Raw genomic sequence first — 144,179 nt, forward strand, 5'->3', positions numbered from 1 at the left:
AGAAAGGCCAGATAAGAAAAGAACGCAAAAGACAGGTCAGAGTGAACTAGCAGGAAAGTGACAAAGACTACTGCAGTATCTCCACTCCTGATAGACTCAGACAATGAGTGGGCACTACTACTGCAGTAACATAGCACAATTACAACACACACACACACACACACACACACACACACACGGTTATACACTCTTGTGTGTGTGCGTGCACAAACTCATGGACAAGTAGATTAGGCTCACTAAAGCATGTCTGGCATTAGAATGCACTCTGACACAGAGACAAACAAGCCCCTTACTTCTACAGCTCTACTACAGGCTCGACTGAGCCATGAAGACACACACACCCCCAGACACGGGCAGACACACAGACAGGCTTGAGAGAACCCCTCATCTTATCTCACAACCCGTGCTCTCGTGTGTGTGTGTTGGGGGGGGGGGGGGGTCTGTATGGAGGAAAAGTGTGTATGTGTAAAACATGAAAAGCATGGGTGCATGTGTGTGTGTGTGTGTGTGTGTGTGTGAGAGAGAGAGAGAGAGTGGGAATGTACTCCCACTACCTCCAGTCTCCTGGCACAGCCACTCTGCCTGCCCTTGCAACCCCATAACTCACCCACCAACAATTCAGCAGCTCCACACAGAATGACACCACACATGAGAACTTGTGTCCCCCCCCCCACTCTCTCTCTCTCTCCGTCTATCTCTCTCTCTCTCACTCATCATGGTCACCAGGCGACTGACTATACTGCAGGCGCCAGATTGTGTAGAAGAGGGCAGTGAACCTTTGGGTCATTCATTTCTCCTGCAGATCTTTGTGTCCAGCCATTAACACTCACAGCTCTGCCACTAGGACAGCTGGAGTGTCTCTTCCTCTCTCCTTCCCTTCACTCTATGTTGCTATCTCCCCTGCTGTGATAAACAACACAAACCTGCATACACTGACCAAACTTAACAAGCAGGTTCTTACTGTCGACATTTAAGACAGCTGCATATATATACATAAATCACACACACACTCTCTCTCTCTCTCTCTCTCTCTCTCTCTCTCAAATACACACAGACACACACCTATTCACACACTACTCCCATCAGTAAACAGTGAGAGAACTTTATGGGGAAGAGGCACCTCGAGGCAGAGCTCATATCGCAACATGCTTCCCCCTAACCACCCCACCTCACTCTTTTCTAACACGCTAGCAGTGCCCTTTGACCCCAGAATGCCGCAGGGGTAAGTGCTAACTACAGGGTCCTGTGGGGTAACTTCCTGGTAGCGACCCCACTTCTGAGCCAATGAGCGGCTCAGACACATACCAGGTCCCTTGCCTCTGCATAACCTCCCACAATCCTATCAACCTTTGAGACCACGTATTATGCCTGCCTGACCAGTTATGGGGAGTGCAGGTTCTTCAGGTGTCAAGGTTTATAGAGAGTTAGTTAAATAGTAAAATATAATCCACATCACCCATGAGTCATATGACTGGTCAGCGGTGCACAAGACCAGAGTGACACATTTGAGGAACTCATCTGTGCTACAGACACTTTTACAACTGTATCCATTCAGCAAAGGATTGACATGGCTAAAATGCTGGCATCTGTTCCCTAATGGTAAGCTGTTTAGCTGCAGGTGATACAGTAGGCTATAAGGATAGCAATGATGGTTGTGAAATGGTGAGCAACTACTCTGGTAGTTCCCAAGAATTAAATTTAACTGCCACCCAACCCTGACTCACACACACACACACACACACACACACACACACACACACACGCCATGTTTGCATTAGTGGCCCCAAATGACTCAGTCTCCCATAAGCTGCCCATCACTCAAGGTTCCCCTCAAAGTTAAGTACCCTCTCTGTTATCGCCTTATTCAATAGGCTACTTTAATAACTATGGGCATAGTAGAAATGAGAAACCATAAGTAAAAAATAGTTGCAAAAATCCTTGGCAACTTCTGCGACAGAGCCAAGGGATCACATCGAATTGCTAGCCAGCTGGCAGCAGATTCTGATCTGAACACGGACACTAAGCTCCTTTAACATTTTACAATGGACCTCGGTCTCAGCAATATCTGGATTACCTTCATATCCACATGGACCTCTTAGGGTAAACGCAGTTCATTACCGAAACCATTCAGATACATGGCTACATAGGGGCAATTGGCCGCGCTATCATCTCTGATACGATCCGTTACAAAGTTGTTATACCAGACTAGAGCAGCATACTGTCATAAACAAGTTCTACACAAGACACAACAAAACGACTTAATTAACTGTTTTTAGTGTGAATTAACTGTGAAACTGTAACGGTCCACAATATTCCGTGAATAATAAAAAAAAAACGACCTTACCTGACCCAACAAGCCAGGACAAGACGAGAAGTTTATGCAGTAATGTCATGATGCTCCACTTCCAGCTTGTGGTTCCTTTAGAAAGGCTGTTTAAACTGAAAGAATATTTATGGAAAGAACTTTATCACCACGCCGAAAAGCAGTCGCCAAGATACTGTTCGCTGACTTGTCTGAAGCTACAGGTGGGAAAAATTCGCAGCGCGCAGCTGCTGGTGCATTTAATGCGCTCTGCCCCTCCTTGGTTGTAGGCGGGTATTCGCGAGCGTCCTGTGCGTTGCCAAACCAACTACAGTAGGCCTATGCGTGTCTAATTTTAGCCTTCTTTGGTGTGTATGTGCGTATGCGTTTGTATGTCTGTGTGTGTGTGCGTATGTCTGTGTGTGAGAGAGAGAGAGAGAAAGAGAGAGAGAGTGTGTGTTTGTTGTTTGTTTGCTAATCAAATTGTTGAACTTCAAACGTCTACATGAACGACATGTGACGCGAATGCGAGAACTTAAACGATTTTACGAACTTCCTCTTCCATCCATGGTTTACATTAAGAACACAATGCTTCCGCGTAATAAAGCTGTAATTGACGCTTTTATGAGCCTGAAGCCTCTGTGGATTTTAACAGCAGGGTCATTACACAGGTCAGGACCTGCATGTGGACATCATGCAGCGAAATGGAAACTAAACCCTGATAGCCATTCAGTTATGCTATAAGAAAATACCTTACACCAACTGCCATTGTAATGAAGGTTTGAACATTGTAAAGGCCTGCACTTGACCAATGAAAAATATGAGTGCTCACAATCTGAAACAGGCTCTCACAACTGTGAAATAAATGTACTTATAGATCATGGTTAATGTTGATCACTCGTAGAGCAGTGGTTCTCGACTTTTTCTGTCATTCCCCACTTTGGAGGTGGGGAATTTTCAAGCCCATCCTGACCCTATCAACCAGGCAAAACATTTTTCCACCATTTTGCTTCCACGTTACATTTCCCGTCCCGGTCCACTGGATCAGATGTTATTTTGATTCATATGACGGTCTGTTTTATGACTCCTATGTGTGTGTGTGGCTATTTTGTTTTGAACCTGATCTTCCTTGTCATAAAAAGAAAAGGCATTATTAAAGATAGGCACAAAAGAACAAGTTTCCTCCTGTTCCTCACACCCCACCTGTCATGTCTCTATTCCCCACTAGTGGGGCTCACCCCACACCTTGAGAATTACTGCTCGTAGAGTGAAATTGGAGGATACAACATTAGGTGAGTGACTTAATTGTACGAGCAGTTTGCTGTGTCCTTCCATCATCGGTGCCCTCTGTTGACGGGCTGGAGGGGTGAGCAATCCAGCAAAGTGGTGCTGACTGGCTAGCAATGTAGCAGGGCTAGAGGAGTGAGGGGGACTAGGCTAATTACAATATCTCAGATGTGAAGAGAGATTGAGGGAATATTGTGTAACACCATGGGCTTCCACTTAGTGATGGGAATATTATCGTCAGATTGTATGCAAATGGTCAACCGCGTTTGGTCTTCTCACGGAGACCGAGATGAGGACACGCCGGAGTTCAGGAGGAAGTTTGGGTCGGTGTGCGTAGTGTGAGAGGAACTGTTTAGTTCTCTTCCTCATGGTTGAGTTACTTCGCAGGAGTCAGACAGGGACTGCTTTTCTCTACCTCTCTACCACCAACATCTGTTTGTCAGCTGGGTCTCTCTTCAGAAACATGCTGTTATATAACATCTGCTTATTTAGTGCAGTCTTGACCATAGCAACACATTGTAATCATTCGTTGTTGTTCATCTTTTCCCGCCAATTATTTGCAAGAGTCTTCTTGTCTGTTTATTCTTTTCATGGGGCCAGTCTATGGAGTTTGTTTCAGGAAGAGAATCAGTGGCCACCATAGAAACAGAATGAATCACATTGATTAAGGAAGCTTCCAGAACATTGGCTGTTCTCTGTGGAGTCCTTGTTTTGTTTCCAGCTCAGCCTCTTGTCTGTGTGGACTGATGGCCTTTCATAGAATAAATGAGGCAAAAAAAGCTCAGTGACCATGAAGAACATTGAACTTACAATAGATGCTCCAGAAACAGTCTCTGTTGTTTTGAGCACAATAGTTTATACTGGGATTGTATCATACTGAATACTGATTCTAAATCAGTTGGCAGCGATACAATGAACCTGTATCATATCCGTTATTATACCACAGTTAAGTCAATAGTCAAACACTCCTGGTGTCAGAGAGGAATTGTTACAATCAGTTTTACAGGTTTCATTGGTAACACAATCACTCACAAAGTGTGATATACATGCTAAAATTACAAATTGAGAACACATCTAAACTGAAATTCAGATTTGTCACATTCTCCATTTTTAAACATAATCACTCACATTATTTCCTAGCATTGGACTTGTCCAACTTCATATTTTATTAGTATTTTAATACTATTTTCCATGCTTTGGTATCTGTTGGGACGTAGATTTATAGCATTGTGAACTGATCTGAACTGTTCACCTTATAAAACCTTTTGGCCTATATATTCTTTCCATCTTATTAGAGACGCAGTATTCTGCTACACAATCAGCACAAAAACTGTTCGTCTTTCTGTATTGGCCTGCTATGTGTTGTGTGGATGCTGTATCAATTTTTTTTTTTTATTTCCTCCTATCCAGTTCCTTATATGCTTTTTAAAAACCATCCATCTCCCTTTTCACAATGGGGGTGGGGTTGCTTTTGAACTCAACAAGCTTGCATCTGAACTTATGTAAATCTACACTGTACACAGAGGCGCTCGGGGAGCAGTGCCTTGCTCATGGGCACTTCAGCCGTGCCTACTGGTCGGGGTTCGAACCGGCAACCCTCTGGTTAAGTCCGAAGCGCTAACCAGTAGGCCACGGCTGCCCCAAAGATTTCCTCCTTCTAGCCGAAAATGAGTTAGAGTTAAAATGAGCACCATTTTGGCATTTCATTTTACAATTTTTTTTTTTTTCATTCTGTTCTTAGTTATTGTAACCACTACAATCTTCAATCTTCTTGAAACATTAATAAGTTATATCAGCCAAATTAAAATAAAGTAAGTAGACTAATCAAGGCTCACATCAAGTCATTCTGATGTAGTTATTGTCTGCCAGATCCAACATCTGCGGCATCTATGAGTTTTGTTTTTCCTGGTCACACTAGTCAAAACCATATGCAAACACCAGCCACCACCACTTAACAAGATAAAAACCTCACAAAAGATTATTGACGTAAAATTCATGACATTGTGACCCATAGAACAAATCCATCTTGCTCTGCAATCAATCATGATTTTTATACAAACCAACTGTAGGAACACAAACACACATGTCGTCACCAAAATGGAATTGAGTCACTGAGTGCATTTCTTGGTACAGCAAACACACCCACCTGTAACATACGCTATACATTTTCACTCATTTGGCCAATCACATCACTTGTCTGCCAATCAAAAATTAATGAAGAGTAATCAACTATAAGTTTGTTTAAGTTACATTACTTTGTTGAATACAAGTTCCTGCTAGTTGGGAATGGCTGGCATACACCCTGTGCAACATGAACCTGTTTAAGTGATAATCACTTTGTTTGTTATAGCTTGTTATTTCCCTAAATTTGAATTAAAATTTAACTTCCATCACACAGGCTATTGTTTAGAAACAATGAAGCAATGTTTGGTATAGAGCTATGAAACTCAAACAAAACTGAATCATCTGTTTCGCCCATTGCAACAACACAGTGCCCTCCACATTTATTGGCACAATTCCCATAAAGGAAACGTGTATTGACCTCTGAAGTCAAGAACTTGGTGACCATCTGTAAGTCAAGAAATCGGTACATTTGCCTGGTATTTGTCAGAAAATGCCCATATTTACAGATAAAACAATAATTAAGTTAATTAAGTCCCAGTCAAATGGAACAAACAAACTTGAAAATGAATTTGAGCTTTGTCAATAATTGTCATTTTATCTTTTAGGTCTGCATGATGTGTGTACAGTTTCTTTTAGGCACATCTGGCCTGTTAACATCATCCCATTGACAACAGATGCAAAATAGCCATTTTGGCTAATTCTGGCCAAATTTTATGTTCATTAATGTGCCCTGTCCATGTCTAAATAAACCTTAAATAAATAAATAAATAACATTCAAGGTTGTATCATCCAGTAGGTCAGTTATCCAAAACATAACTCCAGATCAACGTAAAATGGCTTACTGAACACAAAATCTGGCTTCTGCCATGGTTCTCTTAGTTCTGAACCCCATCCAAAACCAGTGGGGTGAGCTTAAGATAATGCACTGGAGAGAACCCAGAGATCTCAACTATCCGGAGATGTTCTGTGAAGAGGAATGCTCTCAAACCCCCTGCTTACTATTCTCCAACTTTATGAGATGTTATAGGAGAAGACTAAGAACTCTTTCATTTGAGAAAGGGAGGCTTTACAAAGAATAAAATACAGGAGTGCCAATAATTGTGGCCCATGTGTTTTTGTTTAAAATATTTATCTCTTTATGAGGATTTTCTTCTTCTCAGAATAGATTTGTCCCCTTCAAGATTTTAAAGGTCTGTTTGGATGCATCACTCTCAGGAGTTGTGCATTGTTAATTGGCTGATGTCTGTGGTTAGGTGGAAGCAGAGCCGTAGTGCCATCTCTATACGGCTGTGGGCGGAAGGTGTTCCTGTTGTTTGGGAGTCAGGGATATGTTGTCAGGTGTGCCCATGTCGTCACCCATCTTTATGGTTTTATGATTGTTGCATCAGCAGGTCAAACAAAGCACACCCCAATATGTCAGATGGTATGTCTCGACTAAAATACTTTACTACATGCACGGTGTGAAAGTGCTGCTGTGCTGATTTCGTCTACAGTGGGTCCCGCTAAGTCCTTCTGTTGATTTCCACCGATATTTGTGACCTATAGTAAAGATGTCCCTGACATATCCATGGTGGATATCAGTCTAACTTCAGTTATCAAGGGATATATCACCTGTGACTAGCTTATGTTACAATGTTCAATAGTTGTTTCGTTCTTAGAGACCCTACACATAAATATACAGGAAACTTAGACACAGAGAACAATTTTCTCAGAAAGCCGATGATGGTGTTAATATAACATGACAGGAGATACAGGTTTAAGTTTTAGGAATTCAAAAACTATAAAATAAGACCCTGGCACTGATGTATTCTGAAGAGGTGAAATGTGGCTGTGAAATCCGTGAAAGGTCAAAGGGGTCTTTCAGAGTTAAAGCTGCTGTTGATTTTGCCAAATTGTGTTACTTTTAATTGCCTGATGTTTTGACACAAAGTGGACACAACTGTGAAAACACACATTATTAGGAGAATATATCTTTCCATAACATATTTTTAAATGTTGCCTTTTATACATAACCCTGGTTATTAGTTATTATTACACAGATCTCTCTGTGGACAGTTTTAGTGTGAAGTCAGTAGGGGTCACACATTTGGTTTGATTACTAAAATCGAGTCGTTTTGTTGAAATACATCCTATTCATAATCTTTCATACTATTTAAAAATATTGCATATGTTATTACACCTCTAGTTTTTCTGTCCTATTTCCCATGTTGGCCAAACAGAAGAGCCACTACTAGAGCTGCATCAAGTGACCATTACATTTCTCACACACACATACCAGAAGGAAGTTTGGCAATTCCTCCTTCGCAGAATAGAAGGAACTACTTGGAAAGGGCATGACTGGCCTGATTTCTCTTGACAAAGACCTTGATCATAAGCCTAAATGGAACTGGCAGCTTTTGTCATGGATAATATGACCAAGCTTAAATTTTATCTGTGAAGTTACCCAAGATCATTTTTCTCCTTACATCCTGATCAATCTTCAGGTTAATATCACTGATAAGAGCTTGTCACAAGTGTTCACGTCCGCTGACCATTAATTCAGTGGTTCAGTGAGTGTACGGTTGCATACGCACGCATACGTGTTGTCAAAATCGACTGACGTTTGTAAGTCCCTGATAATAGTCAATACAAAAAAAAACACTCATACATCATACATCAGCCTCAGTTCAATTCAAATCGTGTGGCTGGGGTTAGTTCAGGCTGGCATCCACGTCTCAATTCCAACAAACTGTGCCTCAGGTGTCATTCTCAAAGTTTGATATGAAAGGAGCTAGCAGAATATATTTTGTGTTTACCATAAACAGAGACACACAGCGGAAGGCTCATTTTGTTATTTCTGTTTTTTTATTTCTTTTTTCCATAATCAAGAATGAATTCAAATGGACAGGTGCAGCCCTGCAACCCAGACCACAGAGACCTGGAACATAAGATGACTGGAGAAAAGAGAGAACAGTTCTGTGTTGTGATTTAAAAAAACATGGGTCATGAAGACAGGATATCGGTACAAAAAAAAAAAAATTAATCATGCAAGTCCATCAAGGGGTCAAAAAAAAAGAAACCTTTTAGTGTTCAATACATGTTCATGTAAACTTCATGTGCACTTAAATAAATACATGTACTATTGCAGACAGCAAGAAACCATGACAACAGGAAACTGTAGAGACCACTGGAAAAAAAGGCTTGATTGGTGGCTGGTGGACTCTTAAGATCAATTCTCTAGAACAGAGGCCTTATCCTGACAGTCCTGGTAGACTCCCTAGTCTCCAGTGACAGAGACGAATGAACCCCAAATACTGGCTACAAGACTGCTGCTACATTGAACTACATTTGAGGCAGGCTGTGCATTCAGGTACATACCTGTCCTCCTACACAGAAGTGTTTTTTTTCCAAGAGTATGCATGTCTGTATGCGCAAGCATCATCCTCACCTCTGTTCTGAGAAAATCTCACACAAAATGTCCTCAGTTGGAGAAAAAAAACATGTGTATCAGGGATGCTACAGCGTCAGCTACGCGCATACACGCACGCACGCACGCACTCCTTTTGCCTTGCTGCCTGGCTCTTCTAAAGTACAGTGATATGAGGTATACAGAGGAAAACCTCCAGCCTCCCCAGAGGTCCTGCTCTTTGTGAATGTAGCTTGTGGTTCTTGTGGTTAGTCGCTACTCGACTCCGTGCCACTTCCCTCAGACTGGGCACGACATGCTGGCGCCCTCTCCTGGACAACTAGCGCAAGCACAGCGGTGAAAAGGAAAGGGTTGTTCGCTCAACTTGCAAAGTCAGTAAAAAAAAAGAAAAGAAATTATGCTGTTGAAGACAAATGCAGTTTAGCTGCTCAATTTTAAAAATATCCTTAGCATAAATAAATGAAAGCAAGGAAAGAAAATTGACATTTTCTGGTATCCAAGGATTTTGAACGTATGGCTGAAGACAGTGCTTCTTCACCTTTCATGCTTGCATGATTCATCGCTATGTTTTTATATCTGGTCATGATACAGATGAAGTTTTCATTGGGTGACTCCATCAAGGTTTCTCTAGTGGCAGTCAAAATGACAGGGACAAGCTCAACTAACTAGGAGGCAGTACTAACCCTTCTTAATTCCCATTTCAATACTTTTCCAAGCAAATATTTCCCATTCCAAAAAAATAACCACCCACCCCGCCCACCTCTACAGCCAGTCCTACATACCTCAAAAGCATACAGGAAAATCACAAATGAATGATAATTAAAAAATAAAATAACACATCATCCCATTCACCCCCCACCCCAGAAGACACAATCATCCCACCCTCCCCATCTGTTAGTGACCCCATTACCCCCATACAAATGAAATCATGCCACACACACAAAAAAAAACAATAATAATAACAATAATTATTAGAATAAACACAGGCTGGCGGGAGAGCTCCCCTCCCAATATATCTCTGTTGCAGCCTCTCCCAGTAACACAACCCTCCCCTCCCCACTCCACCCTGTACCCATTCAAAACCAGACCTCTCCAACCCCTTCCCTAACCCCAACTGACGCCATATTGTTTAAAAAAAAAAAAAAAAGTTTCCCCTCCGTTGACTGCCATGGGAAGTTTAGTTCATGACTATGCGGCTCAAAAAAAGTGCTCATGGGTGCCCTCCTCAAGAACGAGGAGAGGCGAGGGAGAAGAGGTGTGTGCGCGAGGAAGACAGAGGGAGAGAGCGTGGGGAGAGGACATGGGGAGAGTCGGCAGGACGGAGGGTCTACCTCCCAACTTCCAACCCTGCATCACAGTGGACACCACCCTCACCCTTGTGAACATAACCCGCTAGTCGGCCCTCATTTGGCATCTTGGTCTACCATTTCAAGATGAGAGGGAGAGGAAGGGTAATGGGTGGGTTTTGGGACCCTGCGGATGCCTCTGCTCCCCATCTCCAACCTGCCCTCTCTCCTCCCTCTCTCCCCCTCACCTGACTGTCCTCAGAAGGATTACATGTCATTATACATATATATATATATATATAGATATATATATACTTTTATAAATATATATGGCCCTTATTGAGAGAAAGAAATGTGAGTTATTTCACATAGATGAAAAGAAAAAGAATGACATCAACAACAAAAAAAACGTACCATAATCTCTATACAGTAACGTGGAAAAAGTGTGATCAGTGTTTCGGAGCAGTCGGCACTTCCTCATTCTTGAACTGTCAACGTGTATCAGAGGAGGAGTACAAAAATAAAGATCATTGCTCTTTTTTTCGACAAGGCCTGTTATTCGACGATAATAAACATCCGTCTCATCTGACGAGTGCTTGCAACACGTCCAGGTAGAATTTGCTTTCTACGCCATTTTAGTATTTTTTTTTCCTGAGTAATACTTGAATCCTTTGTAACAGACAAATATCTGACTTTTATCCATCACTGAATCTTTTTTTTTTTCTTGTTCAGCTCTTGGCCAATCCCTGCCATCTTAAGCTCACTGTTATGTGTATAAGACTGATTGCTAAAACATCTGTGTGTGTGTGTGTGTGTGTGTGTGTGTGTGTGTGTGTGTGTGGGGAAACCAAGTCCTATATTTTATTGTTTTTTGCCATTTAAAAACGCACTTCGAGTTTTTAATTGAGTAGGCCTAGAATGACACTATGAAAAGAAACCAAATAGGGCTATAACTGACTAAAATATATAATTCATAAAAAAAAAATTGCATTTGTTGAGACACCTTGCAGGTCATCTGACATGAAATTTCATAGGAACATAAATGGCAGTGTAATAATTAAAAACAAACATCAAAATAATAATAAAATAGGAGAGCTAAATACAAAATAATTATAATAAGACAACAAAAACATTAAACTACAAAACTACAACACTGACAACAACAACAACAACAACAACAAAAGCAAGGGAAAAAAAGAAGATCAATGAAACGTGACTCTTCTATGCCTCCCTAGCACTCTCTCAACTGTAACTTTGGCTTGTTGGGGTTTTGGAACCAGTGGTCACTGGCTCGCTGACGTCGGCTAACAGACTAGTATACCCTGAGAATTCGGAGACGGGAGTCCTGTCGCGGTGGTCGACCTCTCCGCCTGAGTCAGTGCCGTAGGCCAGAGCCACACCACGGCCGCCTCCCCCTCCGCCGCCTACTCCCACCTTGAACTGCGAGCCGAACGCCTGCGCAAAGTTCTCGATCTGGTAGGGCGAGGCCGACTTGGCCGTGTCCAGGGTGGCCAGATCCTGGGAGGGCGTCAGCGGATAGGCGGCACCGTTTTTGGCCACCGCGGAGTTGCCGCTGGAGGGTGTGTGTGGGGCGGTGAGGGGCGCAGGGGGCGAGGAGGAGGAGGCCGCGGAGGAGTGCGGCTTGTCAAGCTGCTCGGTGAGCTCCTGCGAGGGCGTGAGCTGCTGGGCCAGCACAGGCTCCAGGCCGCCCAGGTGAAAGGTGTGCTGGGGCGGCGGCGGTGGCGAGCCCGACAGCAGGCTGAAGTGGGACTTTGGCACGGACGAGGTGGAGGAGAGTGAGGGCGAAGAGGCGGCCGGCGAGACTGCCGCCGGCTGCCCGAAGCCGCCGCACTCCAGGGGCGACGAACCGTACACCACGTGCTTGTCGGACGAGTATAAGGGCCCTGGGAAGGGCCCTGTGACGGAGGGGGACGATGAGGAGGACGAGGGCGAGGGCCCGAGGGTCGAGGTTGGGAATCCCCCGGCGCCGTGGTGGCCGCTGGTCCTCTCCAGCGCCTGCAGCAGGAAGCGGGAGTACTCGTGCATCATGACCGTCTTGTCGCCGCCGGGGCTTGGCGCGTCGTCGTCGGGGCCGAGGCCGTCCACCGAGGGAGGCTGCATGTCCACGTGGTGGTGGTGGTGGTGGTGCGGCGAGTGGTGGTGATGGGGTTCAGCGAGGTCGAAGGTCACGTCGGACTTGTGGGTGTAGTGTTCCAGGAGGCTCTGAAGCACCTCGTCGGGGATGGCCGACTTGATGTCGTGCTTGAGGTCCACAGCCAAAGGCGAGGGGTCCAGGAGCGCAACCAGGGGCCCGTCGGCGTCCATCACCCCAGCGCCCTGCACCCCCAGGTGACCCACCCCTACGTCGTAATCCACCCCGCTCCCAGCCGCCACCCCGGATATGCTCCCCGAAACCCCGTTGGCCGGCGGCAGGTAGCGCCTCTTCTTGAGGAACTGCATAGCGTCGTCGTAATTGCTGCTGTTGCTGGTGGAGCTGGTCTTGGTGCCGGGGACCTGGAGGAGTCCGAGGCCGTCCATCCCGCCGTGCTTGGCCTCGTCTCCGCTGACCTTCTCCAGGCCTTTGCTGCGGCCGCCCTTCTTGTAGGCCATCTTGGGCGCCCGGCCATGCTCGGGGTGGTGCATGCTGGGCCCCGGGTGACCGGCGGCTGCTCCGTGTTTGTCCAATGAGTAGCTGCCACCGTGCAGACCGTACGGCCCGTCCTGAGCCCCCATGCCTTGGCCCCCCACTACGCCTGCCTGCTGCTGCTGCTGCTGCTTCCTGCGCTTACGCTCCCCGCCTTCGCCACCCTTGGCCTTGGCCCTCTTGCGGCCAGGCACGGGGCCATTTCCCTGAGTGAGTGAGTAGCTGCCCTGGCCGTCATCGGCCAGCCCCGCGTCCAGCAGGGCCCCGTCCACGCCCTTCTTTATGGCTTCTCCGCACGTGCGCTTGTGTTTCAGCAACCGGTCCGTACGGGAAAAATACTGCAGCAGGACAAGGACAAGTCCAGGGAGGGAGATGAAATTAGGAGGAAAAACACAGTGGGACAAACTCATTAAAATCTTAAAGTTGAATAAACCAAGATTATCAATCCAATTAGTAAACCACCATTTAAACTGCTATGATTTCAGCAGCATCCACACTTTTCACCATCCATAACAAGACTTCAAAACACATTTTGCAATATTGTAATATTGCATCTAATGTTCTATAATAAGATCCCATAAGATCATAGTATGTCAACCAACAAATCGTAATGTAGCAAGCTGCAAGCATAATAAGGCAATAGTTTTTGAAGCCTTGTTTTCAACGTTTAGAATATTGCTTTTTGAAATCAAGCAACTTTCTAGACAAGTTTTGTTGTTTGTGATTGTCTACTCTGCTTGTAGCCAGTTGCCAATGGGGCAAAGCCTTGCTAACTGTGCCAAGCGGATTTGGAGAGGTACTGCGCACACCTGCAGCTGAGAATAGGGTTGATACTGGTTTAACCTCTAATCTAATCTAGCGACCGCCCCCACCTCACTCACACACCCCCCCCCCCCCCCCCCCCCCCTCACCTGTTGGCAGGTGTCACACTTGTATGGCTTTTCTCCACTGTGAGTTCGCTTGTGTCTCTCCATGTGGTACTTCTGAATGAATCGCATGTTGCACTGGTCACAACTAAACGGCTTCTCTCCTGGTCAAGAGAAAACACACACACACGCACACAGATAGCTGTTGAATGGGTCAATTTATTAAATGGGCTGGTCTAATCTAAGAGTACACATTCAAGATATTAATTTAATGAGAGATAATTACATTACAACATTAGATCTTCACTGCCTAACTGTGAAAATGCAAAGTAACAGAGTGTTCAAGAAGGGCATTGATGTGTCGTTATGTAGCAGTGTTCCATTGTAACTCACCGCTGTGGATCTTCTCATGCCTTTGCAGGAGGTACTTCTGGATGAAGCTCATGTTGCATTGACTGCATCTGAAAGGCCTCTCGCCTAGAGGAAAGGACACAGACAGGCACACTAAGTGATTGGCAAATGACTACGGTTAATCAAAAATGCTTACTGTTTCAGCAGTGAGGAATTAACTGTAAATCAAAGTGTGTTTATTTTATGAAACCTTCCCTAACAATGCTGTTCTAATATCACTGCAAACCATGTACTCCTGGGGCTTCTCACTTAATTAACCTACACAGAGATCCCATTTATGTTAACTTGCTGAAGTGTGTTTGTTTTTAAAATACGCATAGGAAATGCATGCAAATGTTGACTGATCTATTTATTTTGCTGAAGTAGCCAAAGCATGTGTAAATGTTACATGCCATGATTACCATGAGCATAACATTTCCAACCAGGTCAGCATAGCTTGATATAAGCAAGTGGGGCAGTGCGGAGCAATACATGGCCCCTGGTTGCTGATCTGACAGTGCCCTACATTTCCTACATTTCACAATCAATTCATAATCAAGCTAGGCAACAGAATTCTAGGCATCTTCTAAGATGAGAGGGATGAAAAAATGGTGTTGATATGTGTAACTTGTGTTTTAAGGCCTTCTTAACATTGATATGCGTTACCTGTGTATAAAGGCCTTCTAAACATTGAAAGGGTCTCCTGCCCTCATTACTGAACACTTCAAATCATTGACTTGCAGTATCAGTTTAACGCAAGTAAAGCAGCAGTCCTGGTCAAAACTAGCAGTCTAACAACCGAAAACCTTACAAAAGTGCACAACCCTTACAAACACCAAAAGCAGTAGCACTGTTGACACTGACAGAAGGCTTCCTAGCATGGCAACTCGTGTCTTTTGGTGATACCATGCAGTAGACCCCCCCATTTTTACAGAGTGGCCTGCTCCAGACCACAGAACTATAAGTAAAGCATAGCCAGGGTAGCTAGTTGGAACAGCACTTGTATTTACACATCCTTCACATCACTATACCTCATGACAAGTCATTTGATGAGGATTCCAGAAGCCTAGAATCCAGTTGTTAAATCATGATGCAATAATGTGCCGATAAGTCTTTCTTTGGGTTCAACGGAAACAGTAAAATAAATTATTCTTTCCCGTTATTCAGAGTAGCCGATAACATTGTCATTCTACTACTCGTGCTTGCTCACTCAACCTATCAAAATCACATTTTTGTATATAAAATATTTTTGTATATGAAAACAAAAGTTTTAATTTGCAAAGTGTGTGTGTGCGCGTGTGTGTATGTTTGCACACCTGTGTGTATGAGCACGTGTCTGCGCAGGTGGTAGGAGCTGCGGAAGGCTGCGTTGCAGTGCTCACAGATGTGTGGCTTGGAGTTGGGCGACAGGCTCTCTCCATCAGGGTCCAGCATTAGAGCCTGTGGTCAACCACAACAGGTCACACTTGGTTAGCCATCAGCACTAACACAAGCTACAGCATTAATAATAGTACACTGAGAGGGGGTTCATTTTATAGATTGTTACTGAACAGTTTACTCCACCCCAGGTCTATCACTGGACATGTATGAAGAGTCGAACAAGAGTGAAGTCCATACCTTTGACTCTCCACGTTTCCGACGAGGTTTCCCTTCCGTTCCATCGCCGTTTGACTTGCGACCCTTCCTTCCTGAAGACTCCTTCCCCAGCCTCCCTGATAGCTGCTGGCCACAATGGAATAAAAGAGGGAGAGGGAGGGGTGGAAGAACAGAGAGGGACGATGGACAGAGCGGGAGAGGAATTAGCACCAGAGGGCAAGTTTAGGGCATGCTGATCCTCTCTGCCACAACTTACATCAGGTAACCTATTTTGGTAGCTTACCACAGAGGCAACTGAATTTGAACGGTTCGATTTGACATCACTCACACACACACACACACACACTACAGATGGAGGCCTAGATGAGATGGATATTTAACAGAAGGTGGGGCAATAAACCCAGCATTTACGACCCTTTTGAACACTCCCCTGAGAGTGAGCAACTAGGGAAATGAAGAGGAAAAGAAAGAGGCCAAACTAGTGTGATCGTGTGTCTGTGGTCAACTGACCCATAGAAGATGGGGAACAGCCTAGAAATGGCAGTTGGCTAGAAACACTGAGGTTTTCATACCCTTTTATTTCATTGCAATTGTACAAAGCACTGACTAGAATGACAGAAGGCAGCTTTACCGAGCCTCCGCTGCTGGGGTACATTTTCATTGCCTCGCCACCCTGCATCTCTGGCATTTCAATCTCAATTAATTTTTACATCTCCTGCGTGCCCTCTGCTAACAGCCACATACAACACCAGAGCTTGCATAATGATGATATGGAGGGGTGGGTGGGTGGGGGGGGCGAGAATAATGGCTGTATTAAATTAAGAGCATGGGAGACTTGGCCAAGACAAACTCATTCATTTCCTCTACTCCAATCCAAATGCTCAGGAAACAAAATGGCTGTATTACCCCAAGCCCAGTTTACAGCCTTGTGGAACCGCTCAGGTGCCCCACTGTCCCCCTGTAGGAGGATGCCGTGAACACTCAGACCTGGTGAGCCTGTGCCCCATGAGTCTCAGCTGCTCTCTAAACTGGCTACCTGGTCTACCAAACCACCAGCCCTCTGGCTCTTTTTTATGTGAAAAAAGATATACGTCTCTCCAAATCATTAACAGCAAGATAGGACAGAAAGATTAGATACTGAGAAAACTTCTAAGGCAGTTGTGGTTTGACTTTTTTTTCTGTGTGTGTGTGTGTGAGAGACTGAGAGAGAAAGAGACAGCAGGAGAGTAAGAGAAAAAGAGAGAAAGAAAAAAAGAAAGAAAGAAAGAATAGAGACTAGATAGAGAGCGGAACGGTGTCTGAGACGCTATTCTAAAATATTTTTATGATGACTAAACAGATTATCTATTTCATGCGATGATAATGCAGCCAGGCAACCGCTGCATGCCAGCTCTTGTGAAATGGTAACGTCTGGCCGCGTGTGTGATCCAAGTGTGCAAGCTGTTACAGGACTGCTGCAGCTCCTGCCAAGCCCCTCGGCCTCATGAAGGAGGCAGGATTACATCAGCGCCAGCAGCACATTTACATCTGAATCAGAGACGCAAGCCTGAGGGGGATTTATGCAGCCGCACACATCAGCATGTCTTACTTTGTCTCGTGTTACACCACTTGTTTCCAGAACGATATTCAACATTAAAATGAAACGGTTTTAACAAAGCGTGCAAGCCTATAGCATTTAAAAGGTAGGTTTTTTTCATGGATTGTTGTTTTCTTGGATTTGTCATCAGCCATGAAGTTAGTTAGGGAAATTAAGTGCTTGTGTGTCTGCACTGTATGAAAGCTAATGCATTGTAAATATGCTATTAAACTATTCCAACATGAACAAGCAAGCACACACTAAATGTGGCTGTTGGATGTTAAATGGTAATACTTTAGACTTTCCAGTCGAACATTTCAGTAGACAATGACATCAGTGTTCAGGAATTCCTACATTTCGAGTGTGAGAAAGTTCATCACTACTTTCATTATTATTATCTAGACAAACATGTTTTAATGTTCTGTTTTAAACTTTCATAGGTGGATAGCCAGAACCGCTCTCTCCATCTTCATCCCCCCACATCCCTCATCTTCCTCTACTCCACTCTGCCATTCTTACATTGCTCAGGCTGAGGTCGTGCACCAGCAGGTTCTGGTGGTTCCCCAGCGACACCTCCAGCAGGTCCGAGACGCTCCTCTGGCCCATGCAACCATTGAGGCCGCCCCCTCCACCTCCTCCAGGGTAGAGCGGTAGCCGGTAGTCATGCTCCGGAAGCTTCTCCTGCTTGATGCCCATGGCGTGCACGTAGTCGCCCACTCCGCCCATGATGCTGCCCAGGCCGCCCATCCCCATGCCTCCCATGCCGCCCCCGCAGTCGGGCGAGTCTCGCTCCTTTTTCAGGCTCATCATCTCCTGCGGGGGCAGGTCGGCCATGACAGACTGGGCAGCCAGCCGTGTGAAGCTGGTGACCGGCGGCAGGTGGCTGAACATGAGCATGCTCGTGCCGAAGCCGCCGTCCATGCTGCCGTTGGGCCGCAGGAACTCGCCGCCCAGCTTGTCCTGAATGAGGCTCATGGTGGCCAGGCCGTAGCGCTGTCAGCTGGAGTGGAGTGGGGTGGGTCCGTTGGTGGCTGGTGGGAACGGTGCTGCTGGATTCACTTCAACAGGAGGCCACCACTCTCATTCTGCAGACAAGACAAGTATGAAACAAAGGGGAGGAGAGGACAGGAGAAGAGGAGGGCAGGGAGAAGAGGGACAAAGAAAACATATTTAGACATTCTCGGTTATTCTACCTATTCATCATTAAAAGTAAAGAGTGAATTCAGGGAAATATATTTACTGCTGAGAAGTTTATACAAATCATTGCTTAATACTGATGGAAAAACACATGTGGACAGCTGATCAAGTGAAGTGCACTTCCAAACAATAAAGTCACAAGCTCAACTTTCTAATTATTAGGGGTTTCAATCTCGGTTTTAAGTCGAAAATCGATCTAAATGACATCACAAACTCAAAATTTAAAAAGCCTTTAAAGCAAACACATTTCTATGAAAATGCAATTATTGGAAATCAAATCCAAAACAACTGCAATTGACACAAAGATGTATGAACTTAACACATAAAGTGGGTGAAAATTCATCTAAGGGAACTTGAAGAGTTCTGATCGCAGCACTCGTTGGGGAATGGCAGGCTCATACTCTTTGATCCAGTCATTAACTGCTGAGCTGGATTAATGACAGCCCTGGTTTGTGGGTCAGTGAGACAGGAGACAGTGAGATCCTGTCACATATGGGCACATTGTGCCCCTCTGTTGCCATTCGGAAGACACTTTTTTTTCACGATGCTCCTAAATTCTCTTATCAGATCATCCTTTTTAAGTGCAGACACACATATTAAGCCGTCCCACACCCAACACATCCTAGATCTCTTGTTAAAAAAAGGTATATCAGAGGGGCAGTCTCTCTCTCTCATAATAGAGGAACGGAAGAGACAGTCAGTAGGCCAAAGTCACCAATTGTGCAGGAAGTTGCATTTTGTTTATGTTCATATTTAAAATGTATTTAATAGACGTTTTTGCCCAAAACAACATATATTATATTTTAACCAAGGACCAAACGAAACACCAGTGCAGTAGCTCACCCCTCCCTTCAGTATTCCCAGAGAAATGCTTGAGCAGTTAGCGCTCGTGAGGAGAGGAGATGATTGCCGAATGTGACAAAAAATATTATGGGCTTGAAATCACGTCCGATCGCTGAATGCACCTTTAAAAGGTACAGTCCATGTTCTAGGTCAAAGACTGCCAAAATCAGAACGACATCCAACAAAAAACACATCTGCCTTCAGTGTTCCTAAAGCCACTATGTTTATTTGCTGGGACAGTATACTGCTCAGCCCACATCCCTGTGATTGTCTCCCCATTTACAGAGCCTGGACTATACACAAGTTATTTTGAGGGCAGACTCAGGCCAGTCAAGGAGATCATTCAAAATAAATTTGCTGATTATGTCTGGATGTGTACTGGATTATAATAATAAGGGCTGGACCTTTCATATTTGGACAAGGAAACAAAACATGGAAATACAAATCACAACTGCTTCATCACACACTAGCGATGGTGAACAGAGAAAATGGTTGGGGCTGGTTTAAGTTCCTTCCCTGGAGTGTTACATCAGGCAAATGTTTCCAAAATAAACAGATTCGCCTCAGCTCTGCTGCTAAGTGAAGTTCAACAGAGGGGGAATGGATTGGAACAGCACATCTAAGCCTATCCGTTGGACCTGAGCTGAACATCTTACTCTAAATCAAAAGCACAGGCCATCACTATCATAATCTTCATTAGGGTATAAAATACCATAATAAAAGGCTATCAGGGGTCCATATAAACCCTAGTCCTTTATGGGTAGTGCTAATCAATGTATGCTACTGATCTGGTGTGTGGCATCCTAGTCCCTAAACGGAAGGGATGCGTTCAGTACAACGGCAAAAACCTGAACCTTTGACTGTTGGTGCATTCAGACCGGTCTTTCGTGTGCGTGTTTCATCTGGCCGGGATGCAAACTACTGGTTGGTAACATGGGTCTGGAAGTTCACAGCCAGGCCAAGGGACATCTCTCAAGTGCTCATAAGAACCGTTAACATCTGAACGTCAATTTGCAATGCAGTTTTATATCATTCAACGGGGCACACCGTAAGAAGGCTGCTAATATCTAGGTTCGGTCGGATGTATTTAAAAAATCCTTTGCAGTAGGCCTACTGACATCACCGAAAGCTAACAACATGTAGTGAAACTTCACAGCAATCTTTTTACGTCATGGATCACAAAACCTCTTCTCGTATAGCAAAAGTCCTCAACTTTGATGCAGCGATAGCCTACCTATGTTGTGGTTCAGGTTAGTCTAATCATCCCGATTAGAACGGCGAATGCGTTTTAACAGCAACATGAAAGGTCCCATTCAGTCGCAATGCATCAAAAAGACAAAGATGCAATTGAAGTGGTCAGGAATCTCGTTATTAACTAATTTATTAACGTAAACGTTATTTCTCCTACGCAGTCCCGAGGCCTTTGTTTGTACCACGAGACGTAGGCTGCGTTAGATGCATGCTAGTATGTAAATAGTTTCACGTACACTAACGCCAGCAGATCAATTAGGCTAAGGAGAATAAATAATTACCCTGTTCAAGAGCCGCAATATCCAAGGTGGAGATAACTCACCAGCGAATTAAATCAGAGACAGGCCAACATTCCAGCATATCCATAAAACCCGTACGTTCGACAAGTAACGTTAACCTTCCCGTTATGGTGGTGTCCATATTAATAACTGCTTGATCCTGACTCACAAAGGGCCTAGCAGACATGCTAGTTTGTTAGCAACAAAGCTAGTTAAATTGCGCTGACTTAGAAAATCAGAACACAAGAAAAACATTTAAAGCATATCCTTGATTAATTGAATGATTATAAATTAAACTGTTTAAATGATTCAATAGTTTCAAAGGGCAACAGGGAAGTTTTCCACAAACAGCTTCTCTCTAGACCACGTCGGGTGAAAACAAAAAAAGACGACAGATATTAAGTGAGCACAATGGTGTAGCTACGCAAGCGGCAACGTTAACCCCATAATAAATGGCCCATGCAACTCAACCGAACAATTGATGCTTAACTGGGCTAAGCTAACTGGCTATTGCTAACTAACGTTGGTGCGTTGCGCTTTGTTGTCTCACTTGGCACCATGCGTATTCTCGTCTGCTGAAATGAACAGAAATATCGTTCTTCAACATTTCACTCACCAGTGCATGACCACCTCTTTCTGTATCGGCGTGTATTTTTCACCTTCGGTCGTTCCTTATGGTCTTTAGAGCCCAAACATTGTTCCCCTGCAGCTGCAGCGTTCCTCCATCTTGTCTCAACGCGGGGAATTCTGGGTGCAAGCTGACGGGTCCTGCGAGGAGACAGGCGAGGAACGCTGTGATCCGGGGCACTAGAGCACGGTCCGCTAATGAACCGCAAAACAGCGGGCCCACTCTTCTCCTGACCACGAGGCGATATCCAAAATAGTCTTTAATATTTTTCAGGTCTAATTATGTGTTCCAGGGGAAATAAAAAAGGCAAATGAATAGAAGTGGGCCTTATAATAAAAATGTATGCAGTGAAAATAGCCGATTTATATTCTGGACCCATTAGTAAGCTACAAACAAATAAAAAGAGTAGGTCTAATATCTCATATCATGTCATTGTAAAACAAAAAACAAAAGTAAACATAGGTTACATATAGGCCAAGACTAAGTTAAGCAATCAACAGACAATTTGAAATGGGAGGCAGAATATACAGAATATGCAGAATCAAAGATCTCCATGAAAATTATTCATAGGCTACACCCCTGGCAAATAGCCTATTGACTCAATGTTGATTTTCTCTTTATCGATATGTTTGTTCTGACTGTAAATTACACTACCACATGTCAAAAGGTTGTAAGACAATGTGGTAGAAACATGGAATCAAAAAAGAAGCATTTTCATCTTTTTTAACATTTTTATGAACAATTGTGTGTCCAAAATTATTCATAGGCCTACCCTTTTAAAATAATCAATGGAAACATGTTTATTTGCATTCACAGCTCTCAAAATGGTTCTTATAATACCTACCAAGCCTCTCCATGGCTCCACAATGATTCTAGACTGCACCTTTTTAACAGCAATCTGGGTTTTGAGTCAAGGACGATTATTTGCGATTATTTGCCATCCCTCTGGCCTTGTGCTCACTTTTTTGATGGATTGAGGTCTGGACTATGGCTGGGCCACTCTGAAATGTTGGTATTGTTCTCAGTTAACCATTTCTTGCCTTGTTTAGCTGTATGTTTTGGATCATTGTGTGGTTATTGTAAATGGTTATAAAGAGAAAGGCATATTTTGAAGAGGCGTTTGTCTGAAGCGGAGGAGCAGTTTTTTTTAAGTTGGTGCAGATGCCTGGGAAGAACTTTCTGTAGGCTGAATGAATGCCAGTTACTTTTCGAACTCAGGGAAGAAGAAAGGCCCCTCTCAGAGATCAGACCTGCACTTTCAACAACCCAATTAATTCAGTGAAGGCTGTATAATTGAAACCCTGAAGATATAATAGCAGAAAGGTCATTAGGTTTACCAGATAAGAGAGATTTTTTTTATTATTTACCCCTAACCCCCACCTCCATTATTGACATTATCAGTTGCACAGCCACCATGATAACTAGCGGCTCTGCTGTCAACATCCTCTTTGAGATCTCTGCCGTCACCCCCTCACATGTTTAAATATGCATTAGAGGACTCATCACATCTCACAGTCTGACAATGCTTGCCAGGGGAATGTGGGCTGTCATGGGGAGATATAAGATCAATGGTTTGCACAAAATGGCAAAGAAATGAGAAGATGTAAAATTTCTTTTCTGCTGATGGAGGATTTCTTTTCTGCTGATGGACCATTTCTTGCCTTGTTTAGCTGTGGTTAACCACAGAGGAAAGAAAATGGTTAACTGCAGCTAATTTCATTGTGAAACTATATATCATTAATGTAGTTGGATTGGTTTGGGAAAATGGTTTATTAGATCAGCCAGTTATCCCAACGAAATCTCTCTCTCTCTCTGTGTCTCTCAGCTCTGTTTGTGTGACTATTCGTCACACACTAATGCATGTTTGTTTTTTGGGCTTGCAGTTCAGGTCAGAGGGGGAGAATAGCAAAACAATACTATTTGACAAAGGATCAATTATTTGATCAATGCTCTACTGTAGGCTACTTTTCAAAAGTCAAGTTAGAGTAAAGTTAAACTAAAAATGTTCTCAAGGCGGCATGCAAATGCAATAGTAGCAGAACGGCAGAAAAAGGGAAAGTAGTTTCCAAGGAACAGGGAGAAGGACATGAAGAAAACAAAGATGTGCTGGAGAAAGAGCTCAACCGATCTGGACATGATAAGCACTGTGGCCCTCACTAAAATTTGAGAAATGAGATGAGATTTTTGAAGAAAGAAAAATGTTCTTCTCAGCTTCCCATGTAATTGTTTCACACCTTCCTGTCATATTTCCAAAAAAAGAAGTTAGCCGACAAACTGTCCACCAGAATTGAGAAATGAGCTGCACATTAAAAACTAGGTGGTTCACGCAGACAAACACTGCATGGCTCGACCTCACAACAGCACAGATATCCCTTAAAAAGATAGGCCTATAGTCAGTAATTAGGGAAAAAAGGGATTTCATGATTTTCAAAGACATTTTTCCACCCAGATGTGTAAATGTACATCGGTGACAATGAATGGAAATACCCAACTAGTTTTTGCATGAAATCCGTCTTTTTGACCACGTATGTGTCATTTAAAATATTGCTATTTACAAATATAAACATGTATTTTATTATACTCTAATTAGACACATCTAAAAATGGCTTGCAGTATAGTTAGGACTGTATATAGATAAGTTAAATAAGAATGTGTATGTTGTAGTAGAAATCTAGACGCACCCTAGCGGCAGCAAATGTAATTTGCAGCCAGGGTAGTCTATAAACTATCCATTGGCTTGCAAGCTGGAAAAATTAAACTTATATCAGGCCAATCACCTGCACTTACACACACACATAAACATGAAAATCCATGGGAATGCCAATTGTACTGTCCTCCCCGAACACAATTTGACAGCCAGCCTAACTCCTTCAAGAAAACTCGCGAGTCAGGTTTTGCATCCAAGCTCCGGTTTTAATGAATAATGAGTCAAACTGAAAATGATACAAAACATATGCATTCAATATTTAATATCTGAAGAAATATACGATTAAACAGATGAAAAAGTATCCATCAGTAGCTGATCAGTAGACACATAGAAGGCAGCATGGTTTTATCAAATAAAGATAGATTTATCAGAAATTACCAAAAACACTAAATTTACAATCTACTTTAAGTAAGCAATTATTAAACTTACGGACGATGTTTTTCAAAGACTTTAACATGAAGGATGTAGAAAGATGATAATTCAGCAAATAACTCAAAATGTGCTGCTGCTTATCAAGATGGTTGTCCTGGTTGCTATGGCTGTCATAAATCAAACAATACAGCATAGCTGTCATAACGACTGCACATCAGAAAGAACCACTGGATGGCACTAAACTGCCTATACTAACTAACTAAAATTGGCAGAGGCAGAACACCAATGGTAAGTTCCCAGACCCTACATCTTGATTTGGGTCTGGCTCGTCAGGCTATATGTTGTGTGCAAGTTGTGTACTTTGTGTAAAAAGTAATCCTAAAGTAATCAGATTGCGTTACATATTTTGGGTAATCCTATGGATTACGTTACTGACAAACACCCACACTTTCTTTCCCTGGGAATTATAATGTTTTTTTTTTTTTTAACTTGATGGTTTATAATTATCATGCTTTGTCTCCATCTCCTCATCCCCTACTCTTGCAACTCATCTGTATGTAAATGAATGTTAACATGTGTGTGCACGTGTAAGTTTGCTTTTGTGTTTATGACTGCTGCTGTGAGTGTGTGTGTGTGTGGTGTGTGTTTGTGTGTGTGTGTGTGGGGGGGGGGGTAATAATTATGAAGCGGTCATATAGGGATTGTCAAAGTTTTTTTTTTGTTGTTTTTTTCCCCGTCATCTACTTCCTGAATTTTTGGTCAACGATACCCGGGACACCGAACCACCGGGGCACATGAAATTTGGTGGGTATGTAGCCCCACTAGACTTTTACGGAAAATTTTTGTTTCGTCCCCGAGGGCCACTCCACCCCCCGTGCTGGGCCCTCCGAACCGCAAAAAAAGCAGTTTTTCCTAAATAACTACCTGAACCGTGGCACTGAGGATGAAGAATCTTTTATGGTATGTTGGTCTCAAGGGCCCACATCAACCTGGCCCATAATCACTCATTTGTGATTTGCACCCCCCCGGTAAAAAATGAAAATGCAATATTATTCTGCTTTAATCGCCCCTATCTTCAGTTAAGATGTTCAAAACTGCACCAAATTTTATGTGTATGATTGACCTGGCATTCTCTGGGGGTATGCCAAGTTTCATAGAATTTCATCCATGGGGGGGTCTAAAAAAAATTAGGTTATGTGTACATTTAGTGACTGTACACTCATTGGCCTGTAGATGGCGGTGCACACATATACACATGCACACACACACACAGGCACCCACATACTATCGGTATTAGAATGGCCGATACATAATTACAAATTCAGTAGGATTAAAAGAAAGCCAAAATAAATATTCATCATCATCATGGCTGCATTTCCAGTATTGGCGATAAGTAGTCGTTTGTCCACTAGATGGCGCATCGTTGCAGTGAGACGTAATTTTGTTGGAAGTTAAAAGTGGGTTGGAAAAACAATGGACGCTTCCTACAAGGACTGTAGTTTACCGCAGAGAACGTCTAATAAGGATAGGACGATGTTCACATGAAATGTAATTCCCATTTCTTCTTGAAGCCGAAATAAATCTGAGGATGTTTATCGGACATGCTTGGTTTTTACTGCAGGTACGTTAATCTTATAATATCAATAAGGACCAAGGTAATGTTACCGTTAGCGTTGGTTGAGTGATGGAGGCCAATTTGATTGATTGCATTTGTAGAAAACTATAAATGCGGTTATACCAAGCAAATTGATAGCAGCACTGTAATTGTATCTTTCGACTGTCATTTGTTGCACGTGCTACAAAAATCATTCTGTGCAATGGAAGATTTAACAACGTTACACCGGTCTGATACAGTTTTGCCTATACATGCGTGAGACTGAGACCTGTTTATTTTATTTTATTCTGATGTGCTTTGATTCCAGTTTGGTAGTTGTAGTCTGTGAAATTAAAAAGCACGTGTGTGTGAAGTATCCAAACAATGACACCTTCATTTCATTATGGCTGCTTTAGCAACACACCTTAAGCCACTGTGTAGTGGGTCCCATTTAGAAGTGGCTACTTCATTCGCGCTTTTCTTGACTCATGGAGCTGCGTGAATTTTATTACAACTTTTTGCCACGATATGGCAGTTTAAGTCCGCTTGATACAGTAAGGCGTAAGCCATTGGTTTCCAAAGGAGATTTTATTTGTGTCGCCAGCATAGCCTATTGACAATTTATGTTGTAAATAGGCCTACCTTATAAGCTGTAGCTTAGGGAAGCTAACAGCTTTCTATTAGGATCTAGTTTGTTAGTTACAGTTTTGTCATAACTCCCTGATGCATTTTTGATTTAGAATAGCCAGAGCGTGACGAGGCTGAAGTTAGCACCACTTTCAGATCGCGGGGGAGTTAATTTTCCATTCTACCTTAAATATTGCAATTTTCTACCACAAGGGGGCAGGGTTGACCGCAAATCCGCGATAACACAAGCATGTGCCTGTGGCAGATGAACAGGCATTGTTCACAGACGTTCAAAAGCCTGTATATCTTTTTGCTCCATTGCCGAATGTTTTGATAAATGTTGTCTTTTGTGTTCTATTAAATAATTTAGTAATTTATCAAATATACATTTGATATATGTTGTGTTATTTTTTCTATTAAATAATTTTGTACACATTGCATTGGGGGGGGGGGGGTTGTTATGTAGTTGGTAGCAGATTTTGACGTTTTTCTACAGTAAATGTATTCCCTACGGCCTATATGTCATTTTGCATCGGCTTTTTCAACACATTCTATAACTACACTCTCTCCTCTTTCCAATGACACCCCACTTGTGAAATTCTATGGTGGAAAATGGCATATTTAGCCCCTCTGAAAATATAGGATGTATTTGGGAAATTACAGAATTTCAGCACTTGAACAGCGAAAGATGTCCCATGAAGGATTTTGCAAGGGATCTGTCAACACATTCTATAACTACACTCTCTCCTCTTTCCAATGACACCCCACTTGTGAAATTCTATGGTGGAAAATGTCCTTTTTGGCCCTTTGGAAATATACTTTGTGAAATTGCAGATTTTCAGCACTTGAACAGCGACAGATATCCCATGAAGGATTTTGCAAGGGGTCTTTCACCACATTCTGAAACTACACTCTCTCCTCTTTCCAATGACACCCCTCTTGTGAAATTCTATGGTGGAAAATGGCCTTTTTGGCCCTTTGAATATATAGTATGTATTTGTGAAATTGATGAATTTCAGCACTTGAACAGCCATACTCATCTCAGGAAGGATTTTGCAAGGGATGTTTCACCACATTCTGAAACTACAGCCTCTCCTCTTTCCAATGACACCCCCTATATGAAATTCTATCGTTAAAAATGGCCCTTGAAAATAAAATGTATTTGAGAAATTGATTATTTTCAGCACTAGATTTGGTCTAGACTTCCCATTTGTCATGGGAAATTTATTTTGGCCTATTTTTCTGATTATACATTTTCAGCACTATATTTGGTCCCTATCACTTAAAAGTAATTTGCCACATTTCTGTCATTTTTGGGGCCATTAGTGTTTTTACCTTGTCTTATTGGGGGCCAAGCATTGAAGCTGCGTAGGGACCCTATAGGGCTAGTAGGATTTGTTATTATGCTTCTTTCTAGTGTCATGGGAGTCCATGGCAGCACATACAAATGTACATAGTAAAATGCTCAAACTTTGCACACTTATTCTACTCAGGCCGCTTATTCACTTCAGGCCACTTTTCACACCTATATGTATCTCCACAATTGGAGATACATATAGGAAGAAACCTTGAGTGGATACAAGACTCAAGGGCCTGACCCATCTGCCTAGGGTCAGTTACAGGGCAGTAAGGTCTGTACTGTATACATAATAAATGAATAGGTTAGTTAGGTGTACAGAATAGAACACAACAACCTGAGGTATGTTACAAAGAGGTAAAATGGTTACATAACCAGTACGATGTATGCATGAATCATATTTAGTGTCAGAAAATTCAAACAGTCCAATGTAGGGCATGTATTGTCCATAGGGATTAGGAATTGTCATATGTCAAGTACTGGGTAGCTAGGCTGCACGGGCCAGGAATACAGACAAGGGGACTGCAATAGGCAATGGTAGGTGTTACGGCCAGCTCGTTCCCAGACCGAAACATAAAGAGGGACACGGACAACAAGGTTCAAACCAAATATATTAATTTATTAAAGTAAAGCACAAGGTTACCAATAGCAAAATGTCTAGGGGGAAATGAATGGTGGTGGTGGCGGTGCGTGTATGAGTGTATGGATGTGTGTATGAGTGTATGGAGTGGTGGCGTGCGTGTATGGATGTATGGATGCAAAGAAGCTAGTGAAGTAGGCCTAAAGACAAAGAAAAAGAGAAAGAGATGTAGAGTTAGAAATGAGGGGAGAGAGCAAAGTGTGAGAGAATCAAAGTGCCTGCAAGAAGTAAGAAAAATGCCTAATCAGAAAGATAGGGAACCCCTTATATAGCCCCACCCTAACCATAGGTGTAATCAATGAGGGTATTAGCCCAACCAGGCCCAGCCCTGCCCGTGCACTGACAGGAGAAGGCCTGAAGGGGCATAGGGGTCATCACATAGGGCAGTCATAGGGATGGGACTTCAGGTGCAATGAGGGCCAAACACAAGGATGGCTGATGACTGGTAATAGTTTATCTCACAAGTGAGGTAAGAGGGAAGAGAGATAAATAGTAGGTATTACTATAAGTCATGATGGTTTGTATTAATAAGTATATCAGTGGTATTATATAGTGTTATACTATAGAGACAAAAGGCAAGAGAGGGAGAGAAGAGGGAGTTGAATGGCAAGACAAAGACAACAGGTAAGAGGGGCAGTTAAGAGAGAGAAAGAAGCAGAGTTGTACGGCGTGACACATGAAAAGTCCATGACATCGCTATGCTACAGCAGCATACCTAAGGCATGGTGAAGGGTAGTCAGTTGCCACCATGACACGCATGACTAGGGCGCCAGTCACATGAGGACACAGCAGAGGTGGTCCATTCCAATAAAAACCCTGAAGTTCCACACTACACCATACCTAACTATGGGAGGCACTAAAGATGTATGTTTTAAGTCTAGACTTGGAAATAGGGAGGGTGTCTGCTAATAAAATTGATGGAGAGAGTTATTTCCAGAGGAGGGGTGCGCTGTAGCAGAAAGCTCTGCCTCTACTGTTGGGATTACAAGAAGTCTAGTATTCTGTGATCGTAGCAGTCTAGGTGGGTAATATGGTACTAAAAGATCTTTAATATAGGTGCCCAGCCATTTATGGCTTTGTATGTTAGAAGTAATATTTTTAAGTCAATGAGACTTTAAACAGGTAGCCAGTGTAAAGATGCTAGGATGGGGGAATTGTGTTCATATTTTTTGTGAGTGCTTCAGTGTTGACTGACCAGTCCAGTATATTGTACAGATGTATCCCCAGATACTTGTAAGTGCTTACCACCTCCACATTGACCCCCTCAATGGTAACTGGGAGCAGAGCGGGCTTAGACCTCCGGACATTGCACAAAGTCCTTCACCAGGCTCCTATATTCCTCCTCCTGCCCATCCCTGATACACCCCACAGTTGCAGTATCGTCTGAAAATTTCTGCATGTAGCATGGCTCTGTGTTGTAGCAGAAGTCAGACATGTACAGGTTGAAAAGGACGGAAAAGAGCACTGCTCCCTGTGGAGCTCCAGTGCTGTTGATCACGGTGTCGGAGAGGCAGTTCTTCAGTCTGATGAATTGTGGCCGCTCTATCAGGTAGTCTGCAATTCAGGATACCAGGTGAGCATCCACAATCATCTGCAGGAGTTTTTCACCCAGTCTGAGGGGTTGGATGTTGTTAAAAGCACTGGAGAAGTCAAGGAACATGATACTCACAGCACTCTTCCCCTTGTCCAGAGGAGGGGGGATGAGGGGTATTTGGTGGCTGTAGACTGGTGGCTTGTGAACAGCGTTAGTGTAGTCGCATTGTTCATGATCACGTTGTGGGGGAGGGGTGCATCAGCCTTTGATGGTGGAGGTGCATGTTGCACTGAGAGTGAGGGGTGAAGTGTGAACCGGCAGGCAAGCAAGCAAGAGCAGTGTCTGAATTTAGTTGACTTTGTACTCTGCACAATGACAATAAAGTTGAGTCCAATCTAATCTAATCTATCCCTAGTGACCAAACATCACCAACATTATTGTGTGGCGAATCCATGACCCAAGTCTGGTTTCGGTACGAGAAAGCATTGCCAAGATATGAGCTCATTTCCTGTAACTTTAGTACCTCCTAGTGGTCCAAGGTCACCAAATATATTGTGTGTCCTCGGGATGGGGTCCTAAGTCCATATACCAAGTTTTGTTTCGGTACGCGAAAGCATTGCTGATATATGAGCCTACATCCTGTGATTATAGCGCCCCCACAGTGGTAAAAAGACTCCACATTTATTGTGTGTTCTTAGGATGGGAAAACATATAAACACAGTGGGTGCCTTGCAGCTTCGATGCTTGGCCCCCAATAATAGGAAAATGTATAAACACAATGGGTGCCTACACTGCTTGGTCCCGAATAATAGGAAAGCGTAAATATACAATTGGGCTTTGCTACTGGCCCCCAATAAGAAAAGGTAGAAACAGTAATGATGCTTCGCAGCTTCACTGCTTGGCCCCCAAAATGACCGAAATGTGCCAAATGACTTGAGTGATAGGGAGAAAATGTAGTGTTAAAAGCCACAGTCAAAATAATAGCTTGAGGATTTTGAAATTAAAAAAGCCTATTTTCTTGGATGGAATTGCTCATGAAGGAAGTCATTGGAAGAGGACACACTCAACTATTCATATACGGTGGAATTGTTTGCAACAAATCAGTCTTGACCAATAGGGACCAATTTTAGTGTATAAAAACTGCAATGAGAGAAATAGGCCATGGGAGTTCTAATCGAAAACAAAGCCATTTTATGCGATGGGGGTTTCACATGGGGGTTGTCATTGGAAAGAAGAGCGAGTGTAGTTTCGGAATGTGTTGAAACAGCCGACGCAAAGGACATTATGGGATGTGTGTAGCTGTTCAAGTGCTGAAATTCTGCAATTTCACAAATACATATTATATGTTCTAAGGGGTGGAAAGGTCACATTTCCAAGATAGAATTTCACAAGTGAGGTGTCATTGGAAAGAGGAGATAGTGTAGTTTCAGAATGTGGTGAAAGATCCCTTGCAAAATCCTTCGTGGGATATCTGTCGCTGTTCAAGTGCTGAAAATCTGCAATTTCACAAAATACATACTATATTTTCAAAGGGCCAAAAAGGCCAATTTCCACCATAGAATTTCACAAGTGGGGTGTCATTGGAAAGAGGAGAGAGTGTAGTTTCAGAATGTGGTGAAAGACCCCTTGCAAAATCCTTCGTGTGTTATCTGTCGCTGTTCAAGTGCTGAAAATCTGCAATTTCCCAAATACATACTATATTTTCAAAGGGCAAAAAAGGCAATTTTCCACCATAGAATTTCACAAGTGGGGTGTCATTGGAAAGAGGAGAGAGTGTAGTTTCAGAATGTGGTGAAATATCCCTTGCAAAATCCTTCTTGAGATGATTGTGGCTGTTCTAGTGCTGAAATTCTGCAATTTCACAAACTATATTTTCAGAGGGCAAAAAGGCCATTTTCTACCATAGAATTTCACAAGTGGGGTGTCATTGGAAAGAGGAGAGAGTGTAGTTTCAGAATGTGTTGACAGATCCCTTGCAAAATCCTTCATGGGACATCTTTCGCTGTTCAAGTGCTGAAATTCTGCAATTTCACAAAATATATACTATATTTTCAGAGGGGCTAAATATGCCCTTTTCCACCATAGAATTTCACAAGTGGGGTGTCATTGGAAAGAAGAGCGAGTGTACTTATAGAATGTGGTGAAAGATCCCTGGCAAAATCCTTCTTAAGACGATTGTGGCTGTTTTAGTGCTGAAATTCTGCAATTTCACAAATACATACTATATTTTCAAAGGGCTAAAAAGGCCATTTTCCACCATAGAATTTCACAAGTGGGGTGTCATTGGAAAGAGGAGAGAGTGTACTTGTAGAATGTGGTGAAATATCCCTTGCGAAATCCTTCTTGACGTGATTGTGGCTGTTTTAGTGCTGAAATTCTGCAATTTCACAAATACATACTATATTTTCAAAGGGCTAAAAACGCCATTTTCCACCATAGAATTTCACAAGTGGGGTGCCATTGGAAAGAGGAGAGAGTGTACTTGTAGAATGTGGAGAAATATCCCTTGCAAAATCCTTCTTAAGATGATTGTGGCTGTTTTAGTGCTGAAATTCTGCAATTTCACAAATACATACTATATTTTCAAAGGGTTAAAAGGGCCATTTTCCACCATAGAATTTCACAAGTGGGGCGTCATTGGAAAGAGGAGAGAGTGCAGTTATAGAATGTGTTGAAAATCCGATGCAAAATGACATATAGGCCGTAGGGAATACATTTACTGTAGAAAAACGTCAAAATCTGCTACCAACTACATAACACCCCCACCCCCCCCCACCCCCAACGGTAATATGTACAAAATTATTTAATAGAAAAAATAACACAACATGTATCAAAAGATCCAGCACAGAAAATAAAGAAAAAAACTACTCTAAATTACCAAATTATTTAATAGAACACAAAAGGCTACATTTATCAAAACATTCGGCAATGGAGTCAACAGAAAAAAGATACAGGCCTTTGAACGTCTGTGAACAATGCCTGTTCATCTGCAACAGGCACATGCCTGTGTTATCGCGGATTTGTGGTCAACACTGGCCCCTTGTGGTAGAAAATTGCAATATTTAAGGTGGAATCGAAACTTAACTCCCCCGCGATCTGAATGTGGTGCTAACTTAAGCCTCGTCAGATCGTGGATATCTCAATCGGAAAATTAAACAATATCGGGTGCCTATGGACTAGGCTGGGTGAACCCAGCCTGATCTGCCCGCTATTTATCTTTTGATTTCTTAAAAGATTGAGCTTGGTCTGGTGAAAGCCAGACTAGCCATGGACCTCAGTTACACAATGCAAGGGAACATGAATCAGCCTATATTTGCACGAACAATAACAGACAACAGCTCTTCAACTTTGGCCCGTTAAAATGTGTATGAACAGTCTAGCGACGCATTTCATCAAGGCCCATTTGGACATGTCAGTTATTTGCACCACTGGTTAGATGTAAAACAGCATTTCGTTTCAGACTACTGTTACTTAATTTGTGCATTGACAATAAAGTATTACATGAACTAAAGATGACTAAAATATTATGTAGAAGAAGAAACATTCACAAAAAATCCATCCATCCAAAAATGACCTTTGTTTTTGATTGCTGTTGATAAATAAATAAATAAATAAATAAATAAATAAATAAATAAATAAATAAATAAATAACATTATGCTGATACCTTTTGCTTTTCCCAAATACAATGTAGCCTACAGGTGTAAGTGACCTTTCATCAATCCAGTTGCAATGGATGAACTGTGATGAACTGCCCTACTTGTGATTGTTTAGAGATTTTAAAGGTTTTATAACAATGCTACATCTTCTTTGGCTATTCTACAATCTACTCACCTTTTCAGCACCAGTAGGCTACTTTCTGTGCAGCCGCACACACACACTCAGGCATGCCAAACAAGCATACACAAAAGTTTCAAGAGTGGGGGATGGAGTAAAATATGGAGACAAATTGAAGTGTGATTTATTTTCGCAGAATGGATGTACAGGACTGAGCAGCGGTCATATTTTGTACCGCTATGCGGTACATCTAGTTGTGTTTGTGTGTATGTGTGTGTGCATGCCTGTGTGGGCCTATGTATGCATGTTTATGTGTGTGTTTGAATGCGTGTGTGGTGTGTGCGTGTGTTTATCTGTGTGTGTGTGCGTGCGGATGTATGTCTGTTTGCGTGCATGTGTGTGCATGCCTGTTGCGTGTATGTGTGTTTATGTGTGTGTGTGTGTGTGTGCGTGTGCGTGCGGGTGTGTGTAAGTGTCAAGGATTAAAGTTCTCCGTCGTACGACGGATTTCCGTCAATTTGATTTTAGAAATATTCACGTCATATTTGAGATCGATGCAGATCCGTTGAGAAAAAAAATAGGAGGGGGGGGATATCACCTTTTCTTTTCCTTTTTTAAGTGCAACTACAAATATTAGGTCCGATGAATTAATCTGTGTGATGGTAAATGTTTAAAGACCTAATAGTGTTCTTGAGAACTTTCTGTGTCTCAATCAGTGACCGCTCAAGAAGATAGTCAGCCATGAGTTTCGCTTTGTTTATGTTGCTACACGCTTGTCTCATTGGCCTAGGGCGTTTGCTTAAAAAAAAAAGAACACGTCTGGAGGACGGTCTAAAAGTTGGATTATAGTGACACAATCGAGACAGCTGATGATGTTGCCCAATCCGTTTAACTTTTTTGGATATGATATTGTGAGCTCTATGTGCGAATTCGGAGAAGAAGCGTAGGCTGTGTTCTTTCCGTGCATCAATGTAGACAATTTCTTACTATCGCGAACTCTTGTCAGGGGAGGTCATTCATTTTGGGTGTTACCTATGACTACTATGAACAGATAGCCTGCTATGCCACCCGATGTACTATTATTGTTACAGTTTTTAATCAATGCAACTAACATCATGTGTAAAGCGACGCAATATAAACCGTAGCCTATGCAATTTATTATCCCGTCTGTTATGACATGTACAACAATGTGCTTAGGTCTCACTTTTAACGACAGTAGGTTGTGAGTGTATGTTGACAAAAAATAACCATGCAATTAAAATAGTCAACTTAAAACTTTGCTATTATTAATTTATAGCACAAAACCATAACCAGTAGGCCTACCAGAACCTCGCATATAGCGTCATGATTTGTGTGAGTCTATTTGGCATGGCCACTAAATGTCATGGATGCGTTGTTGCTAAAGGAAGGCACAGGTGTCAAAAGTTAAAAAATAAATGGAGATGGGCGGCTGTTAGAAAATGGGGGAGAACTAACAAGCCATGGTGTAAAGGAATTAAAGTGCCAGGGGTTTGCTTTTGCGCGGTTTGCTGCAAGAAAATTGTTTATGGATGCAATAGGACGTTTTAGCACGCCAACAATCAGAAGACCGCCATAAGGTTAACGTTTGTGCACTTCAGGACATCTTCCCTACCTGGTGCAACTAGCCACCACGACAGAGGTAGGCTACGTTTATCTATGGCTGACCGTTTTTGCGCTCAGAAAGTAGGCTACGCAAGTTCTTTCATAGCGCAACACGACCTGTCCCTCACCATATCGCAACCTCTTGTCAACCTTATACAATCTGTTGCTGAAGACAAAAGCGCCCTCTCCAGATTGTCGTTATCAAATGCGCAGACCTCCTGCATGAGCACACACAGTATTGCTGCTCATTGGAAAACTGAGTTGTCTGTAAAACTCAAAATTACCATGTTTTCATTAAATGCGGATGAGGCAACACATGGAAATATGAACAATATCTAGAATGTTCTGATTTGTTACTTTGATGAGGAAATAATGAAGTCTTGCAAACTTGATTTTATAGATTTTACTTGGTGTTGAATTGCATATTAACAAGAAAAATCTCCCCTTTAAACACTTTTGGCCTGAAATAATTAAATAAGAGTGTAAGTTAAAGCCTTTCTACAATATTGCTGCAGTAGAAAAGAACAGCAATGGCTAATCAGCAATGGTCAGGGATGGTACTGAAATATTGTTTTGTTCATCAGGAAAACTCAATCTCAATCAAGAACACTCTCAATTCGCCTTATTCACATGGCGGCCAACGAGGCTACAGGCTACACAAACCTACAGGGTACACAAACCATAGGATTTCTATGCATTCACCTGTAGGTGGCATTAATTATATAGTAACTTAAGTGTACCCTCTAGCCTCGTTTTGGTTTAAACAATGGCTGCCATGTGAATAAGGCGAATACTCCCTTTACTTTGCTGTTTGCATCTTTTTGTACATTAAAAACCAATAGGTTGCGACCGCAAAAGGGGTGCTATCTCTATAGGTAGATATGAACAACGTATGACTTATGGCCTGAAAAAAGTTCAGTCAAACGTTTTTTTTTCACTTTAATCCCTGGTAAGTGTGTCCATGTAGAAAGTAGAATGCACACCTTCAACATCATCCTGTAAACCGGCAACCCCTTCGCTCACCACCACCATCTACAGGCCGATGGGTGAAAAGTCACTAAATGTACACATACATTTATTTATTGAAACTAAACCCCAGAGGCTGTCAGAGTTATTATCATGCACATGGAATTTGGTGCAGTTCAAAACATCTCAACCGAATATATATAATGGTATATATAATATTACTTTTTTACTAGGGGGGGTCATCTTTGGTGCAACGGTTCGGGTAGTTATTTACTGAAAACTTTTTGGCCTTCAGCGTACCAGTGCGGGCCAAATCTTCCATGAAAAACTAGTGGGGCTACATGCCCACAAGTTTCATTTGCCCTGGTGTTTCGGCGTACCAAAATCATTGACCAAAAATTCAGGAAGAAAAAAAAAACTTTGACCACTGTACATAATCGCAACACTAACGGTGGTTATAATAAATCTATCTCCGAGCGAGAGAGAGAGATAGGGTTTGTATGGTCATGTTTTAAAGAAGCTAATTGAAAGAGATAAGTATACAGCCATGGTGACTCTTTATATCCACTAAATAAATCTTAAATAAAGTGATATCAGTACATAATTGCCTGCAGTTAATACATTTAACCAAATAACGTAATAACCCGCCAACAATGTAATAACTTACATTATTGGCAAAAAGTTAAAATTACGTTATTGGTTTAGAAATTTTACATTATTGGCAAGTTATTACACAATTGGCTTTATTACATTAAAATGATAACGTTATTGGCCGTTATTACATTGTTACATCGGCATAACTGTGTGATTGTTGTGAGAAAAGTTAGTATCCCCATTCGATAAAGCTAATGATGAGATATAACAGAGACCATACACGCTGATTTTATTGAAAGGAAACGAATGCAGGGACTCGCGAGCAGTTAATTAACTACTGGGGGCATTATTTTTTATTATTCCTGAAACCCCTTTCATTCGCTCATATAGGGAGTTTTTCTTATGAACTGGAACATGCAAAAATGCTAATCGAATGCATACAAAATGACAGAAGTGACTACGATTGGATAAACCTAACCAATCAAAGCAACGAAATACGTGAATCCTGTAGGGCAGAGGTGTCCAACACGTAGCTTGCGAGCTACCAGTAGCCCCACCTGTTTCTGAGTAGCTCTCAAAAAAGGTTTAAGGAAAATGTTTGCGAATTTGATAACAAAGTCACTTGGTAAACCTGATAAAATTCTTATCAAATTCACAATCTACAAAGACAGAAGGTAAAGGAATTGAAAGGAGTGTTAAAACGCATAAACTAATTGAGCTGTTTTGGGTGGAGATCAGCTAGTGAATACATGCTAGGCTACTAATAGCCTATAACACATTAGTAGCTCTCGGCCATGTTCATTTTGTCAAAGTAGCTCTTGAAGGGAAAACGGTTGGAGAGCCGATAGGGAGAACAGCCCAAAACATCCTTCTTCATGACAAATGCCCCAATCATTTTTCTGTTGTTATTTTTTTAAGTTACATTTAAGTCAATATTTTGTACATGACATGATAGTGAATCTAAACCAAGCTTCTCTAACGACAGGCCTTTTCAAACAATATCAACTCAAGCAAGCTAAGGAAATGAATGAATGAATGAAATAAATGACTAGCCAATAGGCATCATCTGTCCATCATTGTATAAAGCCTGCCCAGATAATTTGATTGGTGTGAACCGCTCTGGTGTGAATCCAGACTGAATTTCCCAACTTCATATTTTGTGGGTGGGGTAAATTGGGGCTGGCTTCCAGAGAATAGAGAAACAAAGAGAGAAGGGGAAAATACAGATGACAGAAAGGGTAAGGTAAAATCAATTAAAACAAAATTACTTTGCTCCAGCTATCACATTAGCAGCACTTATAAGCCAACAGACACTCTGACCTATACTCGAAAGAATTCTACCCATTCATTGCTAAGCCTGGTCTCTTTCCACCTCCTCTGCATGTCCACAGGTGTCGACATACAGACACACTGATCACAGGGATTAAATGATTATGATGCTAGAGGGTAGAAGGACTAATGCAATAGATAAATAAGGAACTGATTACTTAACATAACCAATTACAGCATTAGCAATTAGGTTGTTCATTTTCGCAACAATGTAGTCGACAGCGGTGATGACGGGTCCAAGCATTTACAGTTCCATTTATTTATTCACATACACTTAATAGCGCATGCCTGAGATGATGTCACGAAAGTGGGCGGGACACTGTGGCCGCAAACTTCATGTGAAAAGACACTTACAACAGCATAGAGATGTGAAGAGTTCACTGGCTGAGCATAAAAAAGATTATAAAATGAATAGAACTGAAGTTCCTTAATTATGATTGGTTGAATCGTGTTCTAATGAATACAAACCCACATGCTGACCGCATTTCATTCTATATTGCTGTGTTACCACAACTTGATACAAAAGTTAGAGTTGACGCGTCTCGACATTGCTTGGCAACAATTCTGATAGAGGAAATATGTTTCTTGGCGGAAGAATGATTATCTATGAATAAATCGTTAAATGTGCCTATATTTTAAAAGTCCCCTGTGTAATGTTTTCAGTTGTTTTTTAACAACCCCATTCATGATTAATTACCACCAACTTAAGCATACCTATTGGCTTAAGGATTTCCTCATTTAGCTACATATAAATAGCTGAGAGATGACTCTTCATGTATGTGCGCTATTTTAAAATAACGGTGGGAGACATATGTGAAATACAGCTCAGTCTTTGGCGTCTGCATGTTAGCTTGGATTCATCTGCAGAATTACCCTACATTTATCAATGTAAGTTATGAACCCATTTTCTACAAGCCACATGTCTTCCTAACATTCCGACATTTAACTTTTTTCAAGTTTTCAATGAAATTAATAAAGAGAAAAATAACTTTTTTCTACTGGCTCTAGACCCAGAGACAGATAATTAACCTAACATAATTTTGCTAGAACTAGACTACCACAAAGTTGCTGAACACTTGTTATTTCAGGTTATTTTGTAACAATATACAAGTTTAACCAAACTCCTTAGCTGCTACCTAGCGAACATCACTAGCCGTTCCCATTCACTTTTCATTTACTGTGCTAACGTTAGCTAGCTAGCTAGCTCGGTTAACAGGTAAAATTAAACTATTTATTCCAAGTCCGAAAGAGTGTTTCATTGGCATCATGTGGTGAATTTCTGGAGACGAATGTATGGCCAGGCAGGCACCAAGGGATGATGTCATGCATGAGCCAAGACAGGAAACAGGCCTGCTGTATGTAATCTAATAGACTTGTCTGGTATTAAATAAACGGTGCACATTATTTTTATGGACAATACGGTAAACTTATCCACCAAAATGAATAATTGGGTAAACGCTGATTGGCTAAAGAGGTGTCTGCCATTTGCATATGGTCAAGGATTGGCCAAAATTACTGAGAAGGTGGTGTTCTAACACCAGCTTTAGCGGGTATAAAAGTTGGCTCCCAAGGGAGTGGACTTCAGAATTTGCGCATCTTCTCACCTGAGGCCTGGTTCCTGGATTCCGCTGCAGAGGATATCCATTTACACAGGCCCGGATCTAGGCTGCTCAGATTGGAGGGGCAAATAGAAATTTGGGGTGGGCACAATGAATAGAACTCCCCCCAACACACACACACAACATTTACACTATGCAACAAAACCGCTCAGTTTCACCTACAAATGCCTTACTTGTCACCTTAAAACCCTTATTTAATAGCTTTTAAGTAGCCTACAAATATTCATAACATATAGTGGTACTGTCACTGCACATATCTCTACATATGGTTCATACATTGTTCAAATTACATAGCCATATTTATTCTGCTAAGGTACTGCTAATAGGAACACACATATTTATATTTCATTACTCTAAGCTAGGGCTGTCAAAATTAATGCGTTAATTGCCCGATTTATTTTGAAATACATAATGTGTTAAACGATATTAACCCAATCGACACATTTACCTATTTCCTTTATGGAGGGCTGATGTCATAACGGAAGTGCAAAACCTGAAGCCGCAAGCCTGAGAGTTTATTTTACTGTCTGGAGTTAGCTGAAGATGGAGAGGAACCGAGAAGCTTGTAGGCGAAAAGGTCCAGGGGCCGGTTCCCCGATAACGCTCTCTCTTAGCGCGCTAAGAAGACTCAAAAGATATATCTTACCAAAGTTGTTTATGTATGGGGGGTTTTTCCTGCCATTAATAAAATTAAAATGAAAACAGTGAAATTAAAATGAAAAATTTGTTTTGCCATTTAATTTTCAAAGTGTCCTTTTATCCTGCCAAATTTAAAAATAAAATGAAATATATACATTTGGCTTTTAATTTTCCTGATAAACACGATACATTTGTGACAAAAATAAAAATAAATTGAAAACGTCTATTTGTCATTTCATTTTCATTACCATCCTGGTATATTACTGCCAAAAATGAAAATGTTAGTTGGAAAATGAAAATGCAAACTTCACTTTGACTTTGCCTTTTCCTGACAATGCGCACAATGTATGCCAAAATGATAAATAAAATGAAAACTGACACCTGCTTTTCATTTTATTTATCATTTTGGCATACATTGTGCGCATTGTCAGGAAAAGGCAGTCAAAGTATATAAAGCCAAATGTATATATTTCATTTTATTTTTAAATTTGCCAGGATAATTGCACTGACACTTTGATGCCAAAATTAAATGGCAAAATGAAATGGCAAAATGAAATGGCAAAATTAAATGGCAAAACGAGTTTTTCATTTTAATTTCACTGTTTTCATTTTCATTTTATTAATGGCAGGAAAAACCCCCCATAGTTTATGTTCCTAAGTGTGTTCCCCGAAGTGTCCCTTAGGAAGCTTCTTAACATGCTGCCTCTTACGTTCGACGTTACAAAGGCGCTGTCCCAAGTGAAGGTGCTGAATTAGTTGACATCGATTGCTCAGGAATCGATTTTCTACTTCACGTGAAGGTGCATGACGGGGTTAAGAAACACAACACGTTCTATGCCAATGAAACATTCCTCAAATTATTCCAGTAACATTTATTTTAACATAGTTTAAGTTATCGGTATAACTATTAACTAAATTATCAAATTGTCAGTAATATGTTCACACGATATGTTGTGACTGGTAGACTAACCGGGTAGGCCTATCCCTAGCTAATCATCCACCCTCCTTATCCCGTTGTGCCACTTGTGCTGCTTCTTGACATGGGTTTAACAACTTCTTAAAATTATGTAATACATTTATATTATTACTTATATTAATGGTAAGGTACCTTACAATTATAATTGATTGGCAAGCAGCTGCAGTTACTTCTGTTTAATGCGGTATTGATAGATAGATAGATAGATACTTTATTGATCCCCAGGGGAAATTCAAGGTTCAAATAAAAAAAATGCCATTGGTTAATGTTTTCAATAAAAAGCAACCACAGACAATGAACAGAGAGAGATTTAGATAGCCTACAGTATGGTGGGGAAGCAACGTAAAAAAGGGCACCAAGCTTCTCATCAGAGGAACTTGAAGTTTTGCTGGACGAGGTGAGCTTGCGCAAGGTGACACTGTTTTCCAGCTTTCGGAATAACTTGTGCAACAGCAACAAAAAAGAGCTATGGAGCGACATCGACTACACGGCGTTTTTGATTCAATACAAGGACACGTTGGATCGCTGCCATAGGCCTAGTTGGTCGCTTACTGGACACCACCATGCTTACCCATTTATAGATCTTAGCCATTTAGAGGCAAATTCTTTGCCAGCTTTTAATTATCAAAAGTGATTGCCAATTTGAACGCTTTAATGACATTACTAAATAGCCTAGGCTAATTACCACCAAATTAGTTCTGATACCAAAAGAAATTAAGTTCATAAATAGGCCTGCATCCATTGCGAACATATTTTATTAGTCTTAAAATGTCCAACATTGTCAACATACTGTCGGCCTACCATAGTTTGACTACTGAGCTGCGCTGGTTTCCAAAGACTGCTGCACAGTGGCGGCGACTAGCGTCTTGAGAGCTCAAACAACGCTAAGAAAGAGCTTACGAATGGTTCAGACCAACCTTACGAACGTGTGACTTACAGAAGATATACTTAGCGTACGAACGTGTCGGGAATCGTGCCATAACGTTAAGAGATAGGTTAAGGAATAGGTTAAGAACTACTTAGCGATAAGAACGTTTTGGGGAACCGGCCCCAGTTTAATAAGTTGCCTGATGTTAAAAGCACAGTGAGTGTCAAATGCTATGCTTACAGTATAACCAGGCTTGGAATTTTGTAGGGGCAGGCCACCTGGCCTTCAGTTGGGCATATTTGGTGGGGGGCACAAAGGCCACACGTCAGGGCACCAAGGCCAAAGTTAACTACATAGTAGGCTACATAAAAATTATGAATTTTTCATGAAAAATGAAATCGTTACATTTAGCCTATTCACAGCAGTAGACCTGCATCATGGTATGAAACATAGGCCTACAAAAACATGAAACATGACATATTACATAGAACTGTTAATCATATAACTGGTTTTAATATTTACAAATATCTAGGCTATATTTAACATTTATTTTCTATGTGGCCTGTTATGAAATCATGTATTGAACAATTTAAGCACAGTTCAGCTTTAAGAAACTCAAATAGTCTACATGCATGGTTAGCATTTTGTGACCATTAATAAGGCTACTTTGACAAACTCTTAGTCAGCTGATTTTAATATTTACAGATATTTAGGCGATATTTGTAACATTTATTTTGTATTTGGCCTGTACATGAACCCATGAACCCCTCCTCCCACCCCCCATCAAATTATCATAATGATATCACAATTATTATTATTTTTATACTATATTGCTATACATGCACTTCAAAACAGTCAATGTTTAACCCTTAAAGGAATGTTGAGAAATGAACGTTCTAAAGAATATCTGGGTTCATTGAATTCAACATAGAATTTTAGAACCTTCAATTGTTGCTGAACTTAGAACGTTCAAAAACCTACACCTTAGCACCAGGGTTAAAGTGCTAAGATTGCTCACAAAAGTTTGTGAAAACATGCACATCAGAGTACTGCTTTACTAATGTAAAATATAATTAGACCTACAATAGTTTCATTGTTTTTGCATTGTTGCATGATGCTTGCATGAGAAATACTTCTCAAAACAACAGCAGTTATATGGGTGCCGTTGTTTTGGGATGTTTCCCTCATGCAAGCATAATACACTGATAGAATATTTATATGCTATTTAATTACATTTAATTTGAATGCCTGAATGTAAGGATTCAGGAAACACAATACCAGATCTGGTATAACGTTATCTGATCTGGAGATCTTTAATAAATAGCTTTTGGCTGACTTTAATACTTAATGCCAAACAGTGTTTTATATAGTCTGTGCTCTGTTTTTTATGGAAGTTGCATAAATCCACGTCGTTCTATTAAATGTCGTTTCATAATTAAATAGCCTTCCAATAGGTTGAAGCAAGCTTTGTTACCAATGTGCACACGCATGCATTGAATAAACGCTCATACCACGACTTAATTCTATGCCTCTATGTTTGATGACACCAAACAAGTATTTCCTACTAATTGCAGAAATGTTTGTTTTCTTTTTCTGTCCGCGGCTCCTTGATCAATTGCGCAGCAAATTATCAGACGATGACCCGGGAATAATTTCACTCTGCAGACCATTGTCCACATTGCGGACGGCGGCCCATAGTTTGACAAATGGTGACCTGCATGCTGCCATATTAAGGCCTTTTTACGGTGTTTTTTAGCCCGGTTTTCACGTGGAAGGCTCTGTAGAAATCTGACACCCTATTCAACGAAGTTAAACTGAAAGAGCGTGCCGTTCACAGACACCAGAATGAACGAGTTCACAGTAACGTTCATCAAGCAATAGTAATACAGTACGTTCAGCTCACGTTCGCTCAAAATATGAACGAGTTCATAAACTTTCGTTCAATGAACGCGTTCAGGCACAACACTGGGGAGGGGGGTAGCTGAAAGTTGACATCTGCCCTGACTGAATACTGACAGAGCCCGTCTACGGAGAGCCTCCCCACTCTCTATTAATGCCTTACAAACTGAATTTGGCTGCAGTTCACCAGAGTTCACCTAGATGGCGATCACGGGCAAGTCCAAAATACATGGGGTCCTATGGAGCTACATGGCTACATTTATTGTTTTCACCTATTTAACAACTGAAACCCTCAGATTTTATTTTATTTTTCGCAAAATGGATATGGATTATCAATCAAAAGTGAAATAATCCGGGAGTCATGTCCTTTCGTTTTCTTACAGGTTGGGTCGTTGTTGCCCATAACACGCTAGCATTGATGCTATGCTATGCTATGATCATGCTAATGAATGACGTCATTGACACGTTTGAAAGGCTTTTTAGAACAATTAAGTGTCTTTAAAAAATATAATACTCAACCAAGTGTATTGTCTTTGCCTCCCCTTTCGAATACAATATTCAAATTACTTGAAAAAAAATTATATACCGAGAAAAGTGGCTTTTGAGGGGTACAGCTCCATAGACCTCCATTCATTCTGGACTCGCCCGCGAGCGCCCCTAGATGCAGTACCACACCGGAAGAGTTCCGAGAGTGAAGGTTCTCCCCTTATTAGACATTCTCTGATACTGATGAATAATGAAGCCGAGGCCCACTTGCGGTGCCGCAGTGAGTTCGTGGGCTACCGTTGCATTGTGGAAAATGGAGTATTGGTGCGTGCAAAACAGCAGCTGGCGGGCCGGTTCTAATACTAATCAAATATCATCCTGGGGGCCGTAGATAATTCATTCCTTCATTCCTTGAATTCGGGCCTTGACTTTGACATGTCTAATTTAATCATTAAATAAAATACAGTACACGTCTTTTAATAAACATTGAACCAATCCGGCCCTCGGCTTGTAGCAAATTTGTTTTTTTGGCCCTCTAATGTATTTGACTTTGACATCCCTGGTCTAAGACATGCTGTAAAACTCTTTAGATACGGATTTTTCCAAACGTCAATGGGACAAATGAATGGGAATCTTACATCTGGCACCTAACCGCATTTTGGCTGTGGGCGGGACTGTGTAGCTCTATTCACCTTATTCAGCCCCGCCCATTTTTTTAAATTCCACGTTGTCTTTAAACTTCCGGTCGGCTAGCTACGTCTAGTTAGCTTCATTGGGATAACACGGCAGAAGAGGATAGAGAGGCTAACTTACAGAACAGCCGCTCCAAAGTCAGTTTTTTCTTAACTTCAGATAGGAAAGCTATATAACAGAAATGTCTTAAGTCACCAAAATCCTAAATAAATGTTCCTAACTTTAGGATAATATATGATGCCAGTCATCTCGATAGAGCTCTGCTATCTCAATGTATCACTGTTAAGCATATTTGATAATATAAGTGGCAAAGCCATGTTAAAGTAGCCTACGCAGTGATGTGCATGCCTGCGTGCACTGGGATGTTATTGTGAGCATGCGCAGAATAAACGGTCTGAGTGTATGAGTTCCTAGACCAAAGAGAGGATGGTGGTCTTTTTCTCCCGTGAATATTAGCCACTAAGTGCTAGCCACTTTGGTGACTGTGACAACGCGATAGACTGCTGCAGAAATGTCCAGCGCTACAGGTTATGGGCCCAGTCATGCAGGCCAAAGGTGGTTCAGACTGTTATTCGACGGTGATGAGAAAAATTACGAACTCTGGGAAACGAGGTTTCTCGCACACATGGAGTTGCGTGGCCTTAGAGAAGTTATCGTGGAGGACCCGCAGATAGATGAGGAAGACGAAGGAGCTCTCGCGGAAGATGAGGCAAAGAACGGAGAGGCATATGCAGAGTTAGTCCAATGCCTAGATAACAAGAGTTTGTCATTGGTAATGAGGGACGCGAAACGTGACGGAAGAAGAGCACTGGAGATTCTTCGCGAGCACTATGCCGGAAAGGACAAACCCCGCGTTGTGAGTTTGTACTGTGAACTTTCCTCACTCCAAAAGGCTAGCAATGAAACGGTCACTGACTATATTATTCGAGCAGAGACTATATTCACGTCATTGAGAAGAGCAGACGAGCATATTTGTGATGGGCTTCAGATAGCCATGGTAGTAAAGGGGCTACCTGATTCATACAAGCCATTCGTCGTGCACATCACCCAGACAAATGACATTGTAACGTTCAGCGAGTTTAAAACGAAACTGCGAAGTTATGAGAGTACTGAAAAATATGGGAAGAGTGACGTAAGTGTAGAGGAAGACAATGTGATGAAGACTAGCGGAGCAACGAGGTCACGTGGAAGAGTGAGAGGAAAGAAAATGGATTTGGCTGATATCGAGTGTTACACGTGTGGTAAAAAGGGGCATATGGCCAGGACGTGCCCTGATGAATCCCAGGCAAGAAGAGATGATCGAAAGTGGGACACACCACAGCGAGGAAGGAGACGTGGTCGAGGACGAGGCCGTGACCATGTGAAGAAAGCCTATGGAGAGACAGAGGCAGAGCCTACATCTTTCTGTTTCTTCAAGATGAGTGACTGTCCTAGTCAAAGAGGAAACAGGAAAGGCCTCATGGTCGACCGTGGCGCCACATCACACATGATCAACGACGCTACAAAGTTCAAAACAGTTGACAAGAGCTTCAGGCCTGAGGATCACATGATCGAGCTTGCCGACGGAACCAAGGTGAGCGGGATGGCGAAGATGAGAGGAGATGCCGAAATCTACTTGCTGGACAGCGAGGGACGACAAGTGAAAACAAGGCTCAAGCAAGCACTGTACATCCCATCGTTTCCAGAAAACATATTTTCAGTCAAATCAGCTACAGCAAACGGAGCCGAGATGCACTTCAAGGACGGTGATAACTGGCTGGTCAACAAGGACGGTACCAAGTTCAAAATGGATGTGTATGGTAGGCTGTATTACCTTAGCACTGTAGAAGATGAAAATGTTGATGAAGTGTGTGGTTGTCATGACATTCAAACGTGGCATAGGATACTTGGTCATTGTAATTTTGATGATGTTACAAGATTAGAAAAGGTGGTTAAAGGGATGACTATAAAAGAGAAACATGACAAGTCTAATCAAAACTGTGAAATATGCACACAGGGAAAGTTTACACAAAGCAGAAATAGACAGGCAGACACTAAAGCAACAACCGTACTAGAGCTAGTACACACAGATCTATGCGGCCCTATAGAACCAGCAGATAAAGATGGATACAGGTATGCAATAGCTTTTCCTGATGATTACAGTGGGATGATTTTTCCATACTTTATCAAAGCAAAGAGTGACACGACAAAAGCTACAGAAAAATTCATTGCAGACGTAGCTCCATATGGAAAGATAAAGTGCATAAGGTCTGATAACGGTACAGAATTTACCGGGCAGGAGTTCCAGTCTCTACTTAGGAGTAACGGGATAAGGCACGAGACTAGTGCACCCTACTCACCTCATCAGAACGGAACTGCCGAAAGAGGTTGGAGAACCTTATTTGAGATGTCACGATGCATGCTATTGGAGAGCAACCTCCCAAAGCAATTATGGACATATGCTGTACAGACAGCAGCTCAAATCCGGAACAGGTGTTACAGTAAGCGGCTAGAGCAGACACCTTACCGTGTTTTCACAGGAAAAACACCTAACCTATCCAACATGAAGATATTTGGCTCTGAATGCTATGTATATAAGCAGGATAAGAAGAAGCTGGATTCTAGATGTGAAAAGGGGATCTTCGTAGGCTATGATAAATATAGTCCAGCATATAATGTGTATTATCCTGAGACAGGAAAAGTCCTAAAACATAGGCTGGTAAAATTCATCACCAAAGGTAGCGCAGATAGCCAGACTCAGACAGATTGTGACATAGGGGACGACATTGAGAGTTATGGAGATACACCACCAAAGATAGTCAACCAGAGTCAGGGACAGCCTAAGGAAAGTAAAGAGTCCAATGTTGAGGGGACTGTTGAGGAATACCCGACCCAGACAGATAGTACTGAGAGTGAACAGGGAGAAAGAAGGTATCCTACAAGACAGAGAAAGGCTCCAGAATACTTTAAGGAGTACCAGTGTAAAGCTGAGTGTAATAATGATGAAAGTGAAAATATAGATTATTTCTACAGAGTGGCTTATGGTGTACCCAAGACATTTAAAGAGGCTATGGACTCTAAGAAGTCAAAAATGTGGACTGAAGCGATGAAAGAGGAGATGAACTCTTTGACAGAGAACGAGACTTTCACTCTGACACCACTGCCAAGAGGCAAACAAGCAGTGGGAGGTCGCTGGGTATATGCAGTGAAAGAAAGCCCAGATGGATCTGAGACTTGTAAAGCCAGATATGTTGCAAAGGGGCATGGTCAAGTGGAAGGAATTGACTATAAAGAGACCTTTTCACCAACAGCCAACATGACCTCTGTCCGAGCATTGATGCAGGTGGCTGTACAGGAGGATCTTACCCTACATCAAATGGATGTAAAAACGGCTTACCTCCATGCTCCAATGGACTGTGAGGTATATATGGAGCAACCGGAAGGTTTTGAGATCAAGTCTAAAGCAGGAGAACACTTAGTGTGTAAACTCAATAAGTCATTGTATGGTTTAAAACAGTCCGGGCGTAACTGGAACATGTTACTGCATGATCACCTTACAGAGAATGGTTTTGTACAAAATGATGCTGATCATTGTGTCTACAGCAGAGAATCTGAGAATGAGAAAGTGATTTTGTTAGTATGGGTAGATGACTTAATCATAGCGGCGAGTAACAACACCTTACTCAGTGATGTAAAAGAAATGTTGAAGAGAAGGTTTAAGATGAAAGATATGGGTCCAATTAAACACTTCCTGGGTATTGACTTTAGACAGAGTGAGGGAGAGATCAAAATGACTCAAAAGAGACACATAGAGAAGATGTTGGCGAAATTTGGAATGTCTGAATGCAAACTGAGCAAGTTAAACTTTGACAATGAGGGTGAAGTTATTGACTCAACAGGATATAGAGAGATAGTAGGTAGCTTGATATACATTATGACATGTACTCGACCTGACCTGAGCTGGGTTGTTAGTAAATTATCACAACACCTAGCAGAACCAAAGCAACAGCATTGGGCTACAGCAAAACACCTACTGAGGTACTTAAAGGGTACTATAGATCAAGAGGTAATGGTATCAACTGATAATGGTCCAGTTATATCGTGGAAGAGTAGGAAACAGCCAACGGTGGTATTATCCACCTGTGAAGCTGAGTATATGGCACTAGCAGCCACTACTCAAGAGAGTATGTACCTTGTACAACTACTTAAAGGAATAGATAGTAGTAACAAGCATGTACCAGTTAAAATATATGAGGACAACCAGGGGGCGATAGCTTTGTCTAAGAACCCAGTATGCAGACAGAGGAGTAAACACGTAGATATAAAATATCACTTTGTACGGTCTGCACACACAGAGGGGAAAATATCTATAGAATACTGCCCTACTGCAGACATGGTAGCTGATGTCCTTACCAAGCCTGTGACAAAGGCTAAATTTGAGAACTTCAAGGGATATTTGTTTGGAGAATAATGTGAACTGGCAGATGTAAATGTTTTTGAAGGTTTTTAGAGTACTGTCAGTATGCAAAATGTTTTATTTTGGAGTTATGATGTATTGTTGGTTTTTGTTTACCACTGTAGAATGCTATAAACATGTCTTTGAGTGGGAGTGTTAAGCATATTTGATAATATAAGTGGCAAAGCCATGTTAAAGTATCCTACACAGTGATGTGCATGCCTGCGTGCACTGGGATGTTATTGTGAGCATGCGGGCGATTCTCATGAAAAACAGATTTAAAACGGTTCACACTTGAAAATTTTAAAATGGCATTTGAATACAATTTTTCTTTTTGTTATGCAAGATTAGGGTCTAAACTTCTTAAAACGCTTAAATATATATATATATTCATTTTTTTCTGTATATTTTGGAGCATTTTAGTCAGTCAGAGCACATAAATTCTCAGCACCGCAACATGATAACATAGAATAGATATGGTTTAAAAGTTACAACTATTTTAATTTTTTAATAGATATTATTAACAGTTGTGCCCATATGTGTATATAGCCCAGAAAATATTATATTTATAAGTTTCCCATTTTTTTTCAATTTTATGATTGGTCTCATTACCGCAACATATTTCATGATTCATGTCCTGTTTTTTCAGGATATTTAACTGAAAATTCAAATGTATAATTACTTATTTAGTACAGATGACAAATGAAGAAATACAATTTATCCAAATACCATTATAAACTAGAATTTGTTTTACAACAGCAAAATAATAAGTAAATAAACCTGTGTTGCGGTAAAGAGAAAGGTGTTTCGGAAATGAGTGTCAAAGTTTCGGTAATGAGATTCCTACTTAATTCACCATAACACTTTACACAACAAACACAGAGTGTGAATGCTGGGAATATATAACAAATTCTTGAGATTTACCTTTAGAGTTTTGTATGGAGAAGTAAATGTGGCATTTTCTGTTGAAAATTATTCTCAGAAAGAATGAAAATATCCCATTTTGAACTGTGTATTTTAATAAAACACATTCCAGCATACTGTACCTCAGACATAAATTCATTAAAAATATAAGCATGAATGTAGACATAAATGGAAAAGGAATGTTTAAATACAATATAATCAATACATCTCATTACACAACTGTGAAACATTAAATTCATGAAAACAATACACATCAATGTAGATATAAATCGAAATGGAATGTTTACATACAAAATGATCATTACAACATCTCATTGTGCTCATCTCATCTCATCTCATACATCACAATATGCATCAGGTGCGCAGCTTGTGTTTAGCCCAAATATCAGGCAAAACACAAAAATGCCTCGCAGAGGAAGTGACTGGCAGAGGCTCGGGAATTTGGTCTTTGATGTCGTGGCGGTAGTACCACACCTTTTCCCCAGAAAACTTAATTGATGGCACATAAAATCGGTTTTCCCCAGCGCAGTTCATAGTGTCCACCTCATACTGGTCATCTGCAATCTGTATTTTAGAAAGAATAATTTTAAGAGAGTGCCATCAACTTGCCTCTCCAGCACTCATTTGAAACTTGGCGACTAAACAAGCCTGACAATGTAGTTTCACCTGAAAGTAATGCCTTGAAATATTTTTTTTACCTGTGTAACTACACCGGGGAACAGATCTGCGTCGTATTCCACAAGGACCCACTGGCCAACCTCTATGGAAGCCTCTGGTGGCTTTGTGGAAACGTCGTCTTCCTCCGCAAATGCATGGCGTGATGGAGAGAAGCACTCACAATTTTTCTGACAGAAACATGACACTTCCCTCGTGTGAACTACCCCAGGACTGGTGGACATCAGCTGTTGTGTAAATTAACAAAAACAGTTTTAGTAATTTATCTACTGATTTACTAATTTATGGAAATGTGATTAGGATGGCAACATAATGATCTCTTGAATGTACTAACTTACAGTATGTGGCTAGTGTGACTTGTTATGTGAGCACTTAAATATATTAATTTTGACCTACTTGGTGGATTTTCATTGTCCCTGGGACTGGCTTAAGGTGTGGAGGAAGCAATTCACCCCTCTCTTTAATTTTGTCCTCAGACACCTGTCAAAGTCACAGTGAACTTCATTATCAGTTTCTTAAGTCACAGGCATTTCACAGAAGATTGAAATGGTGTTCAACCAAACAATCTACAATGTGCAATATAGCCTAGAACATAGTTACACACACACACACACCTGGAATAGAGTTACCGAGGAGTTCAGGGTCAGCTGCTGAAACAGAGTATCTGCATCTGGGATGCTTTGGCCGTATGCCACTATTCGGTCTGCCAGGTTTTTTAAGGCTGCCCCCACGCCATCTGGGGCTCCTTTTCCATGAGACGCCTCTGTGAAGTTCCATGTCACGTATTTAAATCCATGGAGGAATGGTACAGTGGAGGCCAAGTAGAACGAATTTCTGTTTCTGTATTGGGATGTTGGGCCATCAGAAACAAAATGTATGTTGCATACATTGGGGTGTTGTTGGCGGATGTACCTCAAAACAGGTTCCAGGTGGGCCCATGTTGCTGTTGCATTGTGCTGGAGGCTGGCAGACACTGATGCAAAGGCTTCCACCCTGCCTTTACTGTTGTAGAACACACCAGTGTGGAGGGTTACCTGCTGGTTCCCACCTCCGAAATGGGTATCCTTCACTTCCTGCGCATACTTGCAGCTCCAATTTTCGCTGTAATCGATATGGACCATCACATCATCATCATGGATGCTATCCTTCATCGTCTTGAGAGCGGAAAACTGGTGCCTGATGTTGAAGATATGTGCGGCAAAGTTGGGGAGATGTTCCGTGGTAAGAGCTACCAACCTCTCAATGGAAGTACTTCGGGTTTCAAGTGCGGTGTTCTTCACTTCTTTCTCCCTGGTTGCAGCTTTCCCAGTCCTCTCCACTGTGATAGACCTGGTCACCCACTCCTGCCAGGTAATTATGTTGCCCTTGTTCTCCACATCAAGTGCTGTTGGAATCACTCTGTCTTTGCAGGCCTCACAACGATTGTACATACAGTCAATGTTGTTGGTGTTGCACACAACTGACTGTACGACATCACCTGCGCAAGATGATTCCAAAACTCCAAGCTGGTGTAACTTTTTTATTTTGAAATGGAAATTTTCATGCAGCTTGCATGCACATGTATCCCTGTCAGCAACTTTTGGCCTGACAATCCAAAACAGTCTAAGCTTAAAGAAATGCGCCTTAGACACATTTTGATGCAGGTTTTCACCACAAAACTTCTTGTGCAGGTTAGCCATTGTGTCACACAAGTGCCTTTTCCTATGGATCACTCCTCTCCGCCGGATCTCCCCAGATTTTCCGTTGACCACAGTGGATACATCATCCCTATGGAGGAAAGAATGTACCATTTTCAACAGGCCTTTCCTCTTGCTGTTGAGCGAAATGCCACCTTTCTGCTGCCTGACTTTTTTGTTTTTTGCGGTCGTGGCAATCTGCTTGGTCACAGTCACCCTTCGAGCTTGAAGTCTCCTAAATTTCTTGTTGAGATTCTGCATTTCTTTTCTGTTTTTTTTCAATTCCTCTTCTGCCTGTCTCAGTTTGGTCCTCAATCTGTTGACAACTTTTGATTTCTTTCTGATTGTGCTTCTCTTTGGGGTTGATGACTGCAGTGGTGGTGTTGGTACATCGTCTTGTATTGATACGTGATCCTCAGGTGTTGGCTTATTTACTTCAGCTATTGCTGAAGAATCACTTAATTCACTCACAGAAGAATCTGGAGTGAGATTGAGAACACATTGGGTTTGTTTTTTGTTCTTGTAGTTTTTCGCTGAATATTGTCTCCACTTGAGTTTTTTTTTCTCATGCTCTCTTTTCGTAAGGTCCTTGACAGTCTTCACTTTACCACTCTCCTTACGTTTGTGATACCTGAAAGAAGAACCCAAGATTTGTGTTACTGAACAGTCATTACACAAATGAAAGTTATGTGCACAACCATTGTTATTTATATTTGGACTTCATTGTGTGTCCATGTGTGAGCGCATGCACATCTGCCTCAGCCTCATGTACACGCCTGTCTTTCACAGTCTGTCTCAACCTGTGTGTGTGTGTGTGTGTGTGTGTGTGTCCCTATTATCTCCCTGTCACCCCGAACCTCTCTCTCTCTTTCCGTCTGTACTCCTCAAGTAGCTCAGGATTGCTGTAGATTTTCTCTCTGAACTTAGCCAGCCTAGCCTTTGCGGATGCCTTTTTATTCAGAACAGATTCCTGTCTGTTAGGAAATGAAATGACATTGCATATTACAGTTGATTTTAAAATGTAAAAGGTAAAAATATTACTTTACTATTTACAAAGAGAGCTTATATGGATAGCCATATCATAGAATTGTTACATTGAACCACACATTCTATTATGCAATGTATATTAAACTTATCTCAAAATGACATGATACAATGCAATGACATGAAATGATGAAAATTCATATAATAAACGGATTTATATAGCAGGTCAGTGCTCAATTACAAAGGACCACAGCGGCACCCATATAATTTCCGAATAAGATTAAAAAAAAACTGTTAATAAGTATTGATGATATATACGTGTGTGTGTATATATAAATAAATAAATATTTTATATATAAATAAATACATAAATAAATATTTTTGTAAATAAATAAATACATAAATAAACTATGACATAGATACTATAATATACAATATACTATACTATATATCAAGTAAATTAATAAATAAATAATAAGTAAATAAATAACGAGTAATAAATAATATAAATAATATAAATAAATAATAAATAAATAATATAAGTTCATGTCACTTAAAACATTACTTTCTCATTACCGCAACAGTGAATCTCTCCACCGCAACAGGCTTTTAATTGTTGCGGTGTATGAGAAAGCTGTTGCGGAGCCTGAGTGACCTTAACCTTCTGGGGCCTCTCTGGGGCCACCATGATGCTAGGCTAAACTTTTGCTAGCTTTTTGTATTTAGACTTTAAAAACCTTAAAAATTCCCAAAACACAATAAAATTTTCATTTTTTAAACATTGAAAACTTGCTGTTTCGGTAATGAGAAACAAAAAGTTGTGTATGCTCGCTGACAACCAAGTTTTTAACATTTATCTGGAGAGATATAAAATGAGGTGCTTACCTGGTAGCCATCTTGGGTGTTACAGTAAAAGGTGTCCCCCCTCTCAAAATGGCTGTTTTTTGTCTGTTCCTTGTGGTCTTAAATGGTGCTTGAAAATTGTTGCGGAGGCTGAGAATATTGGGTGTGACCAAAGTTATTTTTCTAAATATTTTCTTTTCTTTTACCAGTGAATTCCAAGCAATAACTTTTTATTGAATGTAACAATTTACCTTATGAGATACATTTAAGTTTTTTATTATTTATTTATTTTAAATATTAAAATTATGTAGTTGAAGAGCCGAGATTCAGTAATGGACGCGTTGCGGTACTGAGAATTTCACATTAAATTGTAAAAAATACATAATTTTAAATATCACAATGTCTTCTTTTAATCACTTCCAATATAGCCTATGATGAGATGTTTATAAACCAGTGTTTCCCAAATTGATAGCATTTATCTGTTCATCACAATCCTTAATGCCACCTCATGAGTCTGATTTCGTGAGAATCACCCATGCGCAGAATAAACGGTCTGAGTGTATGAGTTCCTAGACCAAAGAGAGGATGGTGGTCTTTTTCTCCCGTGAATATTAGCCACTAAGTGCTAGCTAGTTAACCACTTTGGTGACTGTGACAACGCGATAGACTGCTGCAGAAATGTCCAGCGCTACAATCACAATGGATGTACTGCTCAATCGGAAGTTCGGAGACAATGTGGGCAAAGCTAGCGCCCCCATGTTTGCGCGCGGAATAAGGTGAATAGTGGCGCGAGGAAGATCGCCCAAAAGCTGGCGGGCCAATCAAATTGTCAGGGCGGGCTTTATACGATGATGGACAGATGCTCAACAGTAACGTAATCAACCACGTCACCAAAGAGCGCTTGGGTTGAATTCGTTTACAACAACGATGGCTGCCGCTGGAGAATTGAGTTCTGTTGACATCAACTATGCGTCGCTTAACATACGTCACACACTCCGTTGCTCTGATTGGTTGTAGGTCTATCCAATTGAGTGCAGAGGCATTTTTTTTCCTGGTTCGTTTGAAACACGCCCCATAATCACAGCTCAGACTCAAATTCTGACTAGAATCAGAGAACGTCTAATATAGTAGGGGGGCCTATGTGTCTAATTTGGGGGCTTGTGGGATTCACATGTTAATCTCGCATTCACATTATATCTTTGTTCTAGGGGAAAAAACATGTCTCCATTTTTTTGAAGGTTTTGAAGGACCCAAATCAAAGGTCAAATTCAGAAAAGGTGTTTTGTCCATAAACCTCACATTGCTGGTATTAGTGTTTGGTGCCAAAAAGCAAAGATATTTTACAAGGTAGTGTGCAAAAGTGGACCACATAAACAATACAACATTATAAAACATTTTTAGGCTGATAATTGATCTCTTTAACAAGAAATTGTGCCTAAAATCCTCGAAATTGTCCGCTTAAAAAAATAATACTTCAATATCAATTCATGCCTATTAGTGTGCTTGAGTGTAGGCCTAGCCTGCTCTGCCAGTTCTTGTCTACACCTATTCAGAGCACAAAGTGCAGAGATCTCTGTTAAATCAAGTTTAATAGACTTTTACATAGCTAGTATCAGCTGAGATCTGTAAGGCCTTCAGTAGCCTATGTAAGTGTAAAGAAAAGAAAGGGTAAAAGGATCAGATAGACAAACAGACAGGTGTGTGTGTGTGTGTGTGTGTGTGTGTGTAAGAGAGAGAAAGAGAAAGAGAGACACTAGCAGTGACAGTTGGCTGTTTAGCTGGCAGTTATAGAATTTAGAATATCGAATAACCTGAAGCACATAATGCTCTGTTCTTCATGGTTGGTGATATTAGTGACCTTCTAGCCTTCTACATTTGAGCAAGCACATTTTCATAGTTCATGGTGGCACAGTCTAATTAGGTTATATTCTGAGGTGTGTCTTTCTGTTAGTCAGGTGATGGCACACATATTCTAAAAGAAACAGATTTTGGGCTATGTATCCAGTGGCAGATATGTGGTGAATGACCCATCACTAGAGACATATGCTTGTTTTTGTCCATGAGAGAGTATGGAGATTGGTGATCACAGATCAGCCAACGATTACAATGTTACAGTGCAGTTATTTTACAACAGGACAAAGTAGTTTGGCACAGGAACTGCTACAAATCCACCTGGAACAGTGAGCATCTGCAGCATGCTAAGATTCACTACTAGAAATCATGTGAAGGGCCCCAGCAGTGGCGCGACTGGCTGGGGCACCTGCACCGTACGCCGGGATCCCACCCCGACTCTCTCTCCCACTCACTTCCTGTCAATCTCCACTATCCTATCTAATTAAAGGCATAAAAAAAGCCCAAAGAAATCATGTGAAGCAGGCAGGACTCAGTGTCTTCAGAAAAGACGTGGTAGACCATCTTCTGAACCTGTAGCAACACCTCCAACTGCATCAAGTACATTTAGAGGGACTTTGTACATTTGTTCAGCTGCTGCCAGCATAGATACAGTAAGTGCTTCTTCCGTCAGAAGCAGACAAAAGAGCAACCAACCAAGAGATATAAGTAATATTTTGAAGTCAATGACTTTTAACAGGTAGCCAGTGTAGAGATGCTAGGATGGGGGAAATATGTTCATATTTTTTGTGTGTGTGAGCAGCTGCATTTTGTATAAGCCGTAAGCTCTTTAGACGGGTATTATTACAGCCAGCGTAATAACATTTCAATAGTCTATCCCTTCTCGGCATCTGGTAAGGATAAGGACTTTCTTATCTTTGAAATGTTCCTTAAATGGTAAAATGAAGTTTTGGTGATCTGTTTTATGTGATTATTTAGTGCTAGGTCCTGGTCAATTATAACTCCTAGGTTTTTAACACTTGTGGATGAGGTCAGTGGAAGATCACTATATGTAGCCTGTGATGTGGATAGGATATCCCTCATTCAAGTTCAAAAGCAGGAAATTATTCGTCATCCATGTCTTTATATCTTTTATACACGTGTCAAGTTTGGCTAACAGGGTTAATTCATCAGGTTTTATGGAGAGGTATAGTTGTGTATCATCTGCTAAACAACAGGGGTCCCAGTACTGAGCCTTGAGGCACTCCATATTTTACCATAATCTGGTTTATTATGGACCTGTACAAATTGTTGACGGTTAGGAAGGTATGATCTAAACCAAGCGAGTGCTGAGTCTGATGCCTATCTAATTTTCAAGCCTAAGTAGTATGTCATGGTCTATGGTGTCAAAGGCAGCGCTGAGGTCCAGAAGGACCAGTATTGATACAAGGCTAGGTTTTTTGAGGGGGGGCTTAATAACAGATGTCTTAAACGACTGTGGTACATGCCCTGATAGCATTGAATTATTTTTATACAATGGTCTAGGTTGAAAAGGGTGTCGTTTAAAAAGTGATATACTACACCTATAAAAAGACGTTCCGTTCGAATTGCCTGATGACAGTTCTAAATCACTGTGCTGGCTCAAACGCTAGTTGGTAACCAAGGCAGCATTATCAACAAATCAACTTATCTACATTCCACAGCGTTGCGATAAACAGCTGAAAAAACTAACGATTTTAGCTCTAAAACTCATTTAGTATTAATAATTGATTTCATATTTATTTATTTTGTAAGTGACCATGGAATAAACGGGATAATGCCCTTCGATGCGTCCATTATCAGAAATAAATGGACTTCGCGTAGGACAGTTCACGCCTCCGCGTTGGGCATTATCCCTTACATAATCTAGAGCAAAACATTATCCAGGAAGGGGAGAGCAGTCTGAAGAAGGTGTGTAGGAATAGGGTCTATCTAGTAGACTAGTTGTAGATTTTGATGAGGAAATTGTGGAGGTGAGATATAATATGTTGTGTATATGTAAATGAATTAAATGTTGTTCGAGGTCTCATCTGTGATTCTGTTATGTTTTTGCTATCTTTCAGCAATGGAATATGTGTATTTGGTGAAACTGATTGGTTATTGATCTTATCTCTAATTGTTTGACATACAATCATAATACTGACATACAATCATACTGTTGAAAATAACTGTTTTGTGAACTTTATTCAACATAGCCAGTGATTTAGGCGAAATTTATGGTGTTAATTACAGTGAAATATACAATAAAAAAAAAATAGGGTTGAAACAGGTAAAAAAAAATGGAGACATCATTTTTCTCCATGTTCAATGAACTCTAAAGGCAGTCCAATCAAACTCCAAAAATTAACATTTCAAACCCACAGAAACCATATAGAGTGTCCCAGTGACGCCACTTCCATTTGCCTCCATGGGACCTATCTTTCAAAAAAATTTGAACGCCAGTCTATGGCGAAAAATAAATTATTTTCTGGTCCCGGTTGACTTGTGCCTTGAATTACCCATATGATGTTTGTCAATTTTAAAGAGAATTTTTCATGTAAAGACATTTGCAGTTTGTTTCGTAACTATTGAATTACAACATTGTGAAAGATCGTAATTCCCACGACTACAAACCCATCAGTCGCGCTAGTGATGTTAGCTCATTCAGCCACACTAGATTGTACAAGCATACCAGCAACAGGTCTTAATTGGGCTTTCCTTGCCGATGAAAATACCATGAGTCAGAGGATTAAACACATCAGGTAAGTTGTATTCGTCCATAGACTGTACATTAGATACTGTTAAGTGATATTGCAGGAAGCAAGATGCAACCGTTAACTAGCATAACAGCTAATCTTATCGTTAATTACGTTGGTGACGTACATCGTTCGAGACGAGAGATGTAGTCCACTGAGCGGATTCGCACAAAACCAACATAACTTTTGAAGTCTATCGAACAACAGTACTTTCTTGACGTGAAAAATTATCTTTTAAATTCACACACATCATATGTAAAATTCGTGGCACAATTCAAACTGGACCAAAAAATAATTGTTATCTCTCCATTAACTCCCGTTCATATTTTTTTGAAAGATAGGTCCCTTGTAGCGGAAGTAAAACGGAAGTCACTGGGACACTCTATAGGCCCCCTGACTAAATAGGAAGAGAACTGGCACTGTCTGGTTACTTCCGGTTTCTGGACTGGTTGCAGTTCCTCCTCAGATTCCACTTGAGGGCGCTCGCAGGCGAGTGCAGAATGCATGGAGGTCTATGGAGCTTTACCCCTCAATATCCACTTTTCTCTGGATATCATTTTTTGAGTAGTAATTTGAATGTTGCATTCACTAGGAGAGGCAAAGAAAATACACACTGTTGATTGTTATATTTTTTTGAAGTCACATTAGTCTTCTAAAAAGCCTTTCAAATATGTCAATGACGTCATTCATTAGCACAATGCTAGCGTGATATGGGCAACAATGACCCAACCTGTAAGAAATGAAAAGGACATAAGTACTCGATCATTCAACTTTAGATCTAAAACCTATATTGAACTTGCATAAACTACAATAAAATCTACGATTCTTCCACGACAAGCAGGTGAAAGGGATACATTTAGCTGTCTAGCTCCATAGACCCCCATTCAACCTGCACTCGCCCACGATCACCCCCAGTGGAATTCTAATGGAACTGCAACCAATGTCGATACAATGAGGCTTAATAGGAAGTGCCAAGGCTCTCCGTAGACGGGCTCTGGTCAGACCAACGGTGTTCCACACTGTGACAAGTTTGCAGCTCCACCTTAATGGTAAGCAAGCATTTATTTCTGTAACGTTAATGTTTCATTATGAAATTGTACTACATTAAATTCGGGCATGTGTACAGTCTATGTACGTTGTACTGTCTAACTTACAAACTCATCCATGCTTGTTGGATCAACTAAGTAAGTAACGTTAGGCTAGCTATCATAGTTGCTGTTGCTGTGACGGTGGCATTAACGTTAATGTTTTATGTTACGTTAACGTTATGGCAGTCTCATTTATATTAGGCCTACCCATAGACTGTATATATACAGTCTATGGGCCTACCTTAGTTCTCAGTAAGTTACAGTTTATTATATTCATATAATTTATATAAAACATTCGCTAGTAGTGCTAGGCCTAGTATGTTAAAGGAGAATTCCGGTGTGATATTGACCTAAAGTGTATTGAAACATGATACCGAGTGTGAACGTATGTCTCATAGCCCATCTCGGCTTGTCCTCTGCACTCCAAAATCTGGCGCTAGTTAGCCGATGCTACCAACAGCTTTTTCAATAGTGGTGCTTCGGCATCGGGCTAGCCATGCAAATATGATAAGGGATCAGATTCCAAAAATAATTCAGTGGAAATGCATGGATTCCAGTTGCTGCTACTGGAAGAAACTGGAATCCATGCATTTTCACTGAACTATTTTAGGAATCTGATCCCTTATCATACCTGTTCATTCTTACTCGTTGCTCGACTTATCGTGACTAAATTCAAGATGGCTGCAAACGCTAAACTTCGTGAAGATACTGCCTGTATAAATTGTCTTGTAAGTAAACTACCAGTGCTTTTTCAAAGTTCTCAATGTCTCGTTTTAAATGTCAGGGCCCTCGGAAGTCTACCAATGAAGTGTGGAGATACATTGAGCCTCGTAAATGGGTGTAAAACAGTGATTTATTTGCATGGCTAGCCCGATGCCGAAGCACCACTATTGAAAAAGCTGTTGGTAGCATCGGCTAACTAGCGCCAGATTTTGGAGTGCAGGGGACAAGCCGAGATGGGCTATGAGACATACGTTCACACTCGGTATCATGTTTCAATACACTTTAGGTCAATATCACACCGGAATTCTCCTTTAACGTTACTGTCACAATGTTAGGCTGAAGATGATGTGCTGCTGGTTAACATTAACGTGGAGGTTTAGCTGCTACCAGCTAACTTATGTAATGTTAACTCCTCGTAATCATGTACGGTTTTGTGAGTTTAATAGGCTAACTTTAGCAATATTGATATAAGTTAACTTTAAGTCACATCTGACTATTATTAACCGTTCGGACGAACAGCGCGAATGGCTGTTGCTGCAAGCAAACCATCATCATCAAATCATCAATGAGCTCACCCAGCTGGCTAACGTTAAATATACCTTGCGAAACTGAGTTATGCTAACACCATCTTCAGCCTGGCATTTTGACAGTAAACTCAAAAAACATACAGTATATATATATATATATATATATATATATATATATATATATATATATATATATATAAATAAATGATTATTCTAAAGTTTCACTTGTAAGTAGCCTTCAGTTTCAGTTGAAAATTGTTATCTAACACTGTTTATCTTTTTTTTCTTCTATTTCTGCTAGGTGCTGCTTCACTCTGCTACTGGTGGTGGATCAGGCTGACTGCAACCGTTGGTCTAACGTTAGGATGCAGCACACAAGAATTTCTAAACGAGAAAAGTGAATAAATGTACTTGTTTTTCAAACTGATAACAAGTTGTCAATGGTTATTTATGCAAGTTTGTGTAGCCTAAACCATACCTAGGCCTAGCCAAATTTATCCTGGCTGTAGATAAAGCAGGATATGAATTTCCCAAAATTACTGTAATATTACAGCACTGGTATTACTACTGTACTTAGTTACAGTATGATCCATAAGTACTGTGATTAAAAATACGGTAGACAATTCAATACTGTATGCATTACAGCACTGGTAGTACTACTGTAGTTTGCATTTACAGTATCAGGCATAGGTACTGTGATTTCATATACAGTAGGTGTACTGTAGAGTGAAATACAGCAACTTGCTGGTTATTTGCTGCCAGCAAGTTGCTGTAAATTTTACGTTAAACTTTTTACAGTGTAGGAGAGGCAAAGAAAATGCACTGTTGATTGTTATATTTTTTGAAGTCACGTAAGTCTTCTAAAAAGCCTTTCAAATATGTCAATGACGTCATTCGTTAGCACAATGCTAGCGTGATATGGGCAACAACGACCCAACCTGTAAGAAATGAAAAGGACATAAGTACTCGTTCATTCAACTTTAGATCTAAAATCTATATTGAATCTGCATAAACTACAATAAGGCTCTCCGTAGACGGCTCTGGTAGAATTGAGTATGACTACGTCAGGCTAAGCATTTTACACAACGTCACAACTTTTTCTGATTTGGGGTTGTATCAGACTCAAATTCGGACTAGAATTGAGTATGACTACGTCAGGCTACGCATTTTACACAACGTCACAACACTCTAAAAAAATGCTGGGTTGTTTTTTCAACCCAAACGCTGGGTTGAGGCTGTTGGGTCATTTTGTTTGGTTGTTTTTACTCATGTTGGGTCATTTCTGTAACCCAGCTTGCTGGGTTGATAGTTTATCACTGCTGGGTTGATAGTTTAGGGCTGTGCTCCCTCCTGTCCCCCACCTGACGTGGAGTACACTACCCAGCACCAGGGTGACTTCAACACTGCATAGTTATTTGAAGGTTGAGAAAAAAAAATCGTCAGGCAGGCAGGCATATTCTTTCAACCGTCAAGTCCAGCAGCTGTCAAAATGCAATGGAAATCAAGTGATTTCGGAAGGTATGTATCTGCTTTTATTTATTTATTTTTATCTAGACGGATTTTAAAAGTCCACCCAGAGACATACCCTTTGTGATATCAAGGAATATTCTGCCTTCCATTTCGTTCAGCTTCAAGCAGGTTAGCAGGTGTCATTCGAGCTAATATTAGCTATTGTTAATGTTAAATCTACTAATCTACTAAATCTACTATTAAGTACAGACTCATAAAAACATAGTTCTGTATTCACTGGGTAGGAAATGTTGAACAGAAACAAAACAAACTTTTACATAGAACTACAATTAGCATACCAGCAGCTGGTATCGGAACTCCCCCTATTACCGTCGGTCCCGTATTTCCACCGTCTTGCGTGTATGTGTCACTTAATATCAATTTCTATACAAACCAAGACAGCAGACTCCTAAAGAAACGCAACCACCCACACCATAGGTGTATCTAAATTAGCTATGTACCAAAAATGACATTTTACCGTGACTCGAGGAGCTGTAAACAGTGTTGTAAGGCTGCGTGTACACAACCGCTTGGAGCTCCAGTGGAATTTTAATTTCACAACGAGAATTCTCGGTCTAACCGTTCATGTGCCGTTGAAACGGTGTAAATAGGCGACCCATCAGGCCAGCACTATAACTCCGAGTGTGGTAAACAAAATCGGATATTTCAGGCAGTAAATGCTCCCGTTAACAAACAAACCAGATTTTGTTCAAATCTACACACCTATGGCTACTAAAAAATGTCAGGTTAATTTAGCAAATGTTATTTTGAAGTGTTAAAAAACATCGTTGTTTTAGAATTTCTGAACAAAAGTGGCGATAATTGGGGGTGTTACGATAGGTAACGTTAGCAGACTTGGAAACTTTATGCTAATTAAATATGCTTCGTGGCTAACGTTTGTCAACTAGCTAACACAGTCGAAGTAGTCTCTTCACAACACGTAACTTACGATAATAATCATCCCAAACAACATCTTATTGAATCATTCAGGGTAGCCTCATATTATAGCCATATAACCTACTGGGTGGTTCTTGGTGGTAACATTAACTTGGATTCACTAACTGTGTTATCGTAACACCCCCAATTATCACCACTTTTGTTGGAGTTACGATATGCGTTAACATTAGCTAGCTAACGTTAGCACTGCTGAACTTATTTTGTCAGCCTAATGTTAAGCTAATGGTAATGTTAGTGTTATCAAGCTCATCTGACATAAACGCACGTTTTGTAGGCTATTACTGGTATTATGTTTAAAACAACTCTGTAATATTAGGTGGTCATGGTTTCCGAGTGTCCCAGACAGCAAACGGACTACGAAACGCATCCGCCGCGGAGGTACGGTGAACTCCGGAACGGATCCAGAAATCGGATCCGAAACTGTGTCCACTTGCACACCGCGGCGGTCCCATTGCGTATCCGTACATAAATGGATACATCCGCCCCGGTTTCGCTTTGGATCCGCGAATGAGCCACAGATCCGCTCCGGGTCCGTTTTGGACCCGGTCATATCCGCCGCGGAATCATTTCGGACCCGTTAATAATCCGTCCCGGATACGTTTAGGATCCGTTCATGAAGCAGTTCATTTCATGGCCAAAAACTAGCTACTAGGCCTACTACAGAAATATATAGCTTAACCTATCTGGCCAACACCTAGACTGCACTACAAAAAATAGGTTTTAATGTAAAGTATTGTACCAACCAATATGACAAATATAATACAAATGACTTAATGCATTCAGTTTAAGACATGAAGTCAAAATCTATCATGTGAAGCACATTGTGATTTTACAGCCAAATGCCTTCATTGTGAAACAGCAAGTATGAAAATAGGGGTTTTACTAGCAGTAGGCTACATCAATTCAGCTCTGCTACACTACAATAGCCTACAAGTTATCCATCAGTTACAAACTGTAAATCCTTTATGCAATTGCTAACTGTCCAATTGTGGAAACTTGTCTCAATGCTCCTCACCGCACCTCAATGCTCAATGAAAGAGGTCATCGTAGACACTAAATACATTGAACAGGTATTAGAGGTAAAATGAAATGCAACCATAAAGTGTCAAACTTTTTTTTAATTATTTAATGAATATTAAGAGCATGTTCCAGAACACAGATAACCTTCATACCAGACCACTGTTTTTCTTAGTGGGCAATAACAGTAGCCTGGTATGTAACATTACCATAATATAGCCATAATATGTGGGTGGATGACAAATAAGCCTGAAAAAAGGAATTTAAAAAAACTTCAAATATCATCCATAAAAAGTGTTTATATGTGTTGCTGTATCTCTAAACTAGACTAATATACATTTTTTTTTTTCAAAAAAAAAAAAGAAGTGAAATATATATTTATATGTCAATTTGTCATGTTAGTGCCTAAAATTGTCATATGGTGTGACGTGAAAATAATTTGAAATAAAATGAAAATTAGATACTTTTTTCTACTTTAATTTATGTCACTGTACATTTTAATCATGTTTGCTTTGATTTGCAACATTTCCTTATGAATATTTAGAAGAAAAACCTAAAATTTAACAAGTTATTTTGTCAAGGTGGAGAATGCTCCTAAGTGTAACCAGATATTTTAGCTTAATTCTGATATTTCTTGTAAGAACTCACTCAAAATTCTTGAGGTTCTTGCAGATACCATTTCCTTTATGAACTATTGATGTTTTAATGATTTTTCAATTATAAAGTCTTTTTTGTGACATTATTTAATGTCACACCAAATGACATGGTGTCACGCCATATGATGAACTGCACCACTCCACCATGTGTCAGAGCAAAACAGGGTTTTTAATGACAATAAAATCATTAACAATGAATTTTGAAGTCACTCTATGAATGGTGTATGCGTGTAACAGCAAAATAAATGAAAGTTTAGTATTTATTTTTTAAACTTACATGGCATGGTAACATAAAAGAAAAAAGTATGAGAAATATGAATTGTACAGATACATTTTTTCCCCAATTATCACAGATTTAACAAAAAAACATATAATATATGAATTTAAAACATATTCTTACAAGAACTTTTATGTAAAAATGCAATTTGGTCATATGGTGTGACAGAAATGTCATATAGTGTGACTTGAAAAAAGCTGTCACACCATATGATGCAGCGTCACACTATATGACATTTTGACAGTTAAGCTAATTTTCTAGACAGTTAAATACAGCTAACTATTATTTAACATGCAACTGACCACATGGCAGCAGGGCTTTTTAAGAATTCATGAAGAATATTTGTGGAAAATAGCTACTTTTTAGGCAAATGATGTCACACCATAAGACACTAAAATTTGGCCACGATTGATGATGTCCAATTCAAAGCTTTTTATATAAAAATCTAAAAAGCAGAACTCACCTCTTGACCATGCCAATTACTCCTGACATTCTATTGTTACTTCCTGATTAAGCAGGGTCCTCTTCACAATAATAATGTCCAAATGAATGCCCAGTCAAAATATACAATATAGTGTCACGCCATATGACAACCATTTTATGGACAAAATATATTTGATTATAACTTAGTTGGACAGCATGCATAAACATCAAAACTTTTTGTGGTTGTAAAAAACATCCAATTATTTTATATGCATGGTAAAACTTTAAAGTAATTATACTTTTTATTTGATATACACTCTTTTTAGGAAGTTCGCACACATGGTGGACAGTCACACCATATGACATTTTTTATGTTTGGATGATTATTTTAAGTCAAAAGTGAAATACAAATCCAATAAATTTAATATGACAGAACTTGAACCTACCAGACCTACAACATTTCCATATCAATTCTTAACAATTGCCATTTTTTATAAGTGTGTGACACATGGACAGTCTGAATTCTGCTATTTGTCATCTACCCATGTAACATTACCAATCTTACACTCCATTAAAAAATGAGCTTTATATCGGGATCCAGAGAGTGGGATGCTTATCATTTTAGCTCATAGTTCCGTTGAAAATTGTCTGACCTGTGACAAGGCAATGATACTTGACCGGTAGAAAGACCTCCGCTCCACAATGAAGCATGTAAAGATGTGAAAAAGCAGTTATAAGAGGCAAAAACACATTAAGGAATGTGCATTTACATCAAGTCAAATACTGCCCTTTCTCGTTAAATCTTACTCCAAGAAACATTCCTCATCACTCAATGAACTCGTTGACGGCGGTATGTCCACATAAAACAAATAGCTTCGGGATTTGTGGCCTTATATTAGATAAAAGTTAGCAAAAGCCCGGTTTTGGAACCAGGAAACGTCTGCAAAAACTTTTTTTATATCGGCTGATCGAAAATCCTTCCCTGCTTATTTTGTGCAGCCACATAGCAGAGCCCATAGTAGGCCAGTTAGCCGACTTCTCGCTAACTTTTACAAAATATAAGGGCACTAATCCTGAAGCAGTTTGTTTTAAGTATAAATATTGTCAACAAAGTTCAAAACGTCCATTTTTGGAACCAACAAACACATCTGAGCATGCACGACTCACATCGGGCTATGACAGGGAATATCATTATAAAGTTAATTAGCTTATCAGCTGCTAACGTTCAAGTTATCCAAGACAGGTAACGTTAACCAATGTGAAATCATCCCCCTACCAGAACAAAATGATGTTTATCCAAAGTAGCCTAGGTTTTCTTAAGGACAGCGCCCGAGTCCATGATCAATAAGAAAAAACGAGTTTTCCTGTTAACATTATCGTTAGCCAACAAGCTAACGCTAGCTCACGCAAGCCAACTTTTGTTGTTTGCAGGCAAACACATGAAGTTAGCTTAGCTCATTTTAAACGCAATTTTGAGTTAAGTTATGAAACGTTAACAAAGCTCAAGTTAGACAGGATTTAGCCCTGTGAAAGGTGAGCTAAATTAACGTGCACAACCTAGAAACTAGCTGGTGTGTAACTTGGCAGCTAATATGAGCTAGCACTAAAAGCTACAGCCATCAAGCTGGCCATTAACGTTACGTTATAACAAATTTCGAATTAGATTATATCAACAAGCAAAGCTAGATAAGTAAGTAACTTGTGTTATGGAAGTACATTTTCACTGGATAGACTAGGTAACTTAAAAAATAAAGCATATAGGAGCATACTTACAGTGAGCCTTCAGACGCCGCCGTATTCCACTCCATTAGCGAGAAAACTGAGGAAAGAGCCGTTAGCAGACTTGAGAGGGCGCGTTCGATATGCGCATTTGCACGGGGTCCGCCGCAGACCCACGGTTTGAGGGCGCGCTGGCGGAGTCTGATTGTGTTCTGTGCCCATAGCCAAATCGGAGGTTGACTGCAGACCCGGCGGCAGACACAAATTCACGGACGGGCATTACACCTTTCCAGGGGGGGCACTGGAACTTAAATTGATCACGGTAGTTTAAGCTTACACTTGACAAAACATTCCAATATGAAAATGTAGATGCAATTAACGTTTTTCATGTGACGTATTCTAGGTTCTATAGCTTTGTTTACATCCAGCTGGTAGGCAAGGGACAAGTTGAACCCATTGAACATCGTTGTCTGCAGGAACGTTGTTTCGCTAAAATCGCCCTGATTTGGTGCATTGATCTGTATCGATAATGTTATGGGAGAACCTGCATGTAGCCTAATGGTAGCCTAACTTTTTTTCTCTGTTCAAAACTCGGTTTACACGAAGACAATAGCCTTTCTTAGAAGCTGTGAAATTTGACCAGAAAGGAACATGTCTTCCTTCTGAAAGCTGACACAAAATCAAACAATATTTGATCATTTAACTTCAACTGAACAGCGACAGGTCTTGGTAGGCAGTAGACTCAGCAGACGTTAAAACGGTAGCCTATTGTTATAGCCAGAGTCAGTCAGCATCTTGTAACATTAATGGTGTTAGTCATGAATCCTGTAACATATTATATCATATAACAGCGATGGCTTATTCGAAGACGATCTGCATGGATATATAACCACCCAGAAAAACTCAGAATGTGAGTGATAAAGTTCATTAATTGTATGAAACTTTTTATTAGTTATCCATTGCAGCATCGCCTATATTGGCTGTTATGCTAGCTCGCCTTTAAATATGTTGTTATTTTGGTCATGTGGACTTGATTAAACGGGTAAAGATAATTCATAAACTGCTTATTTCTTACATGACTGAAGCAGTTCAACAGTGGTGTTTGAGGTTGCTGTGTTAAGTTGTTGTGTGTGATCGCTAAACAATTAGGATCAAATCAGTTTATTTTGACATACGGGAGTTAGCCTGACCTGTAACGTTAGCCTATAGCACATAAGCCTATTCTGTTTTCATTTATTAGCATTTGTTGTGATTATATAATCAAATGACACTCATGATAACTTGAAATAGAAGGACCGAAGATAGGTGATTGATGTCCACAAGCACGAATTTCACGAGACAAATTAGAACAAACTGTTCCGGTAAAAATAATCTTGCCATGTTTAAAATGCTGCACTTTTCCCCTTCATAGCCTATCTCTGGCAATTCATTTTTGGATGACTAGATAGTTGTATTTTAGCCTACGTCTTCGTAGACAGTAGGCTACACCATTAGGCCATCTTGAGAATAAAAGACTTCACAGCTGCTAATGATCATCCTCCACAACCACGAGGATAGGTAGGCTAAACGGTCATTCGTCGCCTTTTTGCTTCTTATTGTAAAACCAACTGTTAGGGCCTACACGTGGTCGGCATCCCGGTCAATATTTGATATTAAAATTTAAATTTTGAAGCTATTTGTAACTATGTGTAGCCTATGCAACCCGACTGTTGTAGGCTTGCCTACCACTCTCTGCAGTGCCTTGCCTACCATTCTTGCCTACCACTCTAGTTGTAAACAAACGGTCACGTGACATTATGACGTAGGTGCAAAACCTTAATTGTTGTAAAATGGTGCAGCTCCTTTAAGAGAGCCCTGTGCGCAGGGATGGAGAGAGAGAAAGCGAGAGGGGATATGTGTGTTAGAACTGAGATGCGTGTGGAAAAAGTAGACGTGCTGTTGAGACTGGAGCTAGTCATATTCAAAATAATGCAAAAATAAATCCGCAGATAAAACCAAAATCCTCGTTCATTTGCTAACCACTTCCAGATAGAGTGTTAGGGAGTTAGCCCCGAAGTTACGGATAACTTCGGCCCTGGAGTGGTAAGCTCCCTGTTCTCCGACTAGGTCAGAAGAAAAAAACTGTAAAGGTTAACGCTATCAAACAAACCCAGAAACTACTAGGCATACTTCTACTAACTACGATATGAGATATAGCCTACCTGCGAGCCGATAAGCTGTATTTGTCATCGGATGACAGGGGTTAGTGCAGAAGTGAAGTAGACTGCGCCACGTAACCTCTCCATTTAGGTGATGGGCTTACCTAATGTTCCTGATTGATTAGCTACGGAATAATACAGATTTTACCAGTTTTATTTGCTACTTGCTAGATTGACAAACGTATAGGCTAGGCCTACATTTAATAAGTGTTAAAAATCAATCTATGGGATTGGGGTTGGTTGGAGCAGCCAAGCTCGTTCAGGGCGGGCACGGATGACTTCCAGGATGGGCCTGGCCCCCCAAAGCCCCCCCCATGCCGCCGGGACTGGTTGACTGTCCGGCGGATCTGGCGGCTTGAGGGCGGGTCCGCCACAGACACCTTTGCTGTGTGGGGTGTTGCACTAATAATTTGTCTCCTGGTGGATTTTTGTCCTGGTGGTCTGTCAATATAATTCACTGGTAATGGTTCATGCAAGTCTTGATATCATACACTGCAAAAAATGAAATCTAACCAAGTGTTATTAATCTTAAAATAAGATCAAAAAATCTATTTAGTATTGTTTTTAGTATGAAAAGACTTACCTAGGGCTCTCTCGAAAGATCATTTTGACTTAATTTAAGAAGACTTTGACTTATTTTAAGGAGTCTTATCAAGACAAATTTACTTAACGCACTGGCAGACAAATTTGCTTGTTTTTAGAACAAATTTGCTTAACGCACTGGCAGAAAAATTTGCTTGTTTTCAGGATGAGATGTCTTAAAATAAGTCAAACTTTTCTTAAATTAAGTCAAATGATTTCACGAGAAAGCGCTAGGTAAGTCTCTATATACTGAAAACAAAACAAACTAGTTATTTTTATCTTGATATAAGACTAATAATCTTGGTTAGATTTTATTAGATAAGCAGTTTTTTTCAGTGTAGACTGTATATATAGAACTAGAAGTAGTTATATATAGTTATATATATATAGTTCTGTCAATCTTTCTTTGATTGACAGGGGTGACCCCCAAAACGGACTTTGGAATCTGCCTGGCTTTGTGGAAGTGTCACATGCATTTTATACTAGGCTATCTATTCAAAAATAAAGAAAACTATCAAATGAATAATTGTGTCGAACTGTTTTATTTCATTGCATGGCTTTTGATGGCCATTTGATAGACTGTTTATACCATGGCTAAAGCTGTTAACAGAAGGTGTTCTTTCAAGTAAGTAAATACAAACTTTGAGTTATTAAAAGTTTGTAACAGCAGAGTATTTTAAAAATCAACCAGTAGTTTTTGGAGATTTGGTTACATAACCCAAACATTACGTAACTTTAACTAAACAGTTGTGTCAACATAACCCAACATATTGGTTAAATTTCAACCCAGTTGTTGGGTTAAATTTAGTAACCCAATTTGCTTGGTTAAGATAACCCAATGCTGTGTTGGACCCCATTTTACTCAGCGGCTGGGTTGAAAACAACCTAGTTTGGGTTGTTTTCAACCCAGCATTTTTTAGAGTGAACTTTTTCTGATTTGGGGTTGTAGTTTAAAGTAGGCTAGCTAACTTGCATGTCATTTAGATCATTTAGATCTCCTGCCAAGCAATAATAAACTAAGTTAGCAGTGAGTAGAAAACCAGTTTTCATTACGGCCAATACTTACACTCTTAAAAGTGCTGGGTTATTATTTTAACTAAAGCACTGGGTTAATGACATTTTTACTTTTTATTGGGTTATCATAACCCATGCTGGGTTATTGTTAAGACCCAGGTGCTGGGTTAGTGGCTGAGAGCACAAAAAATCATGTAATGCACCCAGTGCCTGGGTAATTTTAACCCAGTCATTGGTCATTATAATATAGTCTACCAGTTGGATTGACAATCGCAAAGACATGAAGACAACAGTCTTGTACCCCTGGAACAGTGTTCTAGAATATTTGATTGCAACCGTTGGTCCTCCACATCAAGCGACAAGCCGGCAGTGAAAGCTCGAAGGTATGTTGAATTTGTGTAAAATCCGCATGCCACAATTTATATGATGATATATGATATGATATTTGGTAGAATGCATAGACTAATCCGGTGTAGGCTAACTTTTTGAAGATAGTAACGTTATATTAAGGTTAACATTAACGGTGACGTTAACGTTGCTACACAAGCTATTTTTCAAGCTATTTGGTTATGTTAGCTGCTAACTTGCATACTGTAGGCCAACTGGCTAACTTAGGATAACACATAAGTAAACTCATTGTAGAAGTGTTTTTAATCAGATACTGTATTCTATGACGTCTGTTGTGGTTAGAAAGTGCTTTAACGGGATGTGTTTTCAGCAAACGTTAGGTAGGTAGAAGCTAGCTAGTTAGCGTTAACGTTAGCTTGCCACTTCGCTGGCCATTGCAGGGAGTCATAGCAGAGGTGAAGTTCGGCACTTCTTTTGAATCTGAGGGACTAGAGGTGACTACATATTTGGCATTTACGTTCAATTTAAACAGAACAGAAACAGTAAAGCGGAACTTCAAGCGTAACTCTGCCAAAATGCAGCCTAGGGTGTTTTTGGGAATGTACCTGAATCAAACTTTAGTTTAAAACCATAATTACGTCCATTTTTAAGCTTCTATCTTATGAGTTGTCGTTTTCGGGTGCGGTGGCCTTTTGAATGCACTACTATTTTGATACATGATCGTGTCAAAATCTGTATTTTTAAAACACTAAGAAGGCTCAACACAACTTGAAACTTTGATCGAAGTATTATCAGTGTCTATACACATGAACTCGAGCATTGAGAACATTGTTCGTGTACACATAGTTTACTAAAATGAAAGGGTTTGTTTTTAAAATAGCGCTAGCGATTTGATGCGATCATGTATAAAAGTAGTAGTGCTCCTATCATCAAAAGGCCATTTCACCTGAAAACGACAATGCAAGCTTAGAAGTGGCGCTTCGGACGTAATTTTGCTTTTATGACATCCTCTACATTCACATTGCACAGTAGCCTAGATCACAATCTACATATTTGTCATATAATGTATTGATAACAAGGTCCTCAAATTGTCTATAAACTAATGGTCCGTACATGATTATCTGTTCCACAGGCAATGTTCAGCCCCACTCATATTCCAGATCCTGCCCAGTTTACAGCTGCAACACAGGTACACAGTATACCATCATCACCCTAGCATCTATAATTTGGTTCTTAGCTGAAGTTCACTTTGGTTTCAGTCATGTGAAGTTTGTCATCAGGAACACAATATATGAGCAGATAGATCTAACTAGCCTACTATTCAAACATTTCCTTACATACTGAAATCCACTGCTTCATCAATCCCTTATTTAATCAAATATATCCCTGTTTGTTCCCTACATTTACTATCTGTGTCTGTTTCATAGCCATGTACAGTTACTCCCAACAGCAGCAATTGTTTTTTACTGGATGTATTGTACAGCTCAGCTGTGCTGTTGCCGTTTTCGTTGCTGTGCTGCTCAATAATGGAATAATAACCATAATTTAGGTCAAAATTGAAATCACAATTATTTAGCCTAAACCAGGAGTTCTCAACATTTTCTATCCCATGGCCCACCTAGACATACTTGTAACAAAACAGGGCCTGGTAAATAGCCTATTGTTAACATACTGTATGTGAATGTTAGCCTCTTATATTGACCTGGGTTAAGATGAGTTGCATGTGTGGCAATTACTCAGCCCACTGACTTTAGTTTATCTAATTGTGATAAACTTGACGTACTGTTCACTCCAATAATTTAGTTTTTCTTTATTTTCTAATGACACCGGATAATGACGAAGGACTGTTACAGCGACCTCCACACCACCCTCTTCCAGAGCTCCTTCAGAAGACTAACGATAGTAAGATATTTTACATGTAATGTATGTTATCATTTCATAGTGACAACTGTTAATTGGCAGAAGGAAGCCAAATATGAAGGGCTGGGCTCTCCTGAACGTAAGCTATTTAGCATGCAGATGGAGAACACACTGACACAGGCACACACACACAAAATACACAGCACAGTCCTATTCAAAATGGAGAATGACAAAAATTACAGAAAAAGTTTGAGAACCACAGGTGTGGTCACTCGTTTAGCTCTGTTAGTTGGACCTGGGTGATGCTGTTATTTGTGTAACGGGCCCTTTTTCTGTATTTCCTAGTGGCACAAGATGATTGGCAACAAGAGACACCCAGTGATGAGCTCTCCTGAATGTAAGTTAATTAACACGCAGACACAGAACAGAGTCTGTAAAGCAACTTTGTAAGCAATTAAAGCTGTGTCACTCACAGACACTCATTTCGGTTACATTACCTGTACAGTCTAGTCTGTTCTCCTGCAATCAAACTAGCTGTCTTAGTCTAAAACTACATACAGTCAAGTTAGTTTGACCCGAGAGCATGGTGGCTAGCTAGCAGGTATCTTTATATTAAAGACAATGTTTCTACTATTAGGCTGATAGAGATTCCACTTGGTAGTCACTAGAGTAGCTGGCTGCCTGTTTCGGTTTTAATTTTGGGTAGGAAGAAAAGTCTCTCTCTCTCTCTCTCTCTCTCTCTCTCTCTCTCTCTCTCTCTCTCTCTCTCTCTCTCTCATAGGCTAGGCTGTGCAGAGTCCAAAAAGGCTGCCCTCATTCATACGTCATTCTGACTGAATCCGATATGATCTGACACTGATTACCTAAAAGAATCATTAATCTTTGTTTTAACCTTTTTAATCTTTGTGTTTCAAGTGTCCCATCTGTCCCGTCCAGACCTTCCACACAGGATCCCTCAAAGTAAGACATATTTTAGTGTATGATGTGTTTCATGTGTCTATACTTTTTACTCTGTGTTATGGTAGGCTAGAGGCTGAGAGAGGGTAGTCATTAGAGTAGCTGGCTGCCTGTTTCGGACAAGACACATTTCATCCATTGTATTTTTGTTAACACCTATATTTTTTCTGTTTTCCACAGGTCAAAGATTTCCCAGATCAGCTCCTGCAGGATGCACAGGTATTTTGGACAAGTTCTCTCTACTGTTGTCACTACACTACTGTATTATGAGCATTGCTAGTTAATTGTTTTTTTTTTTTTTTTTAGTTTTTTGTAAAATGTTTTTTAGATTTTAGTAAAATTGTTGTTCAAAATGAAATGAAGCAGTGTTTGAATGAAATGAAACAGTGTTTTTTACTTTTGTACTGTAGCCCATTTGTGGCAATCAATAAAAAATATAAAAATTAATATAATGTATTCTCCTATGTCTATTTCAGCTGATTTTTTCAGCCCTATTTCACCTTGATGTACATAAGTAAAATAAAGTAAAGAAATATGTTTTTGGAAATCCATAAGCAAAAAAACAGAACACCCAATAGTGGGTCAAATATATAACCCAACAGAGAGGTAAATATGAACCAGTAATGGGCTGGTAGGTCATATCCATTTTTCTGGGTTATTTTGACCCATCATGTTAGTAAGAATGACCCATAGTTGGTTTGATAAAAGTAACCCAATTTAGAGTTAAAGTCACCAACCCAATGGATTATGTTATTTTAACCCAACATGAGGTCGGTCCAATAGTGACCCAGGTACCTGGGCTAGGAATAACCCAATTTGGGTTGTTTCCAACCCAGCATTTTTAAGAGTGTATGTGTACTTGTGTAGTAGTTCATAGATGAGTCATGGCATGTTAAGAGGGGAGTGGTAGAAAGAAGAGGTGTGGACGCCAGTGAGGGATTTACTTGAGTGAAAGGAGGCTATGGGGGGATTAAAAGAGACAGGGTGTGGCTGGCTGGAAAGCATTAAAGATGCAGCTCATCCCTCCCAGTTTCACAACTTCTGCTCAACATTCACCACGACTCTCTTCATCCAGACCAGGTTCACAGCACATCAGTCGGTGAGTTCAACTTGGGGGCTTTTTATCATTTCTGTCTTGCTGGGTTTATATCTGCATATTCCCCCTCACCATTAAGCTTTGATTGGAATACGTGATCAGTGCTGGTTCGTCCATTGCAAATTAATCAATTTTTGTGATAAGAATCAGCTGAAGGTTACATTTAACAGTGAGTACACTGCACCTTTTCAAAGTGGTTAACTTGGAGATCTCCGACATACAGTTCCAGAATGTAATGTATTTCTATTTGCCACAATGCTTCATCACTGCTTCTTTTGAAAGCACTCTTAAGGGGAAAAGCTATGAAATCTAAAAAAAGAGCCTCTAAAACATAATTTTCATTCAAATGTATAGTAGACCCAAATGTCAATTTGTGAAAGCAGTCTTCCTCTGTTTCTTACAGCTGTGATACAAATTCATTCAATAACACCATAACCTTCAGCCACTGTTTCTCAAGCAGGGATGGGATTAAAAAATTAAAAAATCAATTGGAATTGATCTTTAATTAATTTGATATTTATTAATGAAATCCCAATTTTAATGTTCTGTAGCCTTATGCCTTTTCCTGTGGAAACTTGAATCGAAAGTACATTAATGTAACCTCTTTGGTTTAATTCTATGTCTTTAACAATGCACCATTTTAGAGGGCTGCTAATACAATGGAAAGCATTACTTCTCTGAGAATCTATTTCATATCCAAGCAAAATGTAACTGAACTATCCCTAGTTCAAGTTTTCCAGATAAATATAATTCATATGAAACTGGGGGGTGGTTCCACCATTGTGCCCTTGAGTAAGGCACTTAACCCCAAGTTGCTCTGAGGAGACTGGCCCTTGTACAGTAATACAGTTGACATTTGTAAGTCTCTGCTAAATGTAATGTAATGTAATGAATAAATGTAATGTAAATGCATCAACTCCAGGAATCGAGGATCTGACATTACTTAACTTGAGTGATGAGTCTGTAACCATAGAGCCAAGAATGTTTTTTTAGTTTCTGAAAGTGATGCCAGTTTTTGGGTGTGGCACCATTGGTCAACTATGTCAAACTGGTCAAGTAAGCTGCTAGCAACATAAAGACAAAGGTCACAGGGAGGATAGGCTCAATCACCAGTCCACACACACACCCACATACACAAATACACATGGGTGTGTGTGTGTGTATAATACATGTGATAGAATAAACAATATAGGTGCAGTGTCAAGATTGGATCAGATCACATACAGAAAGCTGAAACCTGTTTTATTGTGCAAACTAAACACTGGAGGTAGACGTCCCTTTTACGCCCATTTGAGGCGTATTTCGCAACATAAAAACATGGCATGGTATGTACTGGCCGCACAAAAATGGGAGAATTGTAAAATGTGTGTAATCAGGTATTCCTCTGTACTGTATATGAAAACTGCCTATGAAAACACATGTCTGTTTTGCGGTGAAATATGTCTGCACCAGTTTTGCTTCTTTGTACATTGAGTCACAGCGCTTTCTGCGGATTGGCCATGGCACTGATAACGCTGCGTTCGCAAATGTACGTAAATCTGCCCCTCACTGTGCTGTCTCTCTTTCACAGTCACCATGAATCTGCAGACAGCTATGATGACAATCATTGGAGTCTTCCGTAAAAATGCTGGCCAGGACAAAACCCTAAACAAGGCTGAGCTAAAGACTCTTATGGAGGCTGAATTCCAAGGTCTCCTTGGGGTAAGACTTGACATTCTACCTAAAATAAATTTTAAGGGGCTTAAAAATATTACAGATTAACCATCATTAACTCATTGAGTGCCAAAAACGTAATATTACGTTTTTCCTTCCCATGCGTTGAGTGCCAAAAACTTAATATTACGTTTTTAGCTTTTTTTTTTTTTAATTACGAAACTAGACACTCTAACACACCTTATATGTGATTTTGGGAACTCTGTGATGAATGGAAATTAAATATATGACGATCGAAAACTCATGAAAACGCACAATCTGGACATTTTATCTGGACATTTAATCTTAAAACTCTGCTTTTGATGGTTGCCGCTTTAGGTTGAATCAATGACACATGCACGTCAGGTCAAAACCAGGCCATTTTCGTGGGTTTATCACTAGGTGGCAGTCTCGCCAGGTCTCGCTAGGTCACTTCCCGGAAACTTTACAGGCAACACTTCATATTTCATCAAAGACGCTACATCTCCATTTCTAGAAATAAAACAGCGATTTTGATGAAAACTAGCCACTGTTTAGCTTGGGATATCTTAGGAACAGAGGCATGTAGAAATAAACTGTTTGTACCCACTGAGAGCTTAAAGTCTCACCTTTCAAACAAGCCATAGTATGTGTCCATAGCTATAACATAGAATACGCTGTGGCTCTACAAAAATCGTCAACAATGATCAAGATTGCTGGCACTCTGGGCCAAAGCTTCCGAAAACAGCGTGGCATTCAATGAGTTAACTGACATTAGTCACTAGACATTTGCCTATAAGTTTCAGTGTCCACAAAACGATTAAATTAACTAGTGTTACAAATAAGAAGAAATAACTTCAATCTCGCAGCAACTCTGTTTGGTAGGCTACTTTGAGATATAGTTACCACAATGCTGACGGCCATACTCTCTCTTCCAGAATGCAAAGGACAAGAATGTAATAGACGAGCTGTTTAAAGAACTGGACCAAGATGGCAATGGATCAGTCGACTTCACTGAGTTTGTCACTATGGTGGCTGCCCTATCAGTAGCAATCAATGGCATGGGTTGATTTCATCACTACTAACACTAGATGGTCTATCTGTTCTTAATAAATATTAAATATATATATTAAGTGTTTGCTGTGGTTGCATTACTCTCTCTCTCTCTCTCTCTCTCTGTCACGTATATACACACACACACACACACATGCATGCATACAAGCACACATACACAGTCAGCGAAATTAGAGGATGTCACTGTATTAAAAAAGAGTGTTATGTGCAGATTGCTGCACCGCAAGTGCCTAAGCTTGAGGATCAACCGAGGTATAGTGGAAACTCCTTCACAGCAATGCTACTTCTGCAGGAAATGTAATCATATTTGCACACATATTTGCATTCTGCACACAACTCTGCACACCCATTACTCTTGGTGAAATATCTCACAAACTCTTCACTTAACACATGGCAAACCCATCACAATAAACAGCAGACCTTACCGAATGAGGATATAAAGCATGACTCTGTACAGTAAGTGGTTCTCGAGTAATCTGGTTTTGAAATTGCAACAAATTTCCAGATGGTCTCCAACTTTGGGCCAAAATTATAATGTATTCTAATGTAAACTATGTATGTCAGTTACATAACTTATCCCGAGTATCCCACCATCATCTCATATTGCCAGATTCCAGACAATCCCACTTACACAGCTATGAATATATGTCTAATGGCATGCGTCCTAGTGACATTAATTCAGACATATGAGGGGGGGGGGAATAATGAGGTGCAAATGTTTTTTTTATATAAAGCCTATCATAAGACATGCAAATATTATCACATCATACTTTCCCAAATATGGGTAGCCCAGACTGTCATGGAAAAGAAAGATATAGCATGTTTAGATGACCATTACATCACAATTAGATTAGATGACCAACACAGGTGATTATGCACACACGCACACACACACACATAACTATTATATTTGTGATGTAATAATTGTAGTTTCTATGTTCCTTAATTGTGTCCTCCTAACTGGGGCTGCTTAGAGCCATATAAAGGTAGAGTTGCAACAATGGGTGTTCAAAATTCGTTAAGGGCACGTGGTTCATGTAAACTTCAAAACGTTCCCGGAAGTGATCGACAATGGATTAGAATGCATTAAATAAGCTACTGTTCAATGAGACACAGAGCCACAATTTTGGGTAATTGACAGACAATAAATGCATTGATATACAATATTTATAACACAGTGTAATTATTGTGTAAACTGTGTAGTTATCCTACCATTACAACAATAGGCTATTAAATTAAATTCCAGACCGTAGCCTGCTAAATATCGGAAGCTTTTTTTCTCCCTTTTACGTATGTGTCACTTAATATTAATTTCTGTACAAAACCAAGACGGGAGATTCTTTAGAAAACGCAATAGCACCAACCCCATAAGTGTAGCCTAAGGCTATCTAAATTATCGTTATAAAAAAAATGACCTAGTACGTGACTCAAGAGCTGTAAACAGTGTTTTTAAAACTGCGTGTAGCCTACAAAAGCGCATGGAGATTTTAATTTTGCAACGAGAAACTGTAACACAGCTAGTCTAAGTCTAACATTAATTTGTTGCTCAAATCTATATAGGTTCTCATTTTATATTAGGCTATATATTAGGCTAGCTTTTGCCAATGAAAATGAATGCAACATTAAAAAAAAACAGTAGGCTAGTGCTAACTGAAGAAACGTTTACGTTACTGTAAGGACATTTTTATCATTGTATAACCATTTGTGTAAGCTGTAAGCAGAAATATTGTTGTGCTGAGTTCTAAGAACAGAGAGTACAAGTTAAGTGTGCACCCAGACAGACAGGAACTGCACCCTGTCTGTGTGTGTGGGTGGGTGAGATAAGAGTATGTCACAATAAAGTCGCTATGTCTTGCTTCCTATTTTCTGTGTGCATCTGTACAATAAAAGACACAGCTTTTGGGCTGCAGAGTCAGAGACTGATGGTGTGAGGAATTCTTCCTTACATTAGCAGGCTCTCCTCTTGGTACCAGAGTTTGTGGGCAAAGCCATACTACGTGTTGTGGTTCTTGTATCTATATGTTGGGGTTAAATTCCCTGACAGTTACCAACAATGTTAACAGCTTCACTGCTGCAAACAAAGTTGGCTATATGCTTCGCCATGAACCAGCTAGCCTTGTGATTACAAAATCTTTACCTTTTGTTTAGTCCACTGAAAGTTATCCACATCAAACGATTAAATACACAGTTATGGAGGAATTGTTTTGGGGAAGCAGTTGCACTATATCCCACTTTTGCTGCCTTTAAGCCACTTCAATCCATAGCCTAGATGAGCATTGCGCATACGTTACAACTTAATGCCCAAGAAACGTCACGTCATAAAAGTTGTAGGCCTACTAAACGCAAAAACTTAATGACTGCTTGTTCGTGGTGGTGTAGTGCTGCCTATAATTGCAATGGGCAGTCCCGGCGTCAATGGAGGGGCTTTGGGGGGCCGGGCCAGTCCTGGAAGTCATCTGTGCCCGCCCTGGACGAGCTTGGCTGCACCAACCAACCCCACTTCCCTATTCCCATGGATTGATTTTGAGCCCTAATTAAATGTAGCCTCCAGGAATCGAGGATCTGACATTACTTAACTTGAGTGATGTCTGTAACCATAGAGCCAAGAATGTTGTTTTAGTTTCTGAAAGTGATGCCAGTTTTTGGGTGTGGCACCATTGGTCAACTATGTTGTCAAACTGGTCAAGTAAGCTGCTAGCAACATAAAGATAAAGGTCACAGGGAGGATAGGCTCAATCACCAGTCCACACACACACCCACATACACAGATACACATGGGTGTGTGTGTGTATAATACATGTGATAGAATAAACAATATAGTTTGTTTGTTTGTTTATTTAGATCCCCATTAGCTTTTGCAAAGCAGCAGCTATTCTTCCTGGGGTCTATCATCAATGTGACAAATAATATTGAAATACACAGACGACAATGGACATGACATACATTACATGGATACATAACATAAGAGAACACCCAGACAATACATTACATTTTACATGAAACATGGTTAACATCACTAGACAGATACAAAACAAAAACAAAAAAGGACAAAAAACACAAACAGACATAACAGCAGCATCAATTAAAGGTAACATTTAGATAATGACTTTTAAGTTGTTTTTTAAAGTTATGAATATTTAATTGAGTAATAGGATAAGGGAGTGAGTTCCACTGTTGCATTGCTCTATATATAACTGCACGTTGAATCATTGACTTAGATCTTGGTAAGGTGAAACAACCTCCAACTGCATGCCTTGTTGAATAATTATGTGCCACTGAACTGAAGGACAGATTTCTATAAATAATAAAAAGGAGATTTTGTTATTATGACATTTTTAATAAAAACCATCAATAAAGACAAAAATCTACTTTTTACATCTAACCAACCTAAAGAGTCATGCATCTTAGTAACATTAGTTCTTCTTCCACAAGAAAGAGCTAATCTTGCTGCTTTATTCTGGGCCAATTGCAATTTACTTATATTGCTCAATGAAGTAGAGGACCAAACTATAGAGCAGTAGTCTAAATTAGACAACACCAAAGCCTGTATAACTTGCTTCACAAGTTGGTGTGTTAAATATTTAGCACATCTTTTAATTATTGATATGGCGTTTCCCATTTTAGTCACAACCTTTTGTATATGTTTATCCCATGATAATTTATTGTCAATGATGACCCCCAAAAGTTTTACTTCTTCCAGTTGCTTTATGACTGTTTTATTTATTGTGAGACTAAGCTTAGGTTTTGAACTTAAAGAATGATTTGTACCAATTATTATACAGTTTGTTTTAGACACATTCAAAATCAGTTTATTGTTATTGATCCAATCTACCCCTTAGTCATCTCACTGGCTAAATTTGCATTTAAATCTACTGTTGCTGATGCTAAATATATAGTGGAGTCATTGGCATACATTGAGATATGAGCTTTGTTTTATACTAGTGGAAAGTCATTAGTAAATATGGAATAGAGGAGTGGCCCCAGGCCACTACCCTGAGGCACACCATGCTTCACATTTATGATGTCAGAATAGCTTCCATTGAAGTACACCATTTGCTTTATATTACTTAAATAGCTATTGATCCAGAACAAAGCAGACTGAGTGAAACCATAACATTTCAATTGTTCTAAAATAAGTTCATGATTAAGAATGTCAAACGCTGCTGAGAAATCTAACAGGACCGCACCTATAATGTGTTTCTGTTCCATTTCCCGAAACCAATCATCAACCATTTGTGTTAAAGCCGTAGCAGTTGAATGTTTACTTCTATATGCATGCTGAAAATTGGTCATTAAATTATTTGGGGCAAAGTAAGCCTGAATCTGTTCATGCACAATTTTCTCCATTATTTTACTTAGAATCATCAGTAGACTAATAGGTCGACTGTTGGTTTCAGAAAATGGTGGTCTATTATTTTTTGATATAGGCACTACTTTGGATATCTTCTATGATTGTGGACACTTGTTTTCTTTGAAACATTGATTGATAATGTGTGCAACCATAGGTGCAATTAGTACAGTGATAGGTTTGAGGAGTTTTCCGTCTAAATCATCAGCTCCTGGAGGTTTATCCTTGCATGTCATTAACATCAGTTCAATTTTAGCAACACTAACTTGATTGAATTCAAAACTACACTCTTTGCCTTCCATAATCTCGGCTATCAACCGAAGAGATAAGTCTACATTATTGGAGCGTAAGCTGCCACTACTTTCCAATTTATCTATTTTTGTCATGAAGTAGCTGTTTAAATGATTTGCTATGTCTACTGGCTTTGTGAGAAAACCTTTCTCAGTGCCTAGGTAAGATGGTGTAGGCTTAGTGAGAGTTATAATAAGTATTTCTCAATAAGTTATTCAAAATGTTCCATAAGTGTTTGCTATCATGTTTGATTTTATTAATTCTATCTTCATAATACAATTTCTTTTTCTTCTTGTTTGATTTAGTTACAAAATGTCTTAGTTTACAATAAACTTGCCAGTCAGATTTGAGACCTGATGAAATTACTGACAATTTTGCTTGATCCCTTTCCTTCATATGTCCTTTTAGTTCTTCATCCAGCCATGGGGTGTTAACATTTCTAACTGTAAACTTTCTTACTGGTGCATGATGGTTCACCACTGCCATAAGAATTCTATTGAAAGCTAAAAGTGCTTCCTCTGGGTCTTGCATTGAGAACACCTCTGACCATTCAGCGTTCTTAATATCTTCCTTATATTTTTCTAGATTGAAATGAGTAAAAGATCTTTTCTTTAATATCTTAACACCAGGCTTGGGAACTTTTGTTTTCCTCACAACAGCTACAAGGTTATGGTCACTACAACCTATTGGGACAGATATGGAGGCAGAACAGACCTCAGGCAGATTTACATATATGTGATCAATACAAGTAGCAACTCTGGTGCCGTCACCCTTTAAACTTATTCTGGTGGGTTTCTTTACAACCTGTGAGAAACTACAGGCAGCACATGTATCCATAAGTTTCATTTTCATTGGACAACAAGAGGAGTTCCAGTCTACATTCATATCACCCAAAAAGTATTCATGATTAATGCTACTCACATGATCTAGTATATCACAAATTGTGTCTAAATAGCAGCTCTTAGCATTAGGGGGCCTGTAACAGCATCCCAGTAGTATTGGTTTGAGATGTGTCAGATGAATTTGTAACCAGAGTACTTCAATATTAGATGTCATCAGGTCATCCCTAACTAGAGTAGGTATATGACTTTGGATATAACAAGCAACCCCTCCACCATATGCATTTCTGTCTTTTCAAAAAATATTATATCCATTTATCATCAATGATGAATCCTCAAATGTACCATCTAAATGAGTTTCTGACACTGCCAATATGTGTAAAGCATTTACCAACAATACATCAGCAACTTCAGTTACTTTATTTCTGATACTGCATATGTTAAGGTGGGCAATTCTAAGCCCTTTCTTAGGCAGCTTATCAAACATTACCAATTAACATTCTCAATTAGTAAACCCATCATCACAGGAAAATTGCCAACTAAAATTACATTTTGCCGCTGTAACCTACACACACATACACATATATATAACAAACACATATAACAACACATAAACACACACACACTTTTGATTTGTCACTGAACATTTTGCGGAAGCCTAGGTGGCTGTGTTGAAAAATTGAAATTATAATTAGGCTTGCCCCTTTACTTCACTTCATAGTGTACTGAACTAATTCTAATATAGGTGCAGTGTCAAGATTTAATCAGATCACATACAGAAAGCTGAAACCTGTTTTATTGTGCAAACTAAACACTGGAGGTAGACGTCCCTTTTACGCCCATTTGAGGCGTGTTTCGCAACATAAAAACATGGCATGGTATGTACTGGCCGCACTTAAGAAAAATACTCAGGCTGCCTGTCGCAGGTGCTGAGAATGGCAATTTTGCGCTTTTCCGTGTCATGCATATGCAGGAAAAGTGGGAGTTTTGTGTAAAAAAAATGGGAGAATTGTAAAATGTGTGTAATCAGGTATTCCTCTGTACTGTATATGAAAACTGCCTATGAAAACACATGTCTGTTTTGCGGTGAAATATGTCTGCACCAGTTTTGCTTCTTTGTACTTTGTCAGAAGCATCCTTAACTTTCGCTGGCCTTTCTAACTTGTCTAACTTTCATGTTATCAACTATTTGATTATTTCACGACCGCTAAACTTTTGATTCCTTTTAATGTTGCCATCAGTTAACTCCGTTCAACTGACCTTGTGATTGAATGCCGTTCAGTTGTGAGCAGTACAAATTGAGGTAAGGGGTGGAAAAAGGCGCTGATTACTCAATGAGCTACAGTTATGATAAATAGCACGTAAAATTAAGTTAGTTCATTGAGTCACAGCGCTTTCTGCGAATTGGCCATAACTTCAATCTTGCAGCAACTCTGTTTGGTAGGCTACTTTGAGATATAGTTACCACAATGCTGACGGCCATACTCTCTCTTCCAGAATGCAAAGGACAAGAATGTTATAGACGAGCTGTTTAAAGGACTGGACCAAGATGGCAATGGATCAGTCGACTTCACTGAGTTTGTCACTATGGTGGCTGCCCTATCAGTAGCAATCAATGGCATGGTTTGATTTCATCACTACTACCACTAGATGGTCTATCTGTTCTTAATAAATATTAAATATATATATTAAGTGTTTGCTGTGGCTGCATTACTCTCTCTCTCTCTCTCTGTCACGTATATACACACACACACACACACACACACATGCATGCATACACGCACACATACACAGTCAGCGAAATTAGAGGATGTCACTGTATTAAAAGAGTGTTATGTGCAGATTGCTGCACCGCAAGTGCCTAAGCTTGAGGATCAACCGAGGTATAGTGGAAACTCCTTCACAGCAATGCTACTTCTGCAGGAAATTTAATCATATTTGCATTCTGCACACAACTCTGCACACCCATTACTCTTGGTGAAATATCTCACAAACTCTTCACTCAACACATGGCAAACCCATCACAATAAACAGCAGACCTTACCGAATGAGGATATAAAGCATGCCTCTGTACAGTAAGCGGTTCTCGAGTAATCTGGTTTTGAAATTGCAACAAATTTCCAGATGGTCTCCAACTTTGGGCCAAAATTATAATGTATTCTAATGTAAACTATATGTATGTCAGTTACATAACTTATCCCGAGTATCCCACCATCATCTCATATTGCCAGATTCCAGACAATCCCACTTACACAGCTATGAATATATGTCTAATGGCATGCGTCCTAGTGACATTAATTCAGACATATGAGGGGGGGAATAATGAGGTGCAAATGTTTTTTTTATATAAAGCCTATCATAAGACATGCAAATATTATCACATCATACTTTCCCAGATATGGGTAGCCCAGACTGTCATGGAAAAGAAAGATATAGCATGTTTAGATGACCATTACATCACAATTAGATTAGATGACCAACACAGGTGATTATGCACACACACACACACACATATAACTATTATATTTGTGATGTAATAATTTTAGTTTCTGTGTTCCTTAATTGTGTCCTCCTATCTGGGGCTGCTCAGAGCCATATAAAGGTAGAGTTGCGACAATGGGTGTTCAAAATTCGTTAAGGTCACGTGGTTCATGTAAACTTCAAAAAGTTCCCGGAAGTGATCGACAATGGATTAGAATGCATTAAATAAGCTACTGTTCAATGAGACACAGAGCCACAATTTTGGGTAATTGACAGACAATAAATGCATTGATATACATCATTTATAACACACTGTAATTATTGTGTAAACTGTGTAGTTATCCTACCATTACAACAATAGGCTATTAAATTAAATTCCAGAACGTAGCCTGCTTTTTTTCTCCCTTTTACGTATGTGTCACTTAATATTAATTTCTGTACAAAACCAAGACGGGAGATTCTTTAGGAAACGCAATAGCACCAACCCCATAAGTGTAGCCTAGGCCTATCTAAATTATCATTATAAAAATAATGACCTAGTACGTGACTCAAGAGCTGTAAACAGTGTTTTTGAGACTGCGTGTAGCCTACAAAAGCACATGGAGATTTTAATTTTGCAACGAGAAACTGTAACACAGCTAGTCTAAGTCTAACATTAACTTGTTTTAGTTTTCTCCCCAACGTTTTCTCTGGTAGTTCTTCACTGATCTGAGATAATGAGCTACCTTAAGTAGCTTAAAAGTTTTCTAACATCTCTCCAGTGTAATGATGGGCATGTTAAGTTAACCGTAGCATTACCTACACAGTAACCCCATGGTAATGCGATGCGAGTGATCATAATAACATATAAAACGTGATAGTCCTTGATAAATAACCAGGCTATGAACTCATAAACAACAGCATTTTGTCACCGTGCTGTGAATACAGCATTAAAATGCTAGGCTAAAGAGCTTGAGATTCAGACAACCTGCATGGTTGTGCTCATCCTGTCAGAAAATAGCAATTTGATCAGTGATCATGCATCATCAGCGCAAACTTGGTTTGAAACTGGTTTCTGGGGATGGGGTTTACATGATCCTTCACTGGGCTAGTGCTGTGTTAATATGACCGTGCTTTTTAACAGTATCCTTTGCCTTCAACCCTTTTGTGTCAAGGAGAGTGCCAACCCTAAGTCTTTCCTCATTTTTACCAAATATAATTACTTCAGTTTTTTCTTTGTTCAGCTGAAGAAATTTTTGAGACATCCAGGTGTTGATTTGTTCTATACACTGACACATAGATTCAAGAGGACCATAGTCGTTTGGTGATAGAGCTAAGTAAATTTGTGTGTCATCTGCATAGCTATGATATGAAATCAAATTATTTTGAATGATTTGTCCAAGTGGGAGCATATAGAGGTTAAATAATAGTGGCCCCAAGATCGACCCCTGGGGAACACCACGGGTCAAGGACGTTGGTGTTGAGGTACAGTTTCCGATGGCAACAAAGAAGCTCCTTTCTTGTAGATATGATTTTAGCCAGCTGATAACTATGCCTGTAAATCCAACCCAGTGTTCTAGTCTGTGTAGTAAAATAATGTGATCAACAGTGTCAAATGCTGCACTAAGGTCCAGTAGCACTAGGACTGATGTTTTACCTGAATCTGTGTTTAGGCGTATGTCATTGGAAACTTTAATGAGAGCTGTTTCAGTGCTGTGATTTGCCCGAAAACCAGACTGAAAGTAATCAAAATACCCATTTGATGTTAGGAAGGTGGTTAATTGATTAAAGACTACTTTTTCAATAATTTTGCCAATAAAAGGTAGATTGGATATGGGCCTGTAATTGTTTAGCATGGAGGCATCCAGGTTATTCTTCTTGAGAAGTGGCTTTACAACAGCTGTTTTCAGTGACTTAGGAGAGGTGCCAGACAGCAGTGATACATTTACAATTTGAAGGACATCCGCCGCTATGAGGTGAAAAACAGTTTTGAAGAAATTGGTAGGCAGTGTCTAAGACACATGTGGAAGAGCTGAGATTCTGTACCGTTTTTTCAAGTGTTTCGTAGTCTATCAAGCTGAACTCTGACATCAAGTTTAGTTTCCCTCTGTTTGTTGCTGGAAGTTCAGGTTGTTGAATTTGTAATTGAGCAGATATGTTGAGTCTGATTTTGTCAATTTTACCTTTAAAAAAAGATGAAAACTCATTGCATTTATTAGTTGAGAGAAGTTCAGGCGCTAATTGTGAGGGGGGATTTGTTAACTTATCAACAGTTGAAAATAGAATACGAGTGTTATTTGAACTTCTATTGATAATGTTAGAAAAGAAAGACTGTCTTGCTTTGCATATTTCAGAGTGTGCGGAGCATCTCTTTATGGATTTCATAGTGGATCTGAAGTTTGTATTTACGCCATTTTCTTTCAGTCTTCCTACACTCTCTTTTTAGAAGTTTAACTGCTGGATTTTGCCTCCATGGTGCTTTCTGTTTGTCCTTAACTTTCTTGAATTGTAATGGAGCAATGTCATCCATAATGTTTGCCATTTTTGCATTAAAGTGATCACATAAGTCTTCAGAGTCTGACAGTTGACTTGACTTTAGTGAAAGCGCTTGCTCAAAGACAGCACTTGTCTGATCATTTATGATTCTCCTTTTTACCATCATAGCTGTGTTTTGAGTGTGTGGGGACATAGACACATCAAAGAACACGCAGAAATGATCAGATAAGGCCAGGTCTTTAACAGCTGTAGAGACATCGAGACCCTTTGTGATAACAAGGTCGAGGGTATGGCCGAGAGAGTGTGTTGGCCCCTGTACATGCTGTGTTAGGGAGAAAGTATCGATTAGTGCAATGAATTCCTTGGCATAATTGTTTTCAGGATTATCCACATGCAAGTTTAGATCCCCTGATATAATAAGACAGTCAAACTCTATGCAAACAACTGATAGCAGTTCACCTAGCTCTTCAAGAAAAACTTTAGCTGAATGTTTTGGAGGCCTGTAAATTGTCAGTAATAAAATCTGAGGAGAAGACTTAATGCATGCACACAGATATTCAAATGAAGTAAAGTCACCGAATGACGACTGATTGCACTGAAAAGACGTCTTGAAAATTGTGGCTATCCCCACACCTCTTTTATTTGCTCTGGTAGCACTCAAGAAACTGAAGTTTGGGGGAGCTGATTCGATGAGAGTAGCAGCACTGTTTGCTTGATCTAACCATGTCTCAGTTAAAAGTAAAAAATCAAGGTTGTGTGTGCAAATTAGATCATACATTAAGAATGATTTGTTTGAAAGAGATCTGATATTTAGGAGTGCTAGTTTTGCTGTAAGTGTTGGGGAAATATGATCCATGGGGGAAATCTGAGGTTGATGTGGTACGGGTAGGAGATTGGACTGGTTTACCCTATAAGCTCGATGCATTTGTGTTCTATTTCTTGTCAATACAGGAATAGAGAATGTCATGGGCTTACTGGGTCCCGGCATGTTCTCGAAACTACTGTCAGTACCATTTATATTGCAGGGACCCTGAGAATATCATGCAATACAGTTATCATATAATTGTCCCCTGCTGCTGCCATCTGTATTTTCCACTGCACATTCCATGCTATATGCCGGCTGAGAAAATGAACTAAGAGGTTGCTGCTGCTTAAGAGATCCTTCTAAACGGGGAGGGGGAGGGCGAGGGGGTGGAGGTGCCCTTCGCTTCTTTGGTGCTAATGATCTTGGGCTAGTAAAACTCTGCATGGCTACTGGTAGCAGTCTCTCCATTCTTGCAGGGAACATCATGTGCTTGGGTGGGGATGGTGATGGGTATTCAGGGGATCCTGTAGAGTTTGAGTGGGTGGTGGGATGACGGGGTGGGGATGGTGATGGGAGATTAGGGGGGTTTGTGTGGCCTGGGGAGTTTGATTGGGTGGGGACGTGATTGGGTGTGGGTGGTGATGGGAAATCAAGGAGGTTGGGGTTGAAAATTGATCCAGAGTCTCCATCTGCCTGCTGAGGTTCTGGGAAGTTTGTTGTAGATGCTCCGCTTTCAGCATGTATTCCAGTAGTGTATTCCATGTTGTTGTGTGTTTGTGGTGACAAGGAGATGACGGAGGTGGGGAGGGGTATTGGTACTGGTGTTACAACATGATCCTTCCTTTCTGATATCCTCTCAGCAGCTTTGATAGGTGCTATCTCCTCATGCTCATCACATCCATTTGTTTGCTGAGATTCCAGGGAGTTTGACGCCAGTGATTGACTTTGAGTCATTTTAGCAGCACCCATCTTATCTTGTCCAGTGGACATGGCTTGGCATTGTTGAGCTGGTTGTTTATGTTTCTCCAAGGTCTGCATTTCAGTGGAGGCTAGCGGGTGGTTATTAGAGGGCCCCACAGCAGGGGAGGTTGGGCATATCTCTGTTTCAGCCTGTGCAGAGTGTTTTGGTTTAGCTGAGTTGTTGATGTCATCCGCTTGTTCCGTCTGTATGGCCACTGAGCGCTTATCAGAGGCTCGGCTCAAGGTTGGCAGAAAAAATGTTGGGTGCAGGAGAGAGAGGTGATAGTATTCGGTTAAGATCTTGGCCCCAGTCCAACTCAGCTCTGTGCTATTTGGTCTGAAGTAGTCAAGTCAAGTCAAGTCAAGTCAAGTTTATTTATATAGCACATTTCATACACAGAGGTCATTCAATGTGCTTTACATAAACAAAACCAAACGATAATAACAAATAAAAGCATAGAAGGGCAATATAGTCAAAGAATAGTTAAAAGGTAAAGATCATAATAAAAAGAAAACATAAAACACAAGGTAAAATCATTTAAAAATAAAGAATAATTAGTAAGCAAAAACAAAGGCAAAAGTAGTAAAAAAAAGTAATAAAAGACAAAGTAGAATAATTATCGAGGCAGATTCAGAATTTGTAACTCGGCACAGTTAGCAGAAAGCGTCTGAGAACAGTTTGGTCTTAAGTCTAGATTTAAAACTGGCTACAGTTGGGGCCTTTTTAATGTCATCCGAAAGTTGGTTCCACAGCTGAGCCGCATAGCAGCTAAAAGCTGCTTCACCATGTTTAGTTCTAACTGTAGGTTTTACTAGCAGGTTTTTCACCTGGGACCTGAGAGGACGAGAAGGTGTGTACTGCTGAAGCATGTCTGACAAGTATTTAGGTCCTGCTCCATTTACTGATTTATAAACAAGCAATAGTGCTTTAAAGTCAATTCTGTGACTTACTGGAAGCCAGTGCAAGGACTTAAGAATTGGAGTAATGTGGTCAGTTCTTTTAGTTTTTGTTAGAGTCCTAGCTGCTGCATTTTGTATCACCTGAAGCTGTTTAATAGTCTTTTTAGGAAGGCCTGTGAACAGTCCATTGCAGTAATCAACCCTGCTGGAGATAAATGCATGAATGAGTTTTTCTAAGTCATGTTTTGACATCAGCCCTCTGAGTTTGACAATATTTTTGAGGTGGTAAAAAGCTGATTTAGTTATCGCTTTCATGTGGCTGTTGAAATGTAGATCACTGTCAATTAATACACCAAGATTTTTAACAGTATCCTTTGCCTTCAACCCTTTTGTGTCAAGGAGAGTGGCAACCCTAAGTCTTTCCTCATTTTTACCAAATATAATTATTTCAGTTTTTTCTTTGTTCAGCTGAAGAAAATTTTGAGACATCCAGGTGTTGATTTGTTCTATACACTGACACATAGATTCAAGAGGACCATAGTTGTTTGGTGATAGAGCTAAGTAAATTTGTGTGTCATCTGCATAGCTATGATATGAAATCAAATTATTTTGAATGATTTGTCCAAGTGGGAGCATATAGAGGTTGAATAATAGTGGCCCCAAGATCGACCCCTGGGGAACACCACAGGTCAAGGACGTTGGTGTTGAGGTACAGTTTCCGATGGCAACAAAGAAGCTCCTTTCTTGTAGATATGATTTTAGCCAGCTGATAACTATGCCTGTAAATCCAACCCAGTGTTCTAGTCTGTGTAGTAAAATATTGTGATCAACAGTGTCAAATGCTGCACTAAGGTCCAGTAGCACTAGGACTGATGTTTTACCTGAATCTGTGTTGAGGCGTATGTCATTGGAAACTTTAATGAGAGCTGTTTCAGTGCTGTGATTTGCCCGAAAACCAGACTGAAAGTAATCAAAATACCCATTTGATGTTAGGAAGGTGGTTAATTGATTAAAGACTACTTTTTCAATAATTTTGCCAATAAAAGGTAGATTGGATATGGGCCTGTAATTGTTTAGCATGGAGGCATCCAGGTTATTCTTCTTGAGAAGTGGCTTTACAACAGCTGTTTTCAGTGACTTAGGAAAAGTGCCAGACAGCAATGATACATTTACAATTTGAAGGACATCCGCCGCTATGAGGTGAAAAACAGTTTTGAAGAAATTGGTAGGCAGAGTGTCTAAGACACATGTGGAAGGGCTGAGATTCTGTACCGTTTTTTCAAGAGTTTCGTAGTCTATCAAGCTGAACTCTGACATCAAGTTTAGTTTCCCTCTGTTTGTTGCTGGAAGTTCAGGTTGTTGAATTTGTAATTGAGCAGATATGTTGAGTCTGATTTTGTCAATTTTACCTTTAAAAAAAGATGAAAACTCATTGCATTTATTAGTTGAGAGAAGTTCAGGCGCTAATTGTGAGGGGGGATTTGTTAACTTATCAACAGTTGAAAATAGAATACGAGTGTTATTTGAACTTCTATTGATAATGTTAGAAAAGAAAGACTGTCTTGCTTTGCATATTTCAGAGTTATATGTGCGGAGCATCCCTTTATGGATTTCATAGTGGATCTGAAGTATTCCCTGCGATTCCAAAAAAGGTTAAAATTGTCAATAAAATTCATCCCAACTGAAAAGCATGTTTTTGCGAGCCAGGTGTTTAAACTGAATAGTCTGGAAAATACAAAGCTTCCCTCTGCTGGGAGTGGGCCACTGATGAAAATTTGTATTCCAAGCTCATATGGGGCCGAGAAAAGTTCCTTGAAATCTTCTTTGACATACAGCTGTTCTCTGTAGATGTCATTTGCTCCAACATGCACAATGATGCGCTTGATAGTTGCATATTTTGACACCAGTTCTGCAAGCTTGTTTTTTGTGTCAGACACTGAAGCATTTGGGAAACAACATACAATCATCCTTTCCCCATTTATATGTCTCACAGCAGAGTCGCCTAGGACGAGGGTTGTGGGATGAATAGGTGTCGAGTGCTGCTTCTTGTCTGTGCCCATCTTTGTATTGTTGTGGTTTGATCGCTGTCTTCTTTGGGTCTGTTCCCTGGGAAATCCCTCTCTCACGTCCCGGAGGCATTCAAATCTGTTCCATAGTGTTAGGGGTTGTGGGCTTCCCTTAGGACCACAAGCCCTGTAGTAGTTTGCTGATCTTTCTGTATTTCTGGTACGAGGCCTGAAGTTAACATCTGAATTTACTGGTGTTGAGGTAATTACAGTTCTTGTATTACGTTTTTTGTTTTTTGTTTTTTGTCAAAATATGACTTAGAAAAACTCATTCATGCATTTATCTCCAGCAGGGTTGATTACTGCAATGGACTGTTCACAGGCCTTCCTAAAAAGACTATTAAACAGCTTCAGATGATACAAAATGCAGCAGCTAGGATTCTAACAAAAACTAAAAGAACTGACCACATTACTCACCAATACTTACTTACCAATTCTTAAGTCCTTGCACTGGCTTCCAGTAAGTCACAGAATTGACTTTAAAGATCAATTGCTTGTTTATAAATCAGTAAATGGAGTAGGACCTAAATACCTGTCAGACATGCTTCAGCAGTACACACCTTCTCGTCCTCTCAGGTCCCAGGTGTAAAACCTGCTAGTAAAACCTGTTAGAACTAAACATGGTGAAGCAGCTTTTAGCTGCTATGCGGCTCAGCTGTGGAATCAACTTTCGGATGACATCAAAAAGGCCCCAACTGTAGCCAGTTTTAAATCTAGACTTAAGACCAAACTGTTCTCAGATGCTTTCTGCTAACTGTGCCGAGTTACAAATTCTGAATCTGCCTGGATAATTATTCTACTTTATCTTTTATTACTTTTTTTTTACTACTTTTGCCTTTGTTTTTTGCTTACTAATTATCCTTTATTTTTAAATTATTTTACCTTGTGTTTTATGTTTTCTTTTTATTATAATCTTTACCTTTTAACTATTCTTTGACTATATTGCCTTTCTATGCTTTTTATTTGTTATTATTGTTTGGTTTTGTTTATGTAAAGCACATTGAATGACCTCTGTGTATGAAATGGGCTATATAAATAAACTTGAGTTGACTTGACAGCATTTGTTTTAGCATTTTGTGTTTAGCAACCTGTTCCTCATACAGTAAGTAAACAAAACTAGATGTACCGCAGAGCGGTACAAAATATGACCGCCGCCCAGTCCAGCACATTTTTTCCACAAAAATAAATCATGCTGAAAGGCCTATATGATTCTGTCTCACTAAATTGCATTATCCACACTCAATTCTCACTGGTATCTGCTAGACAACAAGTACCAAAACATGATTAGTTCATAGATTTCACATGTAAAATTCATTTTATACAACCCCACCCCCATCTTGCCTGTTCATAATTCTGAGAAATTCTTGAATTGTGTGCATGTGTGCGTGTACACGTTTATGTTTATGTGTGTGGGTGTGTGTGTGTGTGTGTGTGTGTGTGCGTGCTTGTGTGTTTGCCTGCGTATGTGTTTGTGCATGTGCATGCATGCGTACATATGTCTACTGTGTGAGTGAGTATGTGTCATACGTATGATTACTGTGAATGTATGTGTGTGCGTGTGTATCTGTTTATGCACATGTGTGCACATGGAATGAGTTAACATGACCCCTGGAGGCAAACATACGGAAAAAATTGGTCATCCTAGGCCCTACGGTTCTCAAGATATTGACAAAAAACTGTGTCTGCCCTACCCTCCTTTCAGGGGGTCCAGTACAGCGGGGGGGCTACAGATCAAAACGAAAAACGATGGTTCCATGCTATCCATGTGGGGTTACATGCCCACCAAGTCTTTCAGTGTCCCGGGAATCCTTGTTGGTGTACGGTCACTAAATGTACACATAAACTAGATGTACCGCATAGCGGTACAAAATATGACCGCCGCTCAGTCCTGTACATCCGTTCCGCGAAAATAAATCACACTTCAATTTGTCTCCATATTTTACTCCATCCCCCACTCTTGAAACTTTTGTGTATGCTTGTTTGGCATGCCTGAGTGTGTGTGTGCGGCTGCACAGAAAGTAGCCTACTGGTGCTGAAAAGGTGAATAGATTGTAGAATAGCCAAAGAAGATGTAGCATTGTTATAAAACATTTAAAATATCTAAACAATCACAAGTAGGGCAGTTCATCACAGTTCATCCATTGCAACTGGATTGATGAAAGGTCACTTACACCTGTAGGCTACATTGTATTTGGGAAAAGCAAAAGGTATCAGCATAATGTTATTTATTTATTTATTTATTTTTTAATGTATTTATAAACAAAAACATCTCTGTCAGTTCCATGCCGTTTTCAACAGCTATCAAAAACAAAGGTCATTTTTGAATGGATGGATTTTTTGTGAATGTTTCTTCTTCTACATAAGATTTTAGTCATCTTTAGTTCATGTAATACTTTATTGTCACTGCACAAATTAAGTAACAGTAGTCTGAAACGTTATTGTTAATGCACAAATTAAGTAACAGTAGCCTAGTCTGAAACGAAATGCTGTTTTACATCTAGCCAGTGGTGCAAATAACTGACATGTCCAAATGGGCCTTGATGAAATGCGTCGCTAGACTGTTCATACACATTTTAACGGGCCAAAGTTGAAGAGCTATTGTCCGTTATTGTTCGTGCAAATATAGGCTGATTCATGTTCCCTTGCATTGTGTAACTGAGGTCCATGGCTAGTCTGGCTTTCATCAGACCAAGCTCAATCTTTTAAGAAATCAAAAAATAAATACCGGGCAGATCAGGCTGGGTTCACCCAGCCTAGTCCATAGGCACCCGATATTGTTTAATTTTCCGATTGAGATATACACGCTCTGGCTATTCTAAATGCAAAAATGCATCAGGGAGTTATGACAAAACGGTAACTAACAAACTAGATCCTAATAGAAAGCTGTTAGCTTCCCTAAGCTACAGGTAGGATTATAAGGTAGGCCTATTTACAACATAAATTGTCAATAGGCTATGCTGACGACACAAATAAAATCTCCTTTGGAAACCAATGGCTTACGCCTTACAGTATCAAGCGGACTTAAACTGCCATATCGTGGCGAAAAATTGTAATAACATTCAAGCACCTCCATGAGTCAAGGAAAGCGCGAATGAAGTAGCCACTTCTAAATGGGACCCACTACACAGTAGCTTAAGGTGTGTTGCTAAAGCAGCCATAATGAAATGAAGGTGTCATTGTTTGGATACTTCACACACACGTGCTTTTTAATTTCACAAGACTACAACTACCAAGCTGTAATCAAAGCACATCGATTCCCCTCTCACACCATGAACGCACTTAGAACAAAATAAACAGGCGTCTCAGTCTCACGCATGTATAGGCAAAACTGTATCAGACCGGTGTAACGTTGGTAAATCTTCCATTGCACAGAATGATTTTGTAGCACGTGCAATAAATGACAGTCGAAAGATACAAACAGTGCTGCTATCAATTTGCTTGGTATAACCGCATTTATAGTTTTCTACAAATGCAATCAATCAAATGCCTCCATCACTCAACCAACGCTAACGGTAACATTACCTAGGTCCTTATTGATATTACAAGATTAACGTACCTGCTGTAAAAACCAAGCATGTCCGATAAACATCCTCAGATTTATTTCGGCTTCAAGAAGAAATGGGAATTACACTTCATGTGAACATCGTCCCATCCTTATTAGATGTCTGCTGCGGTAAATTACAGTCCTTTTAGGAAGCGTCCATTGTTTTTTCCAACCCACTTTTAACTTCCAACAAAATTACGTCTCACTGCAACGATGCGCCATCTAGTGGACAAACGACTACTTATCGCCAATACTGAAAATGCAGCCATGATGATGATGATGAATATTTATTTTGGCTTTCTTTTAATCCTACTGAATTTGTAATTATGTATCGGCCGTTCTAATACCGATAGTATGTGGGTGCCTGTGTGTGTGCATGTGTATATGTGTGCACCGCCATTTACAGGCCAATGAGTGTACAGTCACTAAATGTACACATAACCTAATTTTTTTAGACCCCCCCCATGGATGAAATTCTACGAAACTTGGCATACCCCCAGAGAATGCCAGGTCAATCATACACATAAAATGTGGTGCAGTTCTGAACATCTTAACTGAAGATAGGGGCAATTAAAGCAGAATAATATTGCATTTTCATTTTTTACCGGGGGGTGGGGGTGCAAATCACAAATGAGTGATTATGAGCCAGGTTGATGTGGGCCCTTGAGACCAACATACCATAAAAGATTCTTCATCCTCAGTGCCACGGTTCAGGTAGTTATTTAGGAAAAACTGTTTTTTTTTTTTGCGGTTCGGGGGGCCCAGCCCGGGGGGGGGGGGGGGTGGTGGTCCCCGGGGACGAAATGAAATTTTTCCGTAAAAGTCTAGTGGGGCTACATACCCACCAAATTTCATGTACCCCGGTGGTTCGGTGTCCCGGGTATCAATGACCAAAAATTCAGGGAGTAGATGATGGGAAAAATTCTTGAATTATGTGCATGTGTGCGTGTACAAATTTATGTTTATGTGTGTGGGTGTGTGTGTGTATGTGCGTGCTTGTGTGTTTGCCTGCGTATGTGTGTTTGTGCATGTGCATGCATGCGTACATATGTCTACTGTGTGAGTATGTGTCATACGTATGATTACTGTAAATGTATGTGTGTGCGTGTGTATCTGTTTATGCACATGTGTGCACATGGAATGAGTTAACATGACCCCTGGAGGCAAACATACGGAAAAAATTGGTCATCCTAGGCCCTACAGTTCTCAAGATATTCACAGAGAACTGTGTCTGCCCTACCCTCCTTTCGGGGGGTCCAGTCCAGCGGGGGGGCTACAGATCAAAACGAAGAATGACGGTTCCATGCTATCCATGTGGGGGTACATGCCCACCAAGTTTTGTGTACCCCGGTCTTTCAGTGTCCCGGGAATCCTTGTTGGTGTACGTCACTAAATGTACACATAAATTATTTTATTGTAAGGCCCCCCATGAACGAAAGTACACAAAACTTGGCATGCATTCGGAGGGTGTCATAATGATCCTACACTTTTAATTTCGTGCAGTTTTGACCTTGTCAGCCAGAGATATTGTGATGAAAACACCTAATTTTTTGCTTTTTAATTTTTAACTAGGTGGCGCTATACATGAAATAAGTGGTAATGGGATGGGTTGACATGCCCCCTTAAGACCAACATACATAAAAAAGGTGGACCTCCTAGGCCCTACGGTTCTCGAGATATTCACAGAAAACTGTCTCCGGCCACCTACAGGCCAGTTGGTGTATAGTAACATAAATTAATTTATTGTGTGGCCCCCCATGAACGGAATTCCACAAAACTTGGCGTGCATACAGAGGGTGTCATAATGATCCTACAATTCCAATTTCGTGCAGTTTTGACTATGTTAGGTCACAGATACCTTCAATTACAACACCTCATTTTTACTTTTTTGTGTTTAACTAGGTGGCGCTATACATGAAATGAGTGGTTATGGAATGGGTTGACATGGCCCCTTGAGATCAACATACAAAAAACAAATGGTCCTCCTAAACCTTACGGTTCTCGATATTCACAGAAAACTGTGTCTGCCCTACCCTCCTTTCGGGGGGTGCAGTCCAGCGGGGGGGGGGGGTGGCTACAGATCAAAACGAAAAACGATGGTTCCATGCTATCCATATGGGGTTACATGCTCACCCAGTATCGTCTACCCCGGTCTTCCAGTGTCCCGGGAATCCTTGACGGAAATTTGGACTTGCGAAAAAGAAAAAAAAAAAGAAAAAAATCTGAGTAAACCTATATGACCGCCGCTTCGCTTGTGTACTTGTGTAGTAGTTCATAGATGTGTCATGGCATGTTAAGAGGGGAGTGGTAGAAAGAAGAGGTGTGGACGCCAGTGAGGGATTTACTTGAGTGAAAGGAGGCTATGGGGGGATTAAAAGAGACAGGGTGTGGCTGGCTGGAAAGCATTAAAGATGCAGCTCATCCCTCCCAGTTTCACAACTTCTGCTCAACATTCACCACGACTCTCTTCATCCAGACCAGGTTCACAGCACATCAGTCGGTGAGTTCAACTTGGGGGCTTTTTATCATTTCTGTCTTGCTGGGTTTATATCTGCATATTCCCCCTCACCATTAAGCTTTGATTGGAATACGTGATCAGTGCTGGTTCGTCCATTGCAAATTAATCAATTTTTGTGATAAGAATCAGCTGAAGGTTACATTTAACAGTGAGTACACTGCACCTTTTCAAAGTGGTTAACTTGGAGATCTCCGACATACAGTTCCAGAATGTAATGTATTTCTATTTGCCACAATGCTTCATCACTGCTTCTTTTGAAAGCACTCTTAAGGGGAAAAGCTATGAAATCTAAAAAAAGAGCCTCTAAAACATAATTTTCATTCAAATGTATAGTAGACCCAAATGTCAATTTGTGAAAGCAGTCTTCCTCTGTTTCTTACAGCTGTGATACAAATTCATTCAATAACACCATAACCTTCAGCCACTGTTTCTCAAGCAGGGATGGGATTAAAAAATTAAAAAATCAATTGGAATTGATCTTTAATTAATTTGATATTTATTAATGAAATCCCAATTTTAATGTTCTGTAGCCCTATGCCTTTTCCTGTGGAAACTTGAATCGAAAGTACATTAATGTAACCTCTTTGGTTTAATTCTATGTCTTTAACAATGCACCATTTTAGAGGGCTGCTAATACAATGGAAAGCATTACTTCTCTGAGAATCTATTTCATATCCAAGCAAAATGTAACTGAACTATCCCTAGTTCAAGTTTTCCAGATAAATATAATTCATATGAAACTGGGGGGTGGTTCCACCATTGTGCCCTTGAGTAAGGCACTTAACCCCAAGTTGCTCTGAGGAGACTGGCCCTTGTACAGTAATACAGTTGACATTTGTAAGTCTCTGCTAAATGTAATGTAATGTAATGAATAAATGTAATGTAAATGCATCAACTCCAGGAATCGAGGATCTGACATTACTTAACTTGAGTGATGAGTCTGTAACCATAGAGCCAAGAATGTTTTTTTAGTTTCTGAAAGTGATGCCAGTTTTTGGGTGTGGCACCATTGGTCAACTATGTCAAACTGGTCAAGTAAGCTGCTAGCAACATAAAGACAAAGGTCACAGGGAGGATAGGCTCAATCACCAGTCCACACACACACCCACATACACAAATACACATGGGTGTGTGTGTGTGTATAATACATGTGATAGAATAAACAATATAGGTGCAGTGTCAAGATTGGATCAGATCACATACAGAAAGCTGAAACCTGTTTTATTGTGCAAACTAAACACTGGAGGTAGACGTCCCTTTTACGCCCATTTGAGGCGTATTTCGCAACATAAAAACATGGCATGGTATGTACTGGCCGCACAAAAATACTCAGGCTGCCTGTCGCAGGTGCTGAGAATGGCAATTTTGCGCTTTTCCGTGTCATGCATATGCAGGGAAAGTGGGAGTTTTGTGTAAAAAAAATGGGAGAATTGTAAAATGTGTGTAATCAGGTATTCCTCTGTACTGTATATGAAAACTGCCTATGAAAACACGTGTCTGTTTTGCGGTGAAATATGTCTGCACCAGTTTTGCTTCTTTGTACATTGAGTCACAGCGCTTTCTGCGGATTGGCCATGGCACTGATAAAGCTGCATTCGCAAATGTACGTAAATCTGCCCCTCACTGTGCTGTCTCTCTTTCACAGTCACCATGAGTCAACTGCAGGCTGCTATGATGGCAATCATTGGAGTCTTCCGTAAAAATGCTGGCCAGGACAAAACCCTAAACAAGACTGAGCTAAAGACTCTTCTGGAGGCTGAATTCGGCAATCTCCTTGTGGTAAGACTTGACATTCTACCTAAAATAAACTTTAAGGGGCTTGAAAATATTACAGATTAATCATCATTAACTGTCATTAGTCACTATAGACATTTGCCTAAGTTTTAGCGTCCACAAAACAAATAATTAACTAGCGTTATAAATAAGAAGAAATAACTTCAATCTCACAGCAGCAACTGTGTTTGGTAGGCTACTGTGAGATATAGTTACCACAATGCTGACGGCCATACTCTCTCTTCCCATCAGAATGCAAAGGACAAGAATGCTATAGACAAGGTGTTTAAAGGACTGGACCAGGATGGTAATGGATCAGTCGACTTCTCTGAGTTTGTCATCATGGTGGCTGCCCTATCAGTAGCAATCAATGACAAGTGTTGATTTCATCACTACTACCACTAGATGGTGCTATCTGTTCTTAATAAATATTAAATATATTACAGTTTTTGCCTATTGATTACACACTTTTTGCAGAATGTGGCTTATGTCAAAACTCTACACACAGCCAAATAAGGGATCCTGCCTTCTGTTCAGATCTAGCTACAAGTCCTTGTCCACATCGCAGGCGATGGCCTCTTGGGCTAGACAACGGGAAAAATTTAGTATCACCTTGTGTGCCATATCCACCCCTGAACTGACCCCACCTCAATGTCTCTGCATGCCCCTTCCATTGCTTGCAAAAGAGGCTGCAGGCATGATGGTCATACACTTTTCATATAGGCACACTGAAAATGATTCTTCGAAAGGTTTTAGAAATGAAGGGGTAAAAGAGGTACATAGAAAAATGAAAAGAACCCCATGAATTGAATACTGAAAAGAACCCCATGCCCAATGAGAATTGTAGTGGAAAGTCTGTGATATTTTGGGGCACTGTAAATGGCAGCATTAAAGTATACAGCTGTGACAGGTGACTGCAGTGACTAAAACAGTGTTCTGATCTGTTCTGTTTGTTATATATACAGTATACACACACAGTATAATGTAGATGTGAGGAGAGTGTGGGCAAGCGTCTACATATTTGGGCTTTTATGCTTTTAAGTTGATAAGACAGTGAGAAAGTGAAAAGAAGCAAGTGGGAGAGATTTGGGGTGGTGTCGGGAAATTACCTGGGTGGGTCAGACACAAACTCGGCTCCCCGTGGACCTAAATGGTATGAAGTCTATAGCCAGCTGTGCCACAGCGTCCCCATACAATTCAACAGCAAAATAAAAATAGCCTGTTTCTTTTGACTATTAAACTAAATTTGATTGATTTATGGTAAAATATGTTAGTTGTGTCTGTTTTCTACCCTTTTCACCTATAAAATACTTGTCATCCCCATAGACTGTATATACACATATCTTCGAAATGAGAAGAGATGCTTCTCTTAAAATGATCCATTGTCAGGAAAGTTTGAGCTTAACCGCTCCACTAATAGAGAATATCACACACCAGAAATTCCTAATTCAAAAGTTCTTCCAAAAACAGTCAAACTTATTATGAGTGTGGGTGAGCAAGTAACTGAGATTGAGTAATTCTGTGGGTGTGGTGTGTGGGAGTGAGAGAGGAAGAGTTAGCGAAAACCGGCCTCGTTTGTACTTCCAGGTCTATCTAGTTCAGACCAGACTGACCTACTGTCCAAATAACGTGGTCATTTATTTTTCTTTATTGCATTTTGCATTTCACATTATCCAGTCAACAGTGTCTTTGCATTTCACATTATCCATTCAACACTGTCTTTGCATTTCACATTATCCATTCAACAGTGTCTTTGCATTTCACATTATCCATTCAACAGTGTCTTTGCATTTCACATTATCCATTCAACACTGTCTTTGCATTTCACATTATCCATTCAACAGTGTCTTTGCATTTCACATTATCCATTCAACACTGTCTTTGCATTTCACATTATCCATTCAACACTGTCTTTGCATTTCACATTATCCATTCAACACTGTCTTTGCATTTCACATTATCCATTCAACACTGTCTTTGTAATCCCTGGAACATGGGTAATATGGGTAATACGGTAAAACATTAAATCATCTAAAAATGTAATTTTTGGGGTTTTACACATTCAAAATATGTCTGTTGAAGGATAAAAAAGTTGTTTCAAGGCATAGGCGCATGGATAACTTTAGGAAAAACACTCAAGAAGGGGTGATATTGGGAAAAACGTATAAAAAATCTAAGTATTAGATTGTCTGTCTACATAAATTATGTTTTCTAAACAAAGTTCGGGTGGAGCCTTCGGGATGATTGACAGCAATTAACTCACCCACTGCCGCCGCAGGGTAGGCCTATTTAAGCCGACCTCCTTTTCCATACGTCACACGCTCCGACGTTAGCGAAATCATCCCCCCTCCTCCCCCTACTCCTCACCTGGCCCAACTGCCAGTCTCAGGCTTTAAGCATACAAACTGGCCCTATTAAGACTACACATCCTTTTCAACTGCTTCCTCTGCCAAAAACTGTTTCAAAATAAAAGTCCTCACTACAATATTTCACTGTTAAACAATTTAACCCTTTAAACTACTGAACTTTTTAACTGTTCAGCCATTGTAACTGTTACTTGTCATCGACTATGACTCCTACCCACTGTAGCTAGTTAGCATCTTAGCATTGCTAACATTGTTAGCATTTTTAGCAAAACTGCTCAAAATGATTAGCTAAGTTAGCTAAGTAACATGTTAGCATTGCTAGCACGCTAGTTAGCATAGCTACTAAAAATGATTAGCTAGGTTAGCTAAGTCCCATGTTAGCATGCTAGTTAGCATAACTTTTAAAAATGAAAACATTAGCTAGTTAAGTAACTTCCCATACAAAAATGTGATATATGGCAATATATGTAAATCACATATATTATGTATATGTCAATGTATGCTTCACACATATAAGTCACATATATACACATACATGTCAAATATATTTCAAAATATAGCAAAATTGGCCGTTTTTATATACGTCACATATATTTTCCCAGATATACAAATATATTACAAATATATGTTAGTTGCATATATGTTAATATATGATAAGTTATGTATTTGTACGCATACTAGGGATACCAATATATTGCAAATATATGTCTATGGACATATATTTGCACTCATATAAGGTAAATATATTGCAAAATGTATGTAATGTTCTGCTATGTCACATTTATAGAAATATGTCACAATATCTGTATCAGAAATATAACATTGTTGATGTTCCAAAGAAAACACACAAAATATTTGTTTAACCTTTTATTAAAGTTTAGTTTTTCCACACAAACAGTGAGTACACTCTCCAGGTAGAAACTTTTTTCCCCTTTATGGAAGTGGCACACATTGATTTGGCATATGCAGAATGTACTCTGTGTTCTCAGGGCAGCAGTCCTCACAAATCACCACCTGCAAACAGGGAACAGAGAAGATTAATATGCTGTAAAACACACATAACATGAAAAGACCATCACTGAAGCACTACTACCTTCACATGCATCTTTAATAAACACACATCTTGGCACAAGTAAGCTTAAATAAGGGCTATGAGATGAAGAACATGTAGCCTAATGATCCATACATCAGAATACTTTGACAAGATTTGGGAAAGATTCTTGAAAGATTGGAGTCTTTTAACTAATGCCCCCCATTTCAAGAATCTTTCCCAAATCTTCAAAGTCTTCTGTTGTAAGGATGGCTTAACACTACCCTTCACAAACTAAAGATCCATTTAGGCCTACTAACATTCACGTTAGCCTGCATGGTTTTTAGCAGCCACTTTAAATATAAGTTAGCTGCTATAGCTAGGTTAGCTAACTTACTCACACCTGATATTTCATTCAAACTAAAACTTATATTCATAACGACATCTCAGACAGGCTTGTTGTTGGATATGATGTTAACTACCATTTTAGATATTCCACATAATGGTAAAGTTAGTTAATGGAAAAGTTAACATTAACAGCTAACATCACTAACGTTAGCAATATTAGCTCGCTAACATTATCGATAGCTAATTGATAACATTAACATTAGCTAATTGTAACATGATGGTTAGACTGTTAACAAACGGATTTGGTTAACATTACATTATAAAAACAATATTTTATAACTGATTCCCGTTTACTAAAGGCTTTCTTACCTTGGATATGATGACAGCAGAGTTTGTACAGCTTAGGCTACACAGTCAGATGCATGACAAAAAGTGATGGTTGAAGTCACCGTGGTTGGAGTTCAAATGTCAGTCCAGGGTGGGGGATGGGTATTGCTGTGTGCGCATGCGCATATCAAGATGCAATAAGCATCCGTTATATTTAAAGTAGCTTTGGCCTCACACATTTTTCATGCACATAGTGCAACCCAAAGCGCTCCACACAAAACATTGACACATAAGGCAGCATAGTCGACACCTTATCTGTGACGCCAAGACATAAACAAATATATTCACACTGTTCTCCATTTGGAAAATAAGTAATGTAATCTAGTGTATGGATATGTATGCCACCATATATGGAGACTACAAATATGTCTGCCACATATTCACACATAAAGTTCTCCATATATTTAGAAAATAAGTAGTGGAATCTAGTGTATGGATATGTATGCCACCATACATAGAGACTACATATAAGTCTGTCACATATTCACACATAAACTTCTCCATATATTTGGAAAACAAATAATTGGATCTAGTATATGAAGATATATAGCATCTTATATGGGAAATTCAAATATTTTGTATGCATGTATGGACATATAGCTTTGAATATATGTTTGACATAAATATTTGAATCACATATATGTCCATATAAGTAAAATTATAAGTCCCTGTTATTTGACATATATGTTCATATATTGCCATATATCACATTTTTGTATGGGTTGGTTAACATTATTATCTTTGTTAACATAGTTAGCATAACTGCTAGCAAACATTAGAGCCATTCCAACTGTCAGTTATCGTCAACTATCTACCTAAATAATTTAACCATTTAAAGTATCCACCTATTTAACTCTTCAGTCATTCCAACTATATTAAACCTCATCTACTTAGCAACCAATATAGTTTGTTTTTACTCTGTATGATATTTTACATCATATTTTTGCATTTTCATGCACTGTATTTCCTTCAGGAAATGCTTTTCTAGTTTTAATCAACTGTGCTTCACCCTCTGCAGTAAGAAAGTGGTAAATAGAATCAAATGGGTTTCAGATTCATTAAGTGAGCCTTTACATTGACTAAAAACCCTGAAAGTGTCATGTTCAACTCATGGATTGATCAAAACCAAAATCACCTGTGAATTCCATGACAAAACCCCATGGTCAAAGCAGACTAAAGAAAAGAAATCCCTCCAAATATGAACAAATGACTAAAAGGGACAGAGATAAGGTGGCATCAACGTAAGGGTCTTATGATATGAAAACATGACTGTTTATTCTAATCTTTTGAGGGGTATATAGCTTGCCTGCATGGTAAGCCAAACTCATTCATGAGTGAATAGTCTGGTCACTCACGATTGGGAATCCTTTACAATGCTAGCATTGTGACGGGCGTAGAAATATCATAAAATTTGAAATCATTGGTCTTTCACACTGATCAGAGTCACCTAAACTTTACAAACTATAAACAGAATAGGCAGTCAGGAAACAATGTATGTGAGCTTACTTTTGGTGTAAATACATTTCTGCATTTTTCCATCTACAATTTTTGATGTTTGCAGTTTTGCAGGCATTGCTTCTACCATTTACCATAGTCAGTTTTGATTTTGTCATCCCCCTTGTTGTTGATTGGCCTGACATTTTTTGTTTGTTTGATGGAAACTGAACTATGGTGTTCCAGACTAGTATCTCCCTGAAAGGAGAAAAGTGGGCGTGGTCAGGCTAGTATATAGCACCACCTGGTAAAATATGCTTATTAACTGCATGATAGCATTACACAAGATAACTTAATTCTGAAAATGTATGGTTTACCATAATCCTAAACACTATACTTGAAATGTGTTGGAGCGGACATCAGAAAAAAATAATGTATTTCCATTTATGAGGCTAAATATTGATGCAAACTCTTTGTATGGTTCATCATTGTTCCTTATGATATTACCATCTATGCAATGTCAGAAAAAGAACATTTGGCAGCATATGTTGAATTTGTATTGCATATTCTCATGTGCTGGAGTGGACAGCGTTTGATGGAAAACGTTGGTGGTGAAGTTTAGGGTGATTTCCCAGAAGCATACATGCTTCTGATGTTCAGATTGGTTCTGGGCATGTTGTTGGGGGAGGTTGTTGCTTGGTATGAGCAAAGGTATACCCTCTCTGCCAAATGGGGTCAGTCTGTTCAGCTCTTTCAAAGACTAATGTCAAATTTCTGTTGGACGGATTTTTTACCTTTTTTACCTTTTTACCTTACCTTGGTTTAGATTTAAAATGAAACACCAATTTGTGCATAAAAATTACTGAAAGGTGCATTTTGTGTTTTTCCATTTTCAATTTCACTTCCAAAATACACAAATAAATGAACGCAAAAGCACACAGACAGGATTTACCTGGCAATTGCATTTTGCAGTTTTCTACCGAAGGATGGCACCATTTCATAGCCTTCACCTCATATCTTCTGTTATGCTTCATTTACACACACGCACGCACGCTCTCTCCCACACACACACAGATGCGTGTGTGTGTGTGTGTGTGTGTGTGTGTGTGTGTGTGAGAGAGAGAGAGAGAGAGAGAGAGAGAGAATTCTTGATTCATGAAAAACTCTATGTGACAGTTCGTATGCATTGACCATAAAGCAAGCCTTCGTGAAGTTTATTATTACTTATTATACACACTAATCTACCAATCTCTCTCTCTCTCTCTCTCTCTCTCTCTCTCTCTCTCTCTCTCTCTCACGCACACACACACACACAAACACATACACACACACACACACACACACACACACACACACACACACACACACACACACTGTACACGCTCGCACCAATCCGGTCTAGTCATTGACAGCGCATTAGATGAACGAGGAAACGCACTGTTCGTTCTTCAGCCCCCGCCCCCTCCTCATTTTGTTTCTCTCGCTACTCGGCGTCTGTATGTGTCTTTAGAAGAAGGAACCTTTCAGAGCGTCTCTGTAGCTTTCTCCTCTGTGCGCTCTCCGACCTGGAACGCGAGGAGCGCGCTTGGAGCAGAGAGAGAGATTTCGTTAGGGAAAAGTTAACGTCAACTTAATCATTCTGGGATACTGACATCTTGGTGAAAGTCGTTGTCACTCTATTAACCAATTCCAACGAATCCCAAGTGATCATGATATGTTACCTTTTTAGACCATAACTAGATCTGACCAATGCGCGGATCCGCTGCGCAAATGGTGCGCTTGGATAGTTAAGTCTGCTGTCAACAAAAGGCCGAATAACTGAATTTCTCGGATCACACCAAGTGTCCAACACCACTGATGTCATGGCAGCATTGAGGAGGAAATTCGGGGAGGACTATCAGGTCGTGAACACGAGTCGGGGAACCACTTTCTCTGCTCCGGTCAAGAAGAAGCGCCAGCGTTTTGTTGAGAAGAACGGCCGTTGTAACGTCCAGCACGGAAATCTCGGTGGAGAAACTAGCAGGTACCTATCAGATCTATTCACAACACTAGTGGACTTGAAATGGCGATGGAACCTGCTCATTTTCATCTTAACTTACACAATAGCTTGGTTAGTTATGGCATCTATGTGGTGGATCATTGCCTATATCAGAGGGGACATAGGCAATGGCCACGACCAATCATATACTCCATGTGTCGCCAATGTGTACAACTTCCCCTCAGCTTTTCTCTTTTTTATCGAGACGGAGGCGACCATCGGTTATGGCTATCGCTACATTACAGAAAAGTGCCCTGAGGGCATCATCCTCTTCCTCTTCCAGTCACTTCTGGGCTCCATCGTGGACGCGTTCCTCATCGGCTGCATGTTCATCAAGATGTCCCAGCCGAAGAAGCGAGCTGAGACGCTGATGTTCAGCCAGGACGCGGTGATCTCGCAGCGCGACGGGAAACTCTGCCTCATGTTCCGGGTGGGAAATCTCCGTAATAGCCATATGGTGTCTGCTCAGATCAGGTGTAAACTCATTAAGGTAAGCGAGAGAGAGAGAGAGAATTTTGCAATGGTGTTCAATGCAAAACGTATCAAAGGAGAAAGTCACCAACTCAAAAATCTTGGTTGTGCTTTAGGGAAAGTCATATTTTGTTTATTCTTAGACAATGATACATTATATTCAATTCCACCTGTTCCAAAATAACACAGGCGTGTTGCCTGAAAAATGTTAACAAACCGACAGAGAACAGTCTGGTGTATATTATAGTGATGTATCAAACTGTTGCACAATTTTTCTCTTTTACAATTTAAAACATGTTAATAGCCAGTGAAACAATTTAAAGCATTTGTGTTGTTGTTTTAATAGACTCTTAACTTTGTTTCTTGTAATAGAAGTACTTTTTGTGTTTGTGTGTGAGATGGTGATGTGTACATGTGTTTCCAGTTTGTCTGCATTCATTACAGTACATTGAGCAGACTATGGGTCCAGTTAATGATGCATAACATTCCTGGGAGACAGGGAGACACATACACATGCATGCACTCACAAGCACACACACACACACACACACACTCTCACACACAGGGCCCTAATTTAAACAGCGGTCAAAATACAAAATCTATCAACAAGCAAAGTTTTAATGCATGAACCATAGATATTGTGTGGCAGGATGGATGAAGGTGGCATGGTGCACTGAGACAGAGATTCTGTGTGTGTGTGTGTGTGTGTGTGTGTGTGTGTGTGTGTGTGTGTGTGTGTGTGTGTGTGTGTGTGTGTATGCGTGCGTGTATGTGTAGAAGGGGGATAGGGTCCGGGTGACAGACAGAAGCGACTGGTGCTCACCTGATTCTGGTGATTCTGCCATTACCAGAAGCCTTGTGTAGACAGAGGAGAGTTAAGAGCTATCTACCTACCTAGCACAGGGTGACAGAGAGGTATGTTAGCCATGGATAATATCAGTAAACCTTAACCTTAGTCTTTTTGGTTGAACCACCAAAGTGGAGGCTGTGTGCTCTGCCATAACTCAGCTTCAAGCACTGACTCTTACACCAGTGCTGGTGTGTGGAAGTGGACAGAGCGCTGGTCAGAAATGCAAATATCACCGTGCGTTCACAGTAGTGGCCCCACACAGACCCACTCAAGCGATCAGCGCACCGCACCGACCTGCACCTAGAGACCGAGTCATTCAGAACTGGTTTATTACAACATGTCAGGACACACATTAACAGCAGTCTGCCAGCGGGGGCTGATATAATGAGAACGGGTTAGTACGTGGGGCATGCCAGGCTCAGGAGGAGCCACCTTTGAATTCTCAGAAGATGACTGAATAAGGGGTGAGAACGAAGCTGTGAGTGCAGCATGGAGGAATAGAATAAGTGTGATGGGCATAAATGTCTTAGAAGTCGGGGGGAAAAGAAACGACCACTGCAGGAACCTTTTCATAGGTAATCCTTTAGTCTTTTATATTCTTTTATTGTAATCTCTCTCTTTCTTTCTCTCTCTCTCACTCTCCTCAATCCAATCTGTGATCTCCCACTGGTATTGTTGCGTTGCTCAAGGGCTTTGTTCCTCTTATCCTCTTAAGATCCCTTCGCTGACACAATAAATGTGTAAACGGATCAGAAATGCAAAAATAACTTTGACCGCCCCTAAAAAAATAAAGGGCTCACTACCAGGCTGAATGACTCACATGCAGATTACGTAAACCAACAATACCAAACGAGAGATAGGCATCCATGAGGGGAGGTGTTTTTGTTCTTCCCAAGGTGAAACAAAACAAGACAGCCATAGAACAAATGCACCAAGCCTTTCATGACAGACAGTATGGCGAACCGTTGTTGCAGAAGTGTGTGGTAATTGACTTGATAAGCTCTCAGTGGATGCCTGCTGTGCATTTTTGTAAAGGCAGAACAACCATTTGAATAGCTGTGTGTTTGCAGTGATGGTAAGCTGATGCACACAAGTATATACATGATAATTCATTTACACACGCAAAGTGAAACACTGTCTCTCTTCCTCTCTCTCCATATTTTTCCATCTCCGTTCAATGTATACATTACACACACACACACACACACATACAGAGAGAGAAAACACATGTGAGTGTGAGTGTGAGAGTCTGTACACACAGTCAAGGCCCAGACTCACCTAATTGTGCCTTTACACAGAACAAACAGGGGCACTGTTGTGGCGTTCCCCCTTAGTCAACTTCCTCCACTTCGCTCCATTTCTGCTCTCATCACCTGTTAGCCACAGGCTCCGATTAGCGCGCTCTCATGTTCTCCGCTCTGGTGTCCACTATGTCCCATTTCACACAGAGTCATGGCAGGGAAGGCCCACGTAAGGCACTGCAGAGGTAGCTCTGCTGTGTAGGAGTTTCCACTATACCTCGGTTGATCCTCAAACTCAGGCACTTCCAGTGCAGCAATCTGCACATAGTGTGTGTGTGTGTGTGTGTGTGTGTGTGTGTGTGTGTGTGTGTGTGTGTGTGTGTGTGTGTGTGTGTGTGTGTGTGTGTGTGTGTGTGTGTAAGAAAAAGGAGGAAAAAAAGAAAGACTGAGCTTTTTCTCTCTGTTTCAGTTTGCCTTCTCCCTGTCTATACTGCAGTATCTAGCACAGATCTTCTAACACAGATCTGTTCTTCTTGCTCAAGTCTACTTAATCACTTCTCTTTTGTACACAGTTTCTGAACATTATAGGGTCAAATAGGATGTGTGTAGGCAGGACAGATTTATGGACATTGCGTACACACAGTGTATTTTTGATAATGTTTGCATTTGGATTTGTGTGCATTTATAGATGTGTCTGTGTGCATGTGCAAGTGTGAGTTTTGCATGAGTGTGCCTGTGTCTGTGTATTCATGAGATCATTTATTAATTTGACAGATTACATTTATTTATATGTGCTCATCTGTGCCTTTATCAATTGTACATATGGATGCCGAGTGTTTAGACAGCTGCTTACTCAGCCGTACAAGCGACTGGATCGGCCGGCACGCTTCCCCTGTTTCTATTAATTACACCCAAATCAGCTGCTGTCCTCGTGCCCGCCTCTGCTGTGCCATCTTATCATCATCGTTGTGTTGTCCTGTCATTGCCCATGTGTTAAACTGGCAAGGCTGAGTGTCAGAACGCTTAGATTGTTATGAGAGAGTTTGTAGGAAGAGGGCAGGGTATTCCGAGGGTGAATGAGGCACCAGGTGGAGTGATGGTGGTAATTGAAAGCTGTGAAGGAATGAGATGGGATGCTTTAAGAGCAGGCTGACATATGGTGGAGAGACATGGGAGTGTTGTGCCTGTGCAGGTACAAAAACACATAAACATCCGGAAGTATGCACATACACGTAAATACAAAAAGGGGTAAACACACACACACACACACACACACACACACACACACACACACACACACACACACACACACACACAGCCTTAGGAACAAACAGACACAGGGAATCAAATAAATATGGTTGCAAAGCAACACAAGTGAAAACAAAAGGAAAACTTTCTTTTATTTTTAATGGAGCAAATAGAAGATAGTTTTCTATAAGAACATTGAAGCAGAATTGTTTGCACGTGTGTGTGTGTGTGCAGAGGGTTGCATTTGCCGCGAGCACCAGGCCATTGATTTCCACTGGTCTTCTAATAAAGATAGCAATGCAATTGAAAGAGGGGGTTGCAGCCTGGGGAGTGTGAGGGAGGCAATGGAAAGCTTCTTGAGGACTTAGAGAGTTGGCCTTGCTAACATTGATCCAGAAACTTCTGATGAGGCACTGGATGTCTGGAGTGCTAATGCCTTCAACCATACAATCAGCTACATAGGAGATAGCATACACACATACGTGCACGCATACACACACACACACACATCAAAGTCAAAGTCAAAGTCAAAGTCAGCTTTATTGTCAATTTCTTCACATGTTCCAGACATACAAAGAGATCGAAATTACATTTCTCACTATCCCACGGTGAAGACAAGACATATTTTTCCAATTTAAGTCCACAGACAAACATAACATTCAAGTAAACAAAAAAGTAAGTAAATAAGTAAATAAGAGGGCACATATAATAATGAAAAAATAAGAGCAGCAAAATTTGGTTGAAATTGTGCATAGACAGTCAATAAAATACTAGTGCAAAGTCAGGCCAATAAAAGGCTTGGGTAGTTCTGTTTGACCTAAGTAATAAAGAAAGTGGCATAGTGGTGCAAGTTATGTAAGAGCAGCAGAAGTGTTGTGTTTTCAGGACAACAACACCAAGTTGTAAAGTGTACAAGTGTGCAAGTGTGCAAGTGTGCAAGTGGAGTAGTGCAGGCGGCCATTGTGGGTCCAATGTCCAGGATGTTATGTAGCTGAGGGTGGAGGGGGGAGAGGAGGGAGAGAGTTCAGCATCCTTACAGCTTGGTGTATGAAGCTGTTGGTGAGTCTGGTAGTGCGGGAGCGCAGGCTTCTGTACCTCTTCCCAGAGGGCAGTAGATCAAACAGATTGTGAGCGGGGTGACTTGCATCACTCACAATTTTGGTCGCCTTGCGGGTGAGGTGGGTGGTGTAAATGTCCTTCAGGGAGGGGAGTGAAGCACCAATGATCCTTCCAGCTGTGTTCACTATGCGCTGCAGGGCTTTCCTGTTGTATTCAGTGCAGCTTCCGCCCCACACAGCGATACAGCTGGAGAGGATGCTCTCAATGGTGCCTCGTACACACACGTACATGGGGATTTCAATCCAGGGACGCAGAATATATGAACTTTGTGATGAGCATCCAACTGAAACATCGAACTGTAGAGATGCTTATTTGCTATTGGAAGAAGGCTTCCAGCCCTGCAGAGATGCAGAGATGGCCCCTCCTGCTCCCGCCTCTGAGGAAAAGAGGTGGAGATCTAGTGTGGACTGAAGCACAGACACAGCAGCATGACTGACGATGGGGGCTCATACTGCCTTGTCCTGTTTCACGGGCCTGGGTGTACTGTAGTGTGCCGCGTGCCTGTGTCTTATGTGTTTGTTTACAGTGGACATTAATAGGCCTGATGATGACGGACATTAATTGGGTGATGATGACGGGCGAGCCCCCGATTTATTCAGACGACTGAGAGCTGTGTTGTGTGTGTGTATGAGAGAGAGAGAGAGAGAGAGAGAGGTAGGGGGTTGGGGAGGAAGTACACATGCATAAATTCAATTTATATGCACATACACAAGTGAAAAGAGAAAAGACAGGGATTAAGGGTTCTCTTTTTCCCCATCTGTATTCTTTCCCTGGCTCTTTCTCTTAGCTCTTAAACTCAAAACCGAATGGAGGGATAGAAAGAGGAGAGAGAGAGAGACAGACAGAGTAAAAGAGTCAGGGACACAGAAAGAGAGAGTCTGATGTCTGTTTAGAGTGGAGCTCTTTATTTTTGTTATTATCAGAAGCATGCATTAACACGAGCTAACCTGGATTCTAAAGCACTTGGGATGTGGAGACGCTCAGGAACAGGAGTGCATCCCTCTGGCAAGAACAGCTCTCCCAGCACAGAGACCCAGCCCAGCCTGCCCAACACAGCAGAGCAAGCACAGCTCTCCCAGCACAGAGGCCCAGCCCAGCCTGCCCAACACAGCAGAGCAAGCACAGCTCTCCCAGAACAGAGGCCCAGCCTGACCAACACAGCAGAGCAAGCACAGCTCTCCCAGCACAGAGGCCCAGCCCAGCCTGCCCAACACAGCAGAGCAAGCACAGCTCTCCCAGAACAGAGGCCCAGCCCAGCCTGCCCAACACAGCACAGCACAGCAGAGCTTATGGACACATTTGTGTAGCTGTGTATTGCATAACTCTTGGGAGGGTAGCTCCAAAGCAGATGTGAAAAGCCAGTGTTTCAGTGATGGCTGTGAAGGAGGGCTGTATGTTGCTGTTAGCTAGCGTTGACAAAAGGGCTTTTATTAGGATGGCTGAAGGAGAGATATTGGGAGAGTGGATGTGGTCATCTCACTGGTCAGGGGTTTTTTTTGCCTTAGAGAGGTACAATCTCTCTTCTGCTCAAGTGGCCCTAGTCCCTGAATTTAATCGTGATGCGATCGTTCTATCTTCATCCATGTGCTTGGGTATAGCTTTGCTTAGGTCGTTATCGCTCTCTCTTTTTCTATCTCTGTATCTTTCTTTCTCCCTTTCTTGCTGTCTTGCTCTTTTCTGTCTTTCTCTGTATCTCCCCCACTTTTCTCTCTGTGCTGATCGATGCAGTCCTCTCAAATCAGCTTCTGCAAGTAAAACTGACTCGGATGATCAAGAGGCTCTTTAGCCAGCGATCAATTTCGTTTAGCGCTAGTCATTGCCGCCGCTTCTCGCAACCTGGATCCCACACTGCAAGGTATAGGATAGGAGACACACACACACACACACACACACACACACTCTCTCTCTCTCTCTCTGACTCACACATGCTGTAGACTTGGCCATGTGTGTGCTTTCTAGATGTTTCGTGACCAGTTTGAGGTTTTATGTCATCAAGTATCACTTGAGGTCCTGTTTCAATTCAATTAGCCTGACCAAAAGCCTGGGCAGGGGAATATCATTTGTGCCATTCCTGCAGCCCCACTGAAGGTGTCAGTCTGAACTCAAAGGCCAGTCAGTCATCAGAGAGGAGGAGGGCAGTGGGGTGGGGTGGGGGCGCAGGATCAAAGGATCCACTGTGAAAATACGACAGGCATTCACATTATTGTCCTCAAGAAGCCAGAAAGAACTCACATCTGCACAGGTTCATCTGCTGTTTAAAGCAAGTGTTGATGGGCAACATTTACACATCTTTGCGAGATAATAATACACCTCTAGTCAGACAAATAATTAATTCATTCATTTATTCATTCAAGTGAAATCAGGTCAAGTTTATTTATATGGCACAGAGGCACAGAATACACAGAGGTCATTCAATGTGCTTTGCATAAACAAAATCAAACAGTAACAGCAAAAGCATAGAAGGGCAATAGTCAAAGGTCATAATAAAAACAGAAAACAAAACAAACAAGGTAAAATCATTTTAAAAGACTAAATAAAAGACACAAGGTAGAATAATTTAAAGAATGGGTAACTCAGTGCAGGTATCTGAGAACAGTTTGGTCTTAAGTCTAGATTTAAAACTGGCTACAGTTGGGGCTTTTTTGATGTTATATGAAAGTTGGTTTCAGGGCTGAACCACATAGCAGCTTAAAGCTGCTTCATCATGTTTAGTTCTAACAGCAGGTTTTACTATACTAACAGGTTTTTCTCCTGAGACCTGAGAGGTCGAGAAGGTGTGTACTGCTGAAGCATTTCTGATAGGTATTTATTTAGGTCCTGCTCCATTTACTGATTAATAAACAAGCAATAGTGCTTTAAAGTCAATTCTGTGACTTACTGGAAGCCAGTGCAGGGACTTAAAAATTGGAGTAATGTGGTTCTTTTAGTTTTCGTGAGAACCCTAGCTGCTGCATTTTGTATCACCTGAAGCTGTTTGATAGTCTTTTTAGAAAGGCCTGTGAAAAGCCCATTGCAGTAATCAACCCTGTTGAAGATAAAGGTATGAATGAGTTTTTCTAAATCATGTTTTGACATCAGCCCTCTAAGTCTGGCAATGTTTTTGAGGTGGTAAAAAGCTGATTTAGTTATTGCTTTCATGTGGCTGTTGAAATTTAGATCACTGTCAATTAATGCACCAAGATTTTTAACAGTATCCTTTGCTTTGAACCCGTTTGTGTCTAGGAGAGTGGCAACCCTAAGTCTTTCCTCCTTTTTACCAAATATAATTACTTATAGTTTTTTCTTTGTTCAACTGAAGAAAAGGTATCCAGTTGTTGATTTGGTCAGTACACTGACAAAGAGATTCGAGGGGACCATAGTGATTTGGTGACAGAGCTAAGTAAATTTAGGTGTCATCTGCATAGCTATGATATGAAATCAAATTATTTTTGAAGATTTGTTCAAGTGGTATAGAGCCCCAAGATTGACCCCTGGGGAACATCACAGGTCAAGGATGTTGGTGTTGAGGTGCAGTTGCTGATGGCAACAAAGCAGCTCCTTTCTTGTAAATATGATTTGAGCCAGTTGATAACTATACCTGTAAATCCAAACCAGCGTTCTACTCTGATGTTGTGATCAACAGTGTCAAATGCTGCACTAAGGTCCTTAGCAATAGGACCAATGTTTTGTCTGCATTGAGGCGTACAGTATGTCATTTCAAACCTTAACCCTTTGAGGTCCCGGGCCTGTCAGACATTTTAAGGCTGTCTGCTACACCTTGATATTTTCATCTTCATAAGTATTTCATCTTACTAAAAAACATCGGTAACGCTTTAGAATAACATTAGGTATTAACAGTGCATAATAAGCAGTTAACAATTCATTACTGGGCAGTTCCAGCGTTATGGATGTGACAATTGGACTCATATTGGTAAACAAAATGCCTTAGAGTGGGGGCAACATTAGAATCAGTGAATTAATTTGCATAACTTTTAATGTAACCTCTGTCCTCTGAATACTGAGAAATCTTCAAATTTCATATAATCAATTTCATCCTAAGAATACAAGGCATTTTATCAGCGTTATGGATGTGACATGAAATGGACACACTTTTGTGAGAGATTACAGGTTTTCTACAAACTCTGTGAATTTTGAAGGAAACTGCCGAAACTATGATATATGTAGCATGAAGGAGACTTGAATGACCACAAAAAGTGTGTTTTTGAAACTATGCGTAATTTTCGTACTGCATTATGTAGAAAAAACTGGCGTTATGGATGTGACGGTTTCACGTTATGGATGTGACGTGTCTGAACCGGTCCTCGACAAACTACATAGAACACATAATTGGGGGCCAAGCAACGAAGCTGCGAGGACCTCATTGTGTTTCTACGTTTTCCTATTATTATGACCGCCGCGCAGCGAACCTAAATATAGGTTTAGTCAGATTTTTTTTTTTTTTTTCTTTTTTCGCATGCCCAAATTTCCGTCAATGATTCCCGGGACACTGAAAGACCGGGGTACACGAAACTTGGTGGGCATGTAACCCCACATGGATAGCATGGAACCATCGTTTTTCCCCTCGAAAGGAGGGTAGGGCAGATACAGTTTTCTGTGAATATCTCGAAAACCGTAGGGTTTAGGAGGACCATTTTTTTTTGTATGTTGATCTCAAGGGGCCATGTCAACCCATTCCATAACCACTCATTTCATGTATAGCGCCACCTAGTTAAACACAAAAAAGTAAAAATGAGGTGTTGTAATTGAAGGTATCTGTGACCTAACATAGTCAAAACTGCACGAAATTGGAAGTGTAGGATCATTATGACACCCTCTGTATGCACGCCAAGTTTTGTGGAATTCCGTTCATGGGGGGCCACATAATAAATCAATTTATGTTACTATACACCAACTGGCCTGTAGGTGGCCGGAGACAGTTTTCTGTGAATATCTCGAGAACCGTAGGGCCTAGGAGGTCCACCTTTTTTATGTATGTTGGTCTTAAGGGGGCATGTCAACCCATCCCATTACCACTTATTTCATGTATAGCGCCACCTAGTTAAAAATGTAAAAGCAAAAAATTATCATCACAATATCTCTGGCTGACAAGGTCAAAACTGCACGAAATTAAAAGTGTAGGATCATTATGACACCCTCCGAATGCATGCCAAGTTTTGAAAGACCGGGGTACACAAAACTTGGTGGGCATGGAACCGTCATTTTTCGTTTTGATCTGTAGCCCCCCGGCTGGACTGGACCCCCCGAAAGGAGGGTAGGGCAGACACAGTTCTCTGTGAATATCTTGAGAACTGTAGGGCCTAGGATGACCATTTTTTTCCGTATGTTTGCCTCCGGGGGTCATGTTAACCCATTTCATGTGCACACATGTGCACAAACAGATACACACACACACACACATACATTCACAGTAATCATACGTATGACACATACTCACACAGTAGACATATGTACGCTTGCATGCACAGGCACATACGCTGGCACACACACAAGCACGCACACACCCACACACATAACATAAACATAACACAAACAATCAAGAATTTCTCAGAATTATGAACAGGCAAGATGGAGGTAGGGTTGTATAAAATTAATTTTACATGTGAAATCTATGAACTAATCATGTTTTGGTCTAGCAGATACCAGTGAGAATTGAGTGTGGATAATGCAATTTAATGAGACAGTTAGAATCATATAGGCCTTTCAGCGTGATTTCTTTTTGTGGAAATAATGTGCTGGACTGGGCGGCGGTCATATTTTGTACCACTCTGCGGTACATCTAGTTATTATTATATGCAATGGAAGTCAATGGCAGCCCATAGAACCGTCTGGTAAAAAGTTGGGAAATTTGGCACACTAATTGGGGACGGTCCCATGATTCATGTCACCAAGTTTCATGTCGGCAACTCGAACCCTCTAGCGCCACCAACAGGCCAAAGTTGGAAGTGTGTTCACTCACGTAACTTTTGACCCGTAGGTCCGATTTTCAAAAGTCAGGTATCGTTGGAATCCTTGGACCAAGCCGAGTTCAACGCACCCTATGACGTCATTTTCCGCCATTTTGGATTTCATCAAAAACACTTAAAATGTATCAGGGGTCACATACTTTCTCTGATTCCCACCAAATTTTACACAGATCATCTTCAGACCAAGCCTCACAAAAGTTATCACTTTTCGTCTTCGGAAGTATTACCATTCGCCCGTAACAGGCAATCAAAATTTGCGGCGAAGCCGCCAAACAGGAAGTGAGCTCATATCTCAGCAACCCTTGCATTTATCAAAGCCAAAATTGGTGCATGGACTCAGGACCCAATCAGGGGGACGCTCAAGAAATCTGGTGACCTTTAACCTCTAGGGGGCTCTGTAATTGGCAAAAATGTATTTTGGCCTGTAGTTGTGGCATTATTCTGCAATGGAGGTCAATGGCAGCCCATAGAACCGTCTGGTTCATCCTGATGATGCACAAATAATTTGGTGACCTTTGACCTCTATGGGGGCATTGAAATCACAGCAAGCATGATCATATCTCAATCGATCTTTTATTTTTGATGTGAAACTGACAGCGAGTTCCATTCAATTAATTCTAATGCATGCATGCAAGGGTGGGACAGGGTGGGATAATTCTATATGCCTGATGCCACAGCATTGAGTTGCATGGCAAATCTGGCCTGCTGAACTGCCTGCTTGGCCCCCACATTGCTGCTTGCAGCTATATTTAAGTAGTGAATTTTGATATGAAACAATTGAAATAGTAATCATGAAAAACTAGTGATGAAATTATTGCTTCCTCAGTGCCCACTAAGATCCACAGGAAGAATCAGGACAACAAGTCATTTAAAATATAAACACCAGGGAACATGAAACTTGGTGGCCACTCCCCTAAATAACTAGCCCTACCTGAACCGTTGCACCCAAGATGACAAAATATTTATGGTATGTTAGTCTCAAGAGCCCGCATCAACCTAACCCATACCCACTAATTTGTGATTTGCACACATTAAGTACATGCACGCGCACGTGCACACACGCACATGCACACACACGCACATGCACACACACACACACACACACACGAGCAAGCACACACACGCATAAACACATACAGACAGGCACGCACACACACACACACACACACATGCACAAACACCCACCCACATGAATGCAGACACATAAACACACACACACAGGCATGCCACGCATATGCATGTGCGCATGCAAACACACACACATAAACACACAAACACAGGCACGCATACGCACATGCACACACACAGACACACACACACACACACACACACATACTTTTATAAACAAAAGCAAACTCACATATGCACACACTCATTTACATGCACATGAGTTGCAGGAGTAGGAGATGGAGACAAATTGACAAGCGTGATTTATTTTTAAGAAGAGAATATGCAGGACTGAGAGGCGGTCATATTTTGTACCGCTATGCGGTACATCTAGTTTATTGCTGCCCTTACTCATGTTACTCTGTGGGTATTAGCTACAGAGGACCTGACACTTCAAATGCTGGCATATCGCGTCACATTTAAAATTAAACTGTGTTAAGCAGACGTGAACGGCAGGCTGAACAGATCTGCAACAGAAGGAGGTTGCTATGTTAACTCTTCACCAGCTAACACGATAATCCAGTTACTGTACAACAACAGTATGACAGTTACAGGAAGATAATCGCTCAGATTTTCGTTATTAGGCCACTTGAAAATAGGCTATGGCTAGGCTAATCACTGGAGGTATTTTAATATTATGTTTGTTTTGCTAATGGTTAGGCAAGGCCTCCCTATGGTTTTGATCAACCTAATAATCTTTGAAATGTCAATTGTAAACACTAAGGTGAAATGCGTTGAAACTGACATGCCACTAGAGCAGACGTTTTATCGGCTTTGAGGTATAATAAAGACCCCAGTCTTGTAAATTCACATTATGTAACATCCATAATGTTCTTAAAAGTAAGAAAGGGGCACAATTTGGTCATCACACTTTACACTGATATAAATCAGCTTTGCACAGACACTATGGACATTGTCGCATCAACACTGTATGTGTAGCATAAACTTTTCCTATAAAAACGTTATGGATGTGACATGGCCATGGAACTTGCTGACTTAAAAACAAAAGCCTTACAAATGTAAGGAGTTGTGCTCTTAAAGGCAAGCTGAGCATAGACATTGCTCTACCATTCCCTTGTCAATCTGGAATTTGTCAAATGACACAATTTGTTTGAACCTTGGGTCCATTTATCCACTTTTTAAATATGTATAATATTACCATGTGAAAAATGTTGTTTCTGTATGGTTGCAGACCATATTTATGATATAAAAAGAGTGTCATTCTCCATCAAATTCAATCAGATCAGTCATAAAATATAGACATAAATGAAGATTTTAACAACAGTTCTATTTGCGTATGCACAACTTTTTTTTTCCATGGTAAGGATGACCTTTGCATGGAATTGCCCTACTAACAGTTAGTTAACTGTTGTTATCCTTTAATAACATTAACTAACTGTTAACATGCAGCTTGTAAGTGTTAATAAGCAGCCTTTTAAGTTACTTACAAGCATATTTGTTAACAGTTGTAAGTGTTAACAAGCAGCTTGTTAATGCTTGTTAATGGTGTATAAGACAAAGAGGTGGATAACTAATACGCTTATAAGACCTTTCTTACCTATTTGTAGTACATTTTGCACCTTCAAAATTGCTGCAGCAAGCAGGAATTGAACACTGGTCTCCTGCATCATAGAGTGACTTCTTACTTACTGAACTACACTCCTATCTGTGTTTTTGAAGAACATGTTCATATTGATTCTATATTCCGATAATGTTCTATATCATACCAACTATGCTTTTTACAAATATGTTTCTGATGGAAAAGTGGTGTTTAATTAATGCAGGAACAGACCACGAATGTTCGCCTCTGTTCAAGGCAAACTGAAACATTTTTCAAATCGAGTGCGAACGTTCGCCTATGTTTGCGACTTTGAACGCTGCAGCAGTTTAGAAGGTGCATTTCTCACAGCTAAACCAGATAGATACAGTAGATATATAGAGATAGAAGGTCGGGCTTGTGGAGCTATAGCCTACATGGTCCTTGCTTTAGATTGGGGGGCTGCAAAATTTACTACAAATAGGTAAGAAAGGTCTTATAAGCGTATTAGTTATCCACCTCTTTGTCTTATACACCATTAACAAGCATTAACAAGCTGCTTGTTAACACTTACAACTGTTAACAAATATGCTTGTAAGTAACTTAAAAGGCTGCTTATTAACACTTACAAGCTGCATGTTATTAAAGGATAACAACAGTTAACTAACTGTTAGTAATGAATTGTTAACTGCTTATAATGCACTGTTAATACCTAATAAGCACATGTTATTCTAAAGCGTTACCAAAACATCTATGCAAAAGTGACACATATGGTTATATTCTGGAAAACCTCAAACAAAAACAATAATAATATGAGAGTAAAGTGAATGTAATGAAATTAGTTTTTATTAAAAATTCAGTGTAAACATAACTTGACAAAAAAACTATTTTCAGAAGTCTTCAAACCGTGTAAAAAACATTATAAATATATCTTGGCAAGACTTTTGAAGTCTGAACCTTGTAAACGTTGGCTACATAAAAGTAGGATGCACATTCAGAAATGTTATGTAGTTTCAATACAAATTAAACACTTCAGACTAACTATGTTGGCTCTTTCAAATGAATAATGATTAGATTGGTGTGTCACACCTGTAACTTCCCCCTCCCCCTGTCAATGTCCATGTGTCAATAGCTCTGCTCCAGGGCACTGTAGCTACCTTACCCCAAAGCTTTGCAATATGGTAATGCTATGGTAATGCTCTCTGCTCCCATTTACAGTCTGTCACAGGCAACCCATCCAAAAGTAGGATGTTCTCCACATTGTGAAATTAAATACAAAATATTTAGAAGTTGCTCTTTCATGATCTTTTTTAAAATATTGAATTTATCATTACAAGACAGAGACATAATGCCACAAATCTGCATATGTTTCTAGCATCACCTGGCGTGAATTTGAGTATCATTTACATGTACACCTAATCTGTTTGCATCAGGATACAACAGTATCCTGATGCAATTTCTTTGGTTTCTCTTTGGTTACTTCACCTGTAGCCTAAATGCCTGCATTTTACAATTTTATGTACAGACTTATGCACGGACCATAATAAAGTTACTTTAGCAAAAAACTAAGAACTGTTTCAGTGCTGTGATTTGCAACCTGGAAAACCAGAATGAAAGTAATCATCATACCCATTTGATGTTAGGAAGGTGGTTAGTTGATTAAAGACTACTTTTTCAAGAATTTTGCCAATAAAAGGTGGATTGGAGATGGGCCTGTAATTGTTTAGCATGGATGCATCCAGGTTATTCTTCTTGAGAAGGGGCTTTACAGCAGTTGTTTTCAGGGACTTAGGAAAAGTGCCAGACAGCAATGATACATTTACAATGTGAAGGACATCTGCCGCTATAAGGTGAAAATCAGTTTCAAGAAATTAGTAGGCAGTGTCTAAGACACACGTAGAAGAGCTGAGATTCTGTACCATTTTTTCATTTTTTTAAGCTGAACTCTGACATTAAGTTAAGTTTTCCTCCCTTTGTAGCTGGAAGTTCCGGATGTTGAGTTGAGAAGATATGTTGAGTCTGATTTTGTCAATTTTACCTTTGAAAAAAGATGTAAACTCATTGCATACAGTATTACTTGAGAGAAGTTCAGGTGCTAATTGTGAGGGGGGGGATTTGTTAACTTCTCAACGGTTGAAAATAGTACACGAGTGTTATTTGTACTTCTACTGATGATGTTAGAGAAGAAAGACTGTCATGCTTTGCATATTGTTACAGAGTTTTATGTGCAGAGCATTCATAGTGGATCTGAACTTTGTATTTTTCTTTTGGTCTTCCTACACTCTCTTTTTAGGATGTTAACCGCAGGATTTTATTACCCTGTTTTCAGGATTATCCACATTCAAGTTTAGATCCCCTGATATAATAAGACAGTCAAACTCTATGCAAATGGCTGACAGCAGTTCACCTAGATCTTCAAGAAATACTTTAGCTGAATGTTTTGGAGGCCTGCAAATAGTCAGTAATAAAATCTGAGGAGAAAACGTAATATGCCGGCTGAGAATATAAAGAGGTTATTGCTGCTTAATAGGCATGCATTGATTTGTTTATTCATTCATTCACTGTACATCTAGCATTGTGAAATATCAGGTTCTCAAGAGGCCCCACACATTGTTATTTTCCTGACTGTCTCTCTAGACGGACAAATTGGTGTTATTACAAATATTGCAGTGAAATAGCTCTATATGGAATTGAATCATTGATTAAAGGTTTGACAGAGGGCAGGAGAAGAAACAGAAAACCAAACAAGGGGCCAAAACAAATCTTCTGATGACTCAACACACTATTCTCTCTGATGCTGGAAAACAAGATAGATACATACATAACATTTCACTTCATGACTTATTAACAACATTCCCTCTTTTTCTCCTCAGGGCATATTTCCCTCTGATACCTTTCTACTGATAGAATTTCATTAATTATTCAAATATAATCAATCAAGAAAATACCATAACCATAAAACTGGAACTTATGAGCTTTCTTTTTGCTCCTCCTCCTCTAATGAACACACTTGTCATTGTCTCTCCATGGCCCTTTCTGATACCAGTCCGTACCCACTCCCCCTCGGTTACGTGCACTTGGGTGGGAGTCATCCTCACAGCTAAATCGAGTTCCCTTTATTAGCCCTTTATAATACCAAACTCGGCTTTGGGATAAAGTTCACTCTTCCTAGTGGAAACAGACTCTAATGTAACCTTGGATTTGTGGACAGGTGTACTCATTGTCCTCCATAACATGCTGCATTAATTGACACACACCTTCGACAAGTCACCATCAGTGTTAACTCGCATTGGAGGGTTTATAACACACTGTTTCGGATGGCCCTTAATATGGCGCACCCTAGTGGCTAGTGGCTAGGGAGAGGGCGCCGTAACTAGTTTCGGAAAGGCCCCATATCTTTATAATATGTCAGTGTAATCAGGCAGCTATTAGTGTTGCCAAAAGTTTTCACATGTCTTTGTTAATGTTAGTTATGCTTAGAGATGGTTAGTTATGCTTGGAGCTGGGTTGTATGTAAAGCTTTAGATGAGCCATGTTGTGCCATGAGTGTGTTAGGTATTGAGCATGCACAAGATATCAGTGTTTTTCCATGTGACATGATGTAAATGCATCTGAATACTGTGGCAGAATTTATTCAGAATGTTTCATCACAAGAAGCTGAGATTTTGCAATGATTCTATTAGCATTGACACGTCAGTATTCATTGCAACATCTGAATACCTATTCTCAGTAGGTGCCTCAGCTTGTATAACACAATGACATAGAAGTAACATGTTTAATTCATGTGAACTATTTCATTGGAATTAATTGCTCAAATTGGGGCATCACAGCATGAATCAATTTTGTAAACAGAAACAAAATGCTGCATTCATTTTACACATTTCATTTGTGCAACCGATGTCCACATTACAATTATGTAAATCCAAAACGGCCATCCTGACCATTATCACCAAACAACCAGATTTGGTAGTATGGCAGCCAAATGGTCAAATTGCCCAAATGATTCAAGTGCACAGCTGTATTCCACTCTTACCCTTACGGTACTTGATTTGACAACATGAAACCACGCTTGATTGTTTTGGTATCACCCAAAACAATGCACTGGTGTCACAACTTGCAGTATCACTGCTGCTGAACTACCCATTTCAGACCACAAAGTTGTGCTATTTGACACCTATGGTGCCTGCCTGTCATGAAATCCCCATGAAGTTCATGTCATATCATCTCACAGCATTAAAAAGGTCAAGCCAGAGGAACCTGCTTGTCTAATTAACTAGAGGGTCATGGCAACTCCTGCTTGTCTGCAGAGCATAATGTTCTCATATACTCTTCAAGTTCACATCTGAATTCAGATTAAGTCAAGATCAATGGCGATTTTAAATGAAAGTTCGGGAGGAGCTTGACAAAATATGCCACGCCTACAGTGTCCCTCTTAGCAGGTAATTTATTCCCAGCCCGCCTGTTCTGGTTTGATCACTGGCTTTCAACCCACCACCTCCCCATGGCCTCCCATCTTCCTAGGTTAAGAATAGCATTGGTGTGTACGCATGGATCCTGCAGCAGTAGATTCCTGCACGATCCCTGCAAAGCACTCCATGACCCTGGCTAGAGATCTCGCCAAACACGCTTTTCGCTTGCTCCTCTTTTTGCAAATTTGTAACGTGAACTTAATTCTTCCACCTGTCCGTTGGATCCTGTCCCAAAAATCTTGATTAAGATGTGCCTGCCTTCTGCTGCCCCTCTGATAACCTCTGTACTTAACACGATTGCCTTCATCAGAAACTACCATTGTCAGACAGACGCTGAAAAAGCTTTTATATAAAATGTAGGTTAAAGATGGGTCAATAATGAAGTCATCAGGACCCAGCTGACTGTAAAAGACTTTTCAGGCTGACATATTCATTGTTGTGATGGTGTTGTTTACTATATCCTTCACTTTTTAACTACACTGTAACTGAATGTTTTATGAATATTCGTATTTATGGTGTTTGTGAAGGACACAGATGGGCCTGTTCTGGATGATCATTGTACTGTACACATAGGCTCCCTGCCCTTGGTCCCACACTATCATCCCACTTCTCACACCAAGTACTGTAAGGGAAGTGAGCAGTCCCTTTGCCTTAACTACAATCTAACTACATTTCCCAAAAGCCATACTGGGTAGAATTTTGAACATAGTGCATACTGCATCTGTAGAATGTTGGACATAGTACATACTGCATCTGTAGAATGTTGGATATAGTACATACTGCATCTGTAGAATGTTGGATATAGTGCATACTGCATCTGTAGAAAGTTGGATATACTGTAGTGCATACTGCATCTGTATAATGTTGGATATAGTACATAATTGCATCTGTAGAATGTTGGATATAGTACATATTGCATCTGTAGAATGTTGGACATAGTGCTTACTGCATCTGTAGAATGTTGGACATAGTGCTTACTGCATCTGTAGAATGTTGGATATAGTGCATACTGCATCTGTACAATGTTGGACATAGTGCTTACTGCATCTGTAGAATGTTGGATATAGTGCATACTGCATCTGTAGCAACGGCTCTTTTTATAACCAAACACATGGGGGAGACAGCCTGGAGCTGAGCGACTGTATCTCGCTAGCTCAGTTTGGCAGTGAAACTAGTGGGATGGTGATGCCAGGCTACAGAAGATGTGACCTGTATTCTCCCAAGGTTTCTTTCTTCTCATTTCAAGAAAGCCAGCCAAACATCACAGGCTGGTTCGGCATGCTTAAGACAAAGCCATTTGGGTCAACAGAGCCCTGGTGCACCTCTTCTACTAGAGAGACAAGTGTTGCTGCAGGCACCTCTGTGAAGATGCTTTGTGTGTCAGCATTTGAGATACTGCAATCTGTCTTTTTAATGCTGAGCAAAGGCGACAGTGAAGTGCAGTGAAGCGGTGACATCCCCTGGTGGTACCAATAGATCACACGACACACATACACTGAAAACACACACACACACACACGTCTCAAAGAGCCTCACACAGCAGACAATAATAGTGTACACACAGAGGCACTTTTCTTGACAATAATCATGCAGCCCAAGGGATTGCTCCTCAGTCAGGCGGCAGTTTTTGTCATGGCACAACAGTTACAACAGTTACAAACGTATATGTTCAGCAGTTTGAGCAAAGCTCTTCTCATTTCGCTGTAGCAGCTGAGAGGTGACACTACTCTTATATTGTGTGTGTGTGTGTGTGTGTGAGAGTTTCTGTGTATGTGTGCGTGTGTGTGTGTGTGTCTGTGGGTGTGAGAGAGAGAGAGAGAAAGAGAGAGAGAGAGTTTCTGTATCTGTGTGTGTGTGTGTGTGAGCTGAAGAAATATGCAGGCATTTACCTCTTCGGCATGCTGCTGACCCTATGACTTTCCCCACTCAAAGCACATCATGTTTACATGAGCTGATGTCAGCACTCTAATACCTGTAGTTCACTTCATCATAGAGCTGCAAACACATCTTCCTGAAATATGTGGAAGAGGGTGAATGCGAGAGAGGCGTAAAAAATGGGAAATGTGTTTGGTGGTTTCTCTGCAGAGACAGCTAGTGTGCCTCTGTGTGGGAGAGGGTTGTGCAGGACTGAAGTTTTGAGGTGAGAGGTGTTCATGAATGTTTGTATGTGTGTGTGTGTGTGTGTGAGAGAGAGAGATGATAATATATAAGCAGATGTTAGTGTTAATATATAACACTTCATGAAAAATAGCCTTGGTTTTAAAAAGCTCAGTGTCTGTACATTTGTGGCAGTGTGAAGTTTGTTTGATATGCCTTCACTGTAGTATGGAAATGTGCACTTATGAGTGTGCATTATAAGCCAGCGTTAAGAAGGCTGTCATAAAAATCTGAACTGCAGTGAGCAGCGATCATTTATGCAGTCCATATAATCTAATGGGAGATACGGTAAGCTGGTGTACAGCCACAACACTGTACATCCATACTGACAGATCCTAGAGGAAGTGCTGTTTGATCAAATACGTGTGTGTGTGTGTGTGTGTGTGAGAGAGAGAGAGAGTGTGTGTAGGGGTGGTGGTGGTGGTGGTGTGCGCATGTGCATGAACAGTGTGATACTATGTGTGTGAAAAGTATTTGTGTGCATAGAGTGCGTATTATATGAGCACACTTCTGAAGCCACAAGAAGGATATGCTTGGAAATGTCACCCACCCAATAAATATTCCTTAGAATGTCCTAGTGGCTTTGAACTAGTGTTTTTTTTATTTTGTGTAGAGCACACACCCTGAGATGAGAAAGGGTGCAGGATCAAAGCCCAGTGAGCTTGTGAGTGCACCAAAGGGAGATAATGGGCAGTGTGTGTGGGGCCAGTGAGTTACAGAGCGCCACTCACCGGCTCCTTCTCAGCTAGCCATTAAATGTTTCCACCTCAGTGTTCCGCCAGTGTGGCAGGTCCTGTCTAAACAATGGCCATTTCACACACTCTCTCTCTCTCTCTCTCTCTCTCTCTGCATACATACACATACGGACACACAACACACACACACGTACACACACACAGACACACACACACACAGACACATACACACACACAGACACACACTCTCTCTCACACACACACACATAAAGACTAGACAGTGACCTAAGGCCAGTGTTCAGCACACTGGCAATTGGGAACTTATGTATATTCAGTGGGGTTATATTTATCCAGAGGAGGTAGCTATGGTTATTCAGTTATGACCTGCAGTCATGTGTCTTCCATGCTGGTGTCTTCTGCTCGACTACACTGAACCTGGCTCTGTGACCACTGTGCACTCATAACAGATCACGGTGATATGACCTGATTGCAGATCAGTCCACCCAAAGCAGTAAATAAATAACCAGTGCTAAAGACTCTCAGGCAATTTGTACCCATGTATGTGTATCTGTGTAATTGTGCAGTGCAATATTTCGTTGTTATGTATTGTAATTTAGTGTTATTTTCTCTTCCTGTCCTTTTCCCTCTTTCTCTACTTTTCTCTCTTTTTCTCCTTCGCGCTGTCTCTCTGTTTCTCTCTATTTACGTAGTCTCGTCAGACACCTGAAGGGGAGTTCCTGCCGCTGGACCAGTGTGAGCTGGACGTCGGCTTCGGGACGGGTGCTGACCAGCTCTTCCTGGTCTCACCGCTCACCATCTGCCACGAGATCAACTCCAAGAGCCCGTTCTTCGACCTGTCGCAGCGCTCGCTCAAGAGCGAGCAGTTCGAGATCGTGGTTATCCTGGAGGGCATCGTGGAGACGACAGGTATGGCTGGTTGACAGCTGCGCCCACACACACACACACACACACACAGACACACACATACACACACACAGACACACACTCACACACACAGACACACACACCTCCACTGTCTTGCTCCTCACCTTACTGTATCTCTCTCCAGCCTCCAGGCATGCAGCTGGGGTCCAGCAGCCTGTGTACATTCAGCCCAGTATTCTCACACGTGATGCTTTCCCACTCACCCCCCACCACTCACACTCTTCCTACCTCTCATTCCTTTCATTCATCTCTATTGCTCTATGTGTATGTGTGCGTGTGTGTGTGTGTGTTGCTCCCGTGTGTGTGTGTGTGTGTGTGTGTTGCTCCCATGGACTTTGAAGCACTCACTCTGAGATGGCGTCTCTCCCTTTCCTTTTCACACTGTCACACAACCATTCCCTTCATTTACCCAGCAGAAACCAAGAGAGATGGATCTGCTCTCTTTTGCGAAGCCCTCTCTAGTTCTCTCTGTTCCCATTGGTCCCTTCAGCGTTCTGCCTCTCGGGTGGAGGGAAGAGGAGTGGAGGCAGATGGAGGAGTCGGAGGAGGTGGGAGTCGGAGGAGGTGCAGTGGGGTGGGGTGTGTGGTGAGCAGGGAGGGGGGACCCGACCACTGATTGAATTATGAGGACTTCTTTATTACTGTGCAGGCGCTATGCGTTAGCCCGGCACTACGCATAATAAGAGCCCCGTGGTCACACTCGCGTCACTTTGATGTACGAGCGCCAGACTCGCCGTGCAGGTCTCATGTTCCGTCGATGCCGATACACTCTTTCTCTCGTCTTTCTCTCTCATTCTATCCTTTTTCTCTCTCCCTTTTTTCCACAGTTGAGGAGATGAAATGATTGCAAGCGTGAAACGTGACGGACAGACATGGACATGAGAAATGGCCCCCAGGCACTTTGTGTTATCTTTTTACATTTCCCTTTTATTTATGCCTGTTGAAATGGTTATATGGCACCTTTTCAATAAACTAACAAACAGACAGACACACACACACACACACACACACACACACACACACACACAATACTGTGAAATACAGAGTAAAAAAGGGGTGTATTTGGTATCCCACTATCTTACTTCCCTCTAATCTCTTTAATTGAACCCCTTTTTTTCAGTTCATTCTGTACCGATAGCTTACTCTCTTGCTTGCTGGCATATCAGCTTTGCTTCTGACTCCCTTTCTGTGATTCTTACATTTTTCTCATATCGTTCTGGTATGTGTAGTTTTTTGTTGCTTTTCTTTATGGGTCAGGACTAGTGATCGAAAGCTGTAGCAGTACACAAGCAGCAAACTCTGCCATCTGTGTGATACCTCAAGTGGTTTACGCCTCTCTGATATATCTACAGTATATGCTTTGTTTTTTCTCCCTTAACCTACAGGTGCTGTGTTGTGTAGCACTGCCCTGCAGTCGGCTGCTCCACTCCTCTGTGCTGTGCTGTGCTGTGCTGTGCTGTGCTGTGCTGTGCTGTGCTGTGCTGTGCTGTGCTGTGCTGTGCTGTGCTGTGCTATGCTGTGTGGGTGTGTGGGTGCTGGTGATAAGGTCATTAAACTAGGCTGCTGGCTTTAGCCCCCGTCCTATTAATTTGCCAGCCTCTGCATCATTTCCACAGAGAGCAGAAAGAAAATTTTCAATTTACTCTCAGTGTGTATCACACTGTGTAGACACACACACACACACACACACACACACACACACACACACACACACACACACACCGTAACAGAGTTGCCCCGAGAGGTCTGCTCACAGAGCGCAGAGTGCTTATTGACTGACAGTAAGGGACTCCTTTGGGCTCTCTGGGCTCTCTGTTTTTACCATGACTGGTTAAAACAGCCATGTCAATCAACGAGGGTCAGCAATGACGATCGATTCCCACCATGCAGAGGCATTATTGGGTCAGCCTTCTCTAACTGAGTATCATGTCTGGCCATCACGCTGAGTGGGCATCATCATCTCTACAGGGGCTGTCTGATATACACATGAGAGACATACCAAAACTCATACTGAGAAGAGGAGTCATGTACTACATCATGTCAGAATTGCATAGTTTGTTTTTAATATTGTAATTAATCACATTTATCACTTGTCATATTTGTGCATCAGAAAATGTATGTAATGTAAGGAAGTAACATTCAATCATTCAGCACCATTTCATAATGTTGTAGCACTTTTTGTAGTTTTTATGATCATGTCTCTTTGCATTCTGCCAGTAGGGATGTTCATTGTTATTTATATTGTGAGTAAAACTGTTGTCTGTCTCCTCCTGTCAGGTGGAGCTCCATGAGAGCCCCATGTCACTGCATACATTGAATGATTCAATCAGCAGTGATGCATGGCCCAGGGTCAATAGTGTGGATTTCTGCAGTGATCTGAAGAATTAGACACCTAATTAGGTGAAGAAACGGGCTTTCCCAACCAGACAATGAAACTCATGATGCTCTTGACTCGGCCCGGTTACACTGGCATCCCAACGGCTCCCTGACCGGTGCTTCATCGGATGTGTGCGTGGACAGTTAATTGAGCTCTCCTCATGGATGGTGTGGAACGCACAAAAACCTAATGGTTATTGATCCTGGCTTGGCACATCTGCTGGCTTTTTTTTTTTTTTTTTTACAGTGAATACAGTATATACATGTCGTTCCCACTGATTTTCAAAGAAATTCCAAAAAGGTCAGGCTTTTGACTACTGTCTTCTGGAGAGCCCCTTGTTTTGTGCTCGCATTGAGCTCATTATCAGACCTGAAGGGGGACATGCTTCTGAAGTGACAATGGGCTAATTGGATGAGTTGTGTTCAGTGTAAATGTGCAAGAGAGACATTGTCGGTCCCTTTATGGTCCGTGGACAAATCCCGATCTCATTTGCTGAGAGTATCATTGTGCCGGGGTCTGCTTTTCTTCTATTCAGAGCACATTTTCAGCACTCACCATTCCCCCAAAAGCCCACTCCCGCAAACTCTCTCTCTCTCTCTCTCTCTCTCTCTCTCTCTCTCTTACTTCAGTCTCTCCTATAGTAGCTGACTGATGATGTTGGCTTTTCTGCTTTCATGAGCTGTTCTATGTCTCCTGGTCTGAATTATGGCAAGAGGAGTGTTTAAATCTCTTCTGTGGGGTGCTCACCACGTGCCAACCTCAGTGCTTGTAAATTTCCTCAGAGAAGGAGAGCAAGAGAAAGAGAGAGAGAATGATCAATAAAAGACGCCATGAATGAGCAAAAGAGAACCAAGGAGAGAGAGAAAATGAGTGCAAAAAAAGGCTTGCATGTGTTCATGTCTGTAAATTATGTTGTGAACTCATGTTTGAAAAGGACATTATACATGCAGACAGTCTCTTTGAACTCAACCATTATGGCTTAGAGACAAACTGATACTGTTTTTTTTTAGTGCAAGCTCTCTGTTTTGGCTGTTACTCCTTTTTCTTTCTTTATTTCTAGTTTACCTGTTTTTTTTTTCAGTCTCACCATAATTTTGTTGTTTTTCCTGTGGCATTTCTGTCTGAACTGCCTCCTCTTTTACCTGTCGCCAATGTCATCCCAGCTGCATATTTGACGGACCATCACTCATATGCATCATATGACGTGACCATCACTCATATGCATCAGATGAAATCAACTGTCCCTCTTTACCCTTCTCTCACTCTCCCTCTCTCAGGTATGACTTGCCAGGCTCGGACGTCCTACACAGAAGACGAGGTCCTGTGGGGTCACCGCTTCCTGCCTGTCATGTCCCTAGAGGATGGCTTCTTCCGCGTGGACTACTCCCAGTTCCACAGCAACTTCGAGGTGCCCACTCCCGCCTACAGTGTCAAGGAGTACGAGGAGAAGTCCTCGCTACCGTCGCCAGCGGCGACGCCACACCGCGACCGCGTCTTCTCCGTGGACTGCCTGGAGGCGGTGGAGGAGCGTGGCGGTCGGGGAGGGTCGGTGTCCAGCAGGCTGCCGAGCAAGCTGCAGCGCATGAGCTCCTCGGGCAAGGAGGATCTCCAGCGGAAGGTGCTGCGGCTGAGCTCACAGCCCGCCGAGCGGGCGTGCAGCACGGGCGACCTGCCACTCAAGCTCCAGCGCATGGGCTCGTCGCCGTGCCAGGACGAGATCGCGGGCGGCGGTGGCGGTGGTGGTGGTGGCGTGAGCGGCTGCGTTGGGGAAGACCAGGGGTTGCAGCTCAAGTCGCTCAAGGTGGGCTTTGAGGTCCACGGGGTGACGCGGTCCACGGGAGACCTCCACCGGCGCAGCCTGCTCCACACGCAGATGCACGCTCCCCTCCACACGCCCCTCAGCACGCCCACACCCAAACGCCCAGAGGACAACTTGCCCGCAAAGCTGCGCCGCATGAATGCCGACCGCTAGCCTTTGCCCAGAGAGCCCAAAGGAAACGGTCTCAGAATTGAACTGCTAACTCCCAAAACAGATTTTGAAAGGATGTATAGATATATAATATTTAATATGGACAATATGAATTGAATGGCGCAGGAGGCATGACTTGGATTTGGGTGGATCGTTACCAATTTAGCTGTTTTTGTTTGAGTCCGTCTTAATTTTGACAACAATAGGAAACATGGAGAACAGCTCTTAACTGGATTTACTGTGATTTCATTTCAATCTTGTCTGGTAGTGACAGAGTAGACACTGGCACTTCTCTGTGTTGCACATATGCACACACACATTTTGTCATCTATGCTCGTATACATATTATTCTGACCACACACACACACTCAAACAGTTCCTTGTTGTATTTCTTAGTTTGGAATGAATAAATTCTATTTAAGATGACAGCAAATTCTGTGGTATAGTTTCCCTTCTTCTTTCTATTCCTCTCTATGGACCCTTTCAAGAGAGTTCCATTATCAGCATCATAGTTGGCCCCACAAGGCTTCCGTTTTAACATTCCATATGTTATCTTAATGCAGAGGAAGTAGATTGGGGCCCAAATAGAACGTTCAAGCATTGTTTTTGTTTACCTTGTTGAAAGCAGAGCTGTTCTAGAATCTTTGGTTGAAAGGGTCCATATTACAGATGAAAAGAACACACATGATGTGTCACCTGTATACAAATGTTTGTTGTACAGACAGTTTAGCTCCAGCCTTAGGAAGCAAAGTGAATAGTCCATATACATTTATGTATTATGTGCATATATGCACAAGATGTCAGTCAAGCTTATAGGGATGGAAAGAGTGCTTTCTCTTCACACAGACTGAATGACATGCATTCAGTTGACTAAGGGGACTGTAATCATTTCCCATTTACACACTGTGTTGCTTTGTCAATTTCTGCCAGTGAATGGCCTTCAATTTTGACCTGGGTCCATTCGCTATCATTAAGTGAACCGGTCAGGACCCTTTCATTACCTTCAGAGATGAGGCACGGTTCTTGATCGCCCTGGCGAACAAATGAGCGATTAATGTGCATGGAATGGGGCCGTGTACTGTGATTGGCCCAAAGGTTACCAGTTGTCATGGCTGCGTGTGAGCAGGAGCAAACTAGACGGGAGCGGGGGGGTGTAGGCCTGTGATTATCGCAGTTGGAGGGACTGTTAGGTCAAAAAAGGGTACAAAGCGTGAACATAAAGAAAAGGACGTGACCTTGTGTTTTAACAAAACCACTACATCTACATCCCTGACCTAACTTGACTGTGGCCTGTGAACCTATTTCTTATACAAGGTAGTATTTATTGTACTTTTGATTGTTCTCTGTTTTTTGTAAGTCACTTCATTTTGGACCAAAGCGTCAGCTAGATGAATAAATGTGAATGTATGCTGATGTAATCTAATTACACAACAGAGACAGGAAGGGTTACAAAGTACACATCTATTAGTGATCAATTACTCAGCAGTAATTGCTTTAGCCCCGACAGTTATAGATTTGAACGGCCAGGGCAACATTCAGCTCATAATGGTCATCACGCCCAAATGTATCCAATACTCATGTACCTGTTCACCCCCAACACTCCCAAATGATTGGTCTAAATCCAACTTTAAAGAAAATACTCACTCACCTAACACTGCAGGTGTGAGCACTGCTTGTGGACTTCTGCATATAAGAAGAAACTTTTCCTCATACATCAAACCAAAAATACTGCAGTGGCATTATTACTTAACAGACTTCACTCATGACATTTTTGCAATGTCTCAAGACTTAATAATAATGAGATTGATATCAGTGCCAGTCTTTTTGGGTAAAAATACCTGCGCTATGAATGTTTAATAGACAGATGACAGGAGTAGAGGTACAGATGATGATTTAAGAGAAGCTAAAGGCAGTGCTAATGCTAGTACCTACCCATCCTTATAATAGTGTAACAAGACAGGACAGAAGTAGTGCTAATGCTATTACCTACCCATCCCAGACCCGGTGGCAGACACAAATTCACGGACGGGCATTACACTTTTTCAAGGGGGGCACGGGAACTTAAATTGATCACGGTAGTTTAAGCTTACACTTGACAAAACATTCTAATATGAAAATGTAGATGCAATTGTTGTAAAATGGTGCGGCTCCTTTAAGAGAGCCCCGTGGCGGTGTTACATGGCAACAGGCACCCATGTTAACTGGTTGGTGTCATTTCACGAGTGACGACGTTTCTTTGACAGATGTAGCCGCTTGCAGATTTGTCACTTTCTGATTGAAACTGGAGACGAACAAATACAAATATGCATGACATATCTAAATGTCAAAATTGTCTGTAGTAAGCTACATGCACTGGACCATGAATATGCCACCAAAAAACTAGATGTACCGCAGAGCGGTACAAAATATGACCGCCGCCCAGTCCAGCACATTTTTTCCACAAAAATAAATCACGCTGAAAGGCATATATGATTCTAACTGTCTCACTAAATTGCATTATGCACACTCAATTCTCACTGGTATCTGCTAGACAACAAGTACCAAAACATGATTAGTTCATAGATTTCACATGTAAAATTCATTTTATACAACCCCACCCCCATCTTGCCTGTTCATAATTCTGAGAAATTCTTGAATTGTGTGCATGTCTGCGTGTACATGTTTATGTTTATGTGTGTGGGTGTGTGTGTGTGTGTGTGTGTGTGTGCCTGTGTATAAGCCTGTGTGTGTGCATGTGCATGCATGCGTACATATGTCTACTGTGTGAGTATGTGTCATAAGTATGATTACTGTGAATGTATGTGTGTGCGTGTGTATCTGTTTATGCACATGTGTGCATATGGAATGGGTTAACATAACCCCTGGAGGCAAACATATGAAAAAATTGGTCATCCTAGGCCCTACGGTTCTCAAGATATTCACAGAAAACTCTGTTGGTGTACGGTCACTAAATGTACACATAAATTATTTTATTGTAAGGCCCCCCATGAACGAAAGTTCACGAAACTTGGCATGCATTCGGAGGGTGTCATAATGATCCTACACTTTCAATTTTGTGCAGTTTTGACCATGTCAGCCAGAGATATTGTGATGATAACACCTCATTTTTAATGCTTTAATGCTTTTTAATTTTTAACTAGGTGGCGCTATACATGAAATAAGTGGTAATGGGATGGGTTGACATGGCCCCTTAAGACCAACATACAAAAAAAAGGTGGTCCTCCTAGGCCCTACGGTTCTCGATTCACAGAAAACTGTCGCCGGCCACCTACAGGCCAGTTGGTCTATAGTAACATAAATTAATTTATTGTGTGGCCCCCCATGAACGGAATTCCACGAAACTTGGAATGCATTCAGAGGGTGTCATAATGATCCTACACTTCCAATTTCGTGCAGTTTTGACTATGTTAGGTCACAGATACCTGCTATTACAACACCTCATTTTTACTTTTTTGTGTTTAACTAGGTGGCGCTATACATGAAATAAGTGGTTATGGAATGGGTTGACATGGCCCCTTGAAATCAACATACAAAAAAAAGGTGGTCCTCCTAAACCCTACGGTTCTCGAGATATCACAGAAAACTGTGTCTGCCCTACCCTCCTTTCGGGGGGTCCAGTCCAGTGGGGGGGGCTACAGATCAAAACGAAAAACGATGGTTCCATGCTATCTATGTGGGGTTACATGTCCACCAAGTTTCGTGTACCCCGGTCTTTCAGTGTCCCGGGAATCCTTGACAGAAATTTGGCCATGTGAAAAAGAAAAAAAAATCTGACTAAACCTATATGAGATGGTTCGCTGCGCGGCGGTCATAATAATTCAAAAATAAATCTGCAGATAAAACCAAAATCCTTGTTCATTTAACCACTTTCAGATAGGGTTAGGGAGTTAGCCGCAAAGTTACGGATAACTTCAGCCCTGGAGCAGTAACAAGCTCCCCTATGTTCTCCGACCAGGTCAGAAGGAAAAACAGTGAAGGTTAACGCTATCAAACAAACCCAGAAACTACTAGGCCTACTTCTACTAACTACGATATAGCCTACTTCCGAGCCGATGACAGGAGTTAATGCAGAAGTGAAGAAGGCTAACCTGCGCTATAAGACCTCCTCTCCATAAAGGTGATAGTTGGGCTTACCTAATGTTCCTGATTGATAAGTTACGGAATAATACCGATTTTACAAGTTTGATTTGCTACTTGCTGTATTGACAAACCTATAATATAGGCCTACATTAAATTAGTGTTCAAAATCAATCCATGGGATTGGGAAAGTGGGGTTGGTTAGTGCAGCCAAGCTCATCCAGGGGGGGCACAGATGACTTCCAGGACGGGCCCGGCCCCCCAAAGCACCCCGCCCCCCCCCCCCCCCCATGACACTGGGACTGACCCATCCCTGTAGTGTAACAGGACAGAACAGAAGTCTTGAGGAATGACAGCATGTCATTTTCCAAGGTGAGTCTATAAAAATCACGACATAGCACGAAAATTAATGGAAGAAAACTCTTAAAATGTGTGTGTGTGTGTGTGTGTGTGTGTGTGTGTGTGTGTGTGTGTGTGTGTGTGTTTGTCACGCTAGTGGTCACATAAAACAAAATTAGCAGGACTTGTAAAATGGCCACCCATTCTACTCAGTTGTTTACTTGAAATATGGGCCAGGGCGGGAAGTATCATTTGCATTGCATCGCTCCTCCATCTTCCAGTGTCTTGTCTTTTGGCTTGTCTCCTCTTTGATTACAGCTGCAGGAAATGGAGGTGCTGCTCCCACACACTCACCATGAGATTTAATGGCTCAGACCCCTGAAAGCAAGAAGGAAGCGTGCTTGACAGTAGGTCTCACACACAGGCTCCCTCTCTCACACACTCTCACATACACTCACACTCAATCACACTCACTCACTCACTCACTCACACACACACCCCCCAGTGTGACACGAGTTAAGCTTTTATTAAGTAGGCAAACGTTTGAACTAGCCAACTAGCTCCGCTGGTGGGAAACGCATGGGACTCATAGCGCTGCCGCTGTCCTATTGCGTGCAGAGGGAATTTGAAAGACAACTGATTATCCCGCCCCTCGGACTGAGCACTGCGAACGGTGAGTGTCCAGACCCTACATTTTAATGTGGGTCTGGCTCGTCAGGCTAAGTATTTAATGCTCTGGCTCTCGTATTTTCAATGGACAGGATAGCTAACCCACGGAGCCTCTCCTGCCCCATGCTGCTCCTTAGGTATAGGTCTTAATAAGTTTGAGTTTGTTAAAAAGATCGCTTAGCTGTTGCCACAGTCACAGGCAATGTCAGAAACAACATGAGTACACACTTCTCTGAATGTGGATGTTACACTGTCATAATCTACCACCAGCATTTTGGCAAGTTGAAAAATAGATGACTTCTGTGAAATCTATGCTTTAAAGCAAGACCTGAATGAGAGGAGTTGTGTTGAGAATGTCGGTGCAATGTCCCTGCTATAATGGTCTGACAAACGTCTTGCCTTTTCAAGCAGTTCATCATCACCTGTGAGTTGAAGGGTCATAGGATGTAAAGACTCAAACACATGACAAGTTTCCCGCATACTTGCAAATCTTTGGGAGAGCTGACTGATTATGATGTCCAGAGTTGCATTAAATACCTGCACTTTAAAGTATCTCTCTGCATTGGTTAAGCGCTCATCTTCCGATAGATCGTCAAAGTGACGCTTCACTCTCCGTGCTCTAACATTCTAAAGTTCTTAAAAAAAAATTAAAAAAGGAGGCAGGGCGGGGGTAGCGACGGGCCCCGGGAGGTCACGGGCCCTGGTGCGACTGCACTTGCTGCACCTACTATAGTTACGCCACTGACTATCACCTATTATCACTGTGTGTGTGTGTGTGTGTGTGTTTGGGATTTGTGTGAGGAGTTATGTTCTTGAATAGAAATGTGTGTGTGTGTGTGTGTGTGTGGGGGGGGGGGGTTGCGTGTGTGCATGTGTGTGTACATCTCTGTGTGTTCAGGTTGCCTCACTCATGTATCAGATCATGTGCCCAGCACATGGACAAAAGATTGAATAAAGAAAGAGAGAGGATATAGGAGAGCAATGAGGAGAAGAATGTTCATGGAGAAAGAAGATAAGGGAGAGGATTATGACAGGATCTTTGCCCCCAGGCTTCTGGCGAAAACCTCTCCTCTCCTTTCCTTCTGTCCTCTTCTCTCCTTTCTCCTCTCTCATCTTCTCTCCTCTCCTCCTGTTCTCTGTCCTCTGCTCTCCTCCTGTCCTCTGGTCTCCTCTATCCTCCTCTCTCCTCCTTTCTCTGCTCTCCTCCTCTGCTCTCCTCTTTTCCTCCTCTCCCCTCCTCTTCTCTCCTCCTGTCCTCTGCTCTCCTCCTCTCCTCTCTTCTCTGCTCTCCTCTGCTGCTCTCCTCCTTTCCTCCTCTTTTCTCCCCTCTCCTCTGCTCTCCTCCTGTCCTCCTCTCTTCTCCTCTCCTCTGCTCTCCTCCTGTCCTCCTCTCCTCCCATCCTCTGCTCTCCTCCTGTCCTCCTCTCTTCTCCTCTGCTCTCCTCCTGTCCTCCTCTCCTCCCATCCTCTGCTCTCCTCCTGTCCTCCTCTCTTCTCCTCTCCTCTGCTCTCCTCCTGTCCTCCTCTCTCCTCCCATCCTCTGCTCTCCTCCTGTCCTCTCCTCTCTTCTCTGCTCTCCTCCTCTCTCCTGTAGTGAACTCTGATGTCCACTCAGGTGTATTCCACTTCAAAGCCCATCAGGAGCCAGCAGTAGGGCACAGCGTCACCATTATCCTGGCCTCAACTCCCAGAGAGCAGCGACATGCGAGGTGCGTTCAAATTCAACAAACAAAGCGAAAAAAGGCTTTTTCTGAACACTTACATTTGAACAATTTTGTGCAAACATTCAATTTTAACGGCAACTCTTTGTCCAACTCCGCTAAATGTTCCAAACATTAATGGAAAAAAACAGTTTGCAAACATTTGCAAACATTGTCTCTATATGCACGTGCATGAACTGATTTATTTATGAATCTATCGGGCTATATCATGCATGGGACATTTACATTTGGTGCAGGAAGACCTGATATATAGATATGTGTGTGTGTGTGTGTGTGTGTGTATGATATGATATACTTGATATAAATATATGTATGCATGACAAAATGTGTTTGTGTGTGTGTGTGTGTGTGTATTCAGTAGTTTGGTCTGCTTAAATTTGTGAATAAAATACATCAGTGGAAGATCCACAGGGATATATTGATCTGGTTTCCCCAGGCATTTGTCACAAACCCAACTCACATAAACACTCACAGACTTACATAGACACACAACATTTACTAACAGGAACACATACACTTCCATTCTTACACTATCATGTAAACGTGCACAAACATGTGCATCTACCTATAAGTACCTACTGTAAGCACACACTCAAACACATTGTCAACGACACACACACACACACACACACACACACACACACACACACACACACACACACATTAAGTCTCTGCTGGGGACAGAGTACCACTGATCAATGGTCCTCAGCATGTAGCAGGGGCATTGCTCACTGACTTGTAAAGAGTGGTCAG

At 40.8% G+C, this 144,179-nt stretch overlaps 4 protein-coding genes and 3 long non-coding RNA genes across 10 annotated transcripts in view; 4 read left to right on the forward strand and 3 right to left on the reverse strand.

Moving 5' to 3' along the window:
• si:ch211-198m17.1 (uncharacterized threonine-rich GPI-anchored glycoprotein PJ4664.02) overlaps positions 1 to 2,513 on the reverse strand; it is a 20,090-nt gene extending 17,577 nt beyond the window's left edge. For all 3 annotated transcript variants that reach the window (XM_042087201.1, XM_042087200.1, XM_042087199.1), the window contains exon 1: positions 2,345 to 2,513. In XM_042087201.1, the coding sequence (XP_041943135.1) occupies positions 2,345 to 2,393 (49 nt within the window). In that variant the 5' untranslated portion in view covers positions 2,394 to 2,513. The remainder of the gene's footprint in view (positions 1 to 2,344) is intronic.
• Positions 2,514 to 11,056: 8,543 nt separating this feature from the next.
• znf281a (zinc finger protein 281a) lies at positions 11,057 to 69,224 on the reverse strand. 2 transcript variants are annotated; one of them, XM_042086375.1, is made up of 8 exons: positions 69,064 to 69,224; positions 21,663 to 21,814; positions 17,997 to 18,562; positions 15,923 to 16,024; positions 15,622 to 15,745; positions 14,309 to 14,392; positions 13,961 to 14,079; positions 11,057 to 13,387 (listed from the first exon to the last, which is right to left on the reverse strand). In XM_042086375.1, exons 3-8 carry the CDS (start codon positions 18,450 to 18,452, stop codon positions 11,648 to 11,650), a joined length of 2,625 nt encoding a protein of 874 aa, XP_041942309.1. In that variant the 5' UTR covers positions 18,453 to 18,562; positions 21,663 to 21,814; positions 69,064 to 69,224; the 3' UTR covers positions 11,057 to 11,647. The 2 variants fall into 2 exon arrangements, with proteins under 2 accessions (XP_041942309.1, XP_041942308.1); XM_042086374.1 differs by having other exon boundaries at positions 15,923 to 16,027.
• LOC121705467 lies at positions 46,296 to 65,344 on the forward strand. The gene is made up of 4 exons (XR_006030802.1): positions 46,296 to 46,307; positions 49,862 to 49,868; positions 59,318 to 59,321; positions 65,252 to 65,344. It is a non-coding gene; the product is annotated as an uncharacterized LOC121705467 (long non-coding RNA).
• A 9,405-nt stretch (positions 69,225 to 78,629) lies between the features above and the next one.
• LOC121705458 lies at positions 78,630 to 79,862 on the forward strand. Its single transcript, XR_006030789.1, has 2 exons — positions 78,630 to 78,765; positions 79,674 to 79,862. It is a non-coding gene; the product is annotated as an uncharacterized LOC121705458 (long non-coding RNA).
• A 21,087-nt stretch (positions 79,863 to 100,949) lies between these two features.
• LOC121705456 (protein S100-A1-like) lies at positions 100,950 to 103,250 on the forward strand. Its single transcript, XM_042086453.1, has 3 exons — positions 100,950 to 101,018; positions 102,682 to 102,815; positions 103,062 to 103,250. The coding sequence occupies exons 2-3, from the start codon at positions 102,687 to 102,689 to the stop codon at positions 103,191 to 103,193; spliced, it is 261 nt and encodes an 86-aa protein (XP_041942387.1). The 5' UTR covers positions 100,950 to 101,018; positions 102,682 to 102,686; the 3' UTR covers positions 103,194 to 103,250.
• A 2,779-nt stretch (positions 103,251 to 106,029) lies between these two features.
• On the reverse strand, positions 106,030 to 107,080 carry LOC121705465. Its single transcript, XR_006030799.1, has 2 exons — positions 106,923 to 107,080; positions 106,030 to 106,189 (listed from the first exon to the last, which is right to left on the reverse strand). It is a non-coding gene; the product is annotated as an uncharacterized LOC121705465 (long non-coding RNA).
• A 2,816-nt stretch (positions 107,081 to 109,896) lies between these two features.
• kcnj19a (potassium inwardly rectifying channel subfamily J member 19a) lies at positions 109,897 to 137,046 on the forward strand. The gene is made up of 3 exons (XM_042086409.1): positions 109,897 to 110,902; positions 132,040 to 132,256; positions 135,929 to 137,046. Exons 1-3 carry the CDS (start codon positions 110,237 to 110,239, stop codon positions 136,621 to 136,623), a joined length of 1,578 nt encoding a protein of 525 aa, XP_041942343.1. The 5' UTR covers positions 109,897 to 110,236; the 3' UTR covers positions 136,624 to 137,046.
• The last annotated feature ends 7,133 nt before the right edge of the window (positions 137,047 to 144,179 follow it).

The sequence above is a fragment of the Alosa sapidissima genome, chromosome 3 (genome assembly GCF_018492685.1).
Source record: "Alosa sapidissima isolate fAloSap1 chromosome 3, fAloSap1.pri, whole genome shotgun sequence".
NCBI classification, from domain to species: Eukaryota; Metazoa; Chordata; class Actinopteri; order Clupeiformes; family Clupeidae; genus Alosa; species Alosa sapidissima.

Bases quoted from the DNA above. Each gene is read 5' to 3' on its own strand.
- znf281a (XM_042086374.1), bottom strand. From the start codon at position 18,452: ATGAGCCTCATTCAGGACAAGCTGGGCGGCGAGTTCCTGCGGCCCAAC. The intron at 15,746-15,922 runs GTATGGACTTCA...GGTTGACCACAG, and splicing joins GGAAACGTGGAGAGTCAAAG to GCTCTAATGCTGGACCCTGA. The intron at 13,388-13,960 runs GTGAGGGGGGGG...GTCCTGCTGCAG, and splicing joins AGTGTGACACCTGCCAACAG to TATTTTTCCCGTACGGACCG.
- LOC121705456 (XM_042086453.1), top strand. From the start codon at position 102,687: ATGAGTCAACTGCAGGCTGCTATGATGGCAATCATTGGAGTCTTCCGT. The intron at 102,816-103,061 runs GTAAGACTTGAC...TCTTCCCATCAG, and splicing joins AATTCGGCAATCTCCTTGTG to AATGCAAAGGACAAGAATGC.
- kcnj19a (XM_042086409.1), top strand. From the start codon at position 110,237: ATGGCAGCATTGAGGAGGAAATTCGGGGAGGACTATCAGGTCGTGAAC. The intron at 110,903-132,039 runs GTAAGCGAGAGA...CTATTTACGTAG, and splicing joins TCAGGTGTAAACTCATTAAG to TCTCGTCAGACACCTGAAGG. The intron at 132,257-135,928 runs GTATGGCTGGTT...TCCCTCTCTCAG, and splicing joins GGGCATCGTGGAGACGACAG to GTATGACTTGCCAGGCTCGG.